The sequence below is a fragment of the Bombina bombina genome, chromosome 4, assembly GCF_027579735.1.
Source record: "Bombina bombina isolate aBomBom1 chromosome 4, aBomBom1.pri, whole genome shotgun sequence".
In the NCBI taxonomy this organism is placed as follows: Eukaryota; Metazoa; Chordata; class Amphibia; order Anura; family Bombinatoridae; genus Bombina; species Bombina bombina.
Genome location: NC_069502.1, coordinates 59,400,613 through 59,544,791, shown reverse-complemented (window position 1 = coordinate 59,544,791; position 144,179 = coordinate 59,400,613).

Sequence of the window (144,179 nt, the reverse complement as noted above, 5' to 3'; positions counted from 1 at the left end):
CCCTTGTCGGCGGGCTTGATGGTGAGATTTTTGTTATCTTGTAGGGTTGTGAGTGCTTGGTATAGATTTTTGCTAAGATTGTGTCTATTGTCCTCTTTGTAATTCATGGTTAACTTCCTAAAGTCGGTATCCACCAGTTTGATAAAAGTCTCAACAGCCACATTGTCTCCTGAGGGTTAAAGGAACTTTTTAAGTGAAGACCCAAGGGAGTTAGATCAAAGGTGCCTTCATTATGAATGTCCCGTGTATTTTGTGTGAAAGACTGCCTGTTTGGATTATTAAAGAATGCCTTGAGTCATAGTCCCCTAAAGAAATGTGTGAGATCTATCATGATAAAAAGATAAGCCCATATTCAGAACCGTCACTTCATCTGTTGTTAATGCATATGAAGACAAGTTAATCACATTTACCTCTTTAGTTTGGTCTTCATTAACTTGTCTTCATATGCATTAACCACAGATGAAGTGATGGTTCTGATATGGGCTTATCTTTTGCCCTACTACCACTCCTGACACATTTTCTATCATGACAGATCTCACACGTTTCTTTAGGGGACTACGACTCAAGGCATTCTTTAATAATCCAAACAGGCAGTCTTTCACACAAAATACACGGGACATTCATAATGAAGGCACCTTTGATCTAACTCCCTTGGGTCTTCACTTAAAAAGTTCCTTTAACCCTTCAGGAGACAATGTGGCTGTTGAGACTTTTATCAAACTGGTGGATACCGACTTTAGGAAGTTAACCATGAATTACAAAGAGGACAATAGACACAATCTTAGCAAAAATCTATACCAAGCACTCACAACCCTACAAGATAACAAAAATCTCACCATCAAGCCCGCTGACAAAGGCGGTGCGGTGGTTGTAATGGACACTGTCAAATATAAAAAGGAAATTATGCGACAGCTTGAGGATGAAACCACTTACATGAAATTGGACTGTGATCCTACTAACAGTGTCTATCAAGATTTTAAAGAGAATGGTAGATATGGGTTTAACTAATTAATTATTAACAAAAAAATTGTATGATTTCTTCCTTCCTGTACATCCTATTGTCCCTGTGTTTTTACGTAGTTCCCAAAGTTCACAACGTTTGGTTGACCCCCCCAGGGAGACCCATCGTGGCTGGGATAAACTCCCTTCTTAGTCCCACAGCCCAGTTTTTGGATAAGGTTCTGTCCCCTATGGTCACTCAAGGGAAGTCATATATTAGGGACACAGGTCACTTCATTGAATGTATCTCTCAGTTTAAGTCACTGGGAGAGGATGTATTTCTTTCCACATGGGACGTAAATTCTTTATACACTGTTATACCGCATTCTATGGGGATTAACTGTATTAGCAACACATTAGCCAAGAACGGTCAACACAGTCGGCAACAACAAGAATGGCTTATCCAGTTGTTGGACCTGGTTCTGACCAATAACTTCTTTTTGCATGAAAAGCAGTTTTACATGCAAAAGAATGGGACGGCTATGGGGTCCAATGTGGCCCCAGCTTATGCATGTTTGGTTATGGACTCTATTGAAGAAAGAGTAGTCTACAATGATCCCTTGTTTAATGAGCATTGTCAGGGGTGGTTCCGCTACATAGATGATTTGTCATCGTTGTGGCGGGGCCCAACTGAAAAATTGAGACAGCTCCAGGCCTACATTGAGAATGCTGTCCCTTTTCTAAAATGCAGTTGCAAGTATGATTACCACAAGGTTGAGTTTTTGAATACTACTGTCCTTAAACATAATGGGTCCTTAACAACTGATTTATTTGTGAAACCCACAGACCGTAATACTTTATTGCATCGTACAAGTTTTCACCCCCCTAAGGTTTTTGACAGTGTCCAAAAAATCCCAGTTAATCAGGGGTGGACAGAATAGTCACTGATCCCCAGATGAAACAAGTCAGATTTGTTGAGATGAAAAATAAATTTATCCAAAGGGGTTATGATAGTCAGCAATTGGATATAGTAGAACAATCCATTAAGAGTCCCCATGAGTCACATATTACATCTGCTAAAAAAAGAATGAATTTTGTTACATCATATAACACTATGAGCCAAAAAGTGTTTAATATTATCAAGAGGAATTGGCCCTTACTTAAGGAAGCTTGTCCAGAAATTGAAGAGTTCCAGACCATCCCAAGAGCAGCCTATCGTAGGGGTAAAACCATAGGTAAAAGGCTGGTTAGGGCCATGTCTAGTTCTGATACTACTAGGAGTGGGGACCAGAGATTCCTTGGTAAACCCAAGGATGGTTACATTCCCCTGCCTAGGTTGTGGCCAGTGTGGTAATGTCATAAAAGGTGGTAGCATTTCTCATCATACACTGGGGAAAAATTCTCAATTAAAGGGTATTTACACATGCAATTCTACACATGTGGGAGTATGCGCTAAAGTGCCCATGTGGGCTATTATATGTTGACGAGACGACCCAAAGGGTCAAAGACCGCATATGCCAACATAAATCTACGATCAGAAATGAGAAAACTGCTAACCTCCCTGTTCCTGCACATTTTATTGAGAAAGGCCACCAAATAAATCAGCTCAAATATATGGTAATAGACCAGGCCCCTGTACAGATTAGAGGGGGAGACAGGTTCAAGGACCTCCTATATAGAGAGGCCAGATGGATCTGGAAGTTAGATACTATGCACCCCAAGGGACTAAACAGGGAATTTGAATTACTTCCTTTTTTCTAAGGCCTTAGTTTATTATGTATCTGTGTCTGGTTCTAGTTGATCAATAAACCACAGATCTATAAACCATAGATATATTATATGTAGCCAAATACCTAGCCATATAGCATAGTTTATATAGCAACTTGCTGCATCTGTTTTTAAATGGAGTCTATTTCACATTAGGTTCTGAAGGGGTTAAAATATGACTATGTGAGAATTGCTGACTTATTTGTTTGGTCAGATGAGACCTTGACAGGTGTGTGACCCCTCCCCTTTGATTTGTGATCGGTCTCCTATGTACATAAATGTGTGCTTTTTCTTTATACATGTTAGCTTGATAAAGGGGCAGGAGCCCCGAAACATTGCTCTGTTAAATAAAGGCACTGTTGCCATATTTTGAGTGCCACCGGTTTGTTGTTTTATGTTAGATATTTATCTACGATAGCCCCTCATCCTTCCCCAAGACAAACCATCACGAGTTCCCTTTTTTTGCTTAACCTGATTCCCCACGTTTCTAGCTGGAGGGATCTTGATGATATCTAATCTCGGGACCTATATAGCCATACTAACGAGCTATCCTATAATGAAGTCTGCGACAAACTCCATGTCCCGACCTTTCTGAGATTCGAGACCTTTCGACTCTTTCCATAGTCAGATCATGGGGTTTCCATAAAAAGAATATTAGAGTAGCCACGACATGGGAGCAGAGATGGTCACAACCCCATAGACTTAAAGGTACTCTCTCCTTCCATTATGACATATTACTCCTTCATCCCAACACAAAATCTCCCAGCACACAGCCTGGGAGAAATAATTGAATTTCACAGCCGACGCTGACTCTTGGTACAGAGAACTAATTTTCACTAAGAGTTACTACATTGCTCGACCCTATGGGAACTACACCATAAGCTGACAGTCCGCTGGCATTTACTTCCGGCTGCATTACATAAGATATACAGCACCCATCCACCCACTTGCTGGAGAGGATGTGGACAACTAGGATCTCAGACCCATATTTGGTGGTTTTGTCCTAAGATAGCACCAGTCTGGACTCAGATCTCTGACATTATACATTCTCTAGGCATTGCACCTATACTGAGCCCACAAACATGTCTTCCCCATCTACACTTTCCGAATATTTCCTCAGCACAAAAAAGCCGTGACCATCTACATACTCATGTCTACTAAACTAGAAATTGCAAAAGCCTGGAAGCTCCCCACTCCTCCCTCCATTGCACAGATTCTAGCTACTGTTAATTTTCTTTTAAAAATGGAGGCGTACTCTTACTCAATGCAGGACAAACTAGACTACTTATATGAGATATGGTCTCCTTGGTCCGAAAAATCCCCCCCCTGAATTGGGTTAATCCCGACAGCATCTCCCTACAATCTTAATTCCACCCGAACGTTCTACTCTTCTCTCCTCACCTTCCCTACTGTGATCTCCTCTATGTCTCAGTCTGTTCCACGCTCTAATAAACTGTGAGAGTTAATCACTATTGTATTATTTTGATTTGTATGGTATGCTTTTTACAATGTAATAGTTAATGAAAATGAGAAAAATTAATTCAGAAAAGCAACATCTTGATGAAGGTTATATTAAGACCTATAGAAATATTATTTATCTGTTCTTTCTCACCCTAACTCAACTAAGTCTATTGAAATTTCTACTTTAACCATAGTATTGACTGTTTAGTAAGTTGCCATACTTCTAGAAGTGAGCTTCCATTTATTGTGTTCAGGTGTATTAATGTCACTTGTATCTTTGTGATGTTTTTGACTCGCAGATTTGTTGCGTTTATTTGATGTCATTGAAATTTCTCAATAAAAAACTTTATTTAAAAAAAAAAATTATAACCCATTGAATAAATCTAGTGTTTACCCCCAATTTACCTCCTTATTTAAGAAGATAGAGTTCTTGTCACGCCAGCCAATCCGTCTTCCGGCGTATCTGCATTGCCTAGCAACGTCACGCACTGTAGCCGCTTCCCTCTGATGACGTCAGGCACCTTCTTATTCCGGTGGTCCATTCTCCTGGTGCCCGTTTGTCTTTTCGTGGCTTGTGTGAGTACTCAACCTTATGTCCTTTTCTGTGCCTGAATACAAGTTGCCAAACCTTGCCTGAACCGACCACGCTATTGTTTAACCCTGAACTGCCTGAATACAAGTTGCCAAACCTTGCCTGTACTGACCACGCTAAGTTTAACCCTGAACTGCCTGAATACAAGTTGCCAAACCTTGCTGTACTGACCACGCTATTGTTTAACCCTGAATTGCCTGAATACAAGTTGCCAAACCCTGCCGTGTACCGACCACGCTATTGTTTAACCCTGAACTGAGTGAATACAAGTTGCCAAACCTTGCTGTACTGACCACGCTATTGTTTAACCCTGAACTGCCTGAATACAAGTTGCCAAACCTTGCTGTACTGACCACGCTATTGTTTAACCCCAAACTGCCTGAATACAAGTTGCCAAACCTTGCTGTACAGACCACGCTATTGTTTAATTCTGAACTGCCTTAATACAAGTTGCCAAACATTGCTGTACAGACCACGCTATTGTTTAACCCTGAACTGCCTGAGTACAAGTTGCCAAACCTTGCTGTACTGACTACGCTATTGTTTATCCTAAACTGCCTGCTCTTCTGTTGCCGACTACTGCTGGTCAGACTACGCCTTGGCTTGACCTCACTATCTACCATCAAGACATCTGGTACCCTGTTCTGAACACCAATTGATCCATTCTGTCTGTGTGAGTACCCGGTTTATTAGAAGTTGTCGTGGGGTCACATCCTGGGTTTTACTCAGTTGTGCTGAGTGTTATTTTAGTTCACTCTGCAATTGGGTCTGATTCCGGACTTAACCTAACCTGACATTACAAACGGCCCAAAAATTTTTGGACCCTGCTGACTTATCCATGGCCCGTGACCCTCCAAGGACAACTTCTTGGTACACATGCTGCACACCTGCAATCTCTCGATGCTAAACTAGATCAGATTATGGCACTTCTGCATAACCTCTCTACTCCTCCCCAGTCATCGTCGACCTCTGTCGCTGCAGCTGCTAGTTCTACTACAGCTTATGATCTGCCCAGCCAGTAGGACATCTGATTCCTAGAATCCCACTACCCTGATAAATATGACGGCAATCCTGAAGAGTGCTGTAGATTCCTAAATCAATGTCGTCTGCACTTCAGAAATAATCATCTGGTGTTCCATAATTCCTCTTCTAAGATTCACCTTTTTTGATTTCCCTTCTGAAGGATAAGGCCTTGGCTTGGGTATCTCCTTTTTTGGAAAAGAACGACCCCATGCCTCAAGATGTGGATCCTTTTTTATCTGCTTTTTCTTATGTTTTTGATAAACCTGGAAGGGCCACAGCAGCTGAAGCTGGGTTGTTGGACTTAAGACAAGGTTCCCTTTCTGTAGCTCAATATGCTATAGAATTTCGGACTTTAGCTGCTGAAACAGCATGGAACCATGGGGCTCTACGTACAGCCTTTCGCAAAGGACTTTGTAAACGATTAAAAGATGAGCTAGTATACCGTGACCTACCCGAATCTTTAGAAGACCTTATCAACTTAATAATTAAACTAGACACCAGATACTCTGAACATCTACAGGAAAGAGACCAGATTAGAAGACCATTTTCTAGACCAACTTTTCGTCCACCGCCTCGAATCCCCAGTATATCCACCACTAACTCCGCTACGTCTGATTCAGTAGAACCCATGGAAGTAGGAGCAATTAAGTTGTCTGAAGCTGAATGCCATAGAAGGCGCACCTTAAGACTATGTCTGTACTGTGATACTAAAGGGCATCTGTTAAGAGATTGTCCCACCAGGCCAGTAAAAGCCAAGGCTTAACTACTGATCGAGGGACAGAGTTAAGCCAGAAACCATTATCCACCCTCAATCCCAAACTTTTTGTTCCAGTTTCTCTCACAGTTGGTTGTACCAAGTTTTGGACTCAAGCACTCATCGACTCTGGAGCCGCAGGAATGTTTATAAACTCCAGTTTTGCCAACTCCTTGAAAATCCCTCTTCTTACCAAAGATCAACATATAATTTGATCAGGATTCGTCAAGGGGACGAATGGAAAACAGCATTCAACACAAGATTCGGTCAATATGAATATCTAGTTATGCCGTTTGGATTGTGCAATGCACCAGCAGTATTTCAACACTTCGTAAACAAGATCTTCAGAGACTATCTTATCCATTTTGTTATCGTTTATCTTGATGATATTCTGATCTATTCTAAGGACCTACATGAACATAGTCACCATGTAAGACTAGTACTTCAAAGATTACATGAGAATTCGCTCTTCACCAAACTGGAGAAATGCTCATTCCACCAAACCTCTAGTCCCTTCTTGGGTTATATCATATCCAGCTCCGGATTCAACATGGACCCTGTAAAACTCTTGGCTATTAGAGACTGGCCAAGACCTACCACCCTCAAATCTTTACAGAGGTTTTTTGGCTTTGCCAACTATTGTGGGAAGTTTATTAAGGACTTTGCTAAACTTACTTCTCCTCTAACTTCCCTTATCAAGGAGGGTTAAAACTGCAGAGTCTGGCCTAGTTCTGCTATTCAGGCTTTTGAGAACTTGAAAAATGCTTTCTTGTCAGCATCGATCCTATGTCATCCCATCCTGAACTCCAATTCATTCTAGAAGTGGGATGCCTCACTCTATAGCTGCTGGAGCTGTACTCTCACAACGTAACCCAATCACCAGCAAGATACATCCGGTGGGGTTTTTTCTAAAAAATTAAATCCTGCAGACACTAAATTATGACGTAGGCAATAAGGAGTTGCTGGCCATAAAACTGGCTTTTGATGAATGGAGACATTGGCTTGAGGGAACTTGTCAACCATTTTTGATCTTAACTGACCATAAGAATCTTCTGTACCTCCATACAGGAAGACGCCTCAACTATAGTCAAGCTCAGTGGGCTTTGTTCTTTTCTAGATTCAATTTCATACTGTCCTATGTTCCTGGTACCAAGAACTCTAAAGCTGATGCTCTGTCCAAGCAATACCAACCTACTGATTCCATACTACTGGAATCTGATCCTATACTCCGTCCAGTTAGTGTTCTTGCACAAGTATCGTCCTTTTCCTTTACAAGCTCTTTGTCTGCTCAAGGCCAAGTACCATCTTCCTATGTGCTTCCCCTGGAATTCTGTATATACCAGGTGAACTTCGTCTTAAACTTCTGCAATGGGCTCATGATTGCCTACTAGCTGGTCATCCTGGATTGAACAATACCCTATACTCCATCCAGTTAGTGTTCTTGCACAAGTATCGTCTTTTCTTTTACAAGCTCTTTGTTCTGCTCAAGGCCAAGTACCATCTTCCTATGTGCTTCCCCCTGGAATTCTGTATGTACCAGGTGAACTTCGTCTTAAACTTCTGCAATGGGCTCATGATTGCCTACTAGCTGGTCATCCTGGATTGAACAATACAGACACATCAGATCCCTAGCGCTCACCTACTCCACGTCTTCCCCGGCAGCGTATCTTCAGCGAGTGCACACGTCGTTCAGCCTGCTCCAGAGCGACAGTGCCGTAAGACAGCGTCTCCGTTAGAATGCCAATCAGCATACAGGAAGGAAAAAAAGTAAGTCTATCGCAACTACTCCTCAGGAAAAGCACAGTGACTCCTTGTAAAAGTAGAAAAGTCTTTATTGGTAGTAGCAAAAAATTAAAAACAAAGTGTGTGAGATACAACTCACAAATTCAGGCATGGTATTCCAGTGGTGCAAGAAACGGCAAACATGTTTCGTGTGGGGCCTCCACACTTGTTCACTGCTGTTGATTGCAGGCACTGGATACACCTCTTAAAGGCAATTAATCACTTAGAATTACCAACATATGTGAACTTAACCCTACCTGTTTAGAAATTTCTAAGAAGCATACACTAAATATATGTAAAGAAATGTTATTTAATTATTCATACATAGAAAATTACTAGGTAGTTTTTTCAACAAAATAAATATGTTTTTCAAAGACTTGGAAAAAATCAAATCATGTCATATAAAAACATCAAATGAATAATTTAACATCGGTTTCCATATTTATACCAAGGGGGTATCTGGTATTGAGAGTGAATATCCACTGGGCCTCCTTGTAGCTCAGTTTATATTCCCTATCTCCCCCCCTGGAATGTTTTGGTATATGGTCGATAGCTTGAAATGACACCAGGGATGAGTCGGCTGCATGCATGTTCTTGAAATGCTTAGCAACAGGCGTGAAGACATCAGGGTTATCAATATCCCTGATATGTTCAAGGGCTCTGTCCCTGAGGCATCCTCAGCGTTTTTCCAACCATATTGGATCTGGCACCCCCTGCAGGTCAAAATATAAACTACCAAAAGTAGATTTGCAGTTCAATTTGATATGTTGGAAACTGAGGACTGAAAATGATCACCCCTCCACCACATAGTTGCAAGTCTTGCATATTCTTGATTTGCATTTGAAAAAGCCCATTCTCTGAGGTAACCAGGTGCATGTTTTTTGTGTTGGCAATTGTGAAGGAACTACTATATTGACAATATTAATAGCTTTCCTGAGCCACAAATTTGCAGCCGCTGTTAGCCCACCCTTTCCAAAGAAGGATCAGTGGCGAGGATAGGTAGGCATTCTCTAATAAGGTTACAAATTTTATTAAATTCTAAGCTATATGGGGTGCTAAAAATTAATTTATCCCTGCAACCTTCTTTGATAGATGAAGTCCTATCAAATCTCTTATATGCCAGTAGCTGACTGCGTGGAATTTTACTGACTTGTTCTCTTGTGGACTTTAATAGTTTGGGTGGATACCCACGTTCCAAAAGCCTCTCCTCCAAAATATCAATTTGCTCATTATACACGGTATCATTAGAGCAGCTTCTCCGTGTTCTGATGTATTGACCTTTTGGTATTGCCTTTAGAACGTGTTTAGGGTGGCAAGATTGGAAATTCAAAATAGTGTTGCCACTAGTAGGTTTACGATACAGGTTAGTGTCTACAGTCTTTGTAGATGTCTGTGCAGTAAGCTCAATATCCAAAAATTTAACGTAGAGTGGGTGTTGTTCAAAGGTTAATTTAAGATTTACCTCATTGATATTGATATATTTGATAAGATCTTCTACACTGTTACCATCTCCATTCCACACCAGCAATTGTTTTTTGTTCTTGAAAGGGTTGCCACCTCCATAGACGTGGAACAGCTCCTACCATCCCATATAGAGATTGGCATAGGAGGGGGCAAACTTAGTCCCCATTGCCGTTCCACGCCTCTGGAGGTAGCAACACCCCTCGAACAGAAAAAAATTATGTGTTAATAAAAATTTGATGGCCAAAATAAGGAACTGTTTGACCTCCACTAAATAATTAGAATAATTATCCAGAATAAAGGACATTGCCTCGAGCCCCTGCTGGTGTGGAATGGAGGTGTAAAGAGAAACAACATCTATAGTCACAAATCTGTATGTGTCTTCCCATATAATGTCCTGTACTGTTCTTAAAACCTGGGTAGCATCCCTAATATAACTCATAAGGCTCACCACTATAGGCTGAAGAAAAGAGTCAACCAGTTCGGACAAGGGCTCCAAAAGGGAATCAACCCCTGAAAGGATGGGACGACCGGGGGCATTCTGAGCATCCTTATGGAGCTTTGGAAGAAAATCAAAAAACGGAGTTAACGTTTTTTTAGGTAGCAATGAATTTAAAAGGGAGGATGGTATGACACCCTTGTGTGAGCCTAAAGTCAAGATATCCTCCACTAGGGGCATGTAAGCGGTGGTAAGATTGAAGGTAAGTATTTTATAGACATCCGTATCATTTAGTTGTCGATATGATTCACTAATATAATACTCCCTGTCCATCACCACAACATTGCCTCCCTTATCAGACTCTTTGATGACTAGCTCAGTATTTTTGCCTAAGGCAATAAGGGATTTGCGTTGTGCCGGGTGAGGTTGTGTCTAAAATGATCCTTCATTCTGGTTTTGTGGGAGTGAATCTCCTCAGATAAGGTGACAAGTTTTTGCTCAACTGTGCGCTGAAAAACTTCTATATTTTTACGTCTGCTATTTACAGGGTAAAAATCACTTTTTTTCATGCCAGAAACGGAAGGCGGCCTAGCAACAACCTCAGACTGCATAGTATCCTCATTGAGAATTGCAGTCATATCCAAAATTAGACACTGTTCATCAAACTTAAATACATCTTTATTAATTTGTTGTTCATTACCAGCACCAACATCTACAACCTGTTCGGTATCATCACTATTACCTGAAAAGTGTTTTTTAAGGGTAAGCTTTCGTACGAATAAATTGACATCGTGTATGGTACCGAAAAGGTTGAAGTGGGATGTGGGTGAAAAGCCAAGACCTAGACTTAGTACCTCTTTGTCAGTGTATGTTAGAGAGACCTTAGAGAGGTTTACAATGTTTTTTAAAGGTATTTCCTGGTCTGTGTCCTTGTTTGATATCTGCCTTGTGTGTTTGCACTTATTGCCTCCCCTCCTGCCCCTTCGTGTTTTTTTCTTTTTTGTTTGGTCCCCTGGCGCAATTCGTTTTTTGACTCACTAGTATGATGGTTTGGATTATCTAGTACTGAACTAATACTAGGCAATACAACATCCTCACCAGAATCTGGATTAGAGGTCTCTACATCGTAGTCGGTTTCTGCAAAATGTACTTTTTGCTTTGTTTAGCAATATCTTTGCTTTGATTAGCTTTGTGAAACCTACGACCATGATGTCTGGGCCCCTGTCTAGAGCTGTTCCACTTGTAAACTTTATCAAAATCATAGTCTATTTTGTCCCTAGATAACTTTTGCTTTTCAAATTCCCACAATTCTTTGGTGAATTTAGCCATATTAGCTTCAAACCTATTGTCATAGGGAACAAAATTAACATCTGTTTGGAAAAGAAGCAGATCCTGCTGCACCAATTTGTTCTGTGCAACAAGATCTAATCTTAGTTGTTTTTTATATTCCACCAAAAGATCTATAAGAGCAAAAGAGCAAACAGCCCTTGTCCGAACTGGTTGACTCTTTTCTTCAGCCTATAGTGGTGAGCCTAATGAGTTATATTAGGGATGCTACCCAGGTTTTAAGAACAGTACAGGACATTATATGGGAAGACACATACAGATTTGTGACTATAGATGTTGTTTCTCTTTACACCTCCATTCCACACCAGCATGGGCTCGAGGCAATGTCCTTTATTCTGGATAATTATTCGAATTATTCGGTGGAGGTCAAACAGTTCCTTATTTTGGCCATCAAATTTTTATTAACACATAATTTTTTCTGTTCGAGGGGTGTTGCTACCTCCAGAGGCGTAGAACGGCAATGGGGGCTAAGTTTGCCCCCTCCTATGCCAATCTCTATATTGGATGGTGGGAGCTGTTCCACGTCTATGGAGGTGGCAACCCTTTCAAGAACAATATTAAATATTTCGGGCGCTACATCGATGACCTGTTGCTGGTGTGGAATGGAGATGGTAACAGTGTGGAAGATTTTATCAAATATATCAATATCAATGAGGTAAATCTTAAATTCACCTTTGAACAACACCCACTCCACATTAAATTTTTTGATATTGAGCTTACTGCACAGACATTTACAAAGACTGTAGACACTAACCTGTATCGTAAACCTACTAGTGGCAACACTATTTTGAATTTCCAATCTTGCCACCCTAAACACGTTCTAAAGGCAATACCCAAAGGTCAATACATCAGAACACAGAGAATCTGCTCTAATGATACCGTGTATAATGAGCAAATTGATATTTTGGAGGAGAGGCTTTTGGAACGTTGGTATCCACCCAAACTATTTAAGTCCACAAGAGAACAAGTCAGTAAAATTCCACGCAGTCAGCTACTGGCATATAAGAGATTTGATAGGACTTCACCTATCAAAGAAAGTTGCAGGGATAAATTAATTTTTAGCGCCCCATATAGCTTTGAATTTAATAAAATTTGTAACCTTATTAGAGAATGCCTACCTATCCTCGCCACTGATCCTTCTTTGGAAAGGGTGGCTAATAGCGGCTGCAAATTTGTGGCCAGGAAAGCTATTAATATTGGCAATATAGTAGCTCCTTCACAATTGCCAACACAAAAAACATGCACCTGGTTACCTCAGAGAATGGGCTTTTTCGAATGCAAATCAAGAATATGCAAGACTTGCAACTATGTGGTGGAGGGTGATCATTTTCAGTCCTCAGTTTCCAACATATCATATCGGATCAGGCACAAATTGAACTGCAAATCTACTTTTGTAGTTTATCTTTTGACCTGCAGGGGGTGCCAGATCCAATATGTTGGAAAAACGCAGAGGATGCTCAGGGACAGAGCCCTTGAACATATCAGGGATATTGATAACCCTGATGTCTTCACGCCTGTTGCTAAGCATTTCAAGAACATGCATGCAGCCGACTCATCCCTGGTGTCATTTCAAGCTATCGACCATATACCAAAACATTCCAGGTGGGGAGATAGGGAATATAAACTGAGCTACAAGGAGGCCCAGTGGATATTCACTCTCAATACCAGACACCCCCTTGGTATAAATATGGATAACTTATTCATTTGATGTTTTTATATGACATGTTTTGATTTTTCCAAGTCTTTGAAAAACATATTTATTTTGTTGAAAAAACTACCTAGTAATTTTCTATGTATGAATAATTAAATAACATTTCATTACATATATTTAGTGTTAGCTAATATATTCTCCTCTTGCATGATTAAAGATTGTGTATGCTTCTTAGCAATTTCTAAACAGGTAGGGTTAAGTTCACATATGTTGGTAATTCTAAGTGATTAATTGCCTTTAAGAGGTATATCCAGTGCCTGCAATCAACAGCAGTGAACAAGTGTGGAGGCCCCACACGAAACATGTTTGCCGTTTCTTGCACCACTGGAATACCATGCCTGAATTTGTGAGTTGTATCTCACACACTTTGTTTTTACTTTTTTGCTACTACCAATAAAGCCTTTTCTACTTTTACAAGGAGTCACTGTACTTTTCCTGAGGAGGAGTTGCGATAGACTTACTTTTTATCCTTCCTGGATTGAACAATACCCTGTGGAAGTTCAAACAACATGTTTGGTGACCCTCCATGAGTAAAGACGTAAAAGATTATGTTGCCACTTGGAATTCTTGTGCTTCCAGTAAACACACCTCTCAACTGCCTACTGGATTGTTACAACCTCTTCCTGTACCACATTACCCTTGGTCCCACATATCCATGGACTTTATCACTGATCTTCCTGTTTCTGCTGGAAATAAGACCATATGGGTAGTGGTAGACAGGTTCTCCAAGTCAGCACATTTCATTCCCTTACCTGGACTGCCTTGCGCTCAGAGTCTCTCAAAATTGTTCATTCTTCACATCACTCGATTACATGGATTTCCTGTAGACATTGTCTCAGATCGAGGGGTTCAATTTGTCTCAAAGTTTTGGAGGTCTCTATGCAAACAGTTCAGAATTAACATCTCTCTTTCTACTGCTCATCATCCTCAGTCCAATGGACAAACCGAACGTGTGAATCAGTCCCTAGAATCCTTTCTCAGGCATTACATGAACCATCAACACTCCAACTGGTCACAACTTCTTCCTTTAGCAGAATTGGCCCATAACTCTTGCTACAATTCTTCATTACAGACTTCTCCCTTCAAGGCGGCCTATGGCTTTGAACCAAGAGCTGTTCCCTTGGCCCCTAGTGCCACTACTGTTCCTGGGGTGGATCACACAGTAAAAGAAACCTGTAAGCATTGGCATCATATCCGTCAGATTTTACTCTTTACTTCCAAAAGATACAAGAAGTTCGCTGATCGCAGACAAAGCAGAGCAATATTATATTGCACCGGAGACAAGGTGTGGCTGTCCACCAAATTTATTTGTCTGAAACAGCCCTGTACCAAATTGGGACCCAAATTCATTGGACCTTTCCGAGTCATTTCTCAAGCTTGTTCTTCGGCATATCGTCTGGCATTACCCAAGTCTCTTAAGATTCATCCAGTATTTCATGTCTCCCTTCTCAAACCAGTAGTAAAGATCCATTTCTCCATCAAACTCAAACCTCCTCTTCCACTCCTTGTGGAGGGAACTTCTGAATTCAAGGTCATCCAGATATTGAACTCCAAGTATCATGGCAGACGTTTGTACTACCTTGTTCATTGGAAGGGTTATCCCATCACTGAACGATCCTGGGAACCTGCCTCTCAGGTCCATGCTCCTGTTCTTGTCAAGTCATTTCATCTGAGACATCCTGCTAAGCCTGGTCGTGTCCCCCGGAGGGGTCCTTGAGGAGGGGGCACTGTCATGTCAGCCGATCCGTCTTCTGGCGTATCTGCATTGCCTAGCAACGTCACGCACTGTAGCCGCTTCCCTCTGATGACGTCAGGTGCCTTCTTATTCCGGTGGTCCATTCTCCTGGTGCCCGTTTGTCTTTTCATGGCTTTTGTGAGTACTCAACCTTATGTCCTTTTCTGTGCCTAAATACAAGTTGCCAAACCTTGCCTGTACCGACCACACTATTGTTTAACCCTGAACTGCCTGAATACAAGTTGCCAAACCTTGCCTGTACTGACCACGCTATTGTTTAACCCTGAACTGCCTGAATACAAGTTGCCAAACCTTGCTGTACTGACCACGCTATTGTTTAACCCCGAACTGCCTGAATACAAGTTGCCAAACCTTGCTGTACAGACCACACTATTGTTTAATCCTGAACTGCCTTAATACAAGTTGCCAAACATTGCTGTACAGACCATGCTATTGTTTAACCCTGAACTGCCTGAGTACAAGTTGCCAAACCTTGCTGTACTGACTACGCTATTGTTTATCCTAAACTGCCTGCTCTTCTGTTGCCGACTACTGCTGGTCAGACTACGCCTTGGCTTGACCTCACTATCTACCATCAAGACATCTGGTACCCTGTTCTGAACACCAATTGATCCATTCTGTCTGTGTGAGTACCCAGTTTATTAGAAGTTGTCGTAGGGTCACGTCCTGGGTTTTACTCAGTGTGCTGAGTGTTATTTTAGTTCACTCTGCAATTGGGTCTGATTCCGGACTTAACCTAACCTGACAGTTCTCTCCTGTTAATTGAATATTCTTCCTTGTTACCACAGATAAAAAATACTCAATTTTACCCCACAACTGTCTAATCCTGGGACATTTAAACATCAAATGAATTATAGATGGATCTGCAGCCCCACATTTTACGCACTTATTATCTATAACATTATTCCACTTTTGTGCCCTCCTTGGAGTAACGTAATCAAAATGTATTAGTCTAAAATGGGATTCCCTATGTTTAGCCGACTTCGTAATATTCTTGATAACGCCAAAGCTCTTAGGAATAATCTCGCTTGTACTGAGGTTATATTTAACCCACTTATTAGTATACTCTCCAATAACTCTCTCCCTCTCTGGAGTTTGCATTATGCCATATAAGAGAGACAATAGACCCGTTTTAACTCTTGGACAATCTAAGATGACATGCCTATGAACAATTCTTGGTTCTTTGCCTATCATTTGCAATAGGTAATGTTTAGCCTGAAAGAAATAAAACTTGTTCGCTGTAGCACTCCGTATTTTAGCTGAAACTCCATAAAATTATAGGGGCGTAGTGATAGGGGGTTAATTAATTGATTTATATATACGATATTCTTAAGCCTCCATCAATGGAATACCTCATAACTTAAACCTGGAATGAATCTAGGATTCTCCAAAAGGGGCAATTGTTTAGTAACCATATATCCATGGCCCACCAATTTCAATGCCCCCCTCCAAGCCCTTATGATATCTTTATACAGGGGATGTGTGGGATTCTAGTACCAAGTTCTCTATCTGAAGCATGCAAAATGAATGGCAAAGATAATGGCGCACAAATTGCTTCCTCCATTTTGCAATTCGAAAAATTATCCATATATGTTAACCAGTCTAATGAATATCTTACTAAAACTGCATAATTATAGCTTTTTAAATTAGGGAGGGCCAACCCCCCTTTAGCAATTGGAAGGTATATTTTCTCTAATCTAATCCTCGGCTTCTTACCTTTCCACAGAAAGAACTGTTCCCTTGGCCCCTAGTGCCACTACTGTTCCTGGGGTGGATCACACAGTAAAAGACCCCTGTAAGCATTGGCATCATATCCGTCAAATTTTACTCTTTACTTCCAAAAGATACAAGAAGTTCGCTGATCGCAGACGAAGCAGAGCAATATTATATTGCACCGGAGACAAGGTGTGGCTGTCCACCAAATTTATTTGTCTGAAACAGCCCTGTACCAAATTGGGACCCAAATTCATTGGACCTTTCTGAGTCATTTCTCAAGCTTGTTCTTCGGCATATCGTCTGGCATTACCCAAGTCTCTTAAGATTCATCCAGTATTTCATGTCTCCCTTCTCAAACCAGTAGTAAAGTACCATTTCTCCATCAAACTCAAACCTCCTACTCCACTCCTTGTGGAGGGAGCTTCTGAATTCGAGGTCATCCAGATATTGAACTCCAAGTATCATGGCAGACGTTTGTACTACCTTGTTCATTGGAAGGGTTATCCCATCACTGAACGATCCTGGGAACCTGCCTCTCAGGTCCATGCTCCTGTTCTTGTCAAGTCATTTCATCTGAGACATCCTGCTAAGCCTGGTCGGGTCCCCCGGAGGGGTCCTTGAGGAGGGGGCACTGTCACGTCAGCCGATCCATCTTCTGGCATATCTGCGTTGCCTAGCAACGTCACGCACTGTAGCCGCTTCCCTCGGATGACGTCAGGTGCCTTCTTATTCCGGTGGTCCATTCTCCTGGTGCCCGTTTGTCTTTTCATGGCTTTTGTGAGTACTCAACCTTATGTCCTTTTCTGTGCCTAAATACAAGTTGCCAAACCTTGCCTGTACTGACCACGCTATTGTTTAACCCTGAACTGCCTGAATACAAGTTGCCAAACCTTGCTGTACTGACCACGCTATTGTTTAACCCCGAACTGCCTGAATACAAGTTGCCAAACCTTGCTGTACAGACCACACTATTGTTTAATCCTGAACTGCCTTAATACAAGTTACCAAACATTGCTGTACAGACCATGCTATTGTTTAACCCTGAACTGCCTGAGTACAAGTTGCCAAACCTTGCTGTACTGACTACGCTATTGTTTATCCTAAACTGCCTGCTCTTCTGTTGCCGACTACTGCTGGTCAGACTACGCCTTGGCTTGACCTCACTATCTACCATCAAGACATCTGGTACCCTGTTCTGAACACCAATTGATCCATTCTGTCTGTGTGAGTACCCGGTTTATTAGAAGTTGTCGTAGGGTCACGTCCTGGGTTTTACTCAGTGTGCTGAGTGTTATTTTAGTTCACTCTGCAATTGGGTCTGATTCCGGACTTAACCTAACCTGACAGTTCTCTCCTGTTAATTGAATATTCTTCCTTGTTACCACAGATAAAAAAATACTCAATTTTACCCCACAACTGTCTAATCCTGGGACATTCAAACATCAAATGAATTATAGATGGATCTGCTGCCCCACATTTTACGTACTTATTATCTATTAAATTATTCCACTTTTGTGCCCTCCTTGGAGTAACGTAATCAAAATGTATTAGTCTAAAATGGGATTCCCTAAGTTTAGCCGACTTCGTAATATTCTTGATAACGCCAAAGCTCTTAGGAATAATCTCGCTTGTACTGAGGTTATATTTAACCCACTTATTAGTATACTCTCCAATAACTCTCTCCCTCTCTGGAGTTTGCATTATGCCATATAAGAGAGACAATAGACCCGTTTTAACTCTTGGACAATCTAACATCACATGCCTATGAACAATTCTTGGTTCTTTGCCTATCATTTGCAATAGGTAATGTTTAGCCTGAAAGAAATAAAACGTGTTTGCTGTAGCACTCCGTATTTTAGCTGAAACTCCCTAAAATTATAGGGGCGTAGTGATAGGGGGTTAATTAATTGATTTATATATACGATATTCTTAAGCCTCCATCGATGGAATACCTCATAACTTAAACCTGGAATGAATCTAGGTTTCTCCAAAAGGGGCAATTGTTTAGTAACCATATATCCATGGCCCACCAATTTCAATGTCCCCCTCCAAGCCCTTATGATATCTTTATACAGGGGATGTGTGCGGATTCTAGTACCAAGTTCTCTATCTGAAGCATGCAAAATGAATGGCAAAGATAATGGCGCACAAATTGCTTCCTCCATTTTGAATTCGAAAAATTATCCATATATGTTAACCAGTCTAACGAATATCTTACTAAAACTGCATAATTATAGCTTTTTAAATTAGGGAGGGCCAACCCCCCTTTAGCAATTGGAAGGTATATTTTCTCTAATCTAATCCTCGGCTTCTTACCTTTTCACAGAAAGCGCTGAAGTTCTTTCAAAAAATTAAAGATAGCTACATCTTTAATCAACATAGGTAGCATTCTAATAGGGTAGAGAATTCTAGGTAAAACAAACATTTTAAATACGGCCACCCTGCCTGTTAATGAAAGCAGCATATTGATCCATTGTTTTAATCATTCTATATTTTGTTGGAGAGCCGGAGTAATGTTTAATTCATACCATTTGGCTGAGTTTGCTGATAAAAAAATTCCCAAATAACTCAATCTCTGTGTTTCTATAAATTGATATATTTGAGTATCACTTGATTTCTTTAACCACAAAATTTTGGATGTAAAGTAATTGATTTTGTAGCCTTATACCTCTCCATACATATCTAATATTTCTATTATTCCCTTAACATACTTTCCTGGTGATGAGACAAACATAAGTCAATCATCTGCAAAGAACAACATTTTTACAGTTTCTTTGCCAATCTCAAACCCTTCCAAGAAACCCCTAAAAAGAATAGCCAATGGTTCCAAAATTAAATTGAATAACAGTGGAGACATAGGGCATCCCTGCCTTGTGCCTCTCTTTAAGGAGAAAGAAGAAGATAAATAACTATTAACCAATAGTCTGAATATACATTCGCTATTAACCCCAGAAACCCACCCTCAAAATCATATCCTACCAATACTTCCATCATGAAGGCCCACTCCACTCTGTCGAAGGCCTTCTCTGCATCCAAAGATAGCAGGAAGGCCTCCGGCAGAGCCGAGCCATCCTCCCCATGGTTATGTTCATTGTACTTACATATTACTTGAAGTATCTTCCTTATATTCCTTTCTGGAGTTCTACCCACTACAAAACCCGCCTGATCAATGTGAAGTAGCCTTGGCAGAATTGTTTTAAGTCTATCAGCCATTATTTTAATCAATATCTTGTAATCAAGATTTAAAAGAGAAATTGACCTATAAGAGGAAAGTTGAGTGATATATTTTCCCTCCTTTGGAAGGAGAATAATATTGGCTGTCTTAAACTGTGCAGAGTCTCTCTAAATTGTTCATTCTTCACATCACTCGATTACATGGATTTCCTGTAGACATTGTCTCAGATCAAGGGGTTCAGTTTGTCTCAAAGTTTTGGAGGTCTCTATGCAAACAGTTCAGAATTAACATCTCTCTTTCTACTGCTCACCATCCTCAGTCCAATGGACAAACCGAACGTGTGAATCAGTTCCTAGAATCCTTTCTCAGGCATTACATGAACCATCAACACTCCAACTGGTCACAACTTCTTCCTTTAGCAGAATTGGCCCACAACTCTCGCTACAATTCTTCATTACAGACTTCTCCCTTCAAGGCGGCCTATGGCTTTGAACCAAGAACTGTTCCCTTGGCCCCTAGTGCCACTACTGTTCCTGGGGCGGATCACACAGTAAAAGACCCCTGTAAGCATTGGCATCATATCCGTCAGATTTTACTCTTTACTTCCAAAAGATACAAGAAGTTCGCTGATCGCAGACGAAGCAGAGCAATATTATATTGCACCGGAGACAAGGTGTGGCTGTCCACCAAATTTATTTGTCTGAAACAGCCCTGTACCAAATTGGGACCCAAATTCATTGGACCTTTCTGAGTCATTTCTCAAGCTTGTTCTTCAGCATATCGTCTGGCATTACCCAAGTCTCTTAAGATTCATCCAGTATTTCATGTCTCCCTTCTCAAACCAGTAGTAAAGAACCATTTCTCCATCAAACTCAAACCTCCTCCTCCACTCCTTGTGGACGGAACTTCTGAATTTGAGGTCATCCAAATATTGAGCTCCAAGTATCATGGCAGACGTTTGTACTACCTTGTTCATTGGAAGGGTTATCCCATCACTGAACGATCCTGGGAACCTGCCTCTCAGGTCCATGCTCCTGTTCTTGTCAAGTCATTTCATCTGAGACATCCTGCTAAGCCTGGTCGTGTCCCCCGGAGGGGTCCTTGAGGAGGGGGCACTGTCACGTCAGCCGATCCGTCTTCTGGCGTATCTGCGTTGCCTAGCAACGTCACGCACTGTAGCCGCTTCCCTCTGATGACGTCAGGTGCCTTCTTATTCCGGTGGTCCATTCTCCTGGTGCCCGTTTGTCTTTTCATGGCTTTTGTGAGTACTCAACCTTATATCCTTTTCTGTGCCTAAATACAATTTGCCAAACCTTGCCTATACCGACCACACTATTGTTTAACCCTGAACTGCCTGAATACAAGTTGCCAAACCTTGCCTGTACTGACCACACTATTGTTTAACCCTGAACTGCCTTAATACAAGTTGCCAAACCTTGCTGTACTGACCACGCTATTGTTTAACCCCGAACTGCCTGAATACAAGTTGCCAAACCTTGCTGTACAGACCACACTATTGTTTAATCCTGAACTGCTTTAATACATGTTGCCAAACATTGCTGTACAGACCATGTTATTGTTTAACCCTGAACTGCCTGAGTACAAGTTGCCAAACCTTGCTGTACTGACTACGCTATTGTTTATCCTAAACTGCCTGCTCTTCTGTTGCCGACTACTGCTGGTCAGACTACGCCTTGGCTTGACCTCACTATCTACCATCAAGACATCTGGTACCCTGTTCTGAACACCAATTGATCCATTCTGTCTGTGTGAGTACCCGGTTTATTAGAAGTTGTTGTAGGGTCACGTCCTGGGTTTTACTCAGTGTGCTGAGTGTTATTTTAGTTCACTCTGCAATTGGGTCTGATTCCGGACTTAACCTAACCTGACAGTTCTCTCCTGTTAATTGAATATTCTTCCTTGTTACCACAGATAAAAAATACTCAATTTTACCCCACAACTGTCTAATCCTGGGACATTCAAACATCAAATGAATTATAGATGGATCTGCCGCCCCACATTTTGCGCACTTATTATCTATTAAATTATTCCACTTTTGTGCCCTCCTTGGAGTAACGTAATCAAAATGTATTAGTCTAAAATGGGATTCCCTAAGTTTAGCCGACTTTGTAATATTCTTGATAACGCCAACGCTCTTAGGAAAAATCTCGCTTGTACTGAGGTTATATTTAACCCACTTATTAGTATACTCTCCAATAACTCTCTCCCTCTCTGGAGTTTGCATTATGCCATATAAGAGAGACAATAGACCCGTTTTAACTCTTGGACAATCTAAGATCACATGCCTATGAACAATTCTTGGTTCTTTGCCTATCATTTGCAATAGGTAATGTTTAGCCTGAAATAAATAAAACTTGTTCGCTGTAGCACTCCGTATGTTAGCTGAAACTCCCTAAAATTATAGGGGCGTAGTGATAGGGGGTTAATTAATTGATTTATATATACGATATTCTTATGCCTCCATCGATGGAATACCTCATAACTTAAACCTGGAATGAATCTAGGATTCTCCAAAAGGGGCAATTGTTTAGTAACCATATATCCATGGCCCACCAATTTCAATGCCCCCTTCCAAGCCCTTATGATATCTTTATACAGGGGATGTGTGCGGATTCTAGTACCAAGTTCTCTATCTGAAGCATGCAAAATGAATAGCAAAGATAATGGCGCACAAATTGCTTCCCCCATTTTGCAATTCGAAAAATTATCCATATATGTTAACCAGTCTAATGAATATCTTACTAAAACTGCATAATTATATCTTTTTAAATTAGGGAGGGCCAACCCCCCTTTAGCAATTGGAAGGTATATTTTCTCTAATCTAATCCTCGGCTTCTTACCTTTCCACAGAAAGCGCTGAAGTTCTTTCAAAAAATTAAAGATAGCTACATCTTTTTTTTATTTTTATTTTTTTTATTTAATTTTTTATTGAGGTTGCGAAAATGATACAGTATTAATAAAATGCTATGCAATAAAAATAACTGAATAAGTAACATACAAAAGGTAGTTGAATAATACAAAGACAATATATTAGATCTGTGTAGGCATCTACTTTAAACCTCTGTTTTTATATTATTTTCTGTAATGTGATCCTCTATGATTAGGAGGAGTTACTTTTGAACTCCAAAAAGCTTATGCACACAGGTAGAGTATATTGGCTTTTGAAGAGGCCGCTTTTGGGCCTAGTGGTTAGGATAGCAAGATAGGGAAGGTCAGCAGGACAAAGCTGCTTTAAAGAGATGAAAGGGAGGAAAGGGAAAAGGTGTGAAAAGGAAAAAGAAGAAGAATTGGGGGGGGGAGATGGGCTCTTGTTAGAGGCATGTATGGTCTAGTGCTGAGGAAGTGTCAGAGGAGTAGTAGTTTGGAGGTGTATTATTAAGTGAGAAAGTTATGAAAGGCACCTTTCATGGTTAATAAGTAGAGGAGTTGTGGTGTACATAACCATTATAGAGATGCTATTAGGCTTGTCTAGGGGGTTAGAACTTAAGTAGCTCGGCAAAGAGAGAGGAGTACTTCTTATATGAGTCTAAACAAGTAATACCTTAATTTTCTCATGTGAGAGAGATAAAAATATAACCCTTTACGGAGTAGTCCCATACTAAGTGGCATACAAGATAATGAATATGAGTGCTGAGAGGAAATTCCCCGTAACATTGGGATAACACTTAGTGGAGATAAAACTATGCATAAACTCAGGTACAACAACAATACTCTCATTAAACAAGCTGGAGAAATGATTCAGCTCTGTGTGTCTTAACTGTTAACAGTTCAAACCGGTGTGGGGTACAGTCAAATTGACCTACTAAATATGTATGTCTCCTCCTCACAGCATATACTAATCAGGCCATGGAGAGGTACATGAGGAAGGAGCTGTCCCGTTTATCCGATCCCCAATCTGGGGGGCAGAAACATAGCAGCTATTAAAAGTTTCTGACTTAAAGTATTTCTGTCGCAGCTGGAGTGAGGTTTCTGGGGCTGTTGGATACAATCTTCGAGACCCTGCGATCTGCTCATGTACGGGTCACTCTCTCTGTCTTCTATCTTCCTCTGTACTTGAGAAAAGGAATTGGAGTAAGCGAGAGGTCGAGTGTCTGTAGTAAAATCCGGTGCATACCAGGGCATGTTGAGCAGTCTGTGCTCGGGTCCTAGCGGGAGCAGGATAGCACAGTGAGACCTCCCTTCCGAAGGCCCAAGTGTCGGTTGCTGCACTATGGCAAGCCGCGGCGGCGCAAGCGGTGATGCTGCGTCCAATAGAGATCCCTGGTAAGGGCTTGGCTTAGTAGAAGTGATAGCGTTATCTGGCTGAATGGGGTCCCGAGGACCCGATATGCTGTGCTGGGTGTGCGGCTCAGCTTTCAGTGTCTCCACCGTAATAGTGGCGCTGGAGTTCTCCGGGTGTAAGGAGAGTAGTAGATTTTCGAAGCATCTGTCCATCTGCCGCATAAAGACTGCTAACCGATCTGTAATTTCTGTGGGCAAAGGGTGTCTCACCATCATGTAAAGGTTACAAAGTCCCTAATGTTGCTGGTTGCGTTCAAAGTTGTTGCCGTAGGATGGCCTGCGCCTCAAAATGGCGCCTGTAATATAAGCACTGTGCTGTCCTCAGCGATTAAATGTCACAGAATATGGCACTGTAGTTGACTCTTATGCCTTTTTAGGTGACTTAGGTGTTTTACCTCTTGTGCTGTTCTCTGTCAGTGTGCAGTTACCTGTTCTGAGCGGTCAATGAAGTATAAATCTATAAGATATAGCCGGAGCTCATGGAGAGTGTGACCGCTCAGATACAGGGCTAACTCCGCCCCCCGATAGCTATATCTTTAATCAACATAGGTAGCATTCTAATAGGGTAGAGAATTCTAGGTAAAACAAACATTTTAAATACGGCCACCCTGTCTGTTAATGAAAGCAGCATATTGATCCATTGTTTTAATCTTTCTATATTTTGTTGGAGAGCCGGAGTAATGTTTAATTCATACCATTTGGCTGAGTTTGCTGATAAAAAAATTCCCAAATAACTCAATTTCTGTTTTTCTATAAATTGATATATTTGAGTATCACTTGATTTCTTTAACCACAAAATTTTGGATGTAAAGTAATTGATTTTGTAGCCTTATACCTCTCCATACATATCTAATATTTCTATTATTCCCTTAACATACTTTCCTGGTGATGAGACAAACATAAGTCAATCATCTGCAAAAAACAACATTTTTACAGTTTCTTTGCCAATCTCAAACCCTTCCAAGAAACCCCTAAAAAGAATAGCCAATGGTTCCAAAATTAAATTGAATAACAGTGGGGACATAGGGCATCCCTGCCTTGTGCCTCTCTTTAAGGAGAAAGAAGAAGATAAATAACTATTAACCAATAGTCTGAATATACATTCGCTATTAACCCCAGAAACCCACCCTCAAAATCATATCCTACCAATACTTCCATCATGAAGGCCCACTCCACTCTGTCGAAGGCCTTCTCTGCATCCAAAGATAGCAGGAAGGCCTCCGGCAGAGCCGAGCCATCCTCCCCATGGTTATGTTCATTGTACTTACATATTACTTGAAGTATCTTCCTTATATTCCTTTCTGGAGTTCTACCCACTACAAAACCCGCCTGATCAATGTGAAGTAGCCTTGGCAGAATTGTTTTAAGTCTATCAGCCATTATTTTCATCAATATCTTGTAATCAAGATTTAAAAGAGAAATTGGCCTATAAGAGGAAAGTTGAGTGACATATTTCCCCTCCTTTGGAAGGAGAATAATATTGGCTGTCTTAAACTGTGCAGAGATCTTTTGATTATGAATAAAGAAATGATTATATACTTCCCTTAAGGTTATTATGATATCATCTTTAAGGCATAGGTAAAATTCTAATGGCAAGCCATCTGGCCCAGGTGCTTTCCCTTTGCTCATAGCTTTTAAGGTGTTTACTACATCTGTCTCAGAGATAGGTGCATTAAGGTCTATTTTATCCTCCTCTGAAATTTTTGGGAGCGTAATGCTTGATAAGAACTTCTGAATAATTTATTTTTTAGAGGATTGAGAGGAGTATAGATCTACAAAATACTTCTGAAATAGTGATGTAATTTCTTCCACTTTATTTTGTATTTTACCTTCTGAGTTAATCAAACCTATTGTTTTCCTTTTTTTAGTTCTATTAATCAAATTCGCTAGATATTTACTTCCTTTGTTACCAAATCTTTCAAAGCATGCTGTACCTTTCAAAAGGGCTTTCCCCGCTATAGAGAGCAAGAAATCCTCTCTTTCTTTTTTGACTTTATAATAAGCTTCTCTATTTTCCTTTGTCGGAGATCTCTTCATTCTTGAGTATGCTGAAGATAAATCCGTAGAAAATTTCTCCTGACTAGTTTGGGCTTCTTTCTTTGTTCTAATTAAATACGTTGTGATGTCTGCTTTCAGCATAGCTTTTGCTGCTTCCTAATATATATCTATATTACCCATATAATTTAAATGATCATACTTAAACTCCTGCCATTTTGCCTTTCAAAACTGAACAAACTTTATTGAGTTATTTAAATAACTAGGCATAAAAAATGAATTATAGTTCAGTTTATTAGACTCCTTTACCATTAAAACTATAGGGGCGTGGTCTAATAATGTAAACTCCAAAATTGTTGTGTCCTCAACTTTATTAATCAATGTTCCTGAGATTAGGAATAAATCTAGTTGAGCTAAAGTCAAATGTGTTTTAGATAAACACGTGTACTCTAAATTGTTAGGATTTAAAGATCTCCACATATCCCTCAAATTCTATAGATCTAATAAAGTTGAGAATATCTTTCTTTCATATTTTGTATTCCATTTGGATTTGTTTTTCTCTGATAACCCTCCAATTTCCCTCTGTCAAGAAGATAATCTGGTGTAATATTATAATATCCCATAATTATTATTTCATACATTGCAAATTTATCTAAGATTTTTTAAATATTCCTCCAGAATTTCCAATCTATTTTGTTTGGACCGTATATATTCCCTATGAAATATTCCCTACCTTCTATATTTATATGTATAAAGACATACCTTCCTTCCCTATCAATTATTTTTTGCTTAATTACATAATTCAGCTTTTGGTGTAGTAGAAATGCTACCCCCTTGCCGATTTCTTATACGATGAGCTAATAACTTCAGAAACCCATCTAGCCCTGATTTTTTGATCACATTCTGACAAATGCATTTCCTGGAGGCCTATAATATCCACCATTTTCTTACCCAACAAGTTTACAATGACTTTGCGTTTTATCGGGGAGTTAATCCCCCCCACGTTCCATGATAGTTTAACCATTAAGTTTTTCAGAATTTACCATCAACAACACAAGGAGAAGAGAAAACAAAAAAACAAAACAAAGGAGGGGTGGGGGGGGGGGCAGAGCGGGGGGAGCAAACACAGGTAACCAAACAACTCCATAACCCTTCACTCTATGTACCTTCATTTTTATACCCATTATAAAGTTACCCAACTCAATACCAATCGTATATTCTCCAAGCACCTCAATACGGTATTCCTCCCTAACTCAAACAAACAAAAAAAAAAAACTACCCAATTCTCATTACATTAGCTATTTCCCTCATTGTGAATATCCATACTTTCCCTTGGAACTTAATCCCCTAGTTTTCTAACAGTTCTTATCCTTTAAAGGTTTCTTTCCTTAAGTGCTTAACTCACAGTTCTCAAATTCTCAATAAGCAAGATTGTACATTTACTTCTATACAACTCTCTGTAATTATCTAAACAAATATCACCAAAGTCCACTTAAAGCAGGCCATCTTAATATCTGATATATATCTGATCTGATCTTCAAATTGGCCGGATACATTAGAGAGAAATTCTTCCCCTCCTTCGCCAATCATGTGCATATAGGTGAAAACAATTTCCTTTTATTTGCTGTCTTATATGAGGAGTCTTGAAAAATTAGGACTCTTCCTTCTTTATAAATGAGCTGTTGTAGTTTTCTATAGGCTCTCAAAATAGCCCATTTGCTTTGAAAACATAGGTATTTCACTACCACCACTCTGGGTCTAGCTGGTCTCATCTCAGATGCCTCCAATATTCGTCCCACACGGTGGGCTCTCTCTATCACGAACCTAGCCCCTCCTCCTTCCAATTCCAGTAGTGAAGGCAGAGTTGATTCTGCAAAGTGTATCAGATTCTCTGGCTTTACTTCTTCAGTTAGACCAATTATCCTTAAATTGTTCTGTCTGCTTCTGTCCTCCAACTCTTCCACTTTATTTTCCAATCTAGCATTTTGTTTTAAAAGTAAATTGATTTTGGAGTCGTAAATATTTAGATTATCTTCACAATATGAAATTCTTTGCTCCATTTCTGTAATCCGGTCATTCTGCTTCTTCATCTCCTCCATAATTGAGGCCAATTTTATATTTATTTCTTCCATCTTGGGAAAGATTAAGGCAGAAACTTGGCTAGCAATAATATTGGCCTCCATTTCCTCACTTTTATCTTCCAAGATTGATGAACCAGAAATATTGATGTTTTTATTAGGTTTTCTTTCCCCTATTTTCTGTTTTGGTGACATCTTCTGGGACTTCAGATATTTATCCATCCAGAACCTTCCCTCTGTTATTACATATACACAAATGTATCCGTCTAATTGTTGATAACTCTTTAGGTAGAGTATAAAAGATGCTTGCATTAGGGCCACAGATTATGTTTCCTTGTATTGAGAGGTAAATAATTCCTAAACAACCACCTTTTATAGACAGTCTATATTGATAGTTCACTTTAACCAGGTGTTAATGACCGATCCAGCCCTCTTTGATTCTACACCAGCCTCTAATGAGCAGTTTTGATTGGATAGTGAAATAATCGTTAACTTAAAGTTCAGCCTAATAGGCCCCAAGTTGACCTCCTCTCCTTTCTGCCTTATTATTAAGGAGTTTGCAATAAGAAAAAAATAAGTACAAACATAAATCTGTATCTGTATTTGTACTTCTCAAGGACTTCTTAATATCAAAACTTTTCTTATGTATCACAGGCTTTTAACATAAACTATAGTGCCTAAAGATGTTAACATATCACTACTCATTTAATGCTCATTTAATGCTTAGTTATTAGCAATCAACCATAGTCTTTCGAGTGTTACTGGCAATTTTTCCATATTCCACTTTTCTTCAGAGCCCAATATTGCTACAGTCACAACATAGTACACGGTCTAGTTATAAAGATAAAGGAAGGAAAACAAAGAGGAAAGACCGTTACCTTGCTCCGGATGCTGTTATATTTTTCTTTGGAGCGTTCCTCTGTAGCCCACAGCTTACTTGGCTATCCTAGGGGGAGGGTCTCAACTGTTGTTAATGGTGAATAGGGTTGAAATCCTTGCTGACTTGCTGAATTTCAGAGGCAGTCTCATCTCCTTGAGCCTATGCTGTCCCTCCTGGCCGTGGCTTATACCCGGAACATCCAGTCCGTATTACCCCACGTCACTCAGCTGACCTGCAGACCCACTTTGCTTCCGCAGGTTTGTTGATATGCAGCCCTGCTGCTAGACGGAGTTTGCTTGCTTGCTTACTGGTAGGCGCCCGATACACGGCCCCTTCCCACTCCACCTTGCTCTGCGGTCACGCAACTCCTCAGACAACTTACTGTGTAACGTGTGACGGCACCACTAGCAGCATTCTTATAGACTCTCACCAGGGAAATAGTAGTAATAGCAGCATTCTTATAGACATTCATCAGGGAAATAGAAGTATTAGCAGCATTCTTATAGACTCTCACCAGAGAAATACTGGTACCAGCTGCATTATTTTAGAATCTCACCAGGGAAATAGTAGTACAAACAGCATTCTAGCCGACTCTCCCCAGGGAAATAGTAGTACTAGCAGCATTCTTATAGAATCGCACTAGGGAAATAGTAATATTAGCAGCATTCTTATAGAATCTCATCAGGAAAATAATAGTACTAGTAGCATTCTTATATACTATAACTAGGGAAATAGTAGTATTAGCAGCATTCGTATAGACTCTAACCAGGGAAATGGTAGTACTAACAGCATTCTTATAGACTCTCCCCAGGGAAATAGTAGTACTAGTAGCATTCTTATAGAATCTCACCAGGGAAATAGTAGTACTAGCAGCATTCTTATATTGTCTCACTAGGGAAATAGTAGTACTAGCAACATTCTTATAGACTCTCACCAGGGACATAGTAGTAATAGAAGCATTCTTATAGACTCTCACCATGGAAATCGTAGTACTAGCAGCATTCTTATAGACTCGCACCAAGAAAATAGTAGTACTAGCAGCATTCTTATAGACTCTTACCAGGGAAATAATAGTACTAGCAGCATTCTTATAGAATCTCACCAGGGAAATGGTAGTAATAGTAGCATTCTTATAGACTTTCACCAGGGAAATAGTAGTACTAGCATCATTCTTATAGATTCTCACCAGGGAAATAGAATTACTAGCAGCATTCTTATAGACTCTCACCAAGGAAATACTGCTACCAGCAGCATTCTTTTAGACTCTCCCCAGGCAAATACTAGTACTAGCAGCATTCTTATAGGATCTCACCAGGGAAATATTAGTACTGGCAGCATTCTTCTAGACTCTCACCATGGAAACTTTAGTACTGGCAATATTCTTATAGACTCTAACCAGGGAAATAATAGTATTAGCTGCATTGTTAGAGAATCACACCAGGGAAATAGTAATACTAGCAGCATTATTATAGAATCTCATCAATAGTAGTAGCAGCATTCTTATAGAATCTCAGCAGGGAAATAGTAGTACTAACGAGCATTCTTATAGACTCTCACCAGGGAAATAGTAGTACTAGCAGCATTCTTATAGACTAACACCAGGAAAATAGTAGAACTAGCAGCATTCTTATAGAATTTCACCAGGGAAGTAGGAAAATATTAGTACTAGTGATCATTCTTATAGACTCTCACCAGGGAAATAGTAGAACTAGCAGCATTCTTATAGACTCTCACCAGGGAAATAGTAGTACTAGCAGCATTCTTATAGATTCTCACCAGGGAAATAGTAGTACTAGCAGCATTCTTATAGACTCTCACCAGGGAAATAGTAGTACTAGCAGCATTTTTATAGACTCTCACCAGGGAAATAGTAGTACAAGCGAGAATTCTTGTAGACTCTCATCAGGGAAATAGTAGTTCTAGCATAATTCTTATAGAATCTCACCAGCCCAGAGACTTTTAGATAATATTTCCCTTAGTCTTGTTTTTTTCTGTGGATGGAGGAACAGGGATTAATTCTTCCTCTTAATTTTTCTTTTTTGATACTGTGATCATATCTTAGACTAAAACACAAATCTGAGGATGTACTGAAAGGTATTATGGGTAACTTTTTTGTTCTTTTTGCCTTATTAGTAGGAATTATACACTATTTTTGTTTAGTTTTGAGTCTGATGCTTAAATGATTTAAGAATGGAAGAAAGTGAATATGATGTGTTTTGTTCTTTAATACATATACATATCTGTACAGATGTATGTTTTGGATTAGTCCAGTTTATACAAGAACATTTTCTTTCCTGTATTCTGAAGAAAGTTATTTTGTTGACTATTTTATTCACCTGTTCATTTCAATAAAAAAGTTATTTAACCCCCCCCCCCCCCCAAATATTATAAATGTGATTATTTAAATGACAAGGAAGGTGTTGTTTTTTTCCAGTCTTTTAATTGACTTTGTCACATCCTCTGGTTCAAATTTCAATCCTGCTATTTCTTCCCACTTCTTAATCATCATGGTTAAATGTTTGTGTTCTTCCTGATTAACAATTAAATTATATAAGTAAGTAATTTTAAAGATTCATTCTTTATACAGTGTTATCGCATTATTGATTATTTCCCAACTTATTGAGATTTGATTGTTCTGAAGTAGTTTCCTGCAATAGATCTTAATCTGTAAGTAAGCAAAGAAATGCTCTTTTCTTAGATCATATTCTTCCTGTAATATTTTAAAGGTCTTTATAGTTAACCCATCTTCTTCATGTAATAATTGTCTAATTTGTGTTAGTCCTTTTTACTTCCATACTTTGGAAGAAAATCCTGGTAAAAAGTTCGGATTTCATAAGAAAATGTATTAGGGTAAAAAGTTGTTTTAGATCATTCCAGCAGGGAAATAGTAGTACTAGCAGCATTCTTATAGAATCTCCCCTGGGAAATAGTAGTACTAGCAGCATTCTTATAGACTCTCACCAGGGAAATAATAGTAATAGCAGCATTCGTATAGAATCTCCCCAGGGAAATAGTAGTACTAGCAGCATTCTTATAGACTCTCACCAGCTAATTAGTAGTACAGACAGCAGTCTTGCATTTTAGGGTAAAAAGCTGTTTTAGATCATTCCACCAGGGAAATTGTAGTACTGGCAATATTCTTATCAACTCTCACTAGGGAAATAGTAGTACTAGCTGCATTCTTATAGACTCTGACCAGGGAAATAATAGTAATAGCAGCATTCTTATAGAATCTCACCAGGGAAATGGTAGTACTAGCAGCATTCTTATAGACTCTCACCAAGGAAATAGAAGTACTAGCAATATCCTTCTAGATTCTCACCAGGGAAATAGAAGTACTAGCAACATTATTATTGACTTTCACCAGGAAAAACATAATTTATTTACAAACTTACCTGATAAATTCATTTCTTTCATAGTGGCAAGAGTCCATGAGCTAGTGACGTATGGGATATACATTACTACCAGGAGGGGGTAAAGTTTCCCAAACCTCAAAATGCCAATTAATACACCTCCTACCTCACTCATACCTCAGTTTAACGTATATCCAAATAGTGAGGTGTAAAAAAAGGAGTAAAAGCATACATAATAAAATAATGTGCTTTATACAAAAAAAATCATAATCACAAAAAATAGGGTTGGTCTCATGGACTCTTGCCACTATAAAAGAAATTCATTTATCAGGTAAGTTCTTACATAAATTATGTTTTCTTTAATGTAAGTGGCAAGAGTCCATGAGCTAGTGACATATGGGATATACTACCCAAGATGTGGAAGTCCACAAGTCACTAGAGAGGGAGGAATAAAATAAAAACAGCTATATCCGCTGAGAAATTAAATCCAAAAAAAGAATTAAGTTTTCATAAAACACTCAAATCAAAAGGCACTAGAATCAAACTGAGACAGCTGCCTGAAGAACCATTCTACCAAAGGCTGCTTCCGAAGAAGCAAACACATCAAAATGGTAAAATTTTAGTAAATGTATGCAAAGAAGACCAAGTTGCTGTTTTGCAAATTTGATCAACTGAAGCTTCATTCTTGAAAACCCAAGAAGTGGCAACTGATCTAGTAGAATAAGCTGTAATTTGCTGAGGCAGAGACTGCCCCACCTCCAAATAAGTTTTGTGAATCAAAAGTTTCAACCAAGATGCCAGAGAAATGGCAGAGGCTTTCTGATCTTTCCTGGAATCAGAAAAAATAACAAATAGACTAGAAGTCTTTCTGAAATCTTTAGTATCCTCAACATAATGTTTCAAAGCTCTTACCACATCCAAAGAATGTAAAGAACTTTCAAGAGTATTCTTAGGATTAGGACACAAGGAAGGAACAACAATTTCCATATTATTGTTGCTAAAAATTACAACTTTAGTCAAAAATTTAAACGAAGTCCACAAAACAGTTTTATCTTGATGAAAAATCAGATAAGGAGACTCACAAGAGAGAGCAGACAATTCAGAAACTCTTCTAGCAGAAGAGATAGCCAAAAGAAATAACACTTTCCTAGCAAGTAATTTAATATCCAGAGAATGCATAGGGGCCTATTTACCAATGTGCGAGCGGACATGATACGAAGTAACGTATCATGTCCGATGCCCATTGCGGCACATTGATAAATGCAGACAGCATACGCTGTCGGAATTTATCATTGCAATGCCACCCCCTGCAGATTCATGGCCAATTGGCGGCTAGCAGGGGGTGTCAGTCAACCCGATCGTATTCGATCTGGTTGATTTCTGTCCGCCGCCTCAGAGCAGGCAGACAAGTTATGGAGTAGCGGTCTTTAAACCTCTGCTTCATAACTTCTTGAATACTTCTGTTTCCAGTGAGCCCCATAGGCTCAAAAGGAGGAACCTATAAAATCTTCAATACCAAATTGAGACTCCAAGGAGGAGAAATAGATTTAATAAAGTTTGATATGAATCAAAGCCTGAACAAAACAGTGAATATCAGGAAGCTTACAAATCTTTCTATGAAATAAGACAGAAAGAGCAGAGATTTGTCCTTTCAAAGTATTTGCAGACAACCCTTTATCCAAACCATCCTGAAAGAATGCCAAGAATAATCATGAGTAGAACACAATGAAATATAGGTTTTCTAAACCCGATGATAAATCTTCCTTGAAACAGACTTACGAGCCTGTATCATAGTGCTAATCACTGAGTCAGACAAACCTCTATGACTAAGCACTAAACGTTCAATTTCCATGCCTTCAAATTTAGAGATTTGATATCCTTATGGACAAACGGCCCTTGAAATAGAAGGTCTGGCCTTAAAGGAAGTGGCCAAGGCTGGCAACTGGACATCCGGACAAGATCCGCATACCAAAACTTGTGAGGCCATGCTGGTGCTATCAGAAACACATAAGATTGTTCCATTATAATCTTGGAGATCACCCTTGGAAGCAGAAACAGAGGTGGAATAAAATGTAAGCAGGTTGGTAAAACCAAGGAACTTCTAAAGCATCCACCATCTCCACCTGAGGATCCTTGGACCTGGAATGGTATCTGGGAAGCTTCTTGTTTAGACGAGAGGCCATCATATCTATTTATGTAAGACCCCACATCTGTACTAGATGAAAAAACACATCTGGATGGAGAGACCACTTCCCCGGATGTAAAGTCTGACGGCTGAGATAATGCGCTACCCAATTGTCTACACCTGGGATATGAATCACAGAAATTTTACAAGAGTTAGATTCCACCCAAGAAAGTATCCAAGATACTTCTTTCATTGCTGAAGGACTGCGATTCAATCCTTGATGATTGACATATGCCACTGTTGTGATATTGTCTGTCTAAAACAAATGTAAACTTCTCTCTTCAATAGAGGCCAAGCCTGAAGAGTTCTGAAAATAGCACAGAGTTCTAAAATATTGATTGGTAACCTTGCCTCTTGAGGATTCCAAACCCCTTGTGCTGTCAGAGACCCCCAGACAGCTCCTCAACCTGTAAGACTTGCATCTGTTGAGATCACAGTCCAGGAAGGACGAACAAAGGAGGCCCCTTGAACAATAAGGTGATGGTTTAACCACCAAGTCCGAGAGAGTTAAGTGTTGGGATTTAAGTATATCAACTGTGATATCTGAGTATAATCCCTGCACCAATGGTGCAACATGCAAAGCTGTAGAGGTCTCATATGAAAACGAGAAAAGGGGATTGCGTCCGATGCTGCAGTCATGAGACCTAAAACTTCCACGCACATAGCCACTGAAGGGAATGATAGAGACAAGCTAAAACCAATTTCATTCATCTTGTGTTTGTTAAAGAAAGATTCATGGACACTGAATCTATCTGGAAACCTTTAAAGGTGACCCTTGTCTGAGGAATCAAAAAACTCTTTTGTAAATTGATCCTCCAACCATGTCTTTGAAGAAACCACACTATTTGTTTTGTGTGAGATTCTGCTAAATGAAAAGATTGAGCTGTACCAAGATATCGTCCAAATAAGGAAACACCACAATACCCTGCTCTCCGAGAACCTTCAAGAAAATTCTTGGAGCTGTCGCTAGGCCAAACAGAAGGGCGACAATTTGGTAATGCTTGTCTAGAAAAGAGAATCTCAGAAAATGATAGTGGTCTGGATAAATCGGAATGTGAAGATAAGCGTCCTGTAAGTCTATTGTGGACATGAAATAACCTTGCTGAACAAAAGGCAAAATAGTCCTTATATAATTAGGATGACTAAAAGCGCTAAACTTATAACCCTGCGTGCTATTCAAGGGACTAGTCTCACAACTAGTCTAGGGAATATATACAGAAAAGATGCAAAAACAGCACTAAAAAATACTTACGCCTAGATTTAGAGTTTGACGTTAGCCGTCAAAAGCAGCGTTAAGGGGTCCTAACGATGCTTTTGGCCGCCTGCTGGTATTTAGAGTCAGCCAGGAAAGGGTCTAACGCTCACTTCCCTACCGCGATTCCAGGCTACCACAGATCCCCTTATGCCAATTGCGTATCCTATCTTTTCAATGGGATCTGCCTAACGCTGGTATTTGGAGTCTTGGGAGAAGTGAGCGGTAGAGCCTCTACCAACAAGACTCCTAAACGCCAAAAAAAGTCAGTAGTTAAGAGCTTTATGGGCTAACGCCGGAATATAAAGCTCTTAACTACTGTGCTCTAAAGTACACTCACAGACTTCAAAAAACTCCAGCCACCATATCAGTTAAAAGACCTTTATTTTCTTATCCTGGGTCCAAACATACAACGTTTCAAGCCAATGTGGCTCTTAGTCATGTTCATCTTAATTATACAGGTTCATGCTTTTTATACCCTCACCTGTTAATTATTTATCAACTGTTCATTAACCCATTGTGTGAAAAACATGTATTGCAACATGCAATAGTGACACCTGTTGGTTGTAAAATATAGTACACTCTTCTTTACTTTTGATGTCTCTTTGTTTTTCAATAGAATGGGTGAACAGTATACATATCATTTAAAATATAAACATAAAACCTATATACAATATTAAAAGAGGAGCATAAAATCCAAACATCCACAATGTCTACACAGTCTACAGAGTATGTTTACATCAATCAAGATTTATTCCTTTACAGAATGTATTTTTATTGAGAAGAATTTTTTCACTTTAATTGATTCATTTATCCTTTTTTTACCATTATAACACACCCTGCTATTCACAAGCCATTTTTATGCGCCCATGATTAGGCATACTAGTGGAATTGCAGCAGTAGAAAACATATTGAAATCTAGTAGCAATTATACTGCCCAAGAGATTGAGTTTTTGATAAATTTGTTGACTATCATTCTCTATCAGAACTATTTTTTATTCATGGACACTTACTACCTCCAAAAACAGGGTACAGCAATGGGCTCCAACGTCGCCCCCACATACGCCAGCATATTTATGAGTAGTTTTGAGGAACATTTTGTATACTCTAATATGAATTTTCAAACATATGGTATCTCCTGGTGGAGATTTATCGATGATGTGTTTGGCGTGTGGGGGGGGGGCGACGTTGTGAGCCTTTTATCATTTATAGAAGACCTGAATTGTTCGGTGAATGGATTGAAGTTCAGTCTAAATATGAGCGAGGTAGGAGTAGAGTACTTGGATACTTATGTTTATAAGGATAAAGGTTTCTTGGAGACTGACCTGTACACAAAAAAAACTGATAAGAATAATTTGTTACAGTATGGCAGTTGCCACCCAGAAAGTGTGTTCAGAGCAATACCCAAGAGTCAGTTCACTAGAGTGAAGAGGATTGTCTCAGATGGTAGCAAGTGCAAACAGAGACTGGGAGAAATGGCCAATAAGTTCATCACTAGGAACTACCCAGAAAAACTAATAACAGAACAGCTTGTGAATGTAGAGGAGGGTTTAGGACAGAGCCAAAAACAGACAGACAAAAGAAATGAGAACAATATGATATTTGTAACACAGCATAATAGATTGAGTGGAAAGATTGCAGGTATCCTAAAAAAAACATTGGCACATCATTAGGGAATGCAACCCACAGGTGGAAGAATTCAAAAAAGAACCAATGATTGCGTACAAGAGAAATAAAAGAATTAGGGATTGGATCATACACACAGACATAGGCCCTGGAAAGAGAAGTATACAATCAACAATTGGTAGTAGCAAAAATGGCTGCTATCCATGTTTAAACTGTAGCCATTGCAGCTCAATGATAAAAGGGAAATACTTCTACCATCCCACTAGTGGTAGGAAGTTTACAATAAACAAACATTTTACATGCAGAGCAACATATGCTATTTACATGATTAAATGTCCGTGTGGATTTATTTATATTGGCGAGACCTGCAGAGAGGTAAGGGAGAGGATAACGGAACACAAATCCAACATAAGGTGTAATAATAAAGAAGCACCGGTGTCCTCTCACTTCCTCTCTACAGGTCACAATATAAGTCAGCTTAGATTCTTAGTTATAGACCAGGTGATGAAACCAAGGAGGGGGGGCGATAGAGAGCATCTCCTAAAAGTTAGGGAGATGTTCTGGATTCACAAACTGGATTGCCTTATCCCCAAGGGCCTCAATAAAGACTTTGATTGGAGTCTATTTTACTAAAGGAAATCACACATGGATAAGGTTAGGATTGTTTGTATATTTTCTGGTTGATCATGGGCGCATAAAAATGGCTTGTGAATAGCAGGGTGTGTTATAATGGTAAAACAAAGGATAAATGAATCAATTAAAGTGAAAAAAATTCTTCTCAATAAAAATACATTCTGTAAAGGAATAAATCTTGATTGATGTAAACATACTCTGTAGACTGTGTAGACATTGTGGATGTTTGGATTTTATGCTCCTCTTTTAATATTGTATATAGGTTTTATGTTTATATTTTAAATGATATGTATACTGTTCACCCATTCTATTGAAAAACAAAGAGACATCAAAAGTAAAGAAGAGTGTACTATATTTTACAACCAACAGGTGTCACTATTGCATGTTGCAATACATGTTTTTCACACAATGGGTTAATGAACAGTTGATGAATAATTAACAGGTGAGGGTATAAAAAGCATGAACCTGTATAATTAAGATGTACATGACTAAGAGCCACATTGGCTTGAAACGTTGTATGTTTGGACCCAGGATAAGAAAATAAAGGTCTTTTAACTGATATGGTGGCTGGAGTTTTTTGAAGTCTGTGATTGTGCTGTGGACCTGGCAAGTCTGCTGCTCCGTGCCCCATAAGAGAAAGATTCAGGTGTGCTGTTTTCCACTTTTTGGATTTTGCTCTAAAGTACACTAACACCCATAAACTACCTATGTACCCCTAAACCGAGGCCCCCCCACATCGCCGCCACTCTAATAAATTTTGTTAACCCCTAATCTGCCGACCGGACATCGCTGCCACCTACGTTATACTTATGAACCCCTAATCTGCTGCCCCTAACATCGCCGACCCCTATATTATATTTATTAACCCCTAATCTGCTCCCCCCAACGTCGCCGCTACCTAACTACACTTATTAATCCCTAATCTGCCGACCGGACCTCGCGGCCACTATAATAAATGTAATAACCCCTAAACCGCCGCACTCCCGCCTCGCAAACACTAGAATAAATAGTATTAACCCCTAATCTGCTCTCCCTAACATCGCCGCCACCTACCTACAATTATTAACCCCTAATCTCCCGCCCGCACGTCGCCGCTACTATAATAAAGTTATTAACCCCTAAACCTAACTCTAACCCTAACCCTAACACCCCCTAACATAAATATAATTTATATTAAACGAAATAATATTCCTAAAATTAAATAAAGTATTCCTATTTAAAACTAAATACTTACCTGTAAAATAAACCCTAATATAGCTACAATATAATGAATAATTATATTGTAGCTATTTTAGGATTTATATTTATTTTACAGGCAACTTTGTATTTATTTTAACCAGGTACAATAGCTATTAAATAGTTAATAACTATTTAATAACTACCTAGTTAAAATAATTACAAAATTACCTGTAAAATAAATCCTAACCTAAGTTACAATTAAACCTAACACTACACTATCATTAAATTAATTAAATAAATTAGCTACCAATACCTACAATTAAATACAATTAAATAAACTAAAATAAATTACAAAAAAAACCACTAAATTACAGAAAATAAAAAAATATTACAAGAATTTTAAACTAATTACACCTAATCTAAGCCACCTACTAAAATAAAAAAAACCAAAATAATAAAAGTCCCTACCCTATTCTACATTACAAAGTAATCAGCTTTTTTACCAGCCCTTAAAAGGGCTTTTTGCGTAGCATGCCCCAAAGTAATCAGCTCTTTTGCCTGTAAAAAAAAATACAACCCCCCCCAACATTAAAACCCACCACCCACATACCCCTACTCTAACCCACACAAACCCCCCTTAAATAAACCTAACACTACCCCCCCTGAAGATCTCCCTACCTTGAGTAGTCTTCACCCAGCCAGGCCGAAGTCTTCATCTGATGGGCAAAACAGGACATCCAGACCGGCAGAAGTCTTCATCCTATCCGGGCAGAAGAGGACATCCGGACCGGCAGACATCTTCATCCAAGCGGCATCTTCTATCTTCATCCATGCGGAGCGGAACGTCCCTCGAATTCCGATTGGCTGTTCCGATCAGCCAATAGAATGCAAGCTCAATCTGATTGGCTGATTGGATCAGCCAATCTGATTGAACTTGAATCTGATTGGCTGATTGAATCAGCCAATCAGATTTTTCCTACCTTAATTCCGATTGACTGATAGAATCCTATCAGCCAATCGGAATTTGAGGGACGCCATCTTGGATGACATCATTTAAAGGAACCTTCATTCGGCGAGTAGGCGTCGGTTGAAGAGGATGGATCTGCGTTGGCTGGAAAGAAGATGGCCCCGCTCTGCTCTGCATGGATGAAGATAGAAGATGCCGCTTGGATGAAGATGTCTGCTGGTCCGGATGTCCTCTTCTGCCCGGATAGGATGAAGACTTCTGCCGGTCTGGATGTCCTCTTCTGCCCCATCGGATGAAGACTTCGGCCCGGCTAGGTGAAGACGACACAAGGTAGGGAGATCTTCAGGGGGTAGTGTTAGGTTTATTTAAGGGGGTTTGGGTGGGTTAGAGTAGGGGTATGTGGGTGGTGGGTTTTAATGTTTGGGGGGGTTGTATTTTTTTTTACAGGCAAAAGAGCTGATTACTTTGGGGCATGCACCGCAAAAAGCCCTTTTAAGGGCTGGTAAAAGAGCTGATTACTTTGTAATTTAGAATAGGGTAGGGACTTTTATTATTTATTTATTTTTAATTTTATTAGGGGGCTTAGATTAGGTGTAATTAGTTTAAAATTCTTGTAATATTTTTTTATTTTCTGTAATTTAGTGTTTGTTTTTTTGTAATTTAGTTTAGTTTATTTAATTGTATTTAATTGTAGGTATTGGTAGCTAATTAATTTAATTAATTTAATGATAGTGTAGTGTTTGGTTTAATTGTAACTTAGTTTAGGATTTATTTTACAGGTAATTTTGTAATTATTTTAACTAGGTAGCTATTAAATAGTTAATAACTATTTAATAGCTATTGTACCTAGTTAAAATAAATACAAAGCTGCCTGTAAAATAAATATAAATCCTAAAATAGCTACAATATAATTATTCGTTATATTGTAGCTATATTAGGGTTTATTTTATAGGTAAGTATTTAGTTTTAAATAGGAATACTTTAGTTAATAAGAGTTAATTTATTTCATTAGATTAAAATTATATTTAACTTAGGGGGGTGTTAGGGTTAGGGTTAGACTTAGCTTTAGGGATCAATACATTTATTATTGTAGCGGCGAGGTCCGGTCGTCAGATTAGGGGTTAATACTTGAAGTTAGGTGGTTATGTAGGTGTCGGCGATGTTGGGGGCAGCAGATTAGGGGTTCATAGGGATAATGTAGGTTGTGGCAGTGTACGGAGCGGCAGATTAGGGGTTAATAGTATAATGCAGGTGTCAGCGATAGCGGGGGCGGAAGATTAGAGGTTAATAAGTGTAAGGTTAGGGGTGTTTAGACTCGGGGTTCATTTTAGGGTGTTAGGGGCAGACTTAGAAAGTGTTTCCCCATAGGAAACAATGGGGCTGCGTTGGGAGCTTAACGCTGCTTTTTTGCAGGTGTTAGGTTTTTTTTCAGCCCAAACTGCCCCATTGTTTCCTATAGGGGAATCGTGCACAAGCACGTTTTGCTAGCTTACCGCTACCGTAAGCAACGCTGGTATTGAGAGTTGAAGTGGAGCTAAGTTAGGCTCAACGCTCCCTTTTTGGAGCCTAACGCAGCCCTTCAGACAACTCTAAATACCAGCGTTGTTTGGAAGCAGCGGTACGAAAAAAAGCTGTGTTAGCTACGTGGGTCTTTACCGACAAAACTCTAAATCTAGGCCTTAATGTACTAGAAAGCTAGGGTTATACATCAAACGGTACAAAACTGTGGATCTCTTAATATAAAAAGAGGTATTGTAAACTTGTACACACAAATATATCGTCTCAGAAATAAAGTCCCTAACACCATCTCAATATATCAATAGGATTTAATATAAAATGTCTAAAGCACATACACTTCTAAAACATATAAATTTTGAAAATGTATATTACTCAAAAAAATAAAAATAAAATAAAAAGAGCAATAAACAATTATATCTAAAACACATATCTCATAAAATTTATGTGCACAATAGGCTAATGTGTACACGAGGACGTCTCCTCTTAAAGGGACATTCCAGTCAAAATATAAATGCACATAGATTTATTGCATCTTTGAATAGAAACATATTTGTAATATACATGTATTGGCAAAAATGCTTCTTTTAAGAGTTATCACTGTTTTAGTGTTAACATTTTTCTCTGCATGTGCATGTGAAGCATAGCTAGATATTTTCATGCACCCACATTTTAAATAATGCAGCTGCTTAGATCATCACTGGGGCTTGTATCATGTCAGCAATTAACAAATTGAGTCATTACCAGATAGTACAAGCAACTTAGGCTCTCAGAACAAGTGTTGTGTTTAAAATGCTGGTGCACGGTGCATACTTAAATACACTTTTGAAACAGCTATAGCTTTTATTAGAAGCATTTTTGCTAATGCATGTATATTACAAAATTGTTTCTGTTCAATACCAAAATGCACCCATGTGGTTTCCAATTTGAGCTGGAATATCCCATTAAGAAGCAATAGTCAAATGCTAAATACCACCTTAAAAATGACAACCGCCTCGCGGTTGGTTGCTATAATTCATACGTGTTCGACAGCTTTATGTTTATAGAGGCTTTAAAACTTTTTTGCGCTGGTTTGGTATCCTATATACGGCATAACCTAGAAGTTATGCTCGTATATTTCTGCCTTCGGCCGTAGTTTTTTGGCCCATAAACAGGTATACCAAACCAGCGCAGTTTGGTATCCAATATACAGCATAAGCACTTACGTGGCGAAAATGGAGAAATCTTACTCCATTTTCACCTTGCCACAAAATGCAGGCATAGTAAGCCTTACGCTGAGTATTGAAGCCCCGTAACTCCCTAAACTACCTGCAAAATAAAACCTAACACCTAACGCATGTGCAATGTCTATCTACCTGTCAACCGCAATCCCCCACCGCAATCCCTAATAAAGTGTTTAACCCCTAAACCGCCGCTCCCGGACCCCGCCGCCACCTACATTAAATGTCTAACCCCCTAATGTGATCCCCCTACACCGCCGCCATCTATATTAAAATTATTACCCCCTAAAGTGAGCCCCCTACCCCGCCGCCACCTATTTTAACTATATTACCCCCTAATATAATCCCCCACACCGCCGCCACCTATATTAAATGTATTAACCCCTAATCTAATCCCCCTACACCGCCGCCACCTATAATAAATGTATTACCCCCTGAAATACTAAAATGTCCCTACCCTAAACTAAATTACAAATAGCCCTGAAAAGGGCTTTTTGGGTGGCATTGCCCCAAAGTAACCATCTTTATTACCAGCCCTTAAAAGGGCCTTTTGTGGGGCATTTCCCCAAAGTAACCAGCTCTATTACCAGCCCTTTAAAGGGCCTTTTGCGGGGCATTGTCACAAAGTAATCAGCTCTTTTACCTGTAATCTAATCTCCCTACACCGCCGCCACCTATAATAAATGTATTACCCCCTAAAATACTAAAATGTCCCTACCCTAAACTAAATTACAAATAGCCCTGAAAGGGACTTTTGCGTGGTATTGCCCCAAAGTAACCAGCTCTATTACCAGCCCTTAAAAGGGCCTTTTGTGGGGCATTGCCCCAAAGTAACCAGCTCTATTACCAGCCCTTAAAAGGGCCTTTTGCAGGGCATTGTCACAAAGTAATCAGCTCTTTTACCTGTAATCTGACCCCCCTACACCGCTGCCACCTATATTAAATATATTAACCCCTAATCTGACCCCCCTACACCGCCGCCACCTATATTAAATATATTAAACCCTAATCTGACCCCCCCTACACCGCAGCCACCTATATTAACTATATTAATCCTAATTATATTAGGGTTAATATAGTTAATATAGTTATTATATTATATATATTATTAATATAGTTAATAATTAATATAGTTATTATATTATATATATATTAACTATATTAACCCTATCTAACCCTAACACCCCTAACTTAATTATTATTGCAACAAATCTAAATAATATTAATCTTATTAACTCAAATATTCCTATTTAAAACTAAATACTTACCTATAAAATAAACCTTAAGATAGCTACAATATAATTCATAATGACATTGTAGCTATTTCATCCGATTGGCTGATTTGAATTTGAAGGCTCAAATCAGCCAATAGGAATTCAAGGGACGCCATTTTTAATTGCGTACCTTGAATTCCGATTCAGTGTATGGCGGCGATCGTATGAAGAGGATCCTCCACGCTCCATGGCTCCGGTCTTCAGTTCCAGCGTCACCGATCTTCAGTTCCTGCATCGCCGGTCTTCAGTTCCAGAGAGGACGGTCTTCAGCTCCGCGGTCATCGGTCTTCAACTTCTCCGCTCTGCGCCGGCTGGTTCCTGGAAGAAGAAGAGGTCACCGCCGGGAAGAAGACTTCTCCGCCTGGAACAGGACCTTCTCCGCCGGTCTTCAGGACAGGTAAGGAGCACTTGGGGGTTAGACTTAGGTTAAGAGCTGATTACTTTGGCGCAATGCCCCACAAAAGGCCCTTTTAAGGGCTCGTAATAGAGCTGATTACTTTTTGTAATTTAGTTTAGGGTAGGGAAATTTTTTTTATTTTGGGGGGCTTAGATTAGGTGTAATTAGCTTAAAATTCTTGTAATCTTTTTTTATTTTTTGTAATTTAGTGTTTGGTTTTTTTGTAATTTAGTTTAGTGTATTTTATTATATTTTATTTATTATATTTAGTTTAGATAATTGTAGTTTATTTAATTAATTTATTTAATTAATTTATTGATAGTGTAGGTGTATTTGTAACTTAGGTTAGGATTTATTTTACAGGTAAATTGGTAATTATTTTAAGTAGGTATCTATTAAATAGTTATTAACTATTTAATAGCTATAGTACCTAGTTAAAATAAATACCAAGTTACCTGTAAAATAAATATAAACCCTAAAATAGCTACAATGTAATTATTAATTATATTGTAGCTATCTTAAGGTTTATTTTATAGGTAAGTATTTAGTTTTAAATTGGAATATTTTAGTTAATAAGATTAATATTATTTAGATTTATTGCAATAATAATTAAGTTAGGGGTGTTAGGGTAAGATAGGGTTAATATAGTTAATATATTTAATATAATAACTATATTAATTATTAACTATATTAATAATATATATAATATAATAACTATATTAACTATATTAACCCTAATATAATTAGGGTTAATATAGTTAATATAGGTGACAGCGGTGTAGGGGGGTCAGATTAGGGGTTAATATATTTAATATAGGTGGCGGCGGTGTAGGGGGGTCAGATTAGGGGCTAATATATTTAATATAGGTGGCGGCGGTGTAGGGGGGTCAGATTACAGGTAAAAGAGCTGATTACTTTGTGACAATGCCCCGCAAAAGGCCCTTTTAAGGGCTGGTAATAGAGCTGGTTACTTTGGGGCAATGGCCCGCAAAAGGCCCTTTTAAGGGCTGGTAATAGAGCTGGTTACTTTGGGGCAATGCCACGCAAAAGGCCCTTTTCAGGGCTATTTGTAATTTAGTTTAGGGTAGGGACATTTTAGTATTTTAGGGGGTAATACATTTATTATAGGTGGCGGCGGTGTAGGGGGATTAGATTAGGGGTTAATCATTTTAATATAGGTGGCGGCGGTGTAGGGGGATTAGATTAGGGGGTAATATAGTTAAAATAGGTGGCGGCATTGTAGGGGGATTAGATTAGGGGTAATATAGTTAAAATAGGTGGCGGCGGGGTAGGGGGCACACATTAGGGGGTAATAATTTTATTATAGATGGCGGCGGGGTAGGGGGGTCAGATTAGGGGCTAATATATTTAATATAGGTGGCGGCGGTGTAGGGGGGTCAGATTACAGGTAAAAGAGCTGATTACTTTGTGACAATGCCCCGCAAAAGGCCCTTTTAAGGGCTGGTAATAGAGCTGGTTACTTTGGGGCAATGGCCCGCAAAAGGCCCTTTTAAGGGCTGGTAATAGAGCTGGTTACTTTGGGGCAATGCCACGCAAAAGGCCCTTTTCAGGGCTATTTGTAATTTAGTTTAGGGTAGGGACATTTTAGTATTTTAGGGGGTAATACATTTATTATAGGTGGCGGCGGTGTAGGGGGATTAGATTAGGGGTTAATCATTTTAATATAGGTGGCGGCGGTGTAGGGGGATTAGATTAGGGGGTAATATAGTTAAAATAAGTGGCGGCATTGTAGGGGGATTAGATTAGGGGTAATATAGTTAAAATAGGTGGCGGCGGGGTAGGGGGCACACATTAGGGGGTAATAATTTTATTATAGATGGCGGCGGGGTAGGGGGCTCACATTAGAGGGTAATAATTTTAATGTAGGTGGCGGCGGTGTAGGGGGATTAGATTAGGGGTTAATCATTTTAATATAGGTGGCGGCGGTGTAGGGGGATTAGATTAGGGGGTAATATAGTTAAAATAGGTGGCGGCATTGTAGGGGGATTAGAATAGGGGTAATATAGTTAAAATAGGTGGCGGCGGGGTAGGGGGCACACATTAGGGGGTAATAATTTTATTATAGATGGCGGCGGGGTAGGGGGCTCACATTAGAGGGTAATAATTTTAATGTAGGTGGCGGCGGTGTAGGGGGATCACATTAGGGGGTTAGACATTTAATGTAGGTGGCGGCGGTGAAGGGGGATTAGATTAGGGGTTAATAATTTTAATATAGGTGGCGACGGTGTAAGGGGGTCAGATTAGGGGGTAGTACATATAATGTAGGTGGCGGCGGGGTAGGGGGCTCACATTAGGGGGTAATATAGTTAAAATAGGTGGCGGCGGTGTAGAGGGATCATATTAGGGGGTAATATAGTTAATGTAGCTGGCGGCGGGGTCCAGGAGCGGCGGTTTAGGGGTTAATATATTTATTGTTAGGAGTGAGAGGGGGGATTGCGGATAGAGGGGTATACGTGTCGGGCTAGTTTTGGGAGGCGTGTTAGACAGTTACGGGTGATTTAATATTTTAGTAAGTTTTTGTAGGCAGCGGCAGTTTCTAAAGTGCCGTAAGTCACTGGCGACTCCAGAAATTTGTACTTACGCAGATTTCTGGACATCGCTAGTTTGTCAGACTTACGGCACTTTAGCATCTGACGGCGCCGTATATGAGATAGCTCGAGTCGCGAGCTGAAACTATGGACGGCGCAGGTTTCCACTTTTCCATTTTCTGTCCGTTTGGGACCAGGGCTATTTTTACATTTTTCCGGTGTTTGTGTTTAGCTGTAATTTTCCTCTTACTCATTTACTGTACCCACACATATTATATAACGTTTTTTTCGCCATTAAATGGACTTTATAAAGATATCATTATTTTCATCATATGTCATAATTTACTATAAAAAAAATATAAAATATGAGGAAAAAATAAAAAAACACTCTTTTTTTAACTTTGACCCCCAAAATCTGTTACACATATACAACCACCAAAAAACACCCATGCTAAATAGTTTCTAAATTTTGTCCTGAGTTTAGAAATACCCAATGTTTACATGTTCTTTGCTTTTTTTGCAAGTTATAGGGCCATAAATACAAGTAGCACTTTGCTATTTCCAAACCACTTTTTTTCAAAATTGGGACACTGATATCTTTCAGGAATCCCTGAATATGCCTTGACATGTATATAATTTTTTAAGAAGACATTCCAAATTATTGATCTAGGCCCATTTTGGTATATTTCATTTCACCACCAAATGCGATCAAATACAAAAAATCGTTCACTTTTTCACAATTATTTTCACAAACTTTCGGTTTCTCACTGAAATTATTTACAAACAGCTTGTTCAATTATGGCATAAATGGTTGTAAATTCTACTCTGGGATCCCCAGAGTTAGGTAGCTTGTAGGGAGCTTGCAGGGTTAATTTTAGCTTTAGTGTAAAGATCAGCCTCCCACCTGAAACATCAGACCCCCTGATCCCTCCCAATCAGCTCTCTTCCCTCCCCCACCCCACAATTGTCCCCGCCATCTTAAGTACTGGCAAATTTACATATGCTGCTGTGTAGGATCCCTCCTTAGCCCACAACCTCACTGATCCCCCACCAAACAGCTCTCTAACCCTCCCCCTCTACCTTAATGGGCGTCAATGGGCGCCATCTTTGGTACTGGCAGCTGTCTGCCAGTACCCAGTTTAGAAAAAAAATGTTTTTTTTTTATTTATTTCCCTTTTCTGTAGTGTAGCTCCCCCCCACCCAAGACCAACCCCCACCCCTCCAAGATCCCTTAGATTATTTTTAAATAGCCCCTTTCTGACTTTCTCCCACTATTATTTTTTTTTTTTCTGTAGTGTAGCGGTTTCCACCCGCTCCTGCCCCGTGCACGCGCCCGGCTGCCACCCCCCCTGTGCACATGCGCAAGTCCGTGCACGCCCCCGGCAGTCCTGCCAAAGATCCCTCCACATCACACGGCCCATCGATGGCCGCCCACCCGCCTCCCATGTTGGCTCCCACCCACCAACGATATCGGCCATCGATGTCCGGTGCAGAGAGGGCCACAGAGTGGCTCTCTCTGCATCGGATGGCCATGCAGGGTTATTGCAGGATGCCTTCATATCAAGGCATCACTGCAATAACCCGAAAACAGCTGGAAGTGAGCTGGATCGCTTCCACCTGCTTTACAGACTGAGGACGTGCAGGGTACGTCCTCAGGCGTTGACTGTCTTTTTTTACATACCCTGCACATCCTCGGTCATTAAGGGGTTAAAAAGAAACAATTCACTTGTTTGGTGTATCAACAGGTCTGTGAAAACTTCAAGGTTTACGGGTCACAATTAATTATTCTATAACAGATTGGTAACGGTTTATGTGTTGTAGCAATTCAATAGTTGGCAACAATGCTATCACAAGATTATTTGTTAGGGATACTTTACCAGTCCCTTCACCACTTGTGATGTCTTGTCTCAGCTTAAAACCTTCCAATAGCTGTCGATAATCACTGTTTGTAAAAACGCTGTGCGTAAGTTCCTATATGCTTCCGGTCCTTCCTCTGCCCTTTGCAAATGTGACTATGTCACAGCAAAATTATTGATAATGTAGAGCTTACCGATACTGTAGATCTTGCGTAAGTAGTGGATTGAACAGGGCTACCGGTTTCTTTTACTCCCACTTTAGCATATATTCATCCGTTGCAAGTGATAACATCAGCGATTTCCTTCTTACTCTGTGCAGAGTGTCAGCTTGTGCTGGTAAAGGTGCTAGTATTTCTTCAACGGTGTTTGAATTTCTTTGCACCTCTGAATAATTGTCAATGTGTTTCACCTTTAACTAGGCTTTTTCAAGACTGATATTCATGGGGACATTTGCTGAATTTAAATACCCATCCTTGAGTTTTCATTCGTTAAAAGTTCACCAATTATTTCTTTGAAATTTAAGGTGGTATTGTCTCTATTTATTTAAGATGGTATTATGCTGATGTTTCATAGCCTTATTCATCAATTATTTCTTTGAAATTTGAGGTGGTATTTAGTGATGTCCCGAACTGTTCGCCAGCGAACAGTTCCCTGCGAACATAGCTTGTTCGCGTTCGCTGCCGCGGGCGAACATATGCGATGTTCAATCCGCCCCCTATTCGTCATCATTGAGTAAACTTTGACCCTGTATCTCACAGTCTGCAGACACATTACAGCCAATCAGCAGCAGACACTCCCTTCCAGACCCTCACAGGTCCCGGGCAGCAGCCATTTTAGAATCATTGTGATGCAGCTTTTGAAGAGAGAGATGGTTTATTGCTGCAGCTCCTGATTTTATAGGGAAATTGATAGCTAGGCTAGTCTATTCAGTCTCCACTAAAGTCCTGAAGGACTCATCTGATCTCTGCTGTAAGGACAGCACCCCAAAAAGCCCTTTTCAGGGCTATTTTTTTTTTTTTTGCATAGGGCTAGAACTCCAGTCGTGTTTTTTGTTTGCATTTGCCTGCCTGCCACCAGCCTGTGTGTGAGCCTCACAGCATATATTGTGCCAACTTGCTCACTGCCACCACTCATATCTGGTGGTTTAACATTATTTTAAATTTAAAAAAAAAAAATTACATTAGTTTGCTAATTGCAAGTTTAATCTAATTTTATTTTCCATCAGGCCTGTGTGCCAGGCCTACAGCAAGCATATACTGTTATTAATTGCTCTGTGCAACCACTCATATCTGGTGGTTTAACATTATTTTCAATTAAAAAAAAAAACTTTTACATTAGTTTGCTAATTGCAAGTTTAATCTAATTTCATTTACCATCAGGCCTGTGTGCCAGGCCAACAGCAAGCATATACTGTGATTAATTACTTTGTGCAACCACTCATATCGGGTGGTTTAACATTATTTTCAATTAAAAAAAAAAAACTTTTACATTAGTTTGCTAATTGCAAGTTTAATCTAATTTCATTTACCATCAGGCCTGTGTGTCAGGCCAACAGCAAGCATATACTGTGATTAATTGCTCTGTGCAACCACTCATATCGGGTGGTTTAACATTATTTTCAATTAAAAAAAAAACTTTTACATTAGTTTGCTAATTGCAAGTTTAATCTAATTTCATTTACCATCAGGCCTGTGTGCCAGGCCAACAGCAAGCATATACTGTGATTAATTGCTCTGTGCAACCACTCATATCTGGTGGTTTAACATTATTTAAAAAAAAAAAAAAACTTTTACATTACTTTGCTAATTGCAAGTTTAATCTAATTTCATTTACCATCAGGCCTGTGTGCCAGGCCTACAGCAAGAATATACTGTTATTAATTGCTCTGCGCAACCACTCATATCGGGTGGTTTAACATTATTTTCAATTAAAAAAAAAAATCTTTTACATTAGTTTGCTAATTGCAAGTTTAATCTAATTTCATTTACCATCAGGCCTGTGTGCCAGGCCAACAGCAAGCATATACTGTGATTAATTGCTCTGTGCAACCACTCATATCTGGTGGTTTAACATTATTTAAAAAAAAAAAAAAACTTTTACATTAGTTTGCTAATTGCAAGTTTAATCTAATTTCATTTACCATCAGGCCTGTGTGCCAGGCCAACAGCAAGCATATACTGTGATTAATTGCTCTGTGCAACCACTCATACCTGTTGGTTTAACATTATTTAAAAAAAAAAAAAAAAACTTTTACATTAGTTTGCTAATTGCAAGTTTAATCTAATTTCATTTTCCATCAGGCCTGTGTGCCTGTAAGGGTTAAGGTTAACATTCTTGTTGTCTCTGTCCCTTTAAGACCTTCCCTATAAAAAAGCACCTCCTCCAGCTCTCATTGCTGGTTTATTGAGTTACAATTACAGCTCAGATTTCAGTAGGATTAAATACCTGCTGTGATTTTTCCTTTTGCTATCTGAAAAGATTCTGTTACAATTTTGGACTTTCAATTATACTTGCTCACTGCATGTGGATACCAGTTTCTATTTCTACCTGATACAAACTAACCTGCTGTATTAACAATTTCTTGCTGCTTACTTCAGTTAACCAGGCTCTACAGTTACAAAGGACTGTGTTCACCTGCAGCAGCTACATCATCAGCTACAGCCAACAAGCAGCTCTCACACAGAGACACCCTGAAACTCACAGCAAGCTGGGAGAAGCTTTATCAAACACTGGATTCAGGTCAGACTTACATTTGCCTAAAATTACTTTGTCTTATTATGCTATAAGTGATCTGTATCTACAATACGCAATATTCTATTGACTTTCAATACAACCTACAAGTAAAATTCTTATTCAATAATTTAAACTGCCTAAAAAACGAATACAGCTTCAGCAGTTCCTGAGCTGTCTCTAACTTTGGCAAACATTAAAACATCAGAGAAACATTAACTACTCATTCATTACGTTTCTCTCATGTAACATCCACCAATTTAAAGGTCTAGCTTAAGTATTGAGCTGAAACAAAACTTCAAGGTTTCAATATATATCCTGCCATTACAGAATAAACCAGCCAAAAAGTATTAGGATTTTGTGTTTGTGTACACTAACATATCCTAACCATTAGAATTTACTCAGTTTTACAAAATACTAAACATGGAACCTGACCCTTTAAGTGATAGGGTGCAAATCCTCTCAGATAGATTGGAAGCCCTATCTGGTTCTTTTCATGAACTACAAGTGGAGAATCAGGCTTTAAAGGCCTGCTTAAGGGAGACTCTTGCACCTAAACCCTCCACAGTTCATTCTACGCCAGAACCCATGGTCTCCCCCCCAGAAAAGTTTTCTGGAGACCGGTCACGTTTTAGAGAGTTTAGGAACTCTTGCATGGTTCTATTTGAAATGAAACCTTGCACTTATCCATCAGAAAGGTCAAGAGTTCTCACTGTAATTTCTTATTTGAGGGGGGAGCCCAGGGCCTGGGCTGACACTTTTTATGAAAGTGATGATTCAATTCTGGGATCTTTAAATGCCTTCTTCAATCAAATGTCAGCACTATATGATGACCCTTTTAAACAGGTCACAGCTGAAACACTCAGGTCTCTAAAACAGAGGAAGAATCCTGTGGAAACTTATATAACGCAATTCAAGATTTCTGCCAAAGATTCTGAATGGAATGAGGTTTCACTCAAAACTCAGTTTCGCTTGGGGTTATCTGAGGAAATAAAAGATGAACTTTCACGCACAGGCATTCTAGAATCCTTGGAGGATTTTTTCACCCTTACAATTAACATAGATAGACACCTTAGGGAACGTTGCTCTGAAAAGGCTACTGGTTCAAGGAATTTACCATCTACAGCTGTCTATCTAAATAAGGATACCCCTCAACCCATGGATATAGGATTCATGAAGGGACCACTCACCCCTCAAGAGAAAACTAGGAGGAAGTTGCACAGTTTGTGCATGTACTGTGCTAGTCCCACTCATGAAGTAAAGGACTGCCCTGTCCTCGCAAAGAATAAGAAGGGTGGGTTACCTAGTTTAACAGAATCTCTTGTAATGAAGATTGTCAAACCCTCTTATCTAACTATTCCTATTGTCTTACAGTGGGATCAAGTCCGGATAACAACTGATGCAATTTTGGACACTGGGTCTAGCAGAAAATTTGTTGATCTTTCTTTTGTGAAACGCAATAAAATACCTTTAGTGTGTAAGCTTACTCCGGTCTCTGTGAAGGTCATTGATGGCTCATTGCTTAAATCTGGTCCAGTTACGCATCAGACTACACCATTACAGGTAACATCTTGCACACATATCACAGAAACACTCATTTTTGATGCAATATCCTCTCCAATGTTTGATGTAATACTTGGTATTAATTGGTTACGCAACCATAAACCTAATATCAATTGGAGTGATCTTAGTCTATCTTTTCCTTATCTCACTAAAGATAACGTAACACCTTCTAATTTAGTTTTACTGCAGGTTGATGACATTAAGTTACCTATGCATTATGCTGACTTTTCAGATGTTTTTAATAAAAAAGAATCCGAGAGTTTACCTCCCCATAGGGATTACGACTGTCCCATTGATCTACTCCCAGGAGTGTCAATCCCTTATGGACATATTTATCCCCTTTCTAAGCCAGAATTAGAACATCTTAAAAATTATTATTTATTAGACCCAGCACCTCTCCCGCAGGTGCAGGAATATTTTTTGTCACCAATAAAGATGGTACGTTAAGACCCATTATTGATTACAGGGAGTTGAATAGGCGTACCAGAAAAAACAGGTACCCCCTCCCACTGATCCCTGAGTTAATTGAAAGATTAAGGGGGGCCTCAATTTTCACTAAATTGGATCTTCGAGGTGCCTATAATCTTATACGAATGAGAGCTGGCGACGAATGGCTCACTGCTTTTCGGACTAGGTACGGGTTATTCGAATATACGGTGATGCCATTCGGTCTATGCAATGCCCCAGCAACATTCCAATGTCTAATCAATGATCTTTTTAGAGATATCTTGGATGTATACATTGTTGGTTATTTAGACGACATTTTTATTTATTCACAAGATATTGATCAACACAGAGTCCATGTCAGGGAGGTAATTTCTAGATTACGTAAGAATAACTTATATGCTAAATTGGAAAAATGTATATTTGAGTCTAACAACATATCCTTTTTGGGTTATGACATCTCCCCAATGGGAATCAAGATGCAAGACGAAAAGGTACAGGCGATTCAGGATTGGCCAGTTCCTCAATCAAAAAAAGATGTCCAACGATTCCTGGGCTTTTCTAATTATTATAGAAAATTGATTCCAGGATTCGCAGCCATCACCAAACCCCTAACAGAATTGACTAAACTGAATCTCCCTTTTAGGTGGACAAGTCAAACTCAATCGGTTTTTGACTTCCTAAAAACCAAATTCACCACCGCTCCCATTCTGCAGTACCCTTATCTGGATAAACAGTTTACACTGGAGGTTGACGCTTCTGAATTCACTATTGGGGCAATCCTTTCACAAAGAAGATCGTTTAAAGAACCATTACATCCAGTTGCCTTCTTCTCTAGGATGATGCAACCTGCTGAATTAAATTGAAAGAATCGAAGAATGGCAAGGCAGACGCCCTTTCCAGACAAGCATCTAAACCCTCAACTCCTAACATACCTTCCACTGTTGTCCCAAAAGATTGTATCATTGGAATTATAGCAGATCTAACAACTTTACTCAAAGACGAAACCGCTATCGACCCATCAGTACCTCATACAGATCTCATTTGCAACTCTGATGGCTTACTATACAAGGAAGGAAAGCTGTATATTCCTCCAACACTTAGACTCTCAATTCTAAAGTCAGTGCATGAATCTCATCTTGCTGGACACATGGGAAGAGATAAAACTTCTGATTTGTTGAAACGATCTTTTTGGTGGCCATCTCTTAATTATGATCTTAAAGATTACCTTTCCAAGTGTATTGTTTGTGCAACATCCAAACCCTCAAGACAACTTCCTATGGGGCTCTTACAACCTCTACCGGTTCCACGAATACCGTGGGAGGTAGTCTCTATAGATTTTATTGTTGATTTGCCAGTTTCTAGTAATTACACTACCATCATGGTTGTCACAGATTTATTTTCGAAAATGGCTCACTTTACTCCTATCTCTTCCCTACCCACTTCAAAGACCACTTGTGAGTTGTTCATTCAAAATGTAGTACGGTTACATGGCATACCCAAAACCATCCTCAGCGACCATGGTACCCAATTCACATTCAAATTTTGGAGGTCTTTATGTACAGCCTTGCATATCGAGCAAAAACTCACCACTGCCTACCATCCTCAAACAAATGGGTAAACGGAGAGGGTGAATCAGTGGCTCGAACAGTATCTACGCTGTTTCTGCTCTCATCAACAGGATTCCTAGGCCACCTATCTACCCTTAGCGGAATTTGCATATAATAACAACAAAAGTTCCTCCACTGGCACATCTCCATTCTATGTAAATTACGGTCTACATCCCAACTTCACTCTTCTTCCGAAAGTTGATACTCCTTGTCCACAAGTTAACGATCTTGTCAATGACATCTCTGCTAATTTCTCTTCCATTCGTGAACACATACTTCAGGCACAAGCTTCACAACGTAAGTACTATGACCTCCGCCATCGACCTAGCCCAAAATACTCTGTAGGACAACTTGTGTGGCTCTCTACAAGAAACCTCAGGATACCATATCCATGCAAAAAATTAGGTAAACTCTTTTTAGGATCTTACCCTATCATCCTTGTCAATGGCATTAATACCGTCACATTACAACTACCACCCACCTTCAGGATACATCCTACCTTTCATGTGTCTCTGATCAAACCATGTAACGTACCTGTATCCAGTACTGTTCCAGATGACTCCATACCTACTCTTGCATCTGAAGTTGAGTATGAGGTACATAGCATCTTAGATTCTAGACTCCGTCATGGGAATCTTTTTTATCTGGTACACTGGAAGGGTTTCAGACATGAGGATGATTTCTGGGAGCCTGCTTCGAATATTTCTGCTCCGCGACTTGTCTCTCTCTTCCACAGACGTAATCCTGATCGTCCGAGGCCATGAACCTTGCAGTGGTTCTTTTTTGGGGGGGCTCTGAAAGGGTTAAGGTTAACATTCTTGTTGTCTCTGTCCCTTTAAGACCTTCCCTATAAGAAAGCACCTCCTCCAGCTGGTTTATTGAGTTACAATTACAGTTCAGATTTCAGTAGGATTGATACCTGCTGTGATTTTTCATTTTGCTATCTGAAAAGATTCTGTTACAATTTTGGACTTTCAATTATACTTGCTCACTGCATGTGGATACCAGTTTCTATTTCTACCTGATACAAACTAACCTGCTGTATTAACAATTTCTTGCTGCTTACTTCAGTTAACCAGGCTCTACAGTTACAAAGGACTGTGTTCACCTGCAGCAGCTACATCATCAGCTACAGCCAACAAGCAGCTCTCACACAGAGACACCTTGAAACTCACAGCAAGCTGGGAGAAGCTTTATCAAACACTGGATTCAGGTCAGACTTACATTTGCCTAAAATTACTTTGTCTTATTATGCTATAAGTGATCTGTATCTACAATACGCAATATTCTATTAACTTTCAATACAACCTACAAGTAAAATTCTTATTCAATAATTTAAACTGCCTAAAAAAACAAATACAGCTTCAGCAGTTCCTGAGCTGTCTCTAACTTTGGCAAACATTAAAACATCAGAGAAACATTAACTACTCATTCATTATGTTTCTCTCATGTAACAGCCACCAATTTAAAGGGCTAGATTAAGTATTGAGCTGAAACAAAACTTCAAGGTTTCAATATATATCCTGCCATTACAGTGCCAGGCCCACAGCAAGCATATACTGTGATTAATTGCTCTGTGCAACCCCTCATACCTGTTGGTTTAACATTATTTTAATAAAATAAAAAAAACTTTTACATTAGTTTGCTAATTGCAAGTTTAATCTAATTTTATTTTCCATCAGGCCTGTGTGCCAGGCCTACAGCAAGCATATACTGTTATTAATTGCTCTGTGCAACCACTCTTATCTGGTGGTTGGTTTAACATTATTTTAAATGAAAATAAAAAAAAACTTTTACATTAGTTTGCTAATTGCAAATTTAATCTAATTTCATTTACCATCAGGCCTGTGTGCCAGGCCAACAGCAAGGATATACTGTGATTAATTGCTCTGTGCAACCACTCATACCTGTTGGTTTAACATTATTTAAAAAAATAAAAATAAATTTACATTAGTTTGCTAATTGCAAGTTTAATCTAATTTCATTTTCCATCAGGCCTGTGTGCCAGGCCCACCGCAAGCATATACTGTGATTAATTGCTCTGTGCAACCACTCATACCTGTTGGTTTAACATTATTTTAAAAAAATAAAAAAAAAACTTTACATTAGTTTGCTAATTGCAAGTTTATTCTAATTTCATTTTCCATCAGGCCTGTGTGCCAGGCCCACCGCAAGCATATACTGTGTTAATTGCTCTGTGCAACCACTCATACCTGTTGGTTTAACATTATTTAAAAAACAAACAAAAAAAAAAACTTTTACATTAGTTTGCTAATTGCAAGTTTAATCTAATTTCATTTTCCATCAGGCCTGTGTGCCAGGCCTACAGCAAGAATATACTGTTATTAATTGTTCTGTGCAACCACTCATATTTAGTGGTTTAACATTATTTAAAATTAAAAAAAAAAAAACTTTTACATTAGTTTGCTAATTGCAAGTTTGATCTAATTTCATTTACCATCAGGCCTGTGTGCCAGGCCTACAGCAAACATATACTGTTATTAATTGCTCTGTGCAACCACTCATATCTAGTGGTTTAACATTATTTAAAATAAAAAAATAAAAAACTTTTACATTAGTTTGTTAATTGCAAGTTTAATCTAATTTGATTTACCATCAGGCCTGTGTGCCAGGCCAACATCAAGCATATACTGTGATTAATTGCTCTGTGCAACCATTCATACCTGTTGGTTTAACATTATTTAAAAAAAACAAAAAAAAAACCTTTTACATTAGTTTGCTAATTGCAAGTTTAATCTAATTTAATTTTCCATCAGGCCTGTGTGCCAGACCCACCACAAGCATATACTGTGATTAATTGCTCTGTGCAACCCCTCATACCTGTTGGTTTAACATTATTTAAAAAAATAAAAAAAACTTTTACATTAGTTTGCTAATTGCAAGTTTAATCTAATTTGATTTACCATCAGGCCTGTGTGCCAGGCCAACAGCAAGCATATACTGTGATTAATTGCTCTGTGCAACCATTCATACCTGTTGGTTTAACATTATTTAAAAAAAAAAAAAAACTTTTACATTAGTTTGCTAATTGCAAGTTTAATCTAATTTAATTTTCCATCAGGCCTGTGTGCCAGGCCCACCGCAAGCATATACTGTGATTAATTGCTCTGTGCAACCCCTCATACCTGTTGGTTTAACATTATTTAAAAAAATAAAAAAAACTTTTACATTAGTTTGCTAATTGCAAGTTTAATCTAATTTTATTTTCCATCAGGCCTGTGTGCCAGGCCTACAGCAAGCATATACTGTTATTAATTGCTCTGTGCAACCACTCGTATCTGGTGGTTGGTTTAACATTATTTTAAATTAAAATAAAAAAAACTTTTACATTAGTTTGCTAATTGCAAGTTTAATCTAATTTCATTTACCATCAGGCCTGTGTGCCAGGCCAACAGCAACCATATACTTTGATTAATTGCTCTGTGCAACCACTCATACCTGTTGGTTTAACATAATTAAAAAAAAAAAAAAAAAATTACATTAGTTTGCTAATTGCAAGTTTAATCTAATTTCATTTTCCATCAGGCCTGTGTGCCAGGCCCACCACAAGCATATACTGTGATTTTAATTGCTCTGTGCAACCACTCATACCTGTTGGTTTAACATTATTTAAAAAAAAACAAAAAACCTTTACATTAGTTTGCTTATTGCAAGTTTAATCTAATTTCATTTTCTATCAGGCCTGTGTGCCAGGCCCACCGCAAGCATATACTGTGTTAATTGCTCTGTGCAGCCACTCATACCTGTTGGTTTAACATTATTTAAAAAAAAAAAACACTGTTACATTAGTTTGCTAATTGCAAGTTTAATCTAATTTCATTTTCCATCAGGCCTGTGTGCCAGGCCCACAGCAAGCATATGCTGTGATTAATTCCTCTGTGCCACCACTCATATCTTCTTGTTTAATAGTAGTGTAAGTGTACATTAAAAAAAAATTAACTTTTTGGATTGTTAAACATTAGTCTGCTTTTTTGTTTCCTGCTCACAGTGTATACTGTGCCCACTTGCCCAGTGCCACCACTCATAATTTGTTTAATAGTATTGTAAGTGTACATTTTTAAAAAAAATGACAGGCAGAGGCAGGCCACCCCGCAGGTGCCGTCATGGTCGTGGTGCTGTGATTCCTTTAGACCCTACAAATATGCACATTGTTCAGACGCCAGGTGCCAGGGGGGACGCGAAAAGTTCTGAGGAGGACCTAGTTGAATGGCTAACACAGGACACCCAATCTTCTACAGCTTCCGCTCCTAGTCCTCCTAACCTTGACGCACCATCTACGTACAGCTGTGTTTTGGGCACCTCTCAAGTGACCAGTGCCACTCGCCCACCTGTCGCCACCACCAACACTAGCACCACAGCCGCTTCACTTGATCTGTCAGAGGAGCTATTGACACATCAGTAGGAAGAAATGAGTGATGCACAACCATCATTGACAGAGGATGTAGATAACAGTGATATGTCTCAGTCAGGCAGCATTACAGACATGGAGGTACGGTGTGATGATGATGATGATGATGATGTTGTACCCGCTGCTGCTTCCTTTCTTGATGTGTCAGATACAAGTGAAGCTGTTGATGATGATGTGTCGGTGGATGTCACGTGGGTGCCTGCTAGAAGAGAAGAAGAAGAGGGGGAAAGTTCAGATGGGGAGACAGAGAGGAGGAGGAGACAAGTTGGAAGCAGGGGGAGGTCTTCTCAAGGAGCTAGTGGCACAGTCAGACAGCATGCATCGGCACCCGGGGTCAGCCAGACAGCACGCCGACGACCATCAACGCATGCTGTTGCCACCACCAGAATGCCATCATCGCAGAGCTCAGCAGTGTGGCATTTTTTTTGTGTGTCTGCCTCTGACAACAGTGATGCCATTTGCAACCTGTGCCAAAAGAAACTGAGTCGTGGGAAGTCCAACACCCACCTAGGTACAACTGCTTCGCGAAGGCACATGGTCTCACATCACAAACGCCGATGGGAAGAACACATGAGTAGAAGCAGCACACAAACTCAAAGCCGCCATCCTCTTCCTGCTCCAGCATCTTCAGCCACGTCAACCACTGCTGTCCTCCTTGCCCCCTCTCAACCATCCTCTACTGAGTCTCTCTTACGTAGCAGTTCCTGGTCATCTGCCCACAGTCAGGTGTCTGTCAAGGACATGTTTGAGTGTAAGAAGCCAATTTCTCAAAGTCACCCCTTTGCCCGGCGTCTGACAGCTGGCTTGTCTGAACTCTTAGCCCGCCAGCTTTTACCATACAAGCTGGTGGAGTCTGATGCTTTCAAAATTTTTTTATCTATTGGGACACCGCAGTGGAAGGTACCTGGCAGAAATTTCTTTTCACAAAATGCAATCCCAAACCTGTAATCTATTGTGCGAAAGGAAGTAATGGCATGTCTGGCACACAGCGTTGGGGCAAGGGTCCATATGACCACGGATAGCTGGTCTGCAAAGCATGGTCAGGGCAGGTATATCAACTACACTGTGCATTGGGTAAACCTGCTGACGTCTGACAAGCATGGAATGCGTGGCTCTGCAGAAGAGTTGGTGACACTGCCACGACTTGCAGGCAGGCCTGCTGCTACCTCCTCTACTCCTCCTACTCCATCCTCTTCCATAACCTCTTCCTCGGCTGAGTCCTCTTCTGCTTCTGCGTCTTGCTCCACATCAACGGCATCCCCCCAGCTCCCCAGGTACTATTCAACATCCCGGATACGGCAGTGTCACACCGTCTTGGGGTTGACTTGCCTGAAAGTGGAGAGTCACACCGCACCAGCACTCCTGACCGCACTGAACGCACAGGTGGATCAGTGGCTGACTCCGCACGAACTGGAGATTGGCAAGGTTGTTTCTGACAATGGAAGTAATTTGGTGGCGGCATTGAAATTGGGCAAGTTGACACATGTGCCGTGCATGGCACATGTGTGTAATCTGATTGTACAACCCTTTGTGCATAAGTACCCAGGCTTACAGGACGTCCTGAAGCAGGCCAGGAAGGTGTGTGGCCATTTCAGGCGTTCCTACACGGCCATGGCGCGCTTGTCCTATATCCAGCGTTGAAACAACCTGCCAGTGAGGCGCTTGATTTGCGACAGCCCGACACGTTGGAATTCAACACTCCTAATGTTCGACCGCCTGCTCCAACAAGAAAAAGCTGTTAATGAGTATTTGTATGACCGGGGTGCTAGGGCAGCCTCTGGGGAGCTGGGGATTTTTTTGCCAAACTACTGGACGCTCATGCGCAATGCCTGTAGGCTCATGCGTCCTTTTGAGGAGGTGACAAACCTTGTCAGTCGCACCGAAGGCACCATCAGCAACATCATACCATTTGTTTTCTTCCTGGAGCGTGCCCTGCGAAGAGTGCTGGATCAGGCCGTAGATGAGCGTGAAGAGGAAGAGTTGTGGTGTCCATTACCACCAGAAACAGCCTTATCAGCATTGCTTGCTGGACCTGCGGCAACGCAGGAAGAGGATTGTGAGGAAGAGGAGTCAGAGGAGGAATGAGGCTTTGAGGAGGAGGAGGAAGACCAAGCACAACAGGCATCCCAGGGTGCTCGTTGTTGTCACCTCTCTGGTACCCGTGGTGTTGTACGTGGCTGGGGGGAAGTAGATACCCTCAGTGACATCAGTGAGGACGGGGAACGGGACATGATTAGCTCGGCATCCAACCTTGTGCAAATGGGCTCTTTCATGCTGTCATGCCTGTTGAGGGACCCTCGTATAAAAAAGCTGAAGGAGAACGACCTGTACTGGGTGTCCATGCTACTAGACCCCCGGTATAAGCATAAAGTGCCTGAAATGTTACCAAATTCCCACAAGTCGGAAAGGATGGAGTATTTTAAAAATAAATTAAAAACTATGCTTTACACAGCGTATAAGGGTGATGTCACAGCACAACGGGAATCTAACAGGGGAAGAGATGAAAGTAATCCTCCTATTCTTCCCATGACCATGGCGGCAAGGACAGGACGCTTTCCTGATGTCTTGTTGATGGAGGACATGCGGACCTTTTGGGATCCAGCCTCAGAGAAAGACTCAACCGACAGCAGACTACCTAGCATTAACTGCGGATCTCGACACTCTGAGGAGCGATGGACCCCTTGACTACTGGTTGTGCAGGCTTGACCTGTGGCCTGAGCTATCCCAATTTGCAATTGAACTTCTGGCCTGCCCCGCTTCAAGTGTCCTGTCCCAAAGTGCAGCAGGAGGATTTGTCACTGAGAAGAGAAGTCGCCTAGGTCAAAAAAGTCTTGAGTATCTCACCTTTATTTAAATGAATGAGGCATGGATCCCGAAGGGACTGACATTGGGCGATACATTTGAGTAAAAAAGGCCTGATGATGAGATGAGCTGCCTTGGGCTACAAATGGTACACACGCTGGCTTTTTTTTTCTTATAATGCAGGATGACTTGCGTGACTTATCTGCCAACAACTAGTGTTCAAGCCGCAAGGTTTTAGGGCACTTTCTAACTGTTTTACAAACATCATTTTTTCTGGCCACTGCTACAGCAGCGGCTGCAACAATACCGAATTTTTCAGGCATTTTTACATGCCTAATTTTTCTGGACTTCTGCACTGTGGCTACAAAACTCAAAGCAAAAAAAAAACGGCACATAACAGTGATTAAACTGTTAAGAATAGTACTACTTAACACACCACTCATATCTGGTGGCACAGTAGATTGCATGCGCAGTGCCCCAAATTTGAAGTAGGAGGAGCGACCAAGCATCTTTTTTTCATCTCTTGGTTCCTCTAAATTATCTCCGGGTTCCATTGATGCCATACCTGTACTCTATTGTGCAAAAGGATGCCATATGTGGTGTTTAATGCTGTTGTGCCTGTTGAGGGTCGTGGCTCATCATATAAAAAGGCTGAAGGAGAATGACCTGTACTGGGTGTCCAAGCACATTTTTTGTTCAATATTCCCGGTTCCTCTAAATTATCTCCGGGTTCCTCAAATCAATGCCATACCTGTACTCGATTGTGCAAAAGGATGGCATATGTGGTGTTTCATGCTGTTGTGCCTGTTGAGGGTCGTGGGCCATCTTATAAAAAGGCTGAAGGAGAACGACCTGTACTGGGTGTCCAAGCACATTTTTTGTTCAATATTCCCGGTTCCTCTAAATTATCTCCGGGTTCCTCAAATCAATGCCATACCTGTACTCGATTGTGCAAAAGGATGGCATATGTGGTGTTTCATGCTGTTGTGCCTGTTGAGGGTCGTGGGCCATCTTATAAAAAGGCTGAAGGAGAACGACCTGTACTGGGTGTCCAAGCACATTTTTTGTTTAATATTTCCGGTTCCTCTAAATTATCTCTGGTTTCCCCAAATCAATGCCATACCTGTACTCGATTGTGCAAAAGGATGGCATATGTGGTGTTTCATGCTGTTGTGCCTGTTTTGGGTCGTGGGCCATCTTATAAAAAGGCTGAAGGAGAACGACCTGTACTGGGTGTCCAAGCACGTTTTTTGTTCAATTTCCCGGTTCCTCTAAATTAACTCCGGGTTCCTCAAATCAATGCCATACCTGTACTCAATTGTGCAAAAGGATGGCATATGTGGTGTTTCATGCTGTTGTGCCTGTTGAGGGTCGTGGGCCATCTTATAAAAAGGCTGAAGGAGAACGACCTGTACTGGGTGTCCAAGCACGTTTTTTGTTCAATATTCCCGGTTCCTCTAAATTATCTCCGGGTTCCTCAAATCAATGCCATACCTGTACTCAATTGTGCAAAAGGGTGGCATATGTGGTGTTTCATGCTGTTGTGCCTGTTGAGGGTTGTGGCCATCGTATAAAAAGGCTGAAGGAGAACGACCTGTACTGGGTGTTCAAGCACGTTTTTTGTTCAATTTCCCGGTTCCTCTAAATTAACTCCGGGTTCCTCAAATCAATGCCATACCTGTACTCTATTGTGCAAAAGGATGGCATATGTGGTGTTTCATGCTGTTGTGCATGTTGAGGGTCATGGGCCATCTTATAAAAAGGCTGAAGGAGAACGACCTGTACTGGGTGTCCAAGCACGTTTTTTGTTCAATATTCCCGGTTCCTCTAAATTATCTCCGGGTTCCTCAAATCAATGCCATACCTGTTCTCGATTATGCAAAAGGGTGGCATATGTGGTGTTTCATGCTGTTGTGCCTGTTGAGGGTTGTGGCCCATCGTATAAAAAGGCTGAAGGAGAACAATCAGTACTGGGTGTCCAAGCACGTTTTTTGATCAATATTCCAGGTTCCTCTAAATTATCTCTGGGTTCCTCAAATCAATGCCATATCTGTAATCCATTGTGCAAAAGGATGGCATATGTTGTGTTTCCTGCTGTTGTTTCTGTTGACGGTCCGGGACCCTCGTCTAAAAAGGCTGAAGGAGAACAAAGTGTACTGGTTGTCCAAGCATCTTTTTCCATCTCCCGGTTCTTAAAAATGTCTCTACGGGTTTCTAAAATGGATGCCATACCTGTACTCTATTGTGCAAAAGGATGGCATATGTGGTGTTTCCTGCTGTTGTTTCTGTTGAGGGTCCTGGACCCTCTTATAAAAAGGCTGAAGGAGAATGACCTGTACTGGGTGTCCAAGCATGGATTTTTGTTCAATTTCCCGGTTCCTAAAAATTATCTCCGGGTTTCTAAAAACAATGCCATACCTGTACTCTATTGTTCTAAAGGATGGCATATGTCCTCTTTCCTGCTGTTGTTTCTGTTGAGGGTCCTGGAACCTCTTATAAAAAGGCTGAAGGAGAACGACGTGTACTGGGTGTCCAATCATTTTTTTTGTTCAATTTCCCGGTTCCTAAAAATTATCTCCGGGTTTCTAAAATCAATGCCATACCTGTACTCGATTGTGCAAAAGGATGGCATATGTGGTGTTTCATGCTGTTGTGCCTGTTGAGGGTCGTGGGCCATCTTATAAAAAGGCTGAAGGAGAACGACCTGTACTGGGTGTCCAAGCACATTTTTTGTTCAATATTTCCGGTTCCTCTAAATTATCTCTGGGTTCCCCAAATCAATGCCATACCTGTACTCGATTGTGCAAAAGGATGGCATATGTGGTGTTTCATGCTGTTGTGCCTGTTTTGGGTCGTGGGCCATCTTATAAAAAGGCTGAAGGAGAACGACCTGTACTGGGTGTCCAAGCACGTTTTTTGTTCAATTTCCCGGTTCCTCTAAATTAACTCCGGGTTCCTCAAATCAATGCCATACCTGTACTCTATTGTGCAAAAGGATGGCATATGTGGTGTTTTATTCTGTTGTGCATGTTGAGGGTCATGGGCCATCTTATAAAAAGGCTGAAGGAGAACGACCTGTACTGGGTGTCCAAGCACGTTTTTTGTTCAATATTCCCGGTTCCTCTAAATTATCTCCGGGTTCCTCAAATCAATGCCATACCTGTACTCAATTGTGCAAAAGGGTGGCATATGTGGTGTTTCATGCTGTTGTGCCTGTTGAGGGTTGTGGCCATCGTATAAAAAGGCTGAAGGAGAACGACCTGTACTGGGTGTTCAAGCACGTTTTTTGTTCAATTTCCCGGTTCCTCTAAATTAACTCCGGGTTCCTCAAATCAATGCCATACCTGTACTCTATTGTGCAAAAGGATGGCATATGTGGTGTTTCATGCTGTTGTGCATGTTGAGGGTCATGGGCCATCGTATAAAAAGGCTGAAGGAGAACGACCTGTACTGGGTGTCCAAGCACGTTTTTTGTTCAATATTCCCGGTTCCTCTAAATTATCTCCGGGTTCCTCAAATCAATGCCATACCTGTTCTCGATTATGCAAAAGGGTGGCATATGTGGTGTTTCATGCTGTTGTGCCTGTTGAGGGTTGTGGCCCATCGTATAAAAAGGCTGAAGGAGAACAATCAGTACTGGGTGTCCAAGCACATTTTTTGATCAATATTCCAGGTTCCTCTAAATTATCTCCGGGTTCCTCAAATCAATGCCATATCTGTAATCCATTGTGCAAAAGGATGGCATATGTTGTGTTTCCTGCTGTTGTTTCTGTTGAGGGTCCGGGACCCTCGTCTAAAAAGGCTGAAGGAGAACAAAGTGTACTGGTTGTCCAAGCATCTTTTTCCATCTCCCGGTTCTTAAAAATGTCTCTACGGGTTTCTAAAATGGATGCCATACCTGTACTCTATTGTGCAAAAGGATGGCATATGTGGTGTTTCCTGCTGTTGTTTCTGTTGAGGGTCCTGGACCCTCTTATAAAAAGGCTGAAGGAGAATGACCTGTACTGGGTGTCCAAGCATGGATTTTTGTTCAATTTCCCGGTTCCTAAAAATTATCTCCGGGTTTCTAAAAACAATGCCATACCTGTACTCTATTGTTCTAAAGGATGGCATATGTGCTCTTTCCTGCTGTTGTTTCTGTTGAGGGTCCTGGAGCCTCTTATAAAAAGGCTGAAGGAGAACGAAGTGTACTGGGTGTCCAATCATATTTTTTGTTCAATTTCCCGGTTCCTAAAAATTATCTCCGGGTTTCTAAAATCAATGCCGTACCTGTACTCTATTGTTCAATAAGATGGCATATGTCCTCTTTCCTGCTGTTGTTTCTGTTGAGGGTCCTGGAACCTCTTATAAAAAGGCTGAAGGAGAACGACGTGTACTGGGTGTCCAATCATTTTTTTTGTTCAATTTCCCGGTTCCTAAAAATTATCTCCGGGTTTCTAAAATCAATGCCATACCTGTACTCTATTGTTCTTAAGGATGGCATATGTGGTGTTTCCTACTGTTGTTTCTGTTGAGGGTCCTGGACCCTCTTATAAAAAGGCTGAAGGAGAACGAAGTGTACTGGGTGTCCAATCATTTTTTTGTTCAATTTCCTGGTTCTTAAAAATTATCTCCGGGTTTCTAAAATCAATGCTGTACCTGTACTCTATTGTTCAAAAGGATGGCATATGTCCTCTTTCCTGCTGTTGTTTCTGTTGAGGGTCCTGGACCCTCTTATAAAAAGGCTGAAGGAGAACGACGTGTACTGGGTGTCCAATCATTTTTTTTGTTCAATTTCCCGGTTCCTAAAAATTATCTCCGGGTTTGTAAAATCAATGCCATACCTGTACTCTATTGTTCAAAAGGATGGCATATGTGCTCTTTCCTGTTGTTGTTTCTGTTGAGGGTCCTGGACCCTCTTATAAAAAGGCTGAAGGAGAACGACATGTAATGGGTGTCCAATAATTTTTTTTGTTCAATTTCTCGGTTCCTAAAAATTATCTCCGGGTTTCTAAAATCAATGCCATTCCTGTGTGCTCTTTCCTGCTGTTGTTTCTGTTGAGGTTCCTGGACCCTCTTATAAAAAGGTTGAAGGAGAACGACCTGTACTGTACTGGGTGTCAAAGCATGTTTTTTTGTTCAATTTCCCGGTTCCTAAAAATTATCTCTATGTTCCTAAAATCAATGCCATACCTGTACTCTATTGTTCAAAAGGATGGCATATGTGCTCTTTCCTGCTGTTGTTTCTGTTGAAGGTCCGGGACCCTCGTATAAAAAGGCTGAAGGAGAACGAAGTGTACTGGGTGTCCAATCATGTTTCTTTTTAAATTTCCCGGTTCCTAAAAATTATCTCTGTGTTCCTCAAATCGATGCCATACCTGTACTCTATTGTTCAAAAGGATGGCATAGGTGGTGTTTCCTGCTGGTGTGTCTGTGGAGGGTCCTGGACCCTCGTCTACAAAGGCGGAAGGAGAACAACCTGTACTGGGTGTCCAAGCACGTTTTTTGTTCAATATTCCCGGTTCCTCTAAATTATCTCCGGGTTCCGCAAATCAATGCCATAGCTGTACTCTATTGTGCAAAAGGATGGCATATGTGGTGTTTCATGCTGTTGTGGCTGTTGAGGGTCGTGGGCCATCGTATAAAAAGGCTGAAGGAGAACGACCTGTACTGGGTGTCCAAGCACGTTTTTTGTTCAATATTCCCGGTTCCTCTAAATTAACTCCGGGTTCCTCAAATCAATGCCATATCTGTAATCTATTGTGCAAAAGGATGGCATATGTTGTGTTTCCTGCTGTTGTTTCTGTTGAGGGTCCGGGACCCTCATCTCAAAAGGCTGAAGGAGAACAAAGTGTACTGGTTGTCCAAGCATCTTTTTCCATCTCCCGGTTCCTAAAAATTATCTCCGGGTTTCTAAAATGGATGCCATACCTGTACTCTATTGGGCAAAAGGATGGCATATGTGGTGTTTCCTGCTGTTGTTTCTGTTGAGGGTCCTGGACCCTCTTATAAAAAGGCTGAAGGAGAACGACCTGTACTGTACTGGGTGTCCAAGCATGGTTTTTTGTTCAATTTCCCGGTTCCTAAAAATTATCTCCGGGTTTCTAAAAACAATGCCATACCTGTACTCTACTGTTCTAAAGGATGGCATATGTGCTCTTTCCTGCTGTTGTTTCTGTTGAGGGTCCTAGAGCCTCTTATAAAAAGGCTGAAGGAGAACGAAGTGTACTGGGTGTCCAATCATTTTTTTTGTTCAATTTCCCGGTTCCTAAAAATTATCTCCGGGTTTCTAAAATCAATGCCGTACCTGTACTCTATTGTTCAAAAGGATGGCATATGTCCTCTTTCCTGCTGTTGTTTCTGTTGAGGGTCCTGGACCCTCTTATAAAAAGGCTGAAGGAGAACGACGTGTACTGGGTGTCCAATCATTTTTTTTGTTCAATTTCCCGGTTCCTAAAAATTATCTCTGGGTTTCTAAAATCAATGCCATACCTGTACTCTATTGTTCTTAAGGATGGCATATGTGGTGTTTCCTGCTGTTGTTTCTGTTGAGGGTCCTGGACCCTCTTATAAAAAGGCTGAAGGAGAACGACGTGTAATGGGTGTCCAATCATTTTTTTTGTTCAATTTCCCGGTTCCTAAAAATTATCTCCGGGTTTCTAAAATCAATGCCATACCTGTACTCTATTGTTCAAAAGGATGGCATATGTGCTCTTTCCTGCTGTTGTTTCTGTTGAGGGTCCGGGACCCTCATATAAAAAGGCTGAAGGAGAACGAAGTGTACTGGGTGTCCAATCATGTTTCTTTTTAAATTTCCCGGTTCCTAAAAATTATCTCCGTGTTCCTAAAATTGATGCCATACCTGTACTCTATTGTTCAAAAGGATGGCATAGGTGGTGTTTCCTGCTGTTGTGTCTGTGGAGGGTCCTGGACCCTCGTCTACAAAGGCGGAAGGAGAAAGACCTGTACTGGGTGTCCAAGCACGTTTTTTTGTTCAATATTCCCGGTTCCTCTAAATTATCTCCGGGTTCCACAAATCAATGCCATAGCTGTACTCTATTGTGCAAAAGGATGGCATATGTGGTTTTTCATGCTGTTGTGGCTGTTGAGGGTCGTGGGCCATCATATAAAACGGCTGAAGGAGAACGACCTGTACTGCCTTGCTGCGACTTTTAGGCAGGCCAGCTCTTTGCATACATGCCCACAGACTCTGTAACGGATGCCTCTTTTAGGGAGAGGTGCTGCCATAATGCAGGGTCAGAACCTCTGTCTGTAACTGGTATATTTGATTGTGCAAAAGGAAGTAACCTTACCATGGTTCCCTGACCACACGTCTTCTTGTTATATTTTGGTGAGGCTAATCATGATGGCCATGTAGACCTCCCCCGAGAGGTCTGGAAGTAACAGGGATGAAAGTGCTAAGAATAGTACTACTGGGGGGGCGGAGCTAAAGCCTAGAGAGAACAGACGTGCCTGAGCTAAGCTCCATATAATTTTCATTATAAAATAGTATATAGGCAAACTAAAACATCTCAGAACTACCCAAAAAGTTTGAGCCAACAGCCTGATACTGCAGCGGTAACCAAAGAAATGTAAATCTAGTGACCGGACCATTACGTATCAACAACCTGCTAGATAACGGTGAGACTGACACTGCGGCCTACATGCTCAGCAGCGACTAGGAGTATTTCCCCCTATGCTACCCGGGATTTACTAACAACCTCATGAGAGATCCTGAAGTGGGAGGAAAACAAAAAGTGGGCATCGGTCACAGTGTTTGCGGCTGCGACGGGAGGAACTACCGGGTGTGATCTGTTACCGCGGTTGGGCCGCTTGTTGGGGCCTTTGGCGAGCTGAGATGAGTATGGAGGATCACAGCATGGCTATTCTGGCCCTCTTTGAACAATACGGCTGCCAATTGATGAGCCGCCTTGACCGGCTTATACAATTTACCAGAGCTCAGGGTCCGGTTCGAGCTGAATTCGGGCGTACTGAACGAGAGGCTGCGACTCCTGAATCAGATGTGATTGTTCTCCCGGAGACTCCCGCCAGCCATCTTCCCATAGGAACTGCCTCCCACCTAGAAGTATCCCCAGACCATAGCAGAAGTAATCACTTACCGAGTGTTTCTGTCCAAGGAGGTGAGGCTAACCCTCCGGAGCTAAAGGTGACCCGTGAATGTCTGACAGAGGTAACGGCTGTGAGGGCCATTGTGGATGGGGTTCCTGAGCAGCTAAGTGATGGGCCCGGGCTTAAGTGTGTTCAGAGAGCCGCAGCCGCGGCGGCAAACTATCTTGTCAGTGGGTCCCATGCCTTACAATGTTCTGGTGCTCTGCAGAGTACTTTCTCCCCTGAGTCACTATATGTCCAGGCTATCCAGGATCACAGGGACGGCTGTGAGAACATACCTCAACAGAGTGGTACTTATGAGAGAATTGGTGTAGGGTGACTCTCCTTGCCTTATATGGGGCTATGCACAACTACTCTGGTCAACTTATTACACCCCTGTATGTTATACACAGTGACTCCTTATTTTTCCCTCTCCTGCTTCATGAAGGCACTTGTGCCTGAGACTTTATTCTGGAGACCATGCATAGACCTTCTGACACACCCTCTCTACTGTAGGTACCTATCCCACCCGATGCATGAAGATATGGTGTCTAATACCCAGGTGGGGGTTACCTACCTACCAACGCATCCTACTGTTGTTTTTGTAGTTTATCCTCCTGTTAACTATTTACCCCATGCTAATTGTTAAAGCATATTCATTATAAATAACAGGATGGGTACTGCTTAGTAGGGTCCTACATATGAATAGATTTATAAATTGTTGACACACTTATGCTTTGTAACACTCCAGTACTTGCACTTGTAATCTGTATACACAGCTATATATTCAGCACCAGTTGCCATTTTTTATTATTGTATGATGTTTTTCCAGGACATCACCTTACTTTTTGCTTTTACCTTAAACAATTAGGCATATGTGCATAGCCATATAATGTTAATGCACCATAAATGTCTGTTAGGATTACTGAATAGCTCCATATTTTCCAGGCACTATGCATTCAATGAAGAATCTAATATCGGTTTGTTACTAGACGGCAATGTTTAATCGTTATATTACACTGCTAATGAGGTGGGTCCTGGTTTTAGACATTAAATATAGGAGGGGAAATAGAATTGTATTGCAGGGCACACAAGTGTAAATTCCCCACAGCTCAATATTAAATGTCTGTTAGGTTTTAGCACTAATCCCACTGTATGGTTGAAAGAGAATTGCTTGTAGGTGTATATTTGTTTTCCATATATATGTACTATAACACGCTCACACATTTGATAGAGAGATAGCAGTAGGGGTCCTCCGATGCAATCAAATATATCTGACTCAAACCATGAGGAGCTGCCTATTGCAGCAGAATTTAAGCTTTCCCCTCAGTCTGCGTGACTGATCCCCTCTGCTTTATATGGTATGTCTAGGGCAAGTAGAGATCTAATGATAATTGTGTAACTGCTTAAGTGCCTAACAATGTGTGTTACCTTTATCCCTGATATTTGTTATTGTTTAGAGGTTTAATAATTGCTGTGCTAATGTTGTTTATCTATGGAGCAGCCTGAGGTATTTATATCTTCTTGAGGAGGATTGTCATGCATGTTACAAAGCTTTGGTGATATGTTCAGCTACTATGAGATCACTAATTAGCAAACTTCCTCTTAATGCTTTAACTGACTTATGGACTTGAGAATTATGTGCATCTTAATGTAATGAGTGTGAACTCTTCTGTTATTTACCTAGTTATTTATATGTTGTCATTTATTCTGAACTCTAACTCACTTTTTTAGAGAAGGTGTCTTCCCCCTTGCCCTCTCTGAGCCCTAGCATAATGCACCGCCGCTTTATTCAGTGTGGTAATGATTCAGTAATATCTTTTCTGCACCGCCCCCCCTCACTCACCAATATGTTTGTGTATTCTAAGCAATTGATAAATATAGGCCCAAAAGTGGTCTATAGAGTGCAAAACCCCTCAGTTAATATGTTGTGTATTTGAGGGTCCAAAAGTGGCCTGAGCAGTCCTGGAGGGGACAAAAATAGAGGGTAGCTGAGAGGTTGCTCCCTAACTGGTTTATTACGCCTAGAGGCGAGTATGGTGGTCATTGTATATGTATCTTTTTCATTGAGTAACCTGTATGTTGTATATTTTATTACCCTCAATAAAAAATATTATTAAAAAAAAAAAAAAAAAAAAAAAAGAATAGTACTACTTTACACAACTGAGTTAGCCATGGGTCCCAGTCCAAGACCGCATGTCTTGTTGTTTTGTGTGGTGCGGCTAATCATGCAGGCCATATAGACCTCCCACCATTAGGGGTTGTAACAGGTATTAAACTAATAAGAACAATACTACTTAACACAACCTAGTTACCATGGGTCACAGACCGCATGTTTTGTTGTTGTACTTTGTTAGGCTAATCATGATGGCCATGTAGACCTCCCCCGAGAGGTGGCAGTAACAGGGATGAAAGTGCTAAGAATAGTACTACTTTACACAACCGAGTTAGCCATGGGTCCCGGTCCAAGACCACATGTCTTGTTGTTTTGTTTGGTGCGGCTAATCATGCAGGCCATATAGACCTCCCACCATTAGGGGTTGTACCAGGTATTAAACTAATAAGAACAGTACTACTTAACACAACCTAGTTACCATGGGTCCCAGACCGCATGTTTTGTTGTTGTACTTTGTTAGGCTAATCATGATGGCCATGTAGACCTCCCCCGAGAGGTGGCAGTAACAGGGATGAAAATGCTAAGAATAGTACTACTTTACACAACCAAGTTAGCCATGGGTCCCAGTCCAAGAACGCATGTCTTGTTGTTTTATTTGGTGCGACTAATCATGCAGGCCATATAGACCTCCCACCATTAGGGGTTGTAACAGGTATTAAACTAATAAGAACAGTACTACCGAAATAAACCTACTTACCATGGTTTCAAGAGCCCAGGTTTTATTGTTGTACTTTGTTAGGCTAAACATGATGGCCATGTAGACCTCCCCTGAGAGGTCTGGAAGTAACAGGGATGAAAGTGCTAAGAATAGTACTACTTTACACAACCGAGTTAGCCATGGGTCCCAGTCCAAGACCGCATGTCTTGTTGTTTTGTTTGGTGCGGCTAATCATGCAGGCCATATAGACCTCCCACCATTAGGGGTTGTAACAGGTATTAAACTAATAAGAACAGTACTACTTAACACAACCTAGTTACCATGGGTCCCAGACTGCATGTTTTGTTGTTGTACTTTGTTAGGCTAATCATGATGGCCATGTAGACCTCCCCCGAGAGGTGGCAGTAACAGGGATGAAAGTGCTAAGAATAGTACTACTTTACACAACCGAGTTAGCCATGGGTCCCAGTCCAAGACTGCATGTCTTGTTGTTTTGTTTGGTCCGGCTAATCATGCAGGACATATAGACCTCCCACCATTAGGGGTTGTAACAGGTATTAAACTAATAAGAACAGTACTACTTAACACAACCTAGTTACCATGGGTCCCAGACCGCATGTTTTGTTATTATACTTTGTCAGGGTAATCATGCAGGCCATATAGACCTCCCTTGATAGGGGGAGTAACAGGGATTAAAGTGCTAAGAATAGTACTACTTAACACAACCTAGTTAGCATGGGTCCCAGACCGCATGTTTTGTTGTTATACTTTGTCAGGGTAATCATGCAGGCCATATAGACCTCCCCCGATAGGGGAAGTAAAAGGGATTAAACTGCTAAGAACAGTACTACTTAACACAACCTAGTTACCATGGGTCCCAGACCGCATGTTTAATTATTATACTTTGTCAGGGAATTATATATCTAACAAATCTATCTATTTATCTTCTATCGATTCTATCTAACTATCAATCTATGTATATCTATCTATCCTATCTATCTATCTTGTGTCCGGACTGTTTTGAGACAGCCACTTGTGTTTTTGACAAATTTGAAGTAGGAGGACAGACCAATCACAGGGATTAAACTGCTAAGAATAGTAATACTTAAGAAAACCTAGTTATACCAGTACCACCATGGGTCCCAGACCGCATGTTTTGTTATTATACTTTGTCAGGGTAATCATGCAGGCCATATACACTTCCCTTGATAGGGGGAGTAACAGGGATTAAAGTGCTAAGAATAGTACAACTTAACACAACCTAGTTAACAGTGGTTCCCAGACCGCATGTCTTGTTGTTATATTTTGTCAGGATAATCAGGCAGGCCATATAGACCTCCCCGATGGGGGGTGTAACAGGGATTAAAGTGCTAAGAATAGTACTACTTAACACAACCTAGTTACCATGGGTCCCAGACCGCATGTTTTGTTATTATACTTTGTCAGGGTAATCATGCAGGCCATATAGACCTCCCTTGATAGGGGGAGTAACAGGGATTAAAGTGCTAAGAATAGTACTACTTAACACAACCTAGTTAGCATGGGTCCCAGACCGCATGTTTTGTTGTTATACTTTGTCAGGGTAATCATGCAGGCCATATAGACCTCCCCCGATAGGGGAAGTAAAAGGGATTAAACTGCTAAGAACAGTACTACTTAACACAACCTAGTTACCATGGGTCCCAGACCGCATGTTTAATTATTATACTTTGTCAGGGAATTATATATCTAACAAATCTATCTATTTATCTTCTATCGATTCTATCTAACTATCAATCTATGTATATCTATCTATCCTATCTATCTATCTTGTGTCCGGACTGTTTTGAGACAGCCACTTGTGTTTTTGACAAATTTGAAGTAGGAGGACAGACCAATCACAGGGATTAAACTGCTAAGAATAGTAATACTTAAGAAAACCTAGTTATACCAGTACCACCATGGGTCCCAGACCGCATGTTTTGTTATTATACTTTGTCAGGGTAATCATGCAGGCCATATACACTTCCCTTGATAGGGGGAGTAACAGGGATTAAAGTGCTAAGAATAGTACAACTTAACACAACCTAGTTAACAGTGGTTCCCAGACCGCATGTCTTGTTGTTATATTTTGTCAGGATAATCAGGCAGGCCATATAGACCTCCCCGATGGGGGGTGTAACAGGGATTAAAGTGCTAAGAATAGTACTACTTAACACAACCTAGTTACCATGGGTCCCAGACCGCATGTTTTGTTATTATACTTTGTCAGGGTAATCATGCAGGCCATATAGACCTCCCCTGATAGGGGGAGTAACAGGGATTAAAGTGCTAAGAATAGTACTACTTAACACAACCTAGTTAGCATGGGTCCCAGACCGCATGTTTTGTTATTATACTTTGTCAGGGTAATCATGCAGGCCATATAGACCTCCCCCGATAGGGGGAGTAACAGAAATTAAAGTGCTAAGAATAGTATTACTTAACACATCCTAGTTACCATGGGTCCCAGACCGCATGTTTAATTATTATACTTTGTCAGGGTAATTATATATCAAACAAATCTATCTATTTATCTTCTATCGATTCTATCTAACTATTAATCTATGTATATCTATCTACCCTATCTATCTATCTATCTTGTGTCCGGACTGTTTTGAGACAGCCACTTGTGTTTTTGACAAATTTGAAGTAGGAGGACAGACCAATCACAGGGATTAAACTGCTAAGAATAGTACTACTTAAGAAAACCTAGTTATACCAGTACCACCATGGGTCCCAGACCGCATGTTTGGTTGTTATACTTTGTCAGGGTAATCATGCAGGCCATATAGACCTCCCCCGATAGGGGGAGTTACAGGGATGAAAATACTAAAAATAGTACTACTTAACACAACATAGTTACCATGGGTCCCAGACCGCATGTTTTGTTGTTATACTTTGTCAGGGTAATCATGCAGGCCATATAGACCTCCCTTGATAGGGGGAGTAACAGGGATTAAAGTGCTAAGAATAGTACAACTTAACACAACCTAGTTAACATTAACAGTGGTTCCCAGACCGCATGTCTTGTTGTTATATTTTGTCAGGATAATCAGGCAGGCCATATAGACCTCCCCCGATAGGGGGAGTAACAGGGATTAAAGTGCTAAGAATAGTACTACTTAACACAACCTAGTTACCATGGGTCCCAGACCGCATGTTTTGTTATTATACTTTGTCAGGGTAATCATGCAGGCCATATAGACCTCCCCTGATAGGGGGAGTAACAGGGATTAAAGTGCTAAGAATAGTACTACTTAACACAACCTAGTTAGCATGGGTCCCAGACCGCATGTTTTGTTATTATACTTTGTCAGGGTAATTATATATCTAACAAATCTATCTATTTATCTTCTATCGATTCTATCTAAATATCAATCTATGTATATCTATATATCCTATCTATCTATCTTGTGTCTGGACTGTTTTGAGACAGCCACTTGTGTTTTTGACAAATTTGAAGTAGGTGGAAAGACCAATCACAGGGATTAAACTGCTAAGAATAGTACTACTTAAGAAAACCTAGTTATACCAGTACCACCATGGGTCCCAGACCGCATGTTTGCTTTGGTTTGTAAAGCACTTTTATTGCTCTTGAGAAAGACGGCTGGGACCGTTGAAACGCTTTTGCGTTGAGCCAAATAAAGACAAACTTTTTTACTGAATCTGTGATATTGTCTTTTCATATTGGGAAGGAGCCGGTAACCTGCAATATACACTGTGAGTAGATATTCACCTTTGTATGGTGTATTGTCTGATATTTCAGCACCACTATTTTGCACCTAGACTTATACAACTGAGGAAGGAAAGGAAAGGAAGATACCAACGACTGATACAAGCTGAACCAGCGCCTCCAGCTAGCACACCTGATATATTCACACAGACCTTGGGAGAGACTGTGGGACGGCTGCGGTTCACCAGAAGGGGAAAGTATTAATACATATTATACACCTGTTTGCATGTATACGCATGTTTGGTTGTTATACTTTGTCAGGGTAATCATGCAGGCCATATAGACCTCCCCCGATAGGGGGAGTTACAGGGATGAAAATGCTAAGAATAGTACTACTTAACACAACATAGTTACCATGGGTCCCAGACCGCATGTTTTGTTGTTATACTTTGTCAGGGTAATCACGCAGGCCATATAGACCTCCCTTGATAGGGGGAGTAACAGGGATTAAAGTGCTAAGAATAGTACAACTTAACACAACCTAGTTAACATTAACAGTGGTTCCCAGACCGCATGTCTTGTTGTTATATTTTGTCAGGATAATCAGGCAGGCCATATAGACCTCCCCCGATAGGGGGAGTAACAGGGATTAAAGTGCTAAGAATAGTACTACTTAACACAACCTAGTTACCATGGGTCCCAGACCGCATGTTTTGTTATTATACTTTGTCAGTGTAATCATGCAGGCCATATAGACCTCCCCTGATAGGGGGAGTAACAGGGATTAAAGTGCTAAGAATAGTACTACTTAACACAACCTAGTTAGCATGGGTCCCAGACCGCATGTTTTGTTATTATACTTTGTCAGGGTAATTATATATCTAACAAATCTATCTATTTATCTTCTATCGATTCTATCTAAATATCAATCTATGTATATCTATATATCCTATCTATCTATCTTGTGTCTGGACTGTTTTGAGACAGCCACTTGTGTTTTTGACAAATTTGAAGTAGGTGGAAAGACCAATCACAGGGATTAAACTGCTAAGAATAGTACTACTTAAGAAAACCTAGTTATACCAGTACCACCATGGGTCCCAGACCGCATGTTTGCTTTGGTTTGTAAAGCACTTTTATTGCTCTTGAGAAAGACGGCTGGGACCGTTGAAACGCTTTTGCGTTGAGCCAAATAAAGACAAACTTTTTTACTGAATCTGTGATATTGTCTTTTCATATTGGGAAGGAGCCGGTAACCTGCAATATACACTGTGAGTAGATATTCACCTTTGTATGGTGTATTGTCTGATATTTCAGCACCACTATTTTGCACCTAGACTTATACAACTGAGGAAGGAAAGGAAAGGAAGATACCAACGACTGATACAAGCTGAACCAGCGCCTCCAGCTAGCACACCTGATATATTCACACAGACCTTGGGAGAGACTGTGGGACGGCTGCGGTTCACCAGAAGGGGAAAGTATTAATACATATTATACACCTGTTTGCATGTATACGCATGTTTGGTTGTTATACTTTGTCAGGGTAATCATGCAGGCCATATAGACCTCCCCCGATAGGGGGAGTTACAGGGATGAAAATGCTAAGAATAGTACTACTTAACACAACATAGTTACCATGGGTCCCAGACCGCATGTTTTGTTGTTATACTTTGTCAGGGTAATCACGCAGGCCATATAGACCTCCCTTGATAGGGGGAGTAACAGGGATTAAAGTGCTAAGAATAGTACAATTTAACACAACCTAGTTAACATTAACAGTGGTTCCCAGACCGCATGTCTTGTTGTTATTTTTTGTCAGGATAATCAGGCAGGCCATATAGACCTCCCCCGATAGGGGGAGTAACAGGGATTAAAGTGCTAAGAATAGTACTACTTAACACAACCTAGTTACCATGGGTCCCACACCACATGTTTTGTTGTTATACTTTGTAAGGGTAATCATGCAGGCCATATAGACCTCCCCCGGTAGGGGGAGTAACAGAAATTAAAGTGCTAATAATAGTACTACTTAACACAACCTAGTTACCATGGGTCCCAGACCGCATGTTTTGTTGTTATACTTTGTCAGGGTAATCATGCAGGCCATATAGACCTCCCCTGATAGGGGGAGTAACAGGGATTAAAGTGCTAAGAATAGTACTACTTAACACAACCTAGTTAGCATGGGTCCCAGACCGCATGTTTTGTTATTATACTTTGTCAGGGTAATTATATATCTAACAAATCTATCTATTTATCTTCTATCGATTCTATCTAAATATCAATCTATGTATATCTATATATCCTATCTATCTATCTTGTGTCTGGACTGTTTTGAGACAGCCACTTGTGTTTTTGACAAATTTGAAGTAGGTGGAAAGACCAATCACAGGGATTAAACTGCTAAGAATAGTACTACTTAAGAAAACCTAGTTATACCAGTACCACCATGGGTCCCAGACCGCATGTTTGCTTTGGTTTGTAAAGCACTTTTATTGCTCTTGAGAAAGACGGCTGGGACCGTTGAAACGCTTTTGCGTTGAGCCAAATAAAGACAAACTTTTTTACTGAATCTGTGATATTGTCTTTTCATATTGGGAAGGAGCCGGTAACCTGCAATATACACTGTGAGTAGATATTCACCTTTGTATGGTGTATTGTCTGATATTTCAGCACCACTATTTTGCACCTAGACTTATACAACTGAGGAAGGAAAGGAAAGGAAGATACCAACGACTGATACAAGCTGAACCAGCGCCTCCAGCTAGCACACCTGATATATTCACACAGACCTTGGGAGAGACTGTGGGACGGCTGCGGTTCACCAGAAGGGGAAAGTATTAATACATATTATACACCTGTTTGCATGTATACGCATGTTTGGTTGTTATACTTTGTCAGGGTAATCATGCAGGCCATATAGACCTCCCCCGATAGGGGGAGTTACAGGGATGAAAATGCTAAGAATAGTACTACTTAACACAACATAGTTACCATGGGTCCCAGACCGCATGTTTTGTTGTTATACTTTGTCAGGGTAATCACGCAGGCCATATAGACCTCCCTTGATAGGGGGAGTAACAGGGATTAAAGTGCTAAGAATAGTACAATTTAACACAACCTAGTTAACATTAACAGTGGTTCCCAGACCGCATGTCTTGTTGTTATTTTTTGTCAGGATAATCAGGCAGGCCATATAGACCTCCCCCGATAGGGGGAGTAACAGGGATTAAAGTGCTAAGAATAGTACTACTTAACACAACCTAGTTACCATGGGTCCCACACCACATGTTTTGTTGTTATACTTTGTAAGGGTAATCATGCAGGCCATATAGACCTCCCCCGGTAGGGGGAGTAACAGAAATTAAAGTGCTAATAATAGTACTACTTAACACAACCTAGTTACCATGGGTCCCAGACCGCATGTTTTGTTGTTATACTTTGTTAGGGTAATCATGCAGGCCATATAGACCTCCCCTGATAGGGGGAGTAACAGGGATTAAACTGCTAAGAACAGTACTACTTCACACAACCTAGTTACCATGCGTCCCAGACCGCGTGTCTTGTTGTTATACTTTGTTAGGGTAATCATGCACGCCATATAAACCTCCCCCGATAGGGGGAGTAACAGGGATTAAAGTGCTAAGAATAGTACTACTTAACACAACCTAGTTGCCATGGTTCCCAGACCGCATGTTTTGTTGTTATACTTTGTCAGGGTAATCATGCAGGCCATATAGACCTCCACCGAAAGGGGGAGTAAGAGGGATTAAACTGCTAAGAAAAGTACTACTTAACACAACCTAGTTACCATGGGTCCCAGACCGCGTGTCTTATTGTTATACTTTGTCATGGTAATCATGCAGGCCGTATAGACCTCCCCCGATAGGAGGAGTTACAGGGATGAAAGTGCTAAGAATAGTACTACTTAACACAACCTAGTTACTATCGATTCTATCTAACTATCAATCTATGTATATCTATCTATCAAATCTATCTATCTCGTGTCCGGACTGTTTTGAGACAGCCACTTGTGTTTTTGACAAATTTGAAGTAGGAGGACAGACCAATCATCTTCTTCCATCTCCCTGTTCCAAAAATGCAGGCCATATAGACCTCCCCCAATAGGGGGAGTAACAGGTAGTAGTAAACTGCTAAGAATAGTACTACTTAACACACCACGGGTCCCAGACCGCATGTCTTATTGTTATACTCTGTCAGGGAAATTATATAACTTTCAAATCTATCTTTTTATCTATCAAATCTATCTAACTATCAATCGTATCTATCAAATGTATATTGCATCTATTGATCGATGTAATTCGTATCTATCAAATGTATATTGCATCTTTTGATTGATGTAATTCGTATCTATCAAATGTATATTGCATCTTTGGATCGATAACATTCGTATCTATCAAATGGATATTGCATCTATTTATCTATGTAATTCGTATCTATCAAATGTATATTGCATCTATTGATCTATGTAATTTGTATCGATCATATGTATATTGCATCGATTGAGCTATGTAATCTATGTATCTATCTATCAAATCTATCTGCGGTGCGTTACACTTGGAGTTTGGTCTGTCACTGTGAAGCGGGCGTAACCCTTACACTACCTGATCGATACGACATCATAACTGATGTTTTAAAGCAAGTTATTGCAAACAATTTATTAATGTTAGGTGATTTAGGCCCTTTATGGGTTAAAAGCAGACTCTGCATCAACTATGTAATTTTCCATGGGAGTTTTGACATGGATCCCCCTCCAGCATGCCACAGTCCAGGTGTTAGTACCCTTGAAACAACTTTTCCATCACTATTGAGGCCAGAAAGAGTCCTTGTGGGTTTTAAAGTTGGCCTGCCTATTGAAGTCAATGGCGGTTCATGCGGTTCGCCGGTTCGCGAACAATAGCGGAAGTTCGAGTCCGCCGTTCGCGAACCGAAATTTTTAAGTTTGCGACATCACTAGTGGTATTATCTCATTATTCATTTAAGGTGGTACTATACCGATATTCCATAGCCTTATATAGCTTAAAAACTTAAATACCTTAGATATACTTCCTATACCCGTTTTGTACAGTATACATTCTTATATATTGTCCTTATACAATTGTGATACCCCTATTTTTGATATATTCGTATATACTTTATTTTGGCTCAGTTATTACACTAATACTACTTGTAAGTTAAATATCTCTATATATATACATTCACAGAATATCAAAAAGTATATATATATATATATATATATATATATATGTATAGCAAGCTTCAACAAAAGCAGAGGCAAACCAGGTTTTCTTCAAAGCAATTAGTCAAATTTATTGACGTTTCGGGGAACAAAACTCTCCTTCTTCAGAATCCAAATAACACACACAAACCGTGCTTAAAGTGATGGTAAATTTGCCTCCATAACTTTACATATTCTGAAAGCTCTTGTCATTACCAGCATATTGATGTGCTTATTTTTTTTCAAAACTCAATTAAACTTTTAAAAATAAGCGTTTTATTCAGGCTCCGTTACCTGATTCAATGCAGCCCCTGTCAGAGATTTTCTGATTGTGGTATTTGATTGGCATTTCTTTCAGCCAATAGGAGCCTCACTAACTCTGCCTGGAAGTAAAACTGCGCATGCACAACTCAATACGCTATTTGCGCAACTAAAACAGTGAGGCTGCTAACGGGTACAGGTATTTAGTTGCACAAATAGCATATTGAGTTGCGCATGCGCAGTTTTACTTCCAGGCAGAGTTACAAGCACGGGAGCGTGCTGTGAGTAAAATCCATGGGGCGCATGGTGAGGCTCCTATTGGCTGAAAGAGATGCCAATCAAATACCACAATAAGAAAATCTCTGACAGGGCCTGCATTGAATCAGGTAACGGAGCCTGAATAAAACGCTTATTTTTAGAAGTTTAATTGAGTTTTGATAAACATAAGCACATCAATATGCTAGTAATGATAAGAGCTTTCAGAATATGTAAAGTTATGGAGGCACATTTACCATCACTTTAAATAGATTGAAACACAAACAGGTACCTCCATCTTCCTGTCAAAAAAGGCGCCAAACTGACATCATTTCCGGTTTAGGTTAATGTGACCCTGGAAGTTTAAAACATCCACTTCCGGGTTATTACAACAATCTTTATATGTACAACAATTGTGAAAAGAAAGGGGAATCACTTGTATCTCCGGTGGCCCCGTGTATTTAAACAACTCACCATTAATAAACCTAGTTCTACATTGCATGTTAAAGCACAATTTACAATGTACCTTGTTCCATATATTTCTTATATGATGCATAGTGTGTGCAATACTTCCCTATACGTGTTTACTTATACCGGAAGTTACGTCACTTCAGATTCCGGTTGCACCAGAACTCTACCATCGTGACGTCAGTTCCGTGACAAATATTTGCAATGCGGTGTCAGTGTTTACATAACAAGTAAGCCTAAACCATAGTGATGTCAGACGACAATAAGAACAGCCAGTAAGAATATACCAACAAAAATTACGTGGTCAACCATTTTTACATGTCAAAAAAACGGACAATACAACAGTAAGTTAATGCTCAGAGGATTGGCAGCAAGGTCACATCTCTTAATCTACGTATATAATGCTTCTTACAAGAGGGGGTTTAGTGCATGTCTATATATATATATACATCATTCTTAGTTGCAGATAGTAATCAATATGTCACATTAACACCCATCATAATAGCAATTCTATTGGCAATGGTGCATACCTTGTAAAACCATTTCACTGTAATACGGTAAAAAGTGATATTAAATCTTTTGAAGAAGTGCATAAGCGAACACTTGTTGAGGATACTAGAGAAGATTGGCTCTATAAACTGGGGGTGCAAATAGATACATTCAGAAACAAACTGATAGTATTCAAAAACAGAAAGCTTGACACTGTAAAAACCGACTACGAAAAGGGTAGGGCATATAGGTGGCTCACCAACTCTAGTGATCAATATGTCACATTAACACCCATCATAATAGCAATTCTATTGGCAATGGTGCATACCTTGTAAAACCATTTCACTGTAATACGGTAAAAAGTGATATTAAATCTTTTGAAGAAGTGCATAAGCGAACACTTGTTGAGGATACTAGAGAAGATTGGCTCTATAAACTGGGGGTGCAAATAGATACATTCAGAAACAAACTGATAGTATTCAAAAACAGAAAGCTTTACACTGTAAAAACCGACTACGAAAAGGGTAGGGCATATAGGTGGCTCACCAACTCTAGTGAAGGACGACCACAGAGAAGACAAAAACCCAGATAGGTCACTTTTGAGACAATCAACTCGAGTGGGGCTCACTCATCCGACACAGACAGGGAGATCACTGGGGGTAAGATAGGTAGCCCAGAAACCCACTCCTTTGGTCGTAGAAACATTAACAACAATAGACCTTTTTTAGGGGTACAAACCCGATCAAGGGGGGTAGGACGTTGAAGCAACCGTTTCTCAGGACGCAGAAGGGTCAGTCACAGACCTCCATGCAGGGGCAGATATCTGACGAGTGTAATATAGTCATAAACTTAAGTTCCCATATTTTTAATGAACAGGAAGCCAGCTTGTTAAACAAGGGTGTTTCCTTTGTCCCGAATAAAAGAATGGGAGAACTTGACTTTTTGATTGATGTAAATAGATTTCAGAGACAACTTAAAGTCAAATAGTTTTTTCAATATCAGGAGAGGACACCAGGAAGGGGATTCCATATTACAGGACAGGAAAACAAGTTTGATCCTGTCAATTGCAGTGCCAACATAAAAACCTTTATAAGGATGGTGCAGGAACAAGAACTTGATAGATTTCCCAAAATTAAGTGGAAGGATAATTTGACTAGAGCCCAATGTGATGCCACAGAACGATAGAACTTTAGTGATCTGCCCCGTAGATAAGGGCGGGGCGATTGTTCTGCTTGACTATGTCAACTACCGTGAGGATATTATGTCACAATTGAATGACTTAAATACTTACGAAACACTTCTGTATGACCCTACAGATAGATTTAAGAAGCAGTTAGAGGTGCTCAATACATTGATTTTCTGTTGCAACCGGTAGTACAGGACAACAGAGCATTTTGATAAGCTCTTAAGGTTATTGAAGGAGATAAAGATTGAAGCCAATGATTTGTTAGTGGTGTTGGATGTGAATAGTCTGTACACCATAAATCCTCATCAGGCAGGCCTAGAAACTATGAGGGAACATTTGGGGGCTTCTGATAAATATGTGGGCCCACCCATAGAATTTGTGGTTCAATTGGCTGAATTCTGCTTACCTAAAAATTATTTTAAATTCAAGAGATCCTTTTTACTTCAGGTAGCGGGCATGGCGATGGGGTCGAATATGGCCCAATCAAATGCCAATCTATTTATGGCAGGTTTTAAATATAAGTTTTTATGGTCTAAGGATGTACCTCAGGTAATGTTTTACAAGAGGTACATCAATGACATTCTACTTATTTGAAGAGGGAGTGTTGAAAGTTTAAAGTTGTGGTTTCATGAATTCAATAATACTGACACAACCGATGTCGTACAGTGATAAACAAATTTAATTCTTGGACCTACTTATTGTAAATGGTCAGATGTGGCTTGAAATGACCTTGTATTTCAAACCCACGGACCAGAACTCCTTACTTATGTCTAATAGCTGCCATCCCCCATCCCTGGTTAGAGGTATTATAAAATCACAATTTATTAGAGCGATAAGGAATAATTCTATCAGAGAGAAGGGGGAGTCACAATTGCAAGAGATTCAAAATAGATTCATGAAGAGGGAATACTCACCGACTGTTCTGGACAGAGTGAAGGAACAAGTTAAAGATGTCACACAAGAGACACTATTGCAAAAGAAAATAAGACCGCAAAACACTGAGAACAGCATCATCTTTACCACTACTTTTGCCCCTAACATGTCCAGGGTTGGACAATCCATGAAAGAACACTGGAACATCCTACTCTCGGATCCTAAGCTAAAATTTGCCATGAACACTAACCCCATAGTAGGCTACAGATGCAATACGAATCTCAGGGACCTTCTGGTCATTTAAGATCCCATAAAGTGTTACTCAGATGATGATATGAAGGTAAAACGGAAGGGCTGCTTCCTGTGCCCTAATTGCACCACCTGCAATGGAATGATAGCTACAAAACAATTAAACCACCCACATGGTAATCGGAAGTACAACATCAATCACTCCATAACATGCACAACTACCCACGTTGTCTATATGTTTATATGCCCATGTGGTTTGTACAACATTGGAAAGACCCAGGGGTGATCAGAGAAAGAATGGCCAACCATCGTATGGCTCTAATGCAGGCCATAAAGAAAGGAGAATCCGACCAACTGGTGGCACACCACTGGTTCGGTGACCAAACATCCTGTATCTTCAATCAAATGATTCTCATTGATGATATCCCTAAACTATCACGAGGTGGAGACAGAAATAAGCTGCTTCTCAAAAGTGAGGCGGAATGGATGTACAAGCTGGATACCATATATCCTAAGGGACTGAACTCTGGGACTGAGTTTGGTGCATTATCATAACATATCCTTGAAATGTGTCACTATTAGGATGGGGCACTGGATGGTTGTGGATGGGGACTGGCTGAGGGTGCTCCTCTCACCTTTGGAGGAGGGATGCACCACCGGCCATTGTCTATGGTAGGTGTGGCAATGACGCAGATTAGCGATAATTTACGGTACCCCCTAGACCAGTATTGAGTTCCACACCCTTATAGGTGACTCTAACACATGACAGTGAAATGGTTTTACAAGGTATGCACCATTGCCTATATAATTGCTATAATGATGGGTGTTAATGTGACATATTGATTACTATCTGCAACTAAGAATGATGTGTATATATATATATATATATATATATATATAGACATGCACTAAACCCCCTCTTGCAAGAAGCATTATATACGTAGATTAAGAGATGTAACCCTGCTGCCGATCCTCTGAGCATTAACTTACTGTTGTATTGTCCGTTTTTTTGACATGTAAAAATGGTTGACCACGCAATGTTTGTTGGTATATTCTTACTGGCTGTTCTAATTGTCGTCTGACATTGCTATGGTTTAGGCTTACTTGTTATGTAAACACTGACACCGCAGTGACGTGCGGTGAGGTTAGAGACTGGGGAGGCAATGGCTATGATACTCCAGAGAAACACACACGTAGTATAGTAAATATATATATATATATATATATATATATATATAAATGTATATATATATATGTGTGTGTGTGTGTGTGTATATATATATATATATATATATATATATATATATATATATATATATATAAAATCATTGACGGCTGGTGAATTTTCAAGATGGTGGGGCGCAAGACCTCACCCCTTGAAATAAAACCCCACCCCTCAGCTCCACCCACAAAGGGGGTAAACACATAGTTAAAGTATCAGTACTAGTATTATAATTTAGCCATAATATTTTCTTTATGTAGGTTAAATCATCAAGCTCCTTATCTCCCTTATCCTCTTCTCAAGCACATCCTTGGTGGAAGAATACCTTTATAGCACATGAACAAAATAAGTAAGTAAAGATTAAAATACTAACCCTCCGGCATCTGTATAGCAGGACACCACAAATAATCCTAGTTTATACAGATAATACAGAACCTGAAATTAGACTGATATTAACTCAATATTTTTAAATTGATTACTACTACTGTCTTGTGGCTTCACATACATGCACACATGCATACACACATACATACTCACATACATTCATTCACTTACTCACACTCACATACTCCACCAAAAGTATCTGGTTTCCTAAACTTTTTTCTCAATTCTTGATATAAAAAACACATAGCGACACAAGAGACATTCGGTAGCCATAAAACACATCCGGCTGAGGTGGGCTAGAGGGATCAAAAACTAAGAAGTGACAGGATTAAAGTGGGAAACAGGAAACGTGTCAAAGTGATTAAGAAGGGAATGAGAGAGAAGAGAGAAAGATTTGAATAGTGAAAAACAGATGGAGGGCAAAGAGAGAGACATGAACAAAAATGATGGGAGACATGGAAAAAAGATAAAGGGATTCAAAAAAACATGTATTCACCTTTTATACAATCACATTTTTCTGTGTATATATATATATATATATATATATATATATATATATTTATATATATATATATATATATATATATATATATATATATATATATATATATATATATATATATATATATATATATATATATAAATGCCTTGGTCAGGAACCACATCTGCATAGTAGTAAGCAGTAAAAGAGAAGACATTCTGTTTCTATTTAATGCACTTCAAAACATGCTGGCATCATTTTGTGCTATTGGGTTAATCTGGATCAATTCCTCTTAACAGACATCCTGTCACCTTTCAGAGTGATTAATACATTTTCACAGTCTAATACTCTGTGTCTGCAATGTGACCTCAGACGTCTAAAACTGCACTTTTAAACATCCAGACCCTTCAGGGTCTCTGACACAAAGTAGCTATGCAGGCATGGGCGTGCAAAGGTGGAATATAATATATATATATATATATATATATATATATATATATATATATATATTATATATACTGTGTGTATATATATATATATATATATATATATATATATATACATGTATATATATATATATATATATATATATATATATGTGTGTTTTGAATCAAGAAGGGGCACCAGCGCTAAAAAACTGTAACACTTCGTATTTTCTAGTTTTTGTTCTATATGGATCACTGTTAAGTGTGTGCGTGCTGCCTATGATGCAGTGTACCCTTGTCACTGTAGGTAATGTATGATAAAAAAGAGAAAATCAAAGGGGCGCACAGCTGAATACTATTAGTGTATACGTTTAGGTAATATCAGTATATTGGAGGTTGATTTTTCATAAGAGTAAAGTACATATGTCCATCAAATGAGTTTGTAGACAAGATGTTTTCTGGTAATTCGACAGTTCTTTGTCTAAGGTAAGTAAAGTGTGCTTACCAGAAAGTACCTCAATCCTATGAGGTAAGGTGTCAGCTTTTTCGAAGTTTAAAGGTGGTTCTTGGACTCTTGTCGAGTTGATAATTGAAGTAAACTTTTCTGTCAAATGGGAAATCCTGCACTCCCCGCAGTATGCCTTTAATGGAAATCCTGGTCTCTCTTGCAAAGATGTTTCAGCCAGGTGTCGTTTGTTGAACAGTAATGGAGATTCCTGGACTCTTTCCTTTTCTCTATGGTGGTGAGGATCTTTATCTTGTATCAGGTCATTCCATGGATTTGTTTTCTTGCACGATGAACACTTGAAAATTCTCACTGTAGCCCTAACCCCCAGTGTGATATGGAAGTTGATATCTTTCAAACTTAGGTGTAATCTGTCCTTGATTTTGTAATGAACCTCAATTGCAGTTATGGTTCCTTCAATGATAACTTACCTGTATAGTATTGTATACTGATTCTAATTTTGATATCAAACTCACAACTGTTTCCATGCTCTAGCACTAGGTTACAAGGAACCATAACTGCAATTGAGGTTCATTACAAAATCAAGGACAGATTACACCTAAGTTTGAAAGATATCAACTTCCATATCACACTGGGGGTTAGGGCTACAGTGAGAATTTTCAAGTGTTCATCGTGCAAGAAAATAAATCCATGGAATGACCTGATACAAGATAAAGATCCTCACCACCATAGAGAAAAGGAAAGAGTCCAGGAATCTCCATTACTGTTCAACAAACGACACCTGGCGGAAACATCTTTGCAAGAGAGTCCAGGATTTCCATTAAAGGCATACTGCGGGTAGTGCAGGATTTCCCATTTGACAGAAAAGTTTACTTCAATTATCAACTCGACAAGAGTCCAAGAACCACCTTTAAACTTCGAAAAAGCTGACACCTTACCTCATAGGATTGAGGTACTTTCTGGTAAGCACACTTTACTTACCTTAGACAAAGAACTGTTGAATTACCAGAAAAAATCTTGTCTACAAACTCATTTGATGGACATATGTACTTTACTCTTATGAAAAATCAACCTCCAATATACTGATATTACCTAAACGCATACACTAATAGTATTCAGCTGTGCGCCCCTTTGATTTTCTCTTTTTTATCATACATATATATGTGTGTGTGTGTATATATATATATATATATATATATATATATATATATATATATATATATATGTGTGTATATATATATATATATATATATATATATATATATATATATATTGCTATTTAATGGAATTACAGCATTACATTTATTTGGAAGACCAGTCATCCCCTAACTTTTTTCTCCTGTGTGCTGGCTGCAGTGAGGTCAAGTCAATGGAGTCTACAGAGGGTCTGGACACATGGGGGCTGGAGGGGCTTGAGGGGCAGAGCACTGTAAGCATTTAAAGTTAAGCACCATGATCTGCAGCATTGTGAGCAATGCACTGAACACTATACAAAGTGGGGATTGGGGCTGGCTGGGGGATTATTGTGATTTTTGAATTTTTGAGACTGCTTTGGCTGCCCTGCTTCTTCTCATTGTCACATTGTGAGAAGATCATCTGCCGCACTGGGCAGCTCTGGGCTCTTCAACTAAGTTTACAGATCGTGCTGCTGCTTCCCTCCTCCCCCCTCTCAGCAGCTGTCAGAAATCCAAAAAAAAAAAAGAGTAACGCTTTGACTGCCAGAGAGAGAGCTGATAAGCGTCTGTTCAGGCAGCCAAAGTTAAATCAAACAAACTTAGTTAGTTAATGTAATTAGCCTTGTGTCAGCAGAGCAGACAATGTAAAAGTAAACCCTGACCTTTGCAGCAAATTACACAAGGCTAATTACATTAACTAACTAAGTTTGTTTGATTTAACTTTGGCTGCCTGAACAGACGCTTATCAGCTCTCTCTCTGGCAGTCAAAGCGTTACTCTTTTTTTTGGTAAATTTCTGACAGCTGCTGAGAGGGGGGAGGAGGGAAGCAGCAGCATGATCTGTAAACTTAGTTGAAGAGCCCAGAGCTGCCCAGTGCGTGCGGCAGATGATCTTCTCACATTCCCACAGTGAGACTGGTCAGGTCACTGAACAAGGCACGCACATTCACATTCGCAGTATAATTAATTATTATTATACCCAACTCACACCAATGTCTAATACAGTTAGCAATTGTGAATGTTGTCAATCTTGTCAATGTGATATTGTGATCATAATATCATCATCACATGACACATTGACAAGTTTGACAACATTCACAATTCCTAACTGTATTTGACATTGGTGTGTGTAATGTATTGTGATGTCATTGTCTAATAATAACAGTTAAAGCACTGACTCCTCTGTCTGACCGCGTCACCTACCTCTGGCTGGCTAGGCTAGTAGACAGTACGCTCCTGAGTCCTGTCCTAACTCCTGACTGAGGCTGAGATGGACTAGTCTGTCTGACTATCTGACAATGAACTGAGCTCTGACTGAGACTGACAGTCTCACATAGGGGTCGGTCACGCCGTCGACTAGACAGTGCACTGAGCAACACTCACTGCACTGCACTTTTCTTCTTGACTTCTTCTCTCTCTGATGATACTGACAGTCACCTGACCACCCAGACGCAACAATTTCCCGCCCGGCAACAACTCAGCCCAGAGAGACATAGTCATGTCTGATTGGCTGAGGGGCGGGCAGGCAGGGCTGAGGGCTCCAGAGGCTTGAAGAGTCAAGCCTCCGGTGGGAGCTGTTATGGGCCGCATGAGAGACTGCTGCATTAGCTCTTATTCCCCACTGGGTGGCAGTCTCTAAAGCGGCACATAACACAACACAGTATTACATTCATATTGCGCAATGGAAGGATAGCTGGCCTCTACCTTCTTGCGCAATATGAATGTATTACTTAATATTACGTTTTTTTTTTAAACAAATTTCAATAAAATACTGAATTTGGTGGAGGGGTGGGGGGGTCACATTTTCAGCTGAAAAAAAATTGGAGGCCTCCCCTGCCTCCTATGAATGCACGTCCCTGTGACACCGCATTGCACGTGTGATATTGTAAATATTTGTCACAGAAGTGACGTCACAATGGTAGAGTTCCGGTGCAACCGGAACCGGAAGTGACGCAACTTCCGGTATAAGTATGAAGTAAACACGTATAGTGAAGTATTGCACACACTATGCGTCATATAAGAAATATATGGAACGAGGTACATTGTAAATTGTGCTTTAACATACAATGTAGAACTAGGTTTATTAATGGTGAGTTGTTTAAATACACGGGGCCTCCGGAGATACAAGTGATTCCCCTTTTTGTTCACAATTGTTGTACGTATAAAGATTGTTGTAATAACCCGGAAGTGGATGTTGTAAACTTCCAGGGTCACATTAACCTAAACCGGAAATGATGTCAGTTTGGAGCCTTTTTTGACAGGAAGAAGGAGGTACTTTTTTGTGTTTCACTCTATTTAAGCAGGTTTTGTCTGTGTTATTTGTGTTCTGAAGAAGGGGAGTTTTGTTCCCCAAAACATCAATAAATTTGACTAATTGCCTTAAAGAAAACTTGGTTTGCCTCTGCTTTTGTTGAAGCTTGCTGTATGTACACAGAGGGACCAGGTGGTTGACCCCAGGAGGGCAGATTCACATCTTGGATTGTTTTATATAAATATATATATATATATATATATATATATATATATATATATATATATATATAACCAAATTAGTTAGAAAAGAGCTCTACCAAATCTAGAGAGCTAAAGCGGATTACAGGCCGCACCAAAACCACCCTCACAGTATAATTGGAAATGATATCGTAAACAGGTTTGCTGAACATATACATTTTTAATAAAAACATAGCCAAAAGATACATGCTGAAAAAATGGCAATGAACAAAATACAGATTGCAAGTGTAATGCACTACTGACGTCTTATTTTGGCTAGCATATGCAGGGTTAGAACCGACTCATGAGAAAGTCCATCTCTAATACCGGGCACTTGAGTGTTAAAAACACGCTCCGGTTATAGATAAACAGAATACCGTCCTTGATATCTCAGATCCTTATGTATTTATCCGGTACCGGATTTTAGACAATTATGTGAGAGTCCAAGAAAGGTAATTCACTGTTGAAAACTTAATTCCCATGTGCAAGTAATACACAAAACTTCAAAACTTCAGGGTGCAAGGCTTATTACTGCAAGGCTTACCTTCGCTTTCTTCACACACTCAACGGTATTACCTGACAGGATCTCATCCGTGGTGTGGCTCACTGCGATGTATTATGCCTATGCAGCTCTTCACTTGCTCAGATACTTGAACTTGATATTGCCAGATTCACAGCATATCCACCATGCTGGCGTCCTCCACACTGTGTCTTGTTCAAAACATTACGCGTTTCGCCCCTCCCCCTTTCCGGGCTGAACTCAGGGCCTGAGTTCAGCCCGGAAAGGGGGAGGGGCGAAACGTGTGTGAAGAAAGCGAAGGTAAGCCTTGCAGTAATAAGCCTTGCACCCTGAAGTTTTGAAGTTTTGTGTATTACTTGCACATGGGAATTAAGTTTTCAACAGTGAATTACCTTTCTTGGACTCTCACATAATTGTCTAAAATCCGGTACCGGATAAATACATAAGGATCTGAGATATCAAGGACGGTATTCTGTTTATCTATAACCGGAGCGTGTTTTTAACACTCAAGTGCCCGGTATTAGAGATGGACTTTCTCATGAGTCGGTTCTAACCCTGCATATGCTAGCCAAAATAAGACGTCAGTAGTGCACTACACTTGCAATCTGTATTTTGTTCATTGCCATTTTTTCAGCATGTATCTTTTGGCTATGTTTTTATTAAAAATGTATATGTTCAGCAAACCTGTTTAGGATATCATTTACAATTATACTGTGAGGGTGGTTTTGGTGCGGCCTGTAATCCGCTTTAGCTCTCTAGATTTGGTAGAGCTCTTTTCTAACTAATTTGGTTATATGCATTTAGGATTGCCAGCACATAACTCAATACCCTTATAATATCTGAGTGCCCCCTACCCCAAGTAGCAAAAAAAAAAAAAATATATATATATATATATATATATATATATATATATATATATATATATATATATATATATACAGGGAGTGCAGAATTATTAGGCAAGTTGTATTTTTGAGGATTAATTTTATTATTGAACAACAACCATGTTCTCAATGAACCCAAAAAACTCATTAATATCAAAGCTGAATAGTTTTGGAAGTAGTTTTTAGTTTGTTTTTAGTTATAGCTATTTTAGGGGGATATCTGTGTGTGCAGGTGACTATTACTGAGCATAATTATTAGGCAACTAAACAAAAAACAAATATATACCCATTTCAATTATTTATTTTTTACCAATGAAACCAATATAACATCTCAACATTCACAAATATACATTTCTGACATTCAAAAACAAAACAAAAACAAATCAGTGACCAATATAGCCACCTTTATTTGCAAGGACACTCAAAAGCCTGCCATCCATGGATTCTGTCAGTGTTTTGATCTGTTCACCATCAACATTGCGTGCAGCAGCAACCACAGCCTCCCAGACACTGTTCAGAGAGGTGTACTGTTTTCCCTCCTTGTAAATCTCACATTTGATGATGGACCACAGGTTCTCAATGGGGTTCAGATCAGGTGAACAAGGAGGCCATGTCATTAGATTTTCTTCTTTTATACCCTTTCTTGCCAGCCACGCTGTGGAGTACTTGGACGCGTGTGATGGAGCATTGTCCTGCATGAAAATCATGTTTTTCTTGAAGGATGCAGACTTCTTCCTGTACCACTGCTTGAAGAAGGTGTCTTCCAGAAACTGGCAGTAGGACTGGGAGTTGAGCTTGACTCCATCCTCAACCCGAAAAGGCCCCACAAGCTCATCTTTGATGATACCAGCCCAAACCAATACTCCACCTCCACCTTGCTGGCGTCTGAGTCGGACTGGAGCTCTCTGCCCCGCCACGGGCCCATCCATCTGGCCCATCAAGACTCACTCTCATTTCATCAGTCCATAAAACCTTAGAAAAATCAGTCTTGAGATATTTCTTGGCCCAGTCTTGACGTTTCAGCTTGTGTGTCTTGTTCAGTGGTGGTCGTCTTTCAGCCTTTCTTATCTTGGCCATGTCTCTGAGTATTGCACACCTTGTGCTTTTGGGCACTCCAGTGATGTTGCAGCTCTGAAATATGGCCAAACTGGTGGCAAGTGGCATCTTGGCAGCTGCACGCTTGACTTTTCTCAGTTCATGGGCAGTTATTTTGCGCCTTGGTTTTTCCACACGCTTCTTGCGACCCTGTTGACTATTTTGAATGAAACGCTTGATTGTTCGATGATCACGCTTCAGAAGCTTTGCAATTTTAAGAGTACTGCATCCCTCTGCAAGATATCTCACTATTTTTGACTTTTCTGAGCCTGTCAAGTCCTTCTTTTGACCCATTTTGCCAAAGGAAAGGAAGTTGCCTAATAATTATGCACACCTGATATAGGGTGTTGATGTCATTAGACCACACCCCTTCTCATTACAGAGATGCACATCACCTAATATGCTTAATTGGTAGTAGGCTTTCGAGCCTATACAGCTTGGAGTAAGACAACATGCATAAAGAGGATGATGAGGTCAAAATACTCATTTGCCTAATAATTCTGCACTCCCTGTATATATATATATATATATATATATATATATATATATATATATATATATATATATATATAAATATATATATATATATATATATATATATATATATATATATATATATATATATATATATATATACACACATACAAACATCCAAAATTCTCCAATTATATAAATAGACCTAAATGGCTCAGTTGTAGCTTTACGTGAGTATCAAAACAATTAATGTTACTGAAAATATCACTCATTGGCAAACAGGGGTTTAGCCATATATATTAAAATTGATTTCAATGTATTAAAGGCTATATTTGGCTTGCAGAGTATATCTATATTTAGCTATATTAACTTTTGATGAGGTGAGTAGAGGTTTATTTTGTTAATCCTGATACTAACTTTTTAGTCTAATATAAATGGACTGAGGTACAATTCTGAATTGAGTCCCTTCGGGATGAAGGGTTCCCATATTATATATATATATTCGGCTTCTTTTTTCAATAATGATTTTTCAAAATTGCCTCCTCTCCGTAGTTTTTTTACCTTTTTAATGCCCCAATATGATAAATCACTGATGCTGTTGTGTACTTGTCTAAAATGTTCATATAGGCGAGTTTCTTGTTTTCCCTTTTCTATATTCCATAGGTGTTCTCGAATCCGTGTATGGATACATCTAGTCGTTTCACCTAAATATTGTAATTTACAACTGCATTGGAGTATATATATAACCCCATAATCCCTACATCTAATAGTTTCAGTTGCAAAGCTTGTAAGCATAGTAGCAAGAGAAAAGAAATAGAATCAACAAGTAATAATTACAAATGCAGGATAACTGAAACCATTCGATGTAGTGATTATGGAGTTATATATATATATATATATATATATATATATATATATATATATATATATATATATATATATATATACCAATGCAGTTGTAAATTACAATATTTAGGTGAAACGACTAGATGTCTCCCGTACACGGATTCGAGAACACCTATGGAATATAGAAAAGGGAAAACAAGAAACTCACCTATATGAACATTTTAGACAAGTACACAACAACAATATCAGTGATTTATCATATAGGCGCATTAAAAAGGTAAAACAACAATGGAGAGGAGGCAATCTTGAAAAATCATTATTGAAATAAGAAGCCGAATGAATATATATATATATATATATATATATATATATATATATATATATATATATATATATATATAATATAGGAACCCTTCATCTGAAGGGACTCAATTCAGAATTGGACCTCAGTCCATTTATATTAGACTAAAAAGTTAGTATCAGGAATAACAAAATAAACCTCTACTCACATCATCAAAAGTTAATATAGCTAAATATAGATATACACTGCAAGCCAAATATAGCCTTTAATAAATTGAAATCAATTTTTATATATATGGCTAGACCCCTGTTTGCCAATGAGGGATATTTTCAGTAACATTATTTTGAGACAAACGTAAAGCTACAACTGAGCCATTTAGGTCTATTTATGTAATTGGAGAATTTTGGATGTTTGTATGTATATATATACTTTTTGCTATTCTGTGTATGTATATATACAGCTAGATACAGCAAAATGGGTATAGGAAGTATATCTAAGGTATTTAAGTTGTTAAGCTATATAAGGGTATGTAATATCAGTATATTACAACCTTAAATGAATAATGAGATAATACAATCTCAAATTTCAAATAAACAATTGATGAATAAGGCTGTGAAACATCAGTATAATACCATCTTAAATAAATAAAGAGTCAATACTACCTTATATTTCAAAGAAATAATTGGTGAACTTTTAACGAATGAAAACTCAAGGAGGGGTATTTAAATTCAGCAAAAGTCCTCATGAATATCAGTCTTGAAAAAGGCAAGAGAAGTTTTAAAGCCTCTATAAACATAAAGCAGTCGAACACATATGAATTATAGCAACCAACCGTGAGGCGGTTGTAATTTTTAAGGTGGTATTTAGCATTTGACTATTGCTTCTTAAGAGGAGACATCCTCGTGTACACATTAGCTCATCGTCTACACATTAGCCTATTGTGCACATATATTTTATGAGCTATATGTTTTAGATAAACATTGTTTATTGCTCTTTTTAAAAAAATGTTTGAGGAATATACATTTTAGAAATGTATATGTTTTAGAAGTGTATGTGCTTTAGACATTATATATTTCATCCTATTGATATATTGAGATAGTATTGGATACTTTATTTTTGAGATGATATATTTGTGTGTACAAGTTTACAATACCTCTTTTTATATTAAGAGATCCACAGTTTTCTACCGTTTGATGTATAGCCCTAGCTTTCTAGTACATTAAGTACTTTTTAGTGCTGTTTATTCCATCTTTTCTGAAAATAGTCCTTATTGTCACCATCTTGAAAGTTGGGACTCTTACAAAACAATTTAAATTTTTAAGATCCAGGAATGGTCTGAACGAATCTTCTTTCTTTGGGACAATGAAGAGATTTGAATAAAAACCCAAACCCTATTCCTGATGAGGAACTGGGACAATCACTCCTGAAAGCTCTAGGTCTGAAACACACTTCCGAGAAGCCTGAGCCTTCACAGGGTTTGTTGGAACATGAGAAAGAAAGAATCTTCCCACGAGAGGTCTTATCCTGAAACATATTCAATATCCTTGATAAACAATATCCTGAATCCACTGATTTTGAACAGAATGTGTCCAAATGTCTTGAAATAATTTCAATCTGCCCCCCCCCACCCCACCAGTTGAACTGGTTTGAGGGCCGCACCTTCATGCAGTCTTAGGGGCTGGATTTGGTTTCTTATAAGGCTTGGATTTATTCCAATTTGGAGATGGTCTCCCATTAGAGCCAGAGGCCTTAGGGGAAGGAGAGATTTTTTGTTCTCTATTCTGACAAAATGAACAGAAACGATTGGGAGCTTTAAACCTACCTTTTTATCTTGGGGCAGAAAAACTCCCTTTCCGCCAGTGATAGTGGAGATAATAGAATCCAATTGAGAACCAAATAAATTATTACCCTGAAATGATAGAGATAGTAATCTAGATTTAGACACCATGTCAGCATTCCAAGATTTAAGCCATAAAGCTCTTCTAGTTAGAAAAGCTAAAGACATAGATTTAATATCAATTTTAATTACATCAAATATGGCATAATTACAAAAAAGTTCAAAGGATATGTATGGTTATAATGAATGAATAGTACTAGCGTACAATTTTTTAAGCAGAATAATCTGTTCATTAGGATTGGTTAACCTTATCTGATAATTCACACACATCTTCAAAACCCCTTAGAGGATAATGTAAATGTACTCATCCAAATAGGTATTATACGGAGTAGACTGTCAAAGCGTTCACCTAAGGGGAATTTACCACCCTGATTGCAGCCTTGGCTTGTCTGGCGTCAGAGTAATGGGAACCCACTCACATGCTAATGACGATCCTCTATTATATGTAATGCCATTATAGGCAAACACATACCTCAATTCCACCTGTAGTTTAGCATCGGGAAGGGACTCTTGCATCTGTGGCTGAACGCCCGAAAACATATGTGCACAATTGGTGCTTTCACACTGTCCGCTTGGTCCGCCTTTCTCACAGGTATCATGCTCCCGGTTTCCTCAATGCATCCGTTGATGACGTAATCCCGGGGTGTGTGTCTATCAACCAATCCTACTGTGGAAATAGCAGACCGATGAGCATAGTAAATCAGTTAGGTAAAGATCATAAGAAAAGGATACCACAGCTCAAATATGTAAAAATTAACATTTATTGAAATGCTTTAAAAATATAAGACAGCAAGCCACCTATACAAAATAGCAAGGGGAAGCGCAGCACAATGGCTTACGTGTTTCGGCAAACTGTCGTAATCATAGCCTCAGTTTTCTGAAACATGTAAGTCATTGTGCTGCGCTTCCCCTTGCTATTTTGTATAGGTGGCTTGCTGTCCTATATTTTTAAAGCATTTCAATAAATGTTAATTTTTACATATTCGAGTGGTGGTATCCTTTTCTTATTATGTTCAAATATGGCATCACAAATGAAATGATTAGGATGTTGAAGTAAATTAACAATGCTAGACAGTTCAGGATCTAATAACTGCTGTGCTAAGCTGTTCAACCAAAAAGTTGAAGCAGCAGCAACATCAGCCATAGAAATAGCAGGTCTAAGAATATAGCCAGTATGTAAATATGCTCTTCTAAGATAAGATTCAATCTCCCTATATAAAGGATCCTTAAAATAAGTACTATCTTCCATAGGAATAGTAGTACGTTTGGCAAGAGCCCCATCAGCCTTAGAGACTTTTTCCCAAAACTCCAAATTGGCCACAAGTAAAGGATACAGCTTCTTAAACCAAGAATAAGGGTTAAAAGAAGTAGCAGGCTCAGACCATTCTTTAGTAATCATATAAGAGATAGCATTTGGAATAGGAAAAACTTCAGGAGTAACCTCAGAAGTTTTAAAAACAGAATTCAAATGGTTACTAGTCTTGTTATCAAGAGGACTAGACACCTCAATAACCAAAGTAAACAATATTTACTTTAATAAAGAACAAATATATTCAATCTTAAAAAGAAAAGAAGATTAGTCAATTTCAGTCTCTGATGCAGGATCCTCTGAGCCAGAGAGATCCTCATCATCAGAGGATACTTCAGTATGCTGTCGGTCAATACAAATTTCATCAGATTTATGAAAAGTTTGGAAAAACCTTTTATGTTTATTTGAAGGTGGAATAGCAGTCATAGCCTTCTCTATGGCTGCAGCAATATAATTTTTCATATCTGCAGGAATATAATGTACATTAGACTGTGAAGGAATAACAGTAGATGAATCTGTACTTATAGAAACATTATCAGCATGTAATAATGTGTCATAAAAGTGGCACATATTTGAGCTGAAGAAATAAGATCAGCTAATTTACAACAAACACACTTAACTTTGGTAGAATTGTGTTCAGGCCGCTTACTTCCTACAGTAACATCAGCGGCAGGATCAATTTGAGACATCTTGCAAAATTTTACAAAAAGAAAAAACAGTTAACCAAAATATCCAATTTCCTCAAAATAGCAGTTTCAGGAATAAAAAAAATGCTTATGATAAAATTCTTATACAAAAGTTAAAGCAAACATCACAGCCCTCTATAAACAAATGAGAGCAGCGTGCAATAGAGGGAGAGACTTAATATAACAAATTTTGGCGCCAAGAATGACACAAACAAAGATGACGCAAATGCAGAGGCAAAAACCTTTGGCGCTAAAGCTTACACAATGAAATGATGCAACTCGCGTCATAACTTCTCGCACAATAAAAAGTTGCATTTTGCGTCATCACGAGCCTAGTTTGCCCACAAAAATTTTGAAAAACAGATTCCAAGTTACAACTAACTGGAACCCCAGGTAAGGAAAAAAATACCTAAATTCTCCCATAAACAAAATCTCCATGCTGAAACTGTTAGACTGCAAAGGGAAATATACACAGACCCGACTCATGACAAATATATGCATTATATATTAAAAACTTTATAATATAAAGTTCCAAACATAGCTGAGAGTGACTTAAAAAAATTATATATACTTACCAGAAGACACCCATCCACATATAGCTGACAGCCAAACCAGTACTGAAACATGTCAGCAGACAAACCAGTACTGAAACATATTATTATTATTATCATTTATTTGTATAGCACCGCCAAATTCCGTAAAGCTGGAAGGTAATGGTAGAGGAGTATAATGTTGATCTGTAAAGGGGGGCAGCAGATGAATCCCTGCGACCGATTTACAGAGAGCCCTGTGGAGCCCTAGAATAGATTTCCCATAGCCAAAAACATGGTATAATCAGGCAATACTCCCTTCACATCCCTCAGACAAACACTGTACTTTGAGAGGAATTGGGCTTCAAAATGCTTAGAAGCGCCTTTCACAGAAGAAATCAAGCACGACTTGCTTCACCACCTCCAAAGGAGGCAAAGGCCCCTATTTATCAACCCATCAACTTACTTGCATTTGCCGGCACCAATACGCTCGCCTAAGATCGCCTAACATCGCTGCCATGGACCTGAGCAGCGGACTGTTGTTAACTAACAGTCATCGATCTCGTTGCTCTTCAGCTTTTTCCCAGCTTTATTGGTATACTGTCACTAAACACCCACACTATACTACACTGTTTTACCCCTATACCGCCGTTCCCGGACCCCGCCGCAACTAAAAAAAGATATTAACCCCTAAACTGCCACTCCCGGAGCCCACCGCAACTAAATAAAGTTATTAACCCCCAAACCGCCTCTCCCAGAGCCCACTGCCACCTACATTATACTTATTAACCCCTAATCTGCGGCCCCCTACACCGCCGCCACCTACATTATGTTATTAACCCCTAATCTGCCCCCCCTAGACTGCCACCACCTATATTATACTTATTAAACCCTAATCTGCTGCCCCCTACACCGCTGCCACCTACATTAAGTTATTAACCCCTAATCTGCGCCCCCCTACACTGCCACACCTACATAACACTTATTAACCCCTAATCTGCCGTCCCCAACGTCGCCGCCACTATATTAAATTTATTAACCCCTAAAACTAAGTCTAACCCTAACACCCACCTAACTTAAATCTAATTTAAATAAATATAAATAAAATTACTATCATTAACGACATTATTCCTATTTAAAACTAAATACTTATCTATAAAATAAACCCTAAGATAGCTACAATATAACTAATAGTTACATTGTAGCTAGCTTAGGGTTTATTTTTATTTTACAGGCAAGTTTGTATTTATTTTAACTAGGTAGAATAGTTATTAAATAGTTATTAACTATTTAATAACTACCTAGCTAAAATAAATACAAAAGTACCTGTAAAATAAAACCTAACCTAAGTTACAATTACACCTGACACTACACTATAATTAAATTATCTAAATTAAATACAATTAACTAAATTAAATACAAAAACCTAAATTAAATTATCTAAATAACAAAAACAAACAAACACTAAATTACAGAAAATAATAAACAAATTACAGAAATTTAAACTAATTACACCTAATCTAATAGCCCTATCAAAATAAAAAAGCCCCATAAAAAAAAACAAACCCTAGCCTAAACTAAACTACCAATAGCCCTTAAAAGGGCCTTTTGCAGGGCATTGCCCCAAAGTAATCAGTTCTTTTTACCTGTAAAAAAAAATACAAACAACCCCCCAACAATAAAACCCACCACCTACACAACCAACCCCCCAAAAAAAAATAACTAAAAAAACCTTAGCTCCCCATTGCCCTGAAAAGGGCATTTGGATGGGCATTGCCCTTAAAAGGGCAGTTAGCTCTTTTGCAGCCCAAAGCCCTAACCTAAAAATAGAACCCACCCAATACACCCTTAAAAAAACCTAACACTAACCCCCTGAAGATCGAATTAAAGGGAGACGTCTTCATCCAAGCTGGGCAGTAGTGGTCCTCCAGACGGGCAGAAGTCTTCATTCAAGCCGGGCAGAAGTGGTCCTCCAGACGGCAGAAGTCTTCATCCAGACGGCATCTTCTATCTTCATCCATCCCGCGCGGAGCGGGTCCATCTTCAAGACATCCGACACGGAGCATCCTCTTCAGCCGACGACTACCCGATGAATGAAGGTTCCTTTAAGTGATGTCATCCAAGATGGCGTCCCTTAGATTCCGATTGGCTGATAGAATTCTATCAGCCAATCGGAATTAAGGTAGAAAAAATCCTATTGGCTGATGCAATCAGCCAATAGGATTGAACTTCAATCCCATTGGCTGATTGGAACAGCCAATAGAATGCAAGCTCAATCCTATTGGCTGTTCCAATCAGCCAATAGGATTGAAGTTCAATCCGATTGGCTGATTGCATCAGCCAATAGGATTTTTTCCACCTTAATTCCGATTGACTGATAGAATTCGATCAGCCAATCTGAATCTAAGGGACACCATCTTGGATGACGTCACTTAAAGGAACCTTCATTCGTCGGGTAGTTGTCAGCGGAAGAGGATGCTCCGCGTCAGATGTCTTGAAGATGGAGCCGCTCCATGCCGGATGGATGAAGATAGAAGATGCCATCTGGATGAAGACTTCTGTCTGTCTGGAGGACCACTTCTGCCCGGCTTGGATGAAGACGTCTCCCAGTAAGTCGATCTTCAGGGGGTTAGTGTTAGGTTTTTTTAAGGGTGTATTGGGTGGGTTTTATTTCTAGGTTAGGGCTTTGGGCTTCAAAAGAGCTAACTGCCCTTTTAAGGGCAATGCCCATCCGAATGCCCTTTTCAGGGCAATGGGGAGCTTAGGTTTCTTTAGTTAGTATTTTTTTGGGGGGGTTGGTTGTGTGGGTGGTGGGTTTTATTGTTGGGGGGTTGTATGTATATTTTTTTTACAGGTTAAAGAGCTGATTACTTTGGGGCAATGCCCCGCAAAAGGCCCTTTTAAGGGCTATTGGTAGTTTAGTTTAGGCTAGGTTTTTTTTTTATTTTGGGGGGGGGCTTTTTTTTATTTTGATAGGGCCCTTAGATTAGGTGTAATTGGTTTAAATTTCTGTAATTTGTTTATTATTTTCTGTAATTTAGTTGGTTGTTTTTTTTGTACTTTAGATAATTTAATTTAGGTTATTGTATTTAATTTAGTTAATTGTATTTAATTTAGATAATTTATTTAATTATAGTGTAGTGTTAGGTGTAATTGTAACTCAGGTTAGGTTTTATTTTACAGGTACTTTTGTCTTTATTTTAGCTCGGTAGTTATTAAATAGTTAATAACTATTTAATAAAAATTGTACCTAGTTAAAATAAATACAAACTTGCCTGTAAAATAAAAATAAACCCTAAGCTAGCTACAATGTAACTATTAGTTATATTGTAGCTATCTTAGGGTTTATTTTATAGGTAAGTATTTAGTTTTAAATAGGAATAATGTAGTTAATGATAGTAATTTTATTTATATTTATTTAAATTAGATTTAAGTTAGGGGGTGTTAGGGTTAGACTTAGGTTTAGGGGTTAATAATTTTAATATAGTGGCGGCGACGTTGGGGATGGCAGATTAGGGGTTAATAAGTGTTATGTAGGTGGCGGCGGTGTAGGGGGGCAGATTAGGGGTTAATAAGTGTTATGTAGGTGGCGGCGGTATTGGGGGCCAGATTAGGGGTTAATAACATAATGTAGGTGGCGGCAGTGTAGGGGTCGGCAGATTAGGGGTGTTTAGACTCGGGGTATATGTTACGGTGTTAGGTGTAAACGTAACTTTATTCTCCCATAGGAATCAATCTCATATAGGGCAGCAGTGAACATAAGCTTTCGCTGCTTTCAGACTCCCATTGATTCCTATGGCATCCGCTGCCTCCAGGGAGGCAGATTGAAAACCAGGTACGCTGGGCCGGAATAGTGCCGAGCGTACCTGGTAGAAATTTGTTAACTTGCAGAAGTAGTCAGATAGTGCTGAATTTGCATTCGGAAAATCTGTAATGACGTAAGCATCGATCTGTGTTGGACTTTGACCGGTGGATCGTATGTTCCAAAATTCTCTTTTTGCCGGTCTGTAGGGTTTGATAAATAAGGGGAATCAGGCTCGCCACAATTACACTGCGGAATTCCAGCGTATTTGCGGTTGACGGCTTGATAAATAGCCCCCAAAGTTTGTAAAACTGAGGTATTAGTTAGCAACATTCTTATAGACTCTCACCAGGTATATAGTAGTACTAGCAGCATTCTTATAGAATCTCCCCAGGGAAATAGTGGTACTAGCAGCATTCTTATAGACTCTCACCAGGGAAATAGAAGTACTAGCAGTATTCTTATAGACTCTCACCAGGTAATTAGTAGTACAGGCAGCAGTCTAGTGTTTTAGGGTAAAAAGTTGTTTTAGATCATTCCACCAGGGTAGTAGTGGCACTGGCAATATTCTTATAGACTCGCACCAGGGAAATAATAGTAATAGCATCATTCTTATAGAATCTCACCAGGGAAATAGAAGTACTACCAACATTCTTATAGACTCTCACCAGGGAAATAGAAGTACTACCAACATTCTTATAGAATTTCACCAGGGAAACAGTACTAGCTGCATTCTTATAGGCTCACCAGGGAAATAGTAGTACTAGCTGCATTCTTATAGGCTTACCAGGAAAATAGTGGTACTAGCAGCATTCTTATAGACTCTCCCCAGGGAAATAGTAATACTAGCAGCATTCTTATAGACTCTTACCAGGTAATTAGTAGTAAATGCAGCAGTCTTGCGTTTTAGGGTAAAAAGTTGTTTTAGATAATTCCACCAGGGAAATTGTAGAACTGGCAATATTCTTATAGGATCTTCCCAGGGAAATAGTAGTACTAGCAGCATTCTTATAGACTCTCACCAGGGAAATAGTAGAACTAGCAGCATTCTTATAGACTCTCACAAGGGAAATAGTAGTACTAGCAGCGTTCTTATAGATTCTCACCAGGGAAATAGTAAAACTAGCAGCATTCTTATAGACTCTCACCAGGGAAATAGTAGTACTAGCTACATTCTTGTAGGCTCACCAGGCAAATAGTAGTACAAGCAGCATTCTTATAGACTCTCACCAGGGAAATAGTAGTACTAGCAGCATTCTTATAGACTCTCACCAGGGAAATAATAGTACTAGCAGCATTTTTATAGACTCTCACCAGGGAAATAGTAGTACAAGCGAGCATTATTGTAGACTCTCATCAGGGAAATAGTAGTACTAGCAGCATTTTTAAAGAATCTCATCAGGGAAATAGAAGTACTAGCAGCATTCTTATAGAATCTCACCAGGGAAAAAGTAGTAATAGCTGCATTCTTATAGGCTCACCAGGGAAATAGTAGCACTAGAAACATCCTTATAGGCTCTCACCAGGGAAATAGTAGTAAGAGCAGCATTCTTATAGACTCTCAACAGGGAAATAGTAGTACTAGCAGCATTCTTATAGACTCTCACCAAGAAAAATAGAAGTAATAGCTGCATTCTTATAGGCTCTCCAGGGAAATAGTAGTACTAGCTGCATTCTTGTAGGCTCACCAGGGAAATAGTAGTACTAGCTGCATTCTTATATGCTCACCAGGGAAATAGTAGTACTAGCTGCATTCGTATAGGCTCACCAGGGAAATAGTAGTACTAGCTACATTCTTATAGACTTTGCAGATTTTGTTATCCTGAAGTGCCTTTAGAAGTCTGCTCATCCTGTTAGATACTTATGGTTGTCATATGGTTACTGAATGTTGATGTATTCTGATGACAATAAGTTAATGTCACACATGTAAATTAGTTTTTTCCTTCCTGCATGAACAAAGGGATTACATGAACTGAGCCGATACATTGTGATTGAACCCTATATTAAATTCAGTTTGCGGTAAATCCCAATCTTACCTGTGGATACCTATAAATTCCAGTTAGTGTTGCTATAGAAACAGAGGAAGACGACAACATGTGTCCAACAAAGGCAGCCACTCTTGTGTTCTTGTGACAGTCATAATTTGGAGACCCATTTTGCTTTCCTGATAAGGTAATCAGAGCGGCCTGCACAGCTTTATTCTCCATTTGACAGGTGTCAAAGATTTCATATCCCAGAGAAATATTCGGCAGGATATCAGAGCGGTGGTTAATCTCATCTATAGCAAATGTAAAAGCCAAGAAATGGCGCAGACACTGAACAGATGGCCTGAAATCAGAAAATACATCATCTTATATTACTCTCTAAACAAAACGCTCCTTAACTTAAAATAAATAATTGTACAGGCTAACTTATCATATGTGAGACTTTAGTATACAAGCCTGAGGAAACGGGGTTTTCCCCGAGAAATGTGTTGCATTTATATTTGTTTATCTCATTGTGGAGATTTCATATACACCCAGCTGGAGTTTTTGTTTTATACCTTTGGTATTTTTATATACCTTTTAATAAATATTAAATATTCGGTCTATTGTTAAAATTATATAGCGCCTCCTATAGGAGTTGGTAGTATAGAGGTACTTGGGATATACTAGTTTATACTACCTGTCTCCAGTTTGCTAGATATATTCACATATTATGTTACAAGAAATTACAAAAAAACAGAGAGATATCATTAGGACACTGGCAATCCTTTCAAAACCTGTATCAATTTACTATTGACAGAAACAATCAGTTATATTGCACGTGGAATGGCAGGTCTCCCGTATTAAAAGTCTCGGCGGTATAGCTATACCGCAAGAGTTTTAACCTGTAACGCAACAATCCATTCCGCACTCAAAAAATGACGTTTGAGTGTAGGATTTTCCATTGTGCTGTATAACAAGTTAATTGGACAGGTTATAACACTAGTGTTATAGCTTATACCGCAGTAATCCATTCCGCAATCTGAGACCAGTTGTTATGGATTTTGCGAAACAAAAAAGTTTCACAAAATTCATAACTAAAATGTTTCAAAGTACACTAACACCCATAAACTAACTATTAACCCCTAAAGTGCCACCCTCCCGAATCGCAAATACTATATTTAACGTATTAACCCCTAAACCGCCGCCCACCCACATCGCCAACACTAAATAAATCTAGTAACCCCTAAGCTGCCGGCCCCCCACATCGCCAACACTATAATAAAACTATAAACCTCTAAACTGCCATTCCCCCACATCGCTACTAATAAACTAAACCTATTAACCCCTAAACTGCTGGCCCCCCACATCACAACACACTAAATTAAACTATAAACCCCTAAACCTAACAACCCCTTAACTTTAAATTTACAATATAACTATCTTTAAATAAATGAAAACATACCTGTAAAATAAAAAATAAAAATGAAGTTTAACCCCTTAACGACCGATGACGTGCAGGGTACGTCCTCTAAAAAAATACAGTTAATGACCGAGGACTGGAAAAAAGGGGAAGCAATCCTGCTTGCCTCCAGCCTCTTTCTGGGTATTGCAGTTATGCCTTAATATTGAGGCATCCCTGCAATAACCTTCCTTGGCCATCCAATGCACAGAGAGCCACGCTATGGCCAGTATCGTTGGTGGATGGGAGCTGGTCTGGGAGGCGGGTGGCGGCCATCGATGCATCTGATGATGCAAGAAGGGGGAGGGATCATGGGCGGGATTGCTGGGGGCTCGCACGGGGGTGGGCACATGCACGGGGCAGGAACGGGTGGGAACGGATACACTACAGCAAATTTGTTATAGAAAAGTGGGCTAGAGTGAGGTAATAATTTAATTAAAAAAAAGGATCTAAGGGGTCTAGAAGGGGGTGGGGGATTGGTCTTTGGGGGTAGAAGCTACACTGCAGAAGCAAAAGATTAAACAGAAAAAAAAGGATATTTTGGTAAACTGGGTACTGGCAGACAGCTGCCAGAACCTAAGATGGTGCACAATAAGGCAGAGGGGGAGGGTTAGAGAGTTGTTTGGGGGGGGGGGGGGGGGGTCAGGGAGGTTGGGGGCTAAGGGGGGATCCTACACAGCAGCTATATGCAAATATGCTTAAAAAAATTAAGATACCTTTTATTTTAGTACTGGCAGACTTTCTGCCAGTACTTAAGATGGCGTGGACAATTGTGGGGTGGGGGAGGAAAGAGAGCTGTTTAGGAGGGATCAGGGGGTGGGATGTATCAGGTGGGAGGTTGTTCTCTACACTAAAGCTAAAATTAACCCTGCAAGCTCCCTACAAGCTACATAATTAACCCCTTCACTGCAGGGCATAATACAGGTGTGATACGCAGCGGCATTTAGCGGCCTTCTAATTAACAAAAAGCAACACCAAAGCCATATATGTCTGCTATTTCTGAACAAAGGGGATCCCAGAGAAGCATTTACAATCCTTTTTGCCATAATTGCACAAGCTGTTTGTAAAGTATTTCAGTGAGAAACCTAAAGTTTGTGAAAAAGTTTGTAAAAAAGTGAACGTTTTCTTTTATTTTATAGCATTTGGCGGTGAAATGGTGGCATGAAATATACCAAAATGGGCCTAGATCAATACTTTGGGTTTTCTACTACACTACACTAAGGCGAAAATTAACAATACAAGCTCCCTAATAAACCCCTTCACTGCTGGGCATAATACACGTGTGGTGCGCAGCTGCATTTAGCGGCCTTCTAATTACCAAAAACCAATGCCAAAGCCATATATGTCTGCTATTTGTGAACAAAGGAGATCCCAGAGAATTTTTTACAATCATTTGTGCCATAATTGCACAAGCTGTTTGTAAATAATTTTAGTGAGAAACCTAAAATTGTGAAAAATGTAACTTTTTTTTTAAATTTGATCGCATTTGGCAGTGAATTGGTGGCATGAAATATACCAAGATGGGCCTAGATCAATACTTGGGGTTCTCTACTACACTACACTAAGGCTAAAATTAACTCTAGAAGCTCCCTACATGCTCCCTAATTAACCCCTTCACTGCTGGGCATAATACATATGTGATGCGCAGTGGCATTTAGCGGCCTTCTAATTACCAAAAAGCAATGCCAAAGCCATATATGTCTGCTATTTCTGAACAAAGGGGATCCCAGATAAACATTACACTAAGGCTAAAATTAACCCTACAAGCTCCCTAAAAGCTCCCTAATTAACCCCTTCACTGCTGGGCATAATACACGTGTAGTGCGCAGCTGCATTTAGCGGCCTTCTAATTAACAAAAAAACAACTCCAAAGCCATATATGTCTGCTATTTCTGAACAAAGGGGATCCCAGAGAATCTTTTACAATCATTTGTGCCATAATTGCACAAGCTGTTTGTAAATAATTTCAGTGAGAAACCTAAAATTGTGAAAAATGTAATGTTTTTTTTTTTATTTGATCGCATTTGGCAGTGAAATGGTGGCATGAAATATACCAAAATGGGCCTAGATTAATACTTAGGGATGTCTTCTAAAAAAAATATATACATGTCAAGGGATATTCAGGGATTCTTGAAAGATATCAGTGTTCCAATGTAACTAGCGCTAATTTTGAAAAAAAGTGGTTTGGAAATAGGAAAGTGCTACTTGTATTTATTGCCCTATAACTTGGAAAAAAAAGCAAAGAACGTGTAAACATTGGGTATTTCTAAACTCAGGACAAAATTTAAAAACTATTTAGCATGGGTATTGTTTGGTGGTTGTAGATGTGTAACAGATTTTGGGGGTTAAAGTTAGAAAAAGTGTGTTTTTTTTCAATTTCTTCCTCATATTTTATAATTTTTTTATAGTAAATTATAAGATATGATGAAAATAATGGTTTCTTTAGAAAGTCCATTTAATGGCGAGAAAAACGGTATATAATATGTGTCGGTACAGTAAATGAGTAAGAGGAAAATTACAGCTAAACACAAACACCGTAAAAAATAGCCTTAGTCCCAAACGAACAGAAAATGGAAAAGTGCTGTGGTCATTAAGAGGTTAAACTATAAATTAAACTAACATTACTTTTTTAAAATAATTTCAAGAAACGAAAAATAAAAAAACCTAACATTGCAAAATTATAAAATCCTAACACTACGATTAAAAAAAAAAAAAAAAAACTAACATTCTAATATTAAATAATCCTAAAAAAATCTAAGATTACAAAAAATAATATACAAAATTACACCTAATCGAATAGCACTATAAAAACAAAAAAGCCCCCCCAAAATAAAAACACCCCCTAACCTAAAAATAAACTGCCAATAGCCCTTAAAAGGTCCTTTTGTATGTCATTGCCCTAAGTTAAACAGCTCTTTCACCTAAAAATTACAAAGTCCTCCTAACAGTAAACCACCCCACCAACCAACCCCCCAAAATAAAAAACCCAAGTCAAAAAAAAACCTAAGCTACCCATTGCCCCTAAAGCGGCAATTGTATGGGTATTGCCCTTAAAAGGGCATTTAGCCCATCCCTAATCTTAAAAAAAAAACACCCCCAAAAAAACCAAACACTAACCCCAGAAAATCTACTCATGGTTCCTTAAGTCCGGACATCCATCTTCATCCAGGCGGCGACATCTTGATCTATCAATTGATGTCTATGGGGGGGAAAGCGTGCACAAGCACGTAAACTCAGCCCTTGGCCTTTACGTGGTATGTAGCTTATCGCACCATAACACACAGCACAAGGAGGTTTTTCAGTGACTTGTAATGACAGAGCTATAGAAAGTGCGATAACGCTAAATTTTGCGTTCTTTACGCACCCGGTTTAGCGCACATCTTGTAATCTAGGTGTTATTCTGCTACATCCAATACCAAAGGGATTTTTAGAAACATTCATCAGAAGCTTCTAGCTATTGTATGATTTTTTTCATTCATATTTGCACTTGATCTACCCAATGTTCCAGATTCCCATACATAGTGGTAATGACACTTTCAGAAGTGCATGATTTAGCGTCCCATACCACTGAGTTTGCATGCACACTGAGCAAAGTAAACAATTTTCTTTCAACCTCTCTCGTCTCCGATCTGCCGCATTGTCTTTGGTCTGCCTTAACTTTTCAATCATAGCAGAAATTAAATATTCAACATGTTATTCACTTCAATTTCTGAGAGCAAACTTGTCCTTTGTCTTTCAGATATCCAGCATCTGTAAAGACCAGGCAAGGAACAATATAGTGAAATAAAGCTCAGCTTACAAAAGGATGCTGGGCATGCAGGACCTTTTGCAATCAATGAGAACGTTGGTACAGAAGAGGAGTCTGCTGGTATCAGGGAATATTTTCAGATGATGGAATCTAGGAGTGACAGGAACACAGATGGTGGTGGCAGCAGATGGAGTTCAAAGTTGTTAAGATGTTCACTTTTTTCTAAAAGCCAGGTCCTACAGGGTATTTGATGGCCCAGAAGAAATAGTGGTTGCCCAGGGAGAAGAGTAGTGGTGAAGGTGATGGTCCAAAGGTCCCATAAGTGGGCACAATGGACAGTGAAGGGAACTACAAGAATCTGTGCACTACCAATATTTCTCCACTTGTAATCAAGGCCATTGTGTACAATTAGTTATACTTATGCAATATGGCACTGAATTACTGATATATACTGTGTGTTTTAAAAACATTTATTTTGTATGCTGATATAAAAAAAATCTAAAGTTTTATTTTTTCCCTTTCAGGGTTTGTGACTAAACGACAAGAATTATAATGGTTAATGGAGTTAGGAAGAGAGCATCAGTTTTTTGCCTTAGGAAGAGAGCAGCAGCTTGTTGAGTTAGAAAGAGAGCAGCAGTTTGTTGCATTAGGAAGAGAGGAGCAGCTTGTTGCATTAGGAAGATAGGAGCAGCTTGTTGCATTAGGAAGATAAGAGCAGCTTGTTGCATTAAGAAGATAGGAGCAGCTTGTTGCATTAGGAAGATAGGAGCAGTTTGTTGCGTTAGGAAGATAGGAACAGCTTGTTGCATTAGGAAGATAGGAACAGCTTGTTGCATTAGGAAGATAGGAGCAGTTTGTTACATTAGGAAGATAGGAACAGCTTGTTGCATTAGGAAGATAGGAGCAGTTTGTTACATTAGGAATATAGGAACAGCTTGTTGCATTAGGAAGATAGGAGCAGCTTGTTGCATTAGGAAGATAGGAGCAGCTTGTTACATTAGGAAGATAGGAACAGCTTGTTGCATTAGGAAGATAGGAGCAGTTTGTTGCATTAGGAAGAGAGCAGCAGCTTGTTGTATTAGGAAGATATGAACAGCTTGTTGCATTAGGAAGATAGGAACAGCTTGTAGCATTAGGAAGATAGGAACAGCTTGTTGTATTAGGACGATAGGAGCAGCTTGTTGCATTAGGACGATAGGAGCAGTTTGTTGCATTAGGAAGATAGGAGCAGCTTGTTGTATTAGGAAGAGAGCAGCAGCTTGTTGCATTAGGAAGATAGGAGCAGCTTGTTGCATTAGGAAGATAGGAGAAGCTTGTTGCATTAGGAAGATATGAACAGCTTGTTGCATTAGGAAGATAGGAACAGCTTGTTGTATTAGGAAGATATGAACAGCTTGTTGCATTAGGAAGATAGGAGCAGCTTGTAGCATTAGTAAGATATGAACAGCTTGTTGCATTAGGAAGATAGGAGCAGCTTGTTGCATTAGGGTGATAGGAGCAGCTTGTTGCATTAGGACGATAGGAGCAGTTTGTTGCATTAGGAAGATAGGAGCAGCTTGTTGTATTAGGAAGAGAGCAGCAGCTTGTTGCATTAAGAAGATAGGAGCAGCTTGTTGCATTAGTAAGATAGGAGCAGCTTGTTGCATTAGAAAGATAGGAGCAGCATTTTTTGCATTAGGAAGATAGGAGCAGCAGTTTGTTGCATTAGGACAATAGGAGCAGCTTGTTGCATTAGGAAGATAGGAGCAGCTTGTTGCATTAGGAAGATAAAAGCAGCTTGTTGCATTAGGAAGATAGGAGCCACAGTTTGTTGCATTAGGAAGATAGGATCAGCTTTTTGCATCAGGAAGATAGGAGCAGCATTTTGCATTAGGAAGATAGAAGCAGCTTGTTTCATTAGGAAGATAAGAGTAGCTTGTTGCATTAGGAAGAGAGCAGCAGCTTGTTGCATTAGGAAGATAGGAGCAGCTTGTTGCATTAGGAAGAGAGCAGTGGCATATTGCATTAGGAAGATAGGAGAAGCTTGTTGCATTAGGAAGATAGGAGCAGTTTGTTGCATTAGGAAGATGGGAGCAGCTTGTTGCATTAGGAAGATAGGAGCAGCTTGTTGCATTAGTAAGATAGGAGCAGTTTGTTGCATTAGGGAGATAAGAACAGCTTGTTGCGTTAGGAAGATAAGTGCAGCAGCTTGTTGCATTAGGAAGAGAGCAGCAGTTTGTTGCATTAGGAAGAGAGCAGCAGTTTGTTGCATTAGGAAGAGAGCAGCAGCTTGTTGTATTAGGAAGATATGAACAGCTTGTTGCATTAGGAAGATAGGAGCAGCTTGTTGCATTAGGAAGATAGGAGCAGCTTGTTGCATTAGGACGATAGGAGCAGCTTGTTGCATTAGGATGATAGGAGCAGTTTGTTGCATTAGGAAGATAGGAGCAGCTTGTTGTATTAGGAAGAGAGCAGCAGCTTGTTGCATTAGGAAGATAGGAGCAGCTTGTTGCATTAGTAAGATAGGAGCAGCTTGTTGCATTAGGAAGATAGGAGCAGCATTTTTTGCATTAGGAAGATAGGAGCAGCAGTTTGTTGCATTAGGACAATAGGAGCAGCTTGTTGCATTAGGAAGATAGGAGCAGCTTGTTGCATTAGGAAGATAAACGCAGCTTGTTGCATTAGGAAGATAGGAGCCACAGTTTGTTGCATTAGGAAGATAGGATCAGCTTGTTGCATCAGGAAGATAGGAGCAGCATTTTCCATTAGGAAGATAGAAGCAGCTTGTTTCATTAGGAAGATAAGAGTAGCTTGTTGCATTAGGAAGAGAGCAGCAGCTTGTTGCATTAGGAAGATAGGAGCAGCTTGTTGCATTAGGAAGAGAGCAGTGGCATATTGCATTAGGAAGATAGGAGAAGCTTGTTGCATTAGGAAGATAGGAGCAGCTTGTTGCATTAGGAAGATGGGAGCAGCTTGTTGCATTAGGAAGATAGGAGCAGCTTGTTGCATTAGGAAGATAGGAGCAGTTTGTTGCATTAGGGAGATAAGAACAGCTTGTTGCGTTAGGAAGATAAGTGCAGCAGCTTGTTGCATTAGGAAGAGAGCAGCAGTTTGTTGCATTAGGAAGAGAGCAGCAGTTTGTTGCATTAGGAAGAGAGCAGCAGCTTGTTGCATTAGGAAGAGAGCAGCAGCTTGTTGCATTAGGAAGATAAGAGCAGCTTGTTGCATTAGGAAGATAGGAGCAGCTTGTTGCATTAGGAAGATAAGAGCAGCTTGTTGCATTAGGAAGATAGGAGCAGCTTGTTGCATTAGGAAGATAGGAGCAGCTTGTTGCATTAGGAAGATATGAGCAGCTTGTTGCATTAGGAAGATAGGAACAGCTTGTTGCATTAGGAAGATAGGAGCAGCTTGTTGCATTAGGAAGATAGGAACAGCTTGTTGCATTAGGAAGATAGGAACAATAATACCAACCAATATTTTATAATCAGTGTTGAGCACTGATATTGGCCTATATGAGGCCATGTCCTCCGAGTTTTTTTTTTTTTTAACTATAAGTGAAATATTAGCCGCTGCAAAACCTACTGAAATACCATTTTCAGAAAGATAATAATTATTAAAAAGGGCCTCCAGTGATAACTTTAATGATTTATAAAATTCAGCAGGGAGCCCATCTGGGCCAGCTGCTTTACTTAACTTAAGTTTATCAATAGCAATACTAATCTCTTCTTGCGTTATCGGCTGATTCAGCAATGCCAACTCATCGACTTGAATCTTTGGGATATTAATTGCGGACCAGAAAACATTTTGACTGTCTTGATCGGTGCTAACTGGCGAATACAACAACTGATAATAACTATAAAATGCCTGGGAGATCTCCGCTGGTTTGAAAAGTCTGTCCTCGCCCTTTTTTATTACTGCAATATAATTTTTCTTCTTTCTATTCTTGGTAAGGCGAGCCAAGTATTTCGCTGAACACCCATGAAAACTCTTATATCTAAAATTCAATCTTACCTCTTCCTCCATAGATTTCTGCTTTAAAAAGATCTCTCTTTCCTTTCTGGCCTCAAAATATACTGACCAATTAGATGGAGAGGGATCAGACTGAATATTCCTATAAGCCTCTCTGACTTTAAAAGCAAATGAATTCCCCTGTTCCTTAATTTTTTTCGAACGAGTACTCATATAGGCTACGATTTCTCCCCGAATCACAGCTTTGGCGGCCTCCCAGAAGACCTCCACCTTGTGTCTATAATTCGAATTGAATAATACGTACTCATCCCAAACAAACTTAATCCACGATATAAATCTTGCATTAGTATATAAGAAACGAGGAAAACCAAAGACCTGGACTAGTGGGCGTGCCACGTGAGTGTTAAGAAGGGACAGAGAAATTATAGCATGATCCGATATTACAAACTCACCAATTCCTGTTTTAAACTGACAGACTGTTAATGACTCAGAAATTAAAAAGAAGTCAATCCTAAAAAAAGTCCTATGAGCCTTGGACTCGCACGTGAAAGCTCTGACTAAGGGATTCTGGATACGCCAAATATCAATTAAACCCAGTTTACTACAGAATCTTTTAAAATATTTGGCGTTGTACTTATATTTTGCAGAATTCTTTTTTGAAAAGCGGTCTAATTCTGGGCACATAGTCGTGTTAAAATCCCCACAGATAATCAGATTTTCCCTTTGATAAGGAAATATTTTGTTTTGGATCTGGTCCCAAAATGTCGATGAAAATTTATTAGGGGCGTAAATATTGCAAAAAATATATTTAACAGTTTTTATCGTCACCTGTAGTAACATATAACGGGCAGAGGGATCTAACTCAACTTTAATAACTTCATAGTCCAGATCTTTATGAAATAAAATCGCCACTCCTCGTTTTTTAGAAGGAGAGGAGGAAGAAATTACTTCACCAACCCAATTTATTTTGAGCTTTGCAGCTTCTATTCCGTCTAAGTGGGTCTCCTGTAAGAAAGCCAAGTCTGTTTTTTCTGAGGCCAATGTTTTATTGACTAATTTGCGCTTAGCCGGAGAGGAGATCCCTCCCACATTCCACGAGAGAAGTTTAAATCCCACCGTTATTATCCAATCTGTCTAGGAATCGTCGCCATGGTCGAACCCGAGGCGAGAAGTAACAGCCAGGGAGGAGGGGGGGGGGGGGGAACGCGCGCGAGAGGGAGGAAAAAAAAAAAAAAATACCCAGAATAAAACAATTACCAGAAATCTTGCTATTGGCGATTTTTTAGTGAACAAAATCACAGACTGCATATATCTCACACAATAACAAGATGCAAATACCAAACATAACTTTACATAAAAACAAATAAAAAAATGTAACAAGGAAAAAATCAAACAAACCAAGGATATTATATAAGCCAGACCTAAAATGCCGAGCATCCTGCTACCCATCAACCAGCTCACAGGCAGACATTATATTAAGATTCTAGGGTCCTCATGAACTCTTTAATCTCAGATACTTCATTGAAAATAAATTTAGCTCCCTTATTTTCCACTATGATTTTGGCAGGATAAAATAAACTAGCTTTGATACCTTTGTTGATCAACTGAGAGCAATAAGGGGCCATAAGTCTTCTCCGAGCGGAAGTTTCCGCCGAGAAGTCCTGGAACAGCAAAATCTTGCTGTTCCCAAATTCTAGTGTGCCAGCTTTCTTGGCTAATTTCAAAACCTCAAGCTTGTCCTGAAACTTGAGAAGCTTAAAAATACACATTCTATGTTTAACCGGGCCACTAGCTGACTCTCTTCTGGGACCCACTCTGTGGGCCCTCTCGATTGCTAAAGGGAGAGAATGAGCTGCTATACCAACGGCCTGGGGGAGAGTTGTGGAGGTGAATTTGATAAGATCATCAAACTCCGGAGATTCGGGTAGGCCTATAACCCTGATGTTGTTGCGCCTGGAACGGTCCTCAAGATCCTCCAGGCGCAACTGTATACTATTTAATTTAACCACTTGGGCCTGAATTAATAGCCTCTTGTGCTGCCAACCTATTTTCTGTAGCGGAGATTCTATTTTCCGCTTCCCCAATTCTATGGGAGAAATGTTTAACCTCCGCCGAGAGTGTCACAATCTCTGTAGAGATAGCTCCCAGATCTTTCTTAATACCCTCAAACTGGGGAGAAAAAATGGCTGTGAGTTGACCAATCAGGACCTGGGTATCTATCGCTGTTGATGCACTCTCAGATGATGCGTCAGTACTCGTATCACCCAATTTGGTATTTCTTTTGTCCCTAGACTTAACAGGCATTTTGGGTGAATTATTATTCCCGTGCGTTACAAATTTTTCCATAAATAGTGAAAGGAAACAAGCACTATGTGCCACAATCAAAATACAGATCCCCTGTGTGGGGGGGAACAAAAGCAGTGATATCACAATGTGTGAGATTTTTTTTTTTTTTTTTCTTTTTTTTTTTGCACCTATGTGGGTGAGCGTGAACTAATATATTACATTGAATCAAAATACACAAAAGATATAATAAATGTGCTTTACAATAGAGAAGCTATACAAGGTGCAATGGTAATGCACTCTGTAAGCGTGAAGTGCTGAGGGCCTAGGCCCTGAAAAAAAATGCCTGGAACCTACTGACAGAACAACCAGAAAGGGATGTACATTGGAGTCAAAACCAAGCACAACCGGTTATAATCCCGTATACAATATTCATACAAACAAATTTACATAAGATCTTTGTCCCATTAAACCTGAAAAAAAGAATGCATGCAAAATCCAACATAGACAAGCCCCTAGGCACTGACCCATAGACTGGTTAAACACCTAGATTTGTCTATTGAAAGTTCAAAAGCCTCCTGAGATTCATGCCCACCTTGAGCAATTCAAGAATATGATGTGAACTCCAAACAAGCAAGGGTTTGAAATAGCAGTCAAAATAACAAATAAGAATCTTGAAAATGTCACCTCTTTGCTCTGTATAGCCAAGAGCAGAAAGCAGGACTCGTAGAGGGAGTCTTTATACTTCGATAACTGCAGGATAGAACAGGGGCAGAGCCGACCCTGGAACTGCTGGCACCCAGCTGGAGACACTCCTATCCGGAGGATCTTGCGGCTGGAATAAGAGGAACTCAGACTGCCAGACCCCGGTGCCTTGTAGCTCTTCCGAGCGTCATCAAAAGCTGCCACTAGACCACTTGAAACTGAATCCACAGCTCCGCTGCCCTGCAGGAGCAAAACGCTCAGGACCCTTCTCTCTCCCTCAAGCGGCTCTCCCGCATCCGACAGTGAGCCCGCCTCTCAATCCCAGTGCAACTTCCTCTGTGTATGGATACGTACACTCTAGACAGAATTGTCTACAGAATTTGATTCATCGGGACCAGACCGGTTTTATGACATCTAGGAACTCGTCGAGAAATATACGTAAGGTTACCACATTTTTGGACTACCTGTGGAGTTTGGAATCAGAGTCTAATAAGGCCGCTATCTCTCTCTGTGTTAACTTTGGACGCAGTTAAGGCCTTCGATTCCATTGTTTGGGAGCACTTATTTCATTCATTGCAAAATTTTGGTTTTACTGGTAATTTTATTCGTTTTATCCATAAGATTTATTCCAAACTCATTTCTTTTCTTCTAGTTAATGGAATTCATTCCCCTGAGATAGTCCTTCAACGTGGCACCAGGCAGGGGTGCCCATTATCTCCTCTTCTGTTCAATGTGGCTGTAGAACCCTTAGCGGTTAGACTTCGAGAGGTTTTGACGGGAATTTCCCTTGGTTCCTATCGTCTAAAAACTCTCCTTTATGCAGATGACATTCTTTTATTTGTAGATAAGCTGTCTCAATCTATTCCAGTAATCCTACAACTTCTTGCTCAGTTTAGTTCCTTTTCCGGTTACGTGGTGAATCTGGAGAAAAGTGAACTTATGTATGTGGGCAATAATCCGCCACGTCCAGGAAAGACTCCATTTAAAGTAGTTAATACAATTAAATACCTGGGGCTAGAGATACATAAAAACCCTAAGCTATGGTATTCCGCAAATTATGCCCCACTGTTTAAAAAATTAAAACCGATCTCCAGCTTTAGGTCTCTTACCCGTTGTCAATTTCCGCGAAGGTGAATCTAATAAAAATGATTATTTTTCCTCGTCTTCTGTATGCGTTACAGAATTTACCTATCTTTATAACTAATTCAGACATAAAAAAATTATATGGTTATTTTTCTAAATTTATCTGGAAAGATAAAAAACCTAGGATTGCACTAGCTAAGCTCATGCAGAAACCAAACCGCGCTGGTCTATCATTGTCTGATGTTAGGTTATACAATATAGCAGCTATGGTGAAATTTGCTTTGGATTGGGTGGCGGAAACAAGAAGAAGCTTTCTATATACGCCCTTTCTTGCTTAGAGCCCTTTTACACTGCAACTCTAGACAGCTCCCTAATATCTGCAGAATGTTATCATTCAAAAATGTTGTTATTGCATGGCAGAGGTTTTGCATTTGCCAAGGAATAGATCCTTCTTTTTCGGAATATCTTCCTATCCAGGGAAATCCTAACTTCATACCTGGTATTTATCATAAGGTATTTAAATCCTGGGGAAATAAGGGGCTGACCTTAGTTAAGCAGTTGTTGGGGGCTGACAATCTGATGCATACAGCAGAATTTCTGTTCCAATCTTATGATCTCCCTAGATCTGACTTGTTTGCCTATTTCCAAATTCGCCATTTTGTGCGTGAGCAGAAATGGGTAAGTAGTATGATGGCAGAGTGGTCTGATATCAGAATTCTAATAAAAAAATTCAGTGCTGGAATTTCTTCTATTTCTCTAATGTATGATATCATGCTCTCTAAACAAAGTGATAAGTATCTGCAGAATATTAGTAATTGGTTGTATCCAGTTATTCCTGAAAGTACTGATGAGAGGATAATTCAGAGTTTCAATATGGTGCATAAGTGCAGGGTATCGATGACCTGGAAGGAATCGCACATGAAGCTCTTGAATAATTTTTATATGCACCCGCTTAAGATCCAAAAAATTTCTGTTTCTGGACTAAGTAATTGTCCTAGATGTTCTAATCAAAGGGCTGACCTATTCCACATGTTTTGGTTCTGTCCCAAAATGAATCAGTTATGGCGTAAAATTTTTTTTTGGTTCAACACTCTTTATGATGTAAAAGTTGCTCTAACATTACAGGATGTGATTTTATTAATTACAGCAGTTGATAGGAGCCTTATGCCCGTGGTTCGTATTTTGAATATAATCATATTGGCAGTGCGTCACCTTGTCCTTTTAAGTTGGAAGGCGAATGTAGCACCGAGCCTTGTGAGGACTTTTAAAGAAATCCAAGGTCAAATAATCTTTGAGTCATATCATCTACAGGATGCCTCTGAGAAGATAATCGATGAGTTTTTTCAGGGGTGGTTACCAATTATTATGTTCTACTCCGCTCAGCTACAAAGGCAGATCCTCGAACCGGTATGATCTACCTCTAGCTTTGCAGAACTTGTCTTGCTGGGGAAATTTCCGGCGTCCTGGATAAATGCAGGTCCGTGATTTATTGGGTATCTGGGTCAGAGCCTCGAAGGGGGAGTCGGTCGTGGGTTGGCGGACGGGTGGGGAGGTGCGCGAGAGGTGGATTAGTTTTTTTTTTTTTTTTTTCTTTCTTATTATTGTGTTTTATGTTATTTTTGGAAATTACAATAAGACACAGTGAGGATTTGTCACGCAAATGTTTGTTTCCAGATTGTCTTTGCAGATTGATTGTGCATTTGCTTCATTTTTTTTCTGTACATGAGAAAGTATATAATGTCTTATTTGGATCAATAAAAAAAAGATTAATAAAAAAAAAAAAAAAGAAAGATAGGAACAGCTTGTTGCATTAGGAAGATAGGGACAGCTTGTTACATTAGGAATATAGGAACAGCTTGTTGCATTAGGGAGTCAGGAGCAGCTTGTTGCATTAGGACGACAGGAGCAGCTTCTTGCATTAGGATGATAGGAACAGTTTGTTGCATTAGTGTCAGCTCAGAAAGGAAGTTTGCTGTTAAACCTGATTTATTAGGAGGTTGGGATTTATGGACCACAACTGCAGATCTTTCTTATGCTTAAGTAGTGTATATTGCTTTAAGAGATTTCTATTCTGTGGGATTTGCCTTGAGATATTGGTTACAGGAAAGTAAAGATGGTGAGTCTTGTAATAGCTTAGTAATCCTGCAATAGATCTTGGATGTCAGAACAGGAATACCCCTTTTGTTATTTTGTTTGAAGTAATGATTTGGCAACCCCAGCTGAGCTCTACATACTGTGTGCGAAGTTTTTGACAGTACAGTGTGTGCTGACGTCACTCCCGTGGGTGTGCTAGACGCTGGATCAGCTGAAGGACTAAGACTGTCAGTCTTGATGGCGTTCTGCTGGGGGGCGGAACTGGCTGGCTCTGATCTTGTTAGTATAGTATTATCTCAGTTGGCACGATAATAATGCTTAGACTCTTGCGGTAGTGAACTTGATGTGAAGTGCTTGACAGCAGTTTATCCTCTGCAGAAGTTGGCAACAGTCCGATCCGGAAGTTTTTCAAGCATGCAGTCTGGTAAGAGCGGCAGGAGCCGAGATCAGCTGACACAGTCAGAGAGGCTGCAAAGATCACCAAAGTTATTTGTTACAGTCCCGAATAGGTTCAGCTGACAGTCTACAGTATTGTAGTTCAGTAGGTTGTTCAAAAAGCAGTTGTATCCGAGTGATAGGCACAAAGTTGGCAGACTTCCTCCTGGAAGATTCGATAGCATGAACAGTAACGTAGCTATGCTACAAGCTAACAAAATTAATTAGCAGGTGGTGCTGGGTTACGTAGGGATATAAAGGTTGAATTTAAAGGTATACAAACACCAGTAAGTCAGATACCTGACAATTAGGACGAAAGGAAAAGTTTGCTCTATTAGGAAGAGAGCAGCAGCTGGTTGCATTAGGAAGAGAGCAGCAGCTTGTTGCATTAGGAAGAGAGCAGCAGCTTGTTGCATTAGGAAGATAGGTGTAGCTTGTTGCATTATAATGAGAGCAGCAGCTTGTTGCATTAGGAAGAGAGCAACAGCTTGTTGCATTAGAAAGAGAGCAGCAACTTGTTGCATTAGGAAGAGAGCAGCAACTTGTTGCATTAGGAAGAGAGCAGCAGCTTGTTGCGTTTGGAAGAGATCAGCAGCTTGTTGCATTAGGAAGAGAGCAGCAGCTTGTTGCATTAAGAATATATCAGCAGCTTGTTGCATTCGGAAGAGAGCAGCAGCTTGTTAAATTAGGAAGAGAGCAGCAGCTTGTTGCATTAGGAAGAGATCAGCAGCTTGTTGCATTAGGAAGAGAGCAGCAGCTTGTTGCATTAGAAATAGAGCAGCAGCTTGTTGTAATAGAAAGAGAGCAGCAGCTTGTTGCATTAGGAGGAGAGCAGTTGCTTGTTGTATTAGGAAGAGAGCAGCCACTTGTTGTATTAGAAAGAGAGCAGCCACTTGTTGTATTAGAAAGAGAGCAGCAGCTTGTTGTATTAGAAAGAGAGCAGTAGCTTTTTGTATTAGAAAGAGAGCAGCGCTTGTTTTATTAGAAAGAGAGCAGCCGCTTGTTTCATTAGGAAGAGAGCAGCAGTTTGTTGTATTAGGAAGGGAGCAGCCACTTGTTGTATTAGGAAGAGAGCAGCCACTTGTTGTATTAGGAGGAGAGCAGTCGCTTGTTGTATTAGGAAGAGAGCAGCAGCTTGTTGCATTAGGAAGAGAGCAGCAGCTTGTTGTATTAGTAAGAGAGCAGACACTTGTTGTATTAGGAAGAGAGCAGCTACTTGTTGTATTAGGAAGAGAGCAGCAGCTTGTTGTATTAGAAAGAGAGCAGCAGCTTGTTGTATTAGGAAGAGAGCAGCAGCTTGTTGTATTAGGAAGAGAGCAGCAGCTTGTTCTATTAGAAAGAGAGCAGCTGTTTGTTAGATTAGGAAGAGAGCAGCAGCATGTTGTATTAGGAAGAGAGCAGCAGCTTGTTGTATTAGAGAGCAGCAGCTTTTTGCATTAGAAAGAGAGCAGCACCTTGTTGTATTAGAAAGAGAGCAGCAGCATGTTGTATTAGGAAGAGAGCAGCCGCTTGTTGTATTAGAAAGAGAGCAGTAGTTTGTTGCATTAGAAAGAGAGCAGCAGATCTTTGTATTAGAAAGAGAGCAGCAGCTTGTTGTATTAGAAAGAGAGAAGCATCTTGTTGTATTAGGAAGAGATCTTCTGCTTTTTGTATTAGAAAGAGAGCAGCAGCTTGTTGTATTAGGAAGAGAGCAGCAGCTTGTTGTATTAGGAAGAGAGCAGCAGCTATTTGCATTAGAAAGAGAGCAGCAGCTTTTTGTATTAGAAAGAGAGCAGCAGCTTGTTGTATTAGGAAGAGAGCAGCAGCTTGTTGCATTAGGAAGAGATCATTTGCTTGTTGAATTAGGAAGAGAGCAGCAGCTTGTTATATTAGAAAGAGAGCAGCCACTTTTTGTATTAGGAAGAGAGCAGTAGCTTGTTTTCTTAGAAGGTGAGCAGCAGCTTGTTGTATTAGAATGAGAGCAGCAGTTTGTTTTAATAGGAAGAGAGCAGAAGCTTGTTGCATTAGAATGAGAGCAGCAGTTTGATATATTAGAAAGAGAGCAGAAGCTTGTTGCATTAGAAAGAGAGTAGTAGCTTGTTGTATTAGAATGAGAGCAGCAGTTTGTTTTATTAGAAATAGAGCAGCAGCTTGTTGCATTAGAATGAGAGCAGCAGTTTGTTGTATTAGAAAGAGAGCAGCAGTTTTTTGCATTAGAAAGAGAACAGCAGCTTGTTGCTTTAGAAAAAGAGCAGCAGCATTTTGTATTAGAAAGAGAGCAGCAGCTTGTTGTATTAGAAAGAGAGGAGCAGCTTGTTGTATTAGGAAGAGAGCAGCCACTTGTTGTATTAGAAAGAGGGCAGCAGTTTGTTGTATTATGAAGAGAGCAGCAGCTTGTTGCATTAGGAAGAGAGCAGCCACTTGTTGTATTAGGAAGAGAGCAGCCACTTGTTGTATTAGAAAGAAAGCAGCAGCTTGTTGCATTAGAAAGAGAGCAGCAGCTTGTTGTATTATTAACAGAGCAGCAGCTTGTTGCATTAGGAAGAGATCAGCAGCTTGTTTTATTAGAAAGAGAGCAGCAGCTTGTTGTATTAGGAAGAGATCAGCAGCTTGTTGAATAAGGAAGAAAGCAGCCATTTGTTGCATTAGGAAGAGAGCAGCATCTTGTTGCATTAGGAAGAGAGCAGCAGCTTGTTGCACTAGAAAGAGAGCAGTAGCTTATTGCATTAGGAAGAGAGCAGCAGCTTGTTGCATTAGAAAGAGAGCAGCAGCTTGTTGCATTAGGAAGAGAGCAGCAGCTTGTTGCATTAGAAAGAGAGCAGCAGCTTCTTGCATTAGGAAGAGAGCAGCAGCTTGTTGCATTAGAAAGAGAGCAGTAGCTTGTTGTATTAGAATGAGAGCAGCAGTTTGTTTTATTAGAAAGAGAGCAGCAGCTTGTTGCATTAGAATGAGAGCAGCAGTTTGTTGTATTAGAAAGAGAGCAGCAGCTTTTTGCATTAGAAAGAGAACAGCAGCTTGTTGCTTTAGAAAAAGAGCAGCAGCATTTTGTATTAGAAAGAGAGCAGCAGCTTGTTGTATTAGAAAGAGAGGAGCAGCTTGTTGTATTAGGAAGAGAGCAGCCACTTGTTGTATTAGAAAGAGGGCAGCAGTTTGTTGTATTATGAAGAGAGCAGCAGCTTGTTGCATTAGGAAGAGAGCAGCCTCTTGTTGTATTAGGAAGAGAGCAGCCACTTGTTGTATTAGAAAGAAAGCAGCAGCTTGTTGCATTAGAAAGAGAGCAGCAGCTTGTTGCATTAGGAAGAGATCAGCAGCTTGTTTTATTAGAAAGAGAGCAGCAGCTTGTTGTATTAGGAAGAGATCAGCAGCTTGTTGAATTAGGAAGAGAGCAGCCATTTGTTGCATTAGGAAGAGAGCAGCATCTTGTTGCATTAGGAAGAGAGCAGCAGCTTGTTGCACTAGAAAGAGAGCAGTAGCTTATTGCATTAGGAAGAGAGCAGCAGCTTGTTGCATTAGAAAGAGAGCAGCAGCTTGTTGCATTAGGAAGAGAGCAGCAGCTTGTTGCATTAGAAAGAGAGCAGCAGCTTCTTGCATTAGGAAGAGAGCAGCAGCTTGTTGCATTAGGAAGAGAGTAGCAGCTTGTTGCATTAGGAAGAGAGCAGCAGCTTGTTGTATTAGGAAGATATCATCCACTTGTTGTATTAGAAAGAGAGCAGTAGCTTGTTGCATTAGGAAGAGAGCAGCAGCGTGTTGCATTAGAAAGAGAGCAGCAGCTTGTTGCATTACGAAGAGAGCAATAGCTTATTGCATTAGGAAGAGAGCAGCAGCTTGTTGCACTAAAAAGAGAGCAGCAGCTTGTTGCATTAGAAAGAGAGCAGCAGCTTGTTGTATTAGAAAGAGAGCAGCAGCTTGTTGTATTAGAAAGAGAGAAGCAGCTTGTTATAATATAAAGAGATCAGCAGCTTGTTGTTTTATAAAGAGAGCAGCAGCATGTTGTATTAGGAAGAGAGCAGCAGCTTGTTGTATTAGAAAGAGAGCAGCAGCTTTTTGCATTAGAATGAGAGCAGCACCTTATTGTATTAGAAAGAGAGCTGCAGCATGTTGTATTAGGAAGAAAACAGCAGCTTGTTGCATTAGAAAGAGAGCAACAGCTTTTTGTATTAGGAAGAGATCATCTGCTTGTTGTATTAGAAAGAGAGCAGCAGCTTGTTGTATCAGGAAGAGACCAGCAGCTTTTTGTATTAGGAAGAGATCAGTATTAGAAAGAGAGCAGCAGTTTGTTGCATTAGGAAGAAAGCAGCATCTTGTTGCATTAGGTAGAGAGCAGCAGCTTGTTGCATTAGAAAGAGAGCAGCAGCTTGTTGTATTAGAAAGAGAGCAGCAGCTTGTTGTATTAGAAAGAGAGAAGCAGCTTGTTGTATTAGAAAGTGAGCAGCAGCTTGTTGTATTAGAAAGAGAGCAGTAGCATGTTGTATTAGGAAGAGAGCAGCAGCTTGTTGTATTAGAAAGAGAGCAACCGCTTGTTGTATTAGGAAGAGAGCAACAGCATGTTGTATTAGGAAGAGATCAGCAGCTTGTTGTATTAGAAAGAGAGCAGCAGCTTTTTGCATTAGAAAGAGAGCAGCACCTTGTTGTATTAGAAAGAGAGCAGCAGTATGTTGTATTAGGAAGAGAACAGCAGGTTGTTGTATTAGGAAGAGATCAGTATTAGAAAGAGAGCAGTAGCTTGTTGCATTAGAAAGAGAGCAGTAGCTTGTTGCATTAGGAAGAAAGCAGTAGCTTGTTGCATTAGGAAGAGAGCAGAAGCTTGTTGCCTTAGAAAGAGAGCAGTAGCTTGTTGCATTAGGAAGAGAGCAGCAGATTGTTGCATTAGAAAGAGAGCAGCAGCTTATTGTATGAGAAAGAGAGAAGCAGCTTGTTGTATTAGAATGAGAGCAGCAGCTTGTTGTATTAGAAAGAGAGCAGTAGCATGTTGCATTAGGAAGAGAGCAGCAGCTTGTTGTATTAGAAAGAGAGCAACCACTTGTTGTATTAGGAAGAGAGCAGCAGAATGTTGTATTAGGAAGAGAGCAGCAGCTTGTTGTATTAGAAAGAGAGCAGCAGCTTGTTGTATTAGAAAGAGAGCAGCAGCATGTTGTATTAGGAAGAGAGCAGCAGCTTGTTGCATTAGAAAGAGAGCAGCACCTTGTTGTATTAGAAAGAGAGCAGCAGCATGTTGTATTAGGAAGAGAGCAGCAGCCTGTTGCATTAGAAAGAGAGCAGCAGCTTGTTGCATTAAGAAGAGAGCAGCAGCTTGGTGTATTAGGAAGAGATCGTCTGCTTGATGTATTAGAAAGAGAGCAGCAGCTTGTTGTATTAGAAAGAGAGCAGCAGCTTGTTGTATTAGAAAGAGAGAAGCAGCTTGTTGTATTAGAAAGTGAGCAGCAGCTTGTTGTATTAGAAAGAGAGCAGTAGCATGTTGTATTAGGAAGAGAGCAGCAGCTTGTTGTATTAGAAAGAGAGCAACCGCTTGTTGTATTAGGAAGAGAGCAGCAGCATGTTGTATTAGGAAGAGATCAGCAGCTTGTTGTATTAGGAAGAGAGCCACAGCTTGTTGTATTAGGAAGAGATCAGTATTAGAAAGAGAGCAGTAGCTCTTTGCATTAGAAAGAGAACAGCAGTTTGTTGCATTAGGAAGAAAGCAGTAGCTTGTTGCATTAGGAAGAGAGCAGCATTGTGTTGCCTTAGAAAGAGAGCAGTAGCTTGTTGCATTAGGAAGAGAGCAGCAGCTTGTTGCATTAGAAAGAGAGCAGCAGCTTGTTGTATTAGAAAGAGAGCAGCAACTTGTTGTATTAGAAAGGGAGAAGCAGCTTGTTGTATTAGAAAGAGAGCAGCAGCTTGTTGTATTAGAAAGAGAGCAGTAGCATGTTGTATTAGAAAGAGAGCAGCAGCTTGTTGTATTAGGAAGAGAACAGCAGGTTGTTGTATTAGGAAGAGATCAGTATTAGAAAGAGAGCAGTAGCTTGTTGCATTAGAAAGAGAGCAGCAGCTTGTTGCATTAGGAAGAAAGCAGTAGCTTGTTGCATTAGGAAGAGAGCAGCAGCTTGTTGCCTTAGAAAGAGAGCAGTAGCTTGTTGAATTAGGAAGAGAGCAGCAGATTGTTGCATTAGAAAGAGAGCAGCAGCTTATTGTATGAGAAAGAGAGAAGCAGCTTGTTGTATTAGAATGAGAGCAGCAGCTTGTTGTATTAGAAAGAGAGCAGTAGCATGTTGCATTAGGAAGAGAGCAGCAGCTTGTTGTATTAGAAAGAGAGCAACCACTTGTTGTATTAGGAAGAGAGCAGCAGAATGTTGTATTAGGAAGAGAGCAGCAGCTTGTTGTATTAGAAAGAGAGCAGTAGCTTGTTGCATTAGAAAGAGAGCAGCAGCTTGTTGTATTAGAAAGAGAGCAGCAGCATGTTGTATTAGGAAGAGAGCAGCAGCTTGTTGCATTAGAAAGAGAGCAGCACCTTGTTGTATTAGAAAGAGAGCAGCAACATGTTGTATTAGGAAGAGAGCAGCAGCTTGTTGCATTAGAAAGAGAGCAGCAGCTTGTTGCATTAAGAAGAGAGCAGCAGCTTGGTGTATTAGGAAGAGATCGTCTGCTTGTTGTATTAGAAAGAGAGCAGCAGCTTGTTGTATTAGAAAGAGAGCAGCAGCTTGTTGTATTAGAAAGAGAGAAGCAGCTTGTTGTATTAGAAAGTGAGCAGCAGCTTGTTGTATTAGAAAGAGAGCAGTAGCATGTTGTATTAGGAAGAGAGCAGCAGCTTGTTGTATTAGAAAGAGAGCAACCGCTTGTTGTATTAGGAAGAGAGCAGCAGCATGTTGTATTAGGAAGAGATCAGCAGCTTGTTGTATTAGGAAGAGAGCCACAGCTTGTTGTATTAGGAAGAGATCAGTATTAGAAAGAGAGCAGTAGCTCTTTGCATTAGAAAGAGAACAGCAGTTTGTTGCATTAGGAAGAAAGCAGTAGCTTGTTGCATTAGGAAGAGAGCAGCATTGCATTGCCTTAGAAAGAGAGCAGTAGCTCTTTGCATTAGAAAGAGAACAGCAGTTTGTTGCATTAGGAAGAAAGCAGTAGCTTGTTGCATTAGGAAGAGAGCAGCATTGTATTGCCTTAGAAAGAGAGCAGTAGCTTGTTGCATTAGGAAGAGAGCAGCAGCTTGTTGCATTAGAAAGAGAGCAGCAGCTTGTTGTATTAGAAAGAGAGCAGCAGCTTGTTGTATTAGAAAGAGAGAAGCAGCTTGTTGTATTAGAAAGAGAGCAGCAGCTTGTTGTATTAGAAAGAGAGCAGTAGCATGTTGTATTAGGAAGAGAGCAGCAGCTTGTTGTATTAGAAAGAGAGCAACCGCTTGTTGTATTAGGAAGAGAGCAGCAGCATGTTGTATTAGGAAGAGAGCAGCAGCTTGTTGTATTAGAAAGAGAGCAGCAGCTATTTGCATTAGAAAGAGAGCAGCACCTTGTTGTATTACAAAGAGAGCAGCAGCATGTTGTATTAGGAAGAGAGCAGCAGCTTGTTGCATTAGAAAGAGAGCAGCAGCTTGTTGCATTAAGAAGAGAGCAGCAGCTTGGTGTATTAGGAAGAGATCGTCTGCTTGTTGTATTAGAAAGAGAGCAGCAGCTTGTTGTATTAGGAAGAGAGCAGCAGCTTGTTGTGTTAGGAAGAGAGCAGCATCTTGTTGTATTAGAAAGAGAGCAGCAGCTTGTTGTATTAGGAAGAGATCAGCAGGTTGTTGTATTAGGAAGAGATCAGTATTAGAAAGAGAGCAGTAGCTTGTTGCATTAGAAAGAGAGCAGCAGCTTGTTGCATTAGGAAGAGAGCAGCAGCTTGTTGTATTAGAAAGAGAGCAACCGCTTGTTGTATTAGGAAGAGAGCAGCAGCATGTTGTGTTAGGAAGAGAGCAGCAGCTTGTTGTATTAGAAAGAGAGCAGCAGCTTGTTGCATTAGAAAGAGAGCAGCAGCATGTTGTATTAGAAAGAGAGCAGCAGCTATTTGCATTAGAAAGAGAGCAGCACCTTGTTGTATTAGAAAGAGAGCAGCAGCATGTTGTATTAGGAAGAGAGCAGCAGCTTGTTGCATTAGAAAGAGAGCAGCAGCTTGTTGCATTAAGAAGAGAGCAGCAGCTTGGTGTATTAGGAAGAGATCGTCTGCTTGTTGTATTAGAAAGAGAGCAGCAGCTTGTTGTATTAGGAAGAGAGCAGCAGCTTGTTGTATTAGGAAGAGCGCAGCATCTTGTTGCATTAGGAAGAGAGCAGCCGCTTGTTATATTAGGAAGAGAGCAGCAGCATGTTGTATTAGGAAGAGAGCAGCAGCTTGTTGTATTAGAAAGAGAGCAGCAGCTTGTTGTATTAGGAAGAGAGCCACAGCTTGTTGTATTAGGAAGAGATCAGTATTAGAAAGAGAGCAGTAGCTCTTTGCATTAGAAAGAGAACAGCAGTTTGTTGCATTAGGAAGAAAGCAGTAGCTTGTTGCATTAGGAAGAGAGCAGCATTGTATTGCCTTAGAAAGAGAGCAGTAGCTTGTTGCATTAGGAAGAGAGCAGCAGCTTGTTGCATTAGAAAGAGAGCAGCAGCTTGTTGTATTACAAAGAGAGCAGCAGCTTGTTGTATTAGAAAGAGAGAAGCAGCTTGTTGTATTAGAAAGAGAGCAGCAGCTTGTTGTATTAGAAAGAGAGCAGTAGCATGTTGTATTAGGAAGAGAGCAGCAGCTTGTTGTATTAGAAAGAGAGCAACCGCTTGTTGTATTAGGAAGAGAGCAGCAGCATGTTGTATTAGGAAGAGAGCAGCAGCTTGTTGTATTAGAAAGAGAGCAGCAGCTATTTGCATTAGAAAGAGAGCAGCACCTTGTTGTATTACAAAGAGAGCAGCAGCATGTTGTATTAGGAAGAGAGCAGCAGCTTGTTGCATTAGAAAGAGAGCAGCAGCTTGTTGCATTAAGAAGAGAGCAGCAGCTTGGTGTATTAGGAAGAGATCGTCTGCTTGTTGTATTAGAAAGAGAGCAGCAGCTTGTTGTATTAGGAAGAGAGCAGCAGCTTGTTGTGTTAGGAAGAGAGCAGCATCTTGTTGTATTAAAAAGAGAGCAGCAGCTTGTTGTATTAGGAAGAGATCAGCAGGTTGTTGTATTAGGAAGAGATCAGTATTAGAAAGAGAGCAGTAGCTTGTTGCATTAGAAAGAGAGCAGCAGCTTGTTGCATTAGGAAGAGAGCAGCAGCTTGTTGTATTAGAAAGAGAGCAACCGCTTGTTGTATTAGGAAGAGAGCAGCAGCATGTTGTGTTAGGAAGAGAGCAGCAGCTTGTTGTATTAGAAAGAGAGCAGCAGCTTGTTGCATTAGAAACAGAGCAGCAGCTTGTTGTATTAGAAAGAGAGCAGCAGCTATTTGCATTAGAAAGAGAGCAGCACCTTGTTGTATTAGAAAGAGAGCAGCAGCATGTTGTATTAGGAAGAGAGCAGCAGCTTGTTGCATTAGAAAGAGAGCAGCAGCTTGTTGCATTAAGAAGAGAGCAGCAGCTTGGTGTATTAGGAAGAGATCGTCTGCTTGTTGTATTAGAAAGAGAGCAGCAGCTTGTTGTATTAGGAAGAGAGCAGCAGCTTGTTGTATTAGGAAGAGCGCAGCATCTTGTTGCATTAGGAAGAGAGCAGCCGCTTGTTATATTAGGAAGAGAGCAGCAGCATGTTGTATTAGGAAGAGAGCAGCAGCTTGTTGTATTAGAAAGAGAGCAGCAGCTTGTTGCATTAGAAAGAGAGCAGCAGCTTGTTGCATTAGAAAGAGAACAGCAGCTTGTTGTATTAGAAAATGAAAAGCAGCTTGTTGTATTCGAAAGAGAGAAGCAGCTTGTTGTATTAGAAAGAGAGCAGCAGCATGTTGTATTAGGAAGAGAGCAGCAGCTTGTTGTATTAGAAATATAGCAGCAGCTTTTTGCATTAGAAAGAGAGCAGCAGCTTTTTGCATTAGAAAGAGAGCAGCAAGTTGTTGTATTAGAAAGAGAGCAGCAGCATGTTGTATTAGGCAGAAAGTAGCAGCTTGTTGCATTAGAAAGAGAGCAGCAGCTTGTTGTATTAGAAAGAGAGAAGCAGCTTGTTGTATTAGAAAGTGAGCAGCAGGGACTTCCGGTGGGCGGAGCTAGCGGCTGGCAGCAGGAGTGAAGAGCTCCGTGAATCTGCCTAACCTAAATGACAATTACTGCTGCCGGCCGGCTTATCCCACGGTATTGCCTTGCTGGGTAGCCCCCTAAGATACCCCAGCTGGCCGAAGTAGCATCGTGTAGGGCAGAAAGATCGCCCTTGCCCTGGAAGGCTAAGTTAATTGACCCACGTGGCGCGCACACAAGCGCAGATCGGCGCCATCTTGCCGGAGCCCTCCCTGACTCCTCTGTGTTATAGCTCAGTCGGAGCCCTTAGAAGGACATCGGCCTTCAGAACTGCTGCCGGGAGGAGTGGATGAGAAGTGGGGACGTCGCAGCAGATTGGATTGACGGTTGGCACCGCTGCACCCCAGGTTGTGTCATCCCGGAGCCCGGATAAAAGGTACCCCAAGGGACACTTCCCCCCACACTCATGAGAGACTTTTAACCACTTTGGTCACGCATAAGGAGTGATATAATACAGACGCAAGTACACCCATTTTTCACTTCAACTAGCTCCAGCTTATTACCAATAACTCAAGCCATCACATCTTCATTTTGGGACTCAAACCGCTAGCAGTTGTATTCTTCCCAGGGCTACATCAGCTATCACTTTCTCCCGGTGCCCCTGTGACTGCTGGGGGGTGATTTACATTAACAACTGCATATTCAGTGTCTGGACTCTATGTAGTGCACTAACCTAAGCTACAGCTATATTTCAAACTATCTGAGTATTTCAAATATTGCAGCTGTTGTAATGCAAGCTTTCAAGATCATAATTGGGATTCTTTGGCTGTGAGTGTGAGATCTGCTAGAGGGTGAGGAAGCAATACAATTTTCTTTTTCTTAAGTGCATATTCAGTGTCTGAACCCTAAGTATTGCAATAACCTGTGCTCCAACTATATCCCATACTATCCGAGTACTTCAAATTTTGCAGCTGGTATAGCTCAATTTATTCAGGATCATAATTGGGATCCCTTAGCTACGAGTGAGAAATCTGTTTGAAAGAGAGGGAAGCAACACAATCTACATAGCTGGTATAGCTAAATTTTTGTCATTTCACTTCTCCAGCCTGGGATGTGATATCTGCAATCATCTTATTTGTGTTTACTTTTTCTTCTATACTCCATTCCCCCTCCATCTCTTCCACTCATTTGCAACAGTACACAGCTCAACAACGCCACCTGGTGGATTCTTCACAACATTACAATACTTTCAGACTTTTCTGCATTTTGTTCTATGAAAGTAGACGAGTATTTCCACAGGCTGCCCTCGCCTTTAAGTAGCACCATGAGCCACCGATCAAAAAACCTGGAAAAAAGACAAAAGACTCTATCAGAAACACAGGCCAACCCTCCATTTGCAGATACTGAAGGCAACTCCTCAGGAGACCATTCCTCACTCCTGCAGGACCTTAAGGCATTTTTCTTACCAAAAATGGATAGCTTGCAGACGGGGGTTGACACCTTGACCAGCGAAGTGAGGCTTTTCTCTACACGCATGTCAGCTGCGGAACAAAGAATCTCGGGGGTCGAAGACAGACAGCATGAATCAGACATCTCTCTAAAACGCCTACTGAAACAAAATCAGCAACTAATGGATAAAGTGGAGGACTTGGAAAATCGTAGCAGACGAAATAACCTCCGAATCATAGGAGTCCCTGAATCCATTAAAGATAAGGATCTGCTAGAATTTGCTGCTATGACCCTTCCAAAAATCTTAGGCCTGCCTCAGGACTGTCTGCCCCTAGACATAGAAAGATCACATCGCATAGGCCCCAACAGGCATTTGGAAAATTCCAGAGAGAGGCCACGACAGGTGATTTTTAAATGCTTGAATTTCCAGGATAAGCTGGCGATCCTACGAGCCTACAGAGCGACCAAGGAAGTTATCTTTGAGGACCACCGCATCTTGCTTTTTCAAGACTTTTCAGTCGAGGTTACCAAGAGACGCAAAGACTTTGCTTCCATTTGCTCCACTCTGCATGACCAGGGGCGTAAATTTGCGCTCATGTTTCCAGCCACTCTAAAAATCCAGAGCATGTCAGGCCCCAAAACCTTCCATTCGCCTGCGGCAGCACAGGCATACCTGGCATCGGAACGGAAACAAGACAATGGATGAAGAGACTCTAATAAGTATCAATGTTCACAGTTTCTTTAATTGCACATCATGTTTCTTATAATGTGTATCTTGCTCTTGCGGGGTCTGTGGTTCTGCTTGTATTCTCCAGTTTCGTGTGAGACCGGATACACGACCCCGCAAATGACAATTTGCTATTTTTGCTGTTGCACTGTTTATGCAGGTTTGTGTTCTTTTGCACATAGAATTATTATGGTTGGGAAACAATATTTAGTGTACTTTAATCCTGTTTTCTGTATGGGTTCTATCAAGATAATTCTTAGTTATTGCTGGTTTCTCCTATGCCTCCTTAAGTGCTTTAACCCCGCCTCGCCCCTTGTAGACCTTTGTGGGGACCTTATGTTCGCCACATACCTTCTGACACTAGTGGCCGTTGATGTCGCAGTACTGTTTTGGGCCTGCCATATCGATACCAAGCACAAATTCCTTCAATACTCGCCACCACCTCCGCCACCGCCCCTACCTCATTGTCTACAATCTATTCCCTGGCACATATTGTGTGCACAAAACATTGGCATGATTATTCTCTCTAAAGCTTTGCTATATACCTTAAGGTTTTATATGGCTTTGTCACCCTATTCCCACCTTCCCATGGGCCGGCTCCTAGAGCTGAGATGTCATAATACCTGCTGTTGTTATGTGTTCTTATTACTCCTCTGGTTTCCTTGTGCACAGATTGTCTCTAGGACAGGAAGCCTAGAAATGGGCGCAGCCGTGATTATGTACCTCTACCTCATATGTATCATTAACGCAATCATGTTTTCTCATTTCTTAGAGATTTCCTGGTTTACTGTAGACAATGATGTGTATAATCTTACTGAAATTTCATTACAATTACTCATGTTATGTACCAAACATTCTGATCTGTTAATTAACATGGTTGCCTCATTTGATAATATCTTGCATCTCAAAAAGTACCTGCTTATAACCATGTTTTCTTTTTGGATCCGTCCTCAGATCAATTCTAGAGCGCTTGTGGTCTCTCCCCCCATGGGCACGAAGTCAGAGAACATTGCCCCTGTTCCTTTCTTACTGGTGAGTCAATCTCTTGGGTCCCAACTTTTTGGATCCCCATTTAAATTCCACACACATGGTTTTCATCTCACGTGGAGGGCCTTTGACCTAATATGTCCCAGACTAGTCATCCAAGAGCAAAGACACACACCGCGCAGCTTACTTCTTGCACTAGCCTACTTTTATCTTAATACTAATACCATATGGCCATAAACCTTAGGCTAACTTCCTGGAATGTTGGAGGCATTACGTCCCCCGCAAAGAGGAGTATGATCCTACAACAGCTTAAAAAACTCCATACTGATATAGCTCTGCTCCAGGAGACTAAATTGACTTCTGAAGAGCATGAAAAACTGAAAGTTAGATGGGTAGGTCATATCCTGTATTCCCCTACTGAAAGCAGGAAAAGAGGGGTGGCCATCCTAGTAAGAAAGGGACTCCAGGTATCTTTTTCACAAGTAGAGATAGATAAGGACGGTAGATATATAATTGCAATTCTAAAAGCGGGGAACCTGGAATATACTATATGTAATGTTTACGGTCCTAATGAATTCTGCCCCTTCTTTTGGTCCTCTCTAATAGCTAAATTGGCCACTTACGCTGCTCCTATCATTTTGGGGGGGGATTACAACTTGGTCCAGGCCCTCCCTTTGGACAGGTTTAGGGACCCGGCATCAGCTAGCTCCTCAGGTTTTTCACACTCAAGATATAAGAGGGAGGTCTCATTGATAAATAACTTAAAGACTACTTTGAATCTTGTAGATGTATGGAGAATACTAAACCCATTGGAGAGAGATTATACTTGTCTGTCTAAGACACACAACACCCTTTCACGAATAGATTATTTCCTCACCTCCTCTGTTATCACACCTCAAATCCAGCATCCGACCATAGAACACATAACGATTTCAGATCATGCCCCAATTCATTTCTTACTTCAGCCAACACCCATGAGACCCCCAAGTAGATCCTGGAGATTCCCTTCTTATCTATATCACGACATGAATTTTCGTCAACATCTGAAAAGTGCGTGGGTAAATTATGCCTCAGATAACGACCAGCACAAGGAGGACCCCAACTTGTTTTGGCACGCCTCCAAGCCCGTTATGAGGGGCTCTATCACCTCCTTCGCTGCACATCACAATAAAAGTATTAAAAAAATTGATGAGACATTTTTAGCCAACCTTACTGAGGCATATAATGAGTACCTCTCTAACCCTACTCCTGAATCTAGAAAACTATATTATGAGCTTAAGATGGCTAGAGACACATACTTAGCTCAGCAGAATATCAATTTTGATATACACAGACAGGGACGGTACTTTCGGCATGGCAACAAGTCGGGTAAGCTGCTAGCAAATTTAGTCAAACTTTATACGCCTAAATCACACATACAGGCCATAAAATCTAAATCACATCTAACTTCAAACAACAAAGAAATCATGTCAGAATTTATTAAATATTACTCCTCTTTATATACCAGCCAGGAGATTAGCTTAGAGGCTAAGCAAAGCTTCTGGGAGGCTACACATATTCCGGCTCTCTCAGAAGAGCATAATTCACTACTTAACGCCAGCATTCTACCCCAGGAAGTGGTTAAAGCTGTAAATAGAGCCAAACTCGGAAAAGCGGCAGGCCCTGATGGGCTACCTGTAGAGTACTATAGACTTCTTGTGAATGAGATGGCCCCAACTCTTGCCTCCCTATATACCGCATACTTGGAGGGTTCCTCTCAAATAGATGCCAGATTCACGGAGGCAAACATCTGTCTCATCCCTAAGCCTGATAAAGATCCCACAGATACCTCCTCATATCGCCCAATTTCGCTGTTAAACAGCGATTATAAACTACTGACCAAAATTTTAGCTGACCGGTTGGCCCAGATTCTTCCCTCAATCATACACACAGATCAGACTGGGTTTGTAAAAGGGAGATCATCAGTGATCAATATCAGGAAAACATTGGCAATTACCTCCTATTATTGGTATAACACCCATTCCTCTAATCCTGTAGATCTACAAGACGCCTGTCTCCTCGGCCTTGACGCGGAGAAGGCGTTTGACAGGATTGAATGGGATCATTTGCATACGTCACTAGAAAAATTCGGCATTTCAGGCAACTTTACAGCTTTTCTCCAACGGTTGTATACAGCCCCTAAGGCATCTTTGATAGTTAATGGGGAGCTTTCCCCCTCATTTGTATTGCAGAGGGGTACCAGACAGGGATGCCCTTTGTCCCCTTTGCTCTTCGACCTAGCCATAGAACCCCTTGCATGTCACATCCGACAAAAATGTGCGGGATTAGACGTTTTAGACCATAAGCAACATCTGTCGCTGTATGCAGATGACTTGTTGTTATTTATAGGCAATCCTGCTACCAACTTGAATCCCCTCTTAGAGGTAATTAAGACTTTTGGAACTTTCACAGGTTACAAAATTAATGTCAATAAATCCGAAGTCACGTGGCTGCAAAATAAACAAAACACCACTTTGACAAACACCACTCTTAAAATGACAGATGGCTCATTTAAGTATTTAGGCATTCATATACATGTGAATCCCAATAAATTATACCAGTTAAATCTGTCAAATACTATAAGCAACATAAAACTTTTACTCTCGGGTTGGTGCAGTTTACCCCTATCTCTTATGGGCCGAATTCACTTGTTTAAAATGGTGGCGTTGCCCAAACTCTTATATCCTCTGCAGATGTTACCTCTCCTTCTTACCAAACAAGACACCAAGTCAATACAATCCGCTCTGGGGCAGTTTATCTGGAGGGGCAAGAAACATAGGATAGGACAAAATTACTTAGCGATGCCCCTGGAAAGAGGAGGACTTCGTCTCCCGAACATTGTATGGTATAATTGGGCCACTCTGACTAAACTCATACTAGATTGGCTTGTAGATGACAATCGATTCACTGTCCCTGCCTTAGAAAATAGTTTGGTTAAACCAATAAGCTTGGCCTTCCTGCCCCATGCAAGCTTCACCTCACTACCCTCACACATACAGTCTCACGTATTATATAGGGACCCGCTTAGGGCTTGGGCCAAGTTGTGCAGGTTGTGGGGGGTAGACAAATCAGTGAGTAAGTTCTTGCCGATTCAGGGTAACCTAAATTTTCTCCCTGGATACACCACAAAAGCATTTCAGGAGTGGCGTGATCAAAAGCTCACAAAGATTAAACAGCTTATCAATCCTTTGACTTTGGAAATTGTCCCTTTTCAGGATTTAAGGGATGTGTTTGGTCTCCCAAGCTCCCATCGCTTCGCATACTTTCAGTGCAGACATTATATCACTAAGTTAAAAACAGAGGGGCGCCTTCTCAGGGAGCCTACCCAGGTGGATAACCTATGTGCGCTAGCAAGGCAGGGTTCATATAAAATCACACACACATACAATTTAATCTTAAAACATTTTGAAAACTCAGCTATGCACGGGCTTATATCTAAATGGGACGGTTTTACTGATTTATTAGTTAATGAAGAGCTTATTCACACAAGTCTGAGAAAAATACAGTCAGTCACCATTTCTGCCAAGTTGAGGGAGTCACATCTAAAATTCATGCATCAGGCCTACATAACCCCGCACCTACGCTCTAGATGGGTTCCTGGAGCTAGTGATACTTGCCCTAAGTGCAGTTTGGCATCACCGGACTGGCTGCATTTGCTTTGGAATTGCCCCAAGCTACAGAGCTTCTGGCTCAAGATATCATACTGGCTCACAAAAGCGACAAACACCCAGATAGCTCTCTCACCTCAACGTATTATTTTCCTAACCCTTAATGATAACCCACCCTCTTACGACAGCTTAGTATCCACAGTAATAGTTTTGGCGAAACAAGTGATCTTGGAGGGTTGGGCTAGTAATAAAACCCCCCCTCTCCAAAAGCTTCTTAGAAATATACATACGCAAATGCTAATAGAACAGGCAGATGTGAAGGGTGATCCGGAAAAACGAATAAAACGTTTCATACTGAAATGGGGAACCTACCTTCTATATTTACCGGAAGCAGTTAGGGAAAGGGTCATTTACCCATTTAGAAACAGTCTTTTTATCTTAAATGAAAACCTTAAAGGAAATTGGTCTTTCCCGGCCCCCCAGAATTAACCAGTAATACTGCATTGGTGGTGCACAAACTTACCTACCCTGACGCCTTCTTTCATGGTGTCACTATTATTACCACTTCTCTCTTCCTTTCCTGCTCCTATTGCGTGTCCATGGGGGGTGAACCAGACCGGAGTGCTCAGGTATGTTATTATGTGTTTGTATTATGCGTCTGTGTTACCTTTTGTTTGTTTATATTTCTGTTTGTGTTTTGTTTTTTGTTATTTTACTTATAAGAAAATGTGAACCCATACCTCTACATGGTGGAGTCATACGGGTCGTTGATTATGTGATTGTATGAAGGATCTTGCAATGTAGTGCTTCATGTACTTTTCTGTTGGACTCTTTATGCCCTACTGCCATGTATGTATTGGATTCCGATAATAAATAAAGTTATTAAAAAAAAAAGAAAGTGAGCAGCAGCTTGTTGTATTAGAAAGAGAGCAGTAGCATGTTGTATTAGGAAGAGAGCAGCAGCTTGTTGTATTAGAAAGAGAGCAACCGCTTGTTGTATTAGGAAGAGAGCAACAGCATGTTGTATTAGGAAGAGATCAGCAGCTTGTTGTATTAGAAAGAGAGCAGTAGCATGTTGTATTAGGAAGAGAGCAGCAGCTTGTTGTATTAGAAAGAGAGCAACCGCTTGTTGTATTAGGAAGAGAGCAACAGCATGTTGTATTAGGAAGAGAGCAACAGCATGTTGTATTAGAAAGAAAGCAGCAGTTTTTTTGCATTAGAAAGAGAGCAGCACCTTGTTGTATTAGAAAGAGAGCAGCAGTATATTGTATTAGGAAGAAAGCAGCAGCTTGTTGCATTAGAAAGAGAGCAGCAGCTTGTTGTTTTAGGAAGAGATCATCTGCTTGTTGTATTAGAAAGAGAGCAGCAGCTTGTTGTATTAGGAAGAGAACAGCAGGTTGTTGTATTAGGAAGAGATCAGTATTAGAAAGAGAGCAGTAGCTTGTTGCATTAGAAAGAGAGCAGTAGCTTGTTGCATTAGGAAGAGAGCAGCAGCTTGTTGCCTTAGAAAGAGAGCAGTAGCTTGTTGCATTAGGAAGAGAACAGCAGCTTGTTGCATTAGAAAGAGAGCAGCAGCTTGTTGTATTAGAAAGAGAGCAGCAGCTTGTTGTATGAGAAAGAGAGAAGCAGCTTGTTGTATTAGAATGAGAGCAGCAGCTTGTTGTATTAGAAAGAGAGCAGTAGCATGTTGCATTAGGAAGAGAACAGCAGCTTGTTGTATTAGAAAGAAAGCAACCACTTGTTGTATTAGGAAGAGAGCAGCAGAATGTTGTATTAGGAAGAGAGCAGCAGCTTGTTGTATTAGAAAGAGAGCAACCGCTTGTTGTATTAGGAAGAGAGCAGCAGCATGTTGTGTTAGGAAGAGAGCAGCAGCTTGTTGTATTAGAAAGAGAGCAGCAGCTTGTTGCATTAGAAAGAGAGCAGCAGCTTGTTGTATTAGAAAGAGAGCAGCAGCTATTTGCATTAGAAAGAGAGCAGCACCTTGTTGTATTAGAAAGAGAGCAGCAGCATGTTGTATTAGGAAGAGAGCAGCAGCTTGTTGCATTAGAAAGAGAGCAGCAGCTTGTTGCATTAAGAAGAGAGCAACAGCTTGGTGTATTAGGAAGAGATCATCTGCTTGTTGTATTAGAAAGAGAGCAGCAGCTTGTTGTATTAGGAAGAGAGCAGCAGCTTGTTGTATTAGGAAGAGAGCAGCATCTTGTTGCATTAGGTAGAGAGCAGCCACTTGTTATATTAGGAAGAGAGCAGCAGCATGTTGTATTAGGAAGAGAGCAGCAGCTTGTTGTATTAGAAAGAGAGCAGCAGCTTGTTGCATTAGAAAGAGAGCAGCAGCTTGTTGCATTAGAAAGAGAACAGCAGCTTGTTGTATTAGAAAATGAAAAGCAGCTTGTTGTATTCGAAAGAGAGAAGCAGCTTGTTGTATTAGAAACAGAGCAGCAGCATGTTGTATTAGGAAGAGAGCAGCAACTTGTTGTATTAGAAATATAGCAGCAGCTTTTTGCATTAGAAAGAGAGCAGCAGCTTGTCGTATTAGAAAGAGAGCAGCAGCTTGTTGTATGAGAAAGAGAGAAGCAGCTTGTTGTATTAGAATGAGAGCAGCAGCTTGTTGTATTAGAAAGAGAGCAGTAGCATGTTGCATTAGGAAGAGAACAGCAGCTTGTTGTATTAGAAAGAAAGCAACCACTTGTTGTATTAGGAAGAGAGCAGCAGAATGTTGTATTAGGAAGAGAGCAGCAGCTTGTTGTATTAGAAAGAGAGCAGCAGCTTGTTGCATTAGAAAGAGAGCAGCAGCTTCTTGCATTAGGAAGAGAGCAGCAGCTTGTTGCATTAGGTAGAGAGTAGCAGCTTGTTGCATTAGGAAGAGAGCAGCAGCTTGTTGTATTAGGAAGAGATCATCCACTTGTTGTATTAGAAAGAGAGCAGTAGCTTGTTGCATTAGGAAGAGAGCAGCAGCGTGTTGCATTAGAAAGAGAGCAGCAGCTTGTTGCATTAGGAAGAGAGCAATAGCTTATTGCATTAGGAAGAGAGCAGTAGCTTGTTGTATTAAAAAGAATGCAGCAGCTTGTTGCATTAGGAAGAGAGCAGTAGCTTGTTGTATTAGGAAAATAGCAGCATCTTGTTGTATTAGAAAGAGAGCAGCAGCTTGTTGCATTAGGAAGAGAGCAGTAGCCTGTTGCATTAGAAAGAGAGCAGCAGCTTGTTGTATTAGAAAGAGAGGAGCAGCTTGTTGTATTAGAAAGATAGCAGCAGCTTGTTGCATTAGAAAGAGAGCAGTAGCTTGTTGTATTAGGCAGAAAGTAGCAGCTTGTTGCATTAGAAAGAGAGCAGCAGCTTGTTGTATTAGAAAGAAAGAAGCAGCTTGTTGTATTAGAAAGTGAGCAGCAGCTTGTTGTATTAGAAAGAGAGCAGTAGCATGTTGTATTAGGAAGAGAGCAGCAGCTTGTTGTATTAGAAAGAGAGCAACCGCTTGTTGTATTAGGAAGAGAGCAACAGCATGTTGTATTAGGAAGAGATCAGCAGCTTGTTGTATTAGAAAGAGAGCAGCAGTTTTTTTGCATTAGAAAGAGAGCAGCACCTTGTTGTATTAGAAAGAGAGCAGCAGTGTGTTGTATTAGGAAGAAAGCAGCAGCTTGTTGCATTAGAAAGAGCAGCAGCTTGTTGTATTAGGAAGAGATCATCTGCTTGTTGTATTAGAAAGAGAGCAGCAGCTTGTTGTATTAGGAAGAGAACAGCAGGTTGTTGTATTAGGAAGAGATCAGTATTAGAAAGAGAGCAGTAGCTTGTTGCATTAGAAAGAGAGCAGTAGCTTGTTGCATTAGGAAGAGAGCAGCAGCTTGTTGCCTTAGAAAGAGAGCAGTAGCTTGTTGCATTAGGAAGAGAGCAGCAGCTTGTTGCATTAGAAAGAGAGCAGCAGCTTGTTGTATTAGAAAGAGAGCAGCAGCTTGTTGTATGAGAAAGAGAGAAGCAGCTTGTTGTATTAGAATGAGAGCAGCAGCTTGTTGTATTAGAAAGAGAGCAGTAGCATGTTGCATTTGGAAGAGAACAGCAGCTTGTTGTATTAGAAAGAAAGCAACCACTTGTTGTATTAGGAAGAGAGCAGCAGAATGTTGTATTAGGAAAAGAGCAGCAGCTTGTTGTATTAGAAAGAGAGCAGCAGCTTGTTGCATTAGAAAGAGAGC